Raw genomic sequence first — 144179 nt, 5'->3', positions numbered from 1 at the left:
TTATTCATGGAATTATTATTTTAATTTTACTTTTCTTACAGAATTTTATCCTACTATATTATGTTTAAATACCTGCAAAACATAATATACTTAAAAGTACTCATTTTATCTTAACAAAAACTCTTTTTGCTTCCTTCTCAATAGGTAGAGACAGACATGTGAATAGAATACTAGCATTTTCCACAGAAACAGGAAAAAATTGTGTGGCGGGGGTATGTGTGTGGAGAGAGAGAGAGAGAGAGAGAGAGAGAGAGAGAGAGAGAGAGAGAAGAAAGGTGGAACTTTTAAACAGTTGACACACATAATTGTGAATGGAGGTCTGTCTATGATCTACAGATTTAGATAGCAGACCTGCAGGCTAGGGATCCAGGGAAAGTCAGTATTGCAACTGAGCTCTAGTCCAAAGCAATCTAATGGTGGAATTCCTTCTGTAAATTGTGTCCAGAGTCCCTCTTTTTATAATCACATATTAATCACCTTATTTAAGCTTAATTACCTTTTTAAGGATGCTATTCCCAAAATGCAGTCTATTAGAAGGTTTTCAGTTTATGACTAATATATTAAATTTGGGGTAGACAAATCATCCAAAAAATAGAGATACATATAGAGATGAAATAAGAGATGTAAGTTGAAAATTAATTTCTACATTAGTAGTTTTTCAAACATATATGAAATTGACCAAATTATGCATGTCCATGCACAAATACACCACAACGAATCCTTGCTAATACATAGAATGATAATATGTTAATATAATAGAAACAATAGTAGAGTAAGTGGATCAGAGGAAGGGAGAAGTGGAGAGAAAAGGTATAATGCAACAATAAAAATAAATTCAAAAATACATATACACATAATAAAATGAAAAAGTTTTTATTCAGCAGATGAATAAATTCATTCCAAAGACAAAATAATGTTTAAAATAATAATTTGTGCTTCTCTATAGAAATATTGCTGATGTCTAGAAAGTGACCATTTTCAGGTTGTGCTAATATATTTTGTATAGAGAATTAGGAAGTAGAAAATCTTAATACTAACAAGAAGATGGTCATAGTTCTGCTTTATTTCCTGCTAAATTAATACTTATAAAACTTGTTATATTCTATTTAGAAATAAATAACAGCATAAAGAATATTCAAAGCTATTTCAACTTGTGGGAGGCAAAGTTTAAAAGTCATTTTATCTGTAAAATGATTTTTATGTACACAATCATCAAATTGATACTTGTCTTTTTCTTGGTTATCCTCAGGATACTTGATTTGTATCCTAAATAAGACACAAGATGGATGAGAGTTTGTGTTCTCTAAAATAAAATGAGGTAATGCTAATACATATCATTACACTGAGCATTTCTCAGGCAAATACAATTGGAAAGTCTAAATATGGCTATCCTGAACATGGAAGTGATTTACCTAAAACTACCTATGCCATTATATGATAGGAGTTCATTATACAAACAGTACTAACAGTGATGCTATGGAGAATAAAATAATGAAGTACATGCATCATGCATGGATAATCTACTAATATTACAATGAATACCTAATAAGCCTTGTGTCATGTGCAGATAAACTACCAGGGCAGTGCAAGACTTATTATGGGCTATCTTCATTAATCCTCAAGATCATCTTGAACATGAGAGATAAAGAAAGGCAGTAGGTACATAATTTACCCAATTATGCTAACTACTGAGTGGCAAAATAGGATTTTATTCAAGATACGTTTAATTTTAAAGCCCAAATATCTTCCACTAACCTTGTTTCTAGAAACTTGGGTTTGGGTTGAATGAAAAGCAGGTTTTTACTATGAAAAAGAATTCATTTCATGATTAATGCATTTGAAATTTGGAATGTACTCTTAGGAAATCTTAGTGAAATTGTTTTCACACTCTATATACCCTAATGTTGCTTTTATTTCTCCTTTATCCCAGTTCTCTCTCACAAACATTCCCTGTGGCATTACAATGGATGACAATCAACAGTAAGAACAACCCTAGGCCATGTTAAGGAGTGACCTGTTGATCTAATTAAAAGACATTTCTTGGAGATATTTATGATACGATACAACATATTTTTGATAATTTTCTACTTAACAACTATAAGAATTTGATAAATTTTAATATACTCACTTAACATGTTAGGTCCTGGAGACAATTATAAATAAGATATGAAAATTTAAAAAAGTATTTTAAAAATAGTAAATATGAAAAAAGAATAAGGCATATGCTGTGTTAATTATTTAATAGATGGAGAGAGTAGATATCTTAACAGATAATGTAGGTCCATTCGAAAATAGGGCACAATCAAATGGAGATTTTTTGAAGCAAATTGCCAGAAGTTGTATGTACTGACAAGGAAATTCTTATTCACAGGGAAAGACTGGTCAAGAAAAGCTGTGGATATGTTTGAAAAAGTTTGTGATAGTATCTAACTGTCTTGGCTTTTTCTAAGAAAAATTAGACATGAATCAGAAGCACTGCATATGTTTTAGAAGTTTTTAGAAAATCAGATTTAATTCAAAAATATGATTATATTAAAGGATTCCCTATACTCTCTTAGTATAGATTACAGACAGAAAGCCAATTTTCTACTGAACAATTATAAGGAATTGATGAATTTTAATATATTCACTCATGTTAGACCTATGCTAAGAAAGCTAAATGGTTTGTAAGAAATCAGGTTGTATATATTTTATAGGTTTTAAAAATCTCTATCTTATGTTGCTATATCCAAGAGTATGTCTAGGCAACTTCCGTCCTGGAAAAACATGATACTGTGACCTTTTTTCAACTTTCTACAAGCTAGTGACAGCTTCATTCCCAGAACATGATGTGATTCATGTGGTTTCATTGTTCTTCCTCTTGGCTTCAACAAGAACCTATAAAATACATAATCCCTGTGTAAGAAAATTGGGATAGCAACAAACCAGGCCACTCCCTTGCTGGCCTTTTCATTTTGGGTCCTTAGAGAAATGTTGTCATCTCTTGGATTTCTCTTTTTTGAGCTTAACTATCCAGCTGTTATCTTAATTAAGTCAGCCAAAGGCAAGGATCTGGTTTTCAACACCTGTGGAGAAGATTGTCATGGCATTTTAATGACTTATTAGAGCTTGCAGAAATAGAGGCTAGTGTGAATGTTATCAATGATTAGTTCGAATTAATGCTAAAGCTGTCAATTACCAATTAGAAGATGTGTTTATTCCTCAACAATGCACTGTCACAAATTGGGTGTTTTGACACTCTTAATTCATCTTTTGTCCCCTGATAGAAATAACTAAAATGGCTTCTGGCCAACTCTTTCCAGGAAAGATGGTTATTAAATTTAGCCATAACTAGATGTTAAGCCTAAAACCCAAGAAAATAAATTATTTTCAGCAATGAAAACACATTGGATAAAGAGAATAATTACCTCCAACAATGTACCCAATTTATGATTTTAGCTACATGCTAAGCATGTCAAAGTATGTAGTTTTTAGTTATAAGCATAAGTGTTGAATATTCTATTTAACAAAGGATTCTGGTTTGGTTTATGTAACTAGTTAAAAAGAAATAAAGTAAGAAAGTCCCTTGATGATTGACAATTGTTAGCAAAGGAAAAAAAAAAAAATATATAATCCTTCTCCCAATGAATCAATAAGCTGTTCAGTACTTTACACAGGTATTGTGTAGAACATTGGAATAATGGTCAGAGAAAATATGAAAAAAAAAGATTAGTTAATATGAAAAGAAGAAATTAAAAGTAATTATATATATATATATATATATATATATATATATATATATATATATATATATATCCCTACAGAAGAAGGTTATATATGCTATCTTTGTTAGTATTTAGTATAATTTATGTACCACTTGGACAGAGATTTTGAAAAAGTTCCAAGTTATTAAACTAATAAAAACTCAGAACAGCAATAAATATAATTAGAATAACAAAGGCAGATTTTCTGAAATGAAAACATGAAATGAAATAAACAACAATTAAGTGAATTGTCTTAAGAAAATAATCTTAAGAAGGACCATGCTTTCAAAAGAACATATGACTTTTTATGCCAATATCCATATTCATTTATCTTAAAACTATCCAAGGTATGTTAGGGTATTTTTACTCTTTATTAATACCCAAGGATTTATTATCAAAAGTCATATTTTAAATTCACCAATAATAGCAATTATCTTTTGTTCTACTTAGTTTCAGCCAAATTTCAGCTGGAAGGATAGACTTAAATGATTCTCTCACTTGGCTTCCAAGTTGGCATTAGCTGACAGCTCAGGTGGTCATTTCAAGACAAAACAATACACAAAAATACTGCATCAATCTTCTCCATTTTCTCAAAATCGCCATTTTTTCTCTCACCCTATCTGCCTAGGGAAGAGCAGATTGCTCCCATCCTATCTATGGATGGGCAGCTTTTTTTCATCACTTACCCCTGAGTGTCCCGGGACTCCCTGTACAGGCCACCATCTGCCACAGCCCGGCTGGCTGGGCAAAATAACCAGGGGGGGTGGGGTAATGAGGAACTTGTGTAGATTGAAACAGCAGGAGTGGGAGCCATTTATTGTAGAACCTGAGCGATATTTATAGATTCCACACAGCTTATCTTAATTAGCATAAACTAGATATAGCAGTCAACCAATAAGGAATCTCCACACTTAATGGTTCGATTTTGTTATTTCACAAACCACTCCCTCTGGCATTTTGCCAGGCACCATCCAGACTTGTTTACAGACTCTATCATTTCGCTGGCAAAATGCCAGGTGCCATCCTGACTTGTTTACAGACTCTAACACATCATAAGAATTTTTTTTTTATTTTTTTTTATGATTGTGAACAAGAAGAACTGAATAACAAGGCACAGAAAATATTATTTTGTTTCTAACAAAGTTAGAGATGTTTTCTGTCCATGCACTCTGATTTCCAGGTTAATTTTAAATAAAAGATAAAAACAAAAGGCTTTGCTATTTCAGATGAAGACATAAGGTCACTGTCATGTCTTTGTATGTTTTATTAACATTGCTTCCAGAACCACAAAAATTACAGTTAGTTAGTTTTCACAATGATGAAAAGTAGAAATAATAAAATATTAGAAATCAATAAAAAATAAGAAAATGTTTTTGAAATTAGTGAAATAAAAGCAAAATCTGGAGACAGAATAGAACTATTATTAAGTATAAAGAAAGACTAAAAATATGTCAGGGATTACTTTCCTTCTTAAAAAAAATTCTGAAACAGAAAAATATATAATGATGACTCTTCAATCTTCATTACAAATCCTATATATTAATTCAATCACTTCATATTTTATTAAATATTCATTAATAATATTCATTAAATTGTGTCTACATTTTAATAGAAATTATTTTAATATGTTCTAAAAGCTCTGTTAAACATATGAATCTATTCTTTAAAATATGAATTTTCTATACATAATCCTCAACTCACTTAGAGAAAACTATCTCAAGGTTTCCTCTTGTAACAGAGATATTTATAATAAGGAAGATTAGAATATGATCCTAATTCAGATTTTTTCAATTATACTTGATTATGTGGAAAACTATTTCATTTGCTGTTTTTCCTTGGATTATTTTTAAACTGACTCTATGTCTTTCTGTTATTTCTTAATAGAAACTTCTAGCTGCCAGTCTTGATGAGAAATGCATCAGGCAAATAAATGTCAATGAATACTTAATTTGATAAAGTGAAATACAGTAAACATTGTTAATAAGCAATTTCTATATTTGCACAATTCAGTTAATAGTCATGTTAACATTATTGATCAATAATTTAGCTAGGAAAGATGTGGCAGGCCTGTAATCCCAGTGGCTCAGGAATCTGAAACAGGAGCATCATGAGTTCAAAGCCAGCCTCAGAAAAAAGTGAGGCGCTAAGCAACTCATGAGACTCTGTCTGTAAATAAAATACAAAATGGGGCTGGGAATGTGGCTAAGTGGTCAAGTGCTCCTGAGTTCAATCCCTGGTGTGCGCACACACACACACACACACACACACACACACACACACTCACACACATACACATACACCAAAAAAGAAAAGAATTTAAAAAAAAAACAATGCAAGTATTTTTTTTCCACCAACTATTTTAGTCAGCTTTTTTAACTGCTAAGACCAAAAGACCTGAGAAGAAATCCTCTAATTGTTGATTTGTGGACTAACAGTTTCAGAGGTCTCAGTCCATAGAAGGCTGGCTCTACTCCTTGGGACTTGAGATGAGGCAGAACATGGTGGTAGAACACTGTGGTGGAAGAAAGTGGCTCAGGACATGACACCAAGAAGCAGAGAGAGAGTTCTGCTCAACAAGGACAAAATATGCTCCAATGGCAATCCCCTAGGGACCCCCCTTCTCCAGCCATTCCCTATTTGCCTACAGTTTCCACCCAGTCAATATGTATCAGGAAATTAATGCATTTACTAGGTTCAGAATTTCAAAAACCAATAATTTCACATCTAATTTTTTTTTGTACTGGAATTGAACTCAGGTGCATCTGACCACTGAACCATGTCTCCAGCCCAACCAGCCCATGTAATATGTTTTCTAGAGACAGGGTCTCACTGAATTCCTCAGGGCCTCACTGATTTTCTGAGGCTCACTTTGAACTTGTGATCCTCCTGCCTCAGACTCCTGAGCCACTGGTATTATAGGCATGCATCACTACACCTATTCATATTTAAACTTTTTTTCTTTCATTGTCTCTTACTTGAGCTTTTGGGGAACACCTACTATCTAAATCATAACATTATTCCTAAGGAAAAAAATTTATTGGGATAATCTATATGATGAATTTGTATGAAGAAAATAAGACAAAGGTTTATCTAAAACCAGCAACCAAGGAGTTCAGTCTAAATATGATTACTAAATAAACTTTCAGAGTTAAGCGATAACATCTACAATTTTTTTTACTCTTTGTGGATTTTTAAGTTTTGTTTAGTTATCTATTGTTTTGTTCTGTAATAAAGCAATTTTTTTCTGAAGTCAGAAAATATTGAGCAGAAAAATTAAAAGACGAGGAATTTCTTTATGTCACATATCAGCCACATCCCACATGTATGACTTGTAAGACGTGTATGTCTTGTATGACATGTAAGACTTTTTGCCTCATTAAAGATCAGAGATTTTCTCTCTCCCCCTTAATCCCAACTCACATATATACATTGTCCAAAAATAAAAATATGTTAATCATAGTATTGAACCATAAAATTCTGAAAAACTAGGCTTTTAAACTTTTTTTCTCTCTTTCTTTTCTTATTTTTTCTTTTTCTTTCTTCTTCTTCTTCTTCTTTTTTTTTACAATAGAACTGAAATAGCTCAGATGTAGCCACTTTGAAAATGCACCCAACTCAATATGGAGAGAATGTATGTTGGAGAGAATTTATGTTGGGATTAAAATATATGTTTATAAAAATTTTATCAGGATCCTAAACTTCCTCCTCTCTGATGACAGAATCAATTCAATGATAGACCACTGGTTAAAGAACTTGAATTTAGGGAAGTCATATGTTAGTGTATAGTATATATTATTCATCTGATAGAGATATAAATAATTTCTTTCTGATAAATATGTGAAAAATCCTCTAAATTCATTGCCTTGTGATATATTCACTAATTTCATATCTTAGCAATGAACATTCTTATGAAAGTGCTAATATTTGACTTCCAAAATCCTTTAATACAGATTCCATAAAGTTAAAAACAGAAAATAAAATGAAAATTTCCATATATTAAAATTTTAAAAAGCCAAAGGACAGAGTAAGAGAAACAAATTCCCAAAACAAACTTCCACTCTATAAAAGTACATTAAGCCTTATTTGAGAAAAATTGATTCATTCTGTGAAAAGAACAAAGAATTGACCGAATAAAAAATATTAAATGTAAATTCACTGATACTTGAAAGGGAATTCTACACAGCACATTTCTCTAGTGGTCTTATTAACACCACTTCAGGCTAACTGCAATACCCATGTATCATCAAGGAATTTACAAGCATATTCAGTTCTCTCTGATTTATCAACTGTCTTTCTCATTGAATAATCATTCTTTCATTACACATGTGAATTAGTTTCAAGTTAAAGTTCATTTTATTAGTTTTTTTCCCTAAAATATCCTTATAATTGATACAGGGTAAATTTCTGATTAATGATATATTGGTCAGGGTTTAGAGAATGTGCTTAAATTGATTCTTCAGGCATTGTCTATTAACTTCCCATCATATAAATTGAAGACTTAATTTTCTCTTTCCCCCTTAACCCCAACTCACAGATATACATTGTCCATCTAAAAATTCTGCAAATATAAATATATTGTTATGTTGCTGAGGTCAATATTAAATGCTGATATTGCTATAAATTTAGTAAATTATCTTCACTTATAAGCCACATCATACATATGATTAACTTATTTGTATCTTCATACGTTTAATTTTCTTTGGAGTTGCTTTACCTTATATTTGCTTAAGTTGTTATGAATCAGTAATTTAGCCCATACTTTCACTTTTACTTAATCTTCTCTTTAGATGCTCATATATATCAGTTATTTAAAAAATAAAAACAAGGACACTTACAAGGAGATTCATCATAAGGAGTTGGCTCATACAATTATTTGATCTATGGCTTTCCCTATTGCCTATTTGAAATTTATCTTTTTTTTATCCTGAGTTAGTTGTCCCTCATTTTTTTTGGTTTTTATTTCTTACCATTTTAATGCAGTTCTTTCCTTTTTTGTTTGCTCCTGAGGTTTTGCCTTAAAGAGTAAAATTTATTTCACTCTAAAAGAAAAATGTGGTTTTAAATTAAATATTCTTTTTAAAGATATTTTAAAACTCTGAATAAAATACAGAATTAGACAAGGAATCTTGAAAGCATTCCAGGCAATTAAACACCCTAAAGTCAAGATTAACTAAGTTTTTATTAAATCTGATTCTGGTATTAGTAGTTTTTGGAGGTAGATAAATTAGATGCTCATTTTTTTCTTGTTTTGATTTGATTGTTTTTGTTGGTGTTTTTTGCCATCATTACCCAGATTTGGATCACTTTGGAAATATGTTCATTTAAAGATATTATGCAGAAGTATTCATCTAGTATTAGATGTTTGTCTATTAATATCAAGAGAAATTTTCTTAATAAAATGTGCCACTAATGCAAGCTAAGTGCTCTTTTTGAAAATATTCTGAAAGTAATATATTCATCCATGTACAAAAACAAACATTCATGTACATGGAGATGGGGAATAGTAACAACTTTATATCATATAAAAGAAAACTATGGGATGATTTGAAGAAAACACGAAGATGATATGTGCACTTAACTATTACATGTATTTTAATATTTAAACATGATGTAGAACTGAAAGGAAAGCTTTGAAAATCTCTATTATTTTCAGATGAGTTAAAAGCATTTGGACATATTGTCTGGTCATGCTACAAAGACACAAAACAGACAGAAATCAATAAGGAATTACAAAATTTAACAGAGTAGACAAACTTTTTTAACTTTTCAATTGTTTTAATTAGTTATACATGACAGTAGAATGCATTTATGCATTTTGATATATCATACATAGATGGGATATAATTTCTCATTTTTCTGAGTGTACATATTGCAGAATCATATTGGTCACACAGTCACATCCATAAATATAGTAATAATGTCTGTTTCATTCTACTATCATTCCTATCTCCACATCCCCTACCCTTCCCTCCCTTCACTTTCTTCTACCTAATCTAAAGTAACTCGATTCTTCTCAAGCACCCACCCACCTACCCCTTACTGTGAATTAACATCCACATATTAGAGAAAACATTTGGACTTTTTTTTTTAAATTGGCTTATTCAATTAGCATAATATTCTTCAACTCCATCCATTCACTGGCAATGCCATAATTTTATTCTTCTTTAAAGCTGAGTAATAGTCCATTGAATATATATGCCATATTTTCTTTATCCATTCACCTATTGAGGGACACCAAGGTTGGTTCCATAGTTTGGCTATTGTAAATTGAGCTGCTATAAACATTGAAATGGCTGCATTTCTGTATTATGCTTATTTTAAGTCCTTTTGGAGTGGGGTAGCTGGATCAAATGGTGGTTCCATAGCTGGGTCAAATGGTGGTTCCATTCCAGGTTTTTTGAGGAATCTTCATAGTGCTTTCCATAATGGTTGTGCAAATTTGCAGTCCAATCAGCAATGTATGAGTATACCTTTCCCCCCACATCCTCACCAACATTTATTGTTGCCTGTATTTTTGATTGCCATTATGACTGGAATGAGATAAATCTTTGTGTAGTTTTGATTTTCATTTCTTTAATTGCCAGAGATGTGGAATACTTTTTCATGTATTTGTTGATAGATTATATTTCTTCTTCTATGAAATGTGTCTGTTCAGTTCCTTAGCCCAATTATTTATTGGGTTGTTTGATTATTTGGTATTAAGGCTTTGAGTTCTTTATATATCCTAGAGATTTACACTTTATCAGAGATGCATTGGTAAAATTTTATCCCAATCTGTAGGCTATTGTCTCACATTATAGATTTTTTTTTCTTTCTGAGAAGAAGCTTTTTATTTGAATCCAACCCATTTATTTATCCTTGATTTTAATTCTTGCCCTTTAGGGTCTTGTTAAGGAAGTCAGATCCTGGGCTGACATGGTGAAGATTTGGTCCTAATTTTTCTTTTATTTGGCGCAAGGTCTCTGTTCTAGTGCCTAAGTGTTTGATCCACTTTGAGTTGATTTTTTGTGCAGGGTGAGAGATAGAGATTTTAATTCATTTTGCTACATTTGAATTTCCAGTTTTGCCAGTATAATTTGTTGAAGAGGCTATATTTTCTGCAGTGAATATTTTCAGCACCTTTGTGTAGTATGAGATATCCATACAAATGTGGGTTTGTTTCTTGGTCGTCTCTTGTGTACCATTGGTTTACATGTCTAATTTGGTGCCAATATCATGACATTTTTGTAATATTGCTGTGTATTTTAGTATAATTTCTGGTATAGTGATGCCTCATGCTTCAATTTTCTTGCTAAATATTGTTTTGGCTATCCTGGATCTCTTATTTTTCCAAATGAATTTCATGGTTGCCTTTTCTATTTCTATGAAGAATGTCACTTGGAGTTTAAGAGGAATTGCACTAAATCTGTATAATATTTTAGGTAGTATGGCAATTTTCACAATATTAATTCTGTTTAATAAGGAGCATGAGAGATTTTTTCATCTTATGAGGTTTTCTTTAATTTCTTTCTTTAGTGTTCTGTAGTTTTTATTGTAGAGGTCTTTCACCTCATTTGTTAGATTGATTCCTAGGTATTTTATTTCATTTGAGGCTATTGTGAATGGGGTAGTTTATCTAATTTCTCTCTCAGTAGATTCATAACTAATGTATAGGAATGCATTTTATTTATGAATATTGATTTCATATCCTGTTACTTTGCTGAATTCATTTATTAGTTTTAGAATTTTTCTGGTGGATTTTTTTTGATCTTCTACATATAGAATAATGTCATCAGCAAATAGTAATAATTTGAGTTCTTCTTTACCTATTTGTATCCCTTTAATTTTTTTCTTCTATCTAATTGTTCTGGCTAAAATTTCAAGGATGATGTTGAATAGAAGTGGTGAAAGAGGACATTCTTGCCTTGTTCCAGTTTTTAAAGAAAATGCTTTCAATTTTTCTCCATTTAGGATGATGCTGGTCTTGAGTTTAGCATATATAGCTTTTACAATGTCAAGGTATGTTCCTACTATCCCTAGTTTTTCTAGTATTTTGAACATGAAGATGTGCTCTATTTTGTCAAGTGTTTTTTTTTCTGCATCTATTGAGATGATCATACAATTCTTGTTTTAAGTCTATTAATATGATGAATTATGTTTATTGATTTCCATATGTTGAACAAACCCTTCATCCCTGGGATGAACCTCATTTGATCATGGTACACTACCTTTATAATATGTTTTTATATGTGATTTGCCAGAATTTTTACTGAGAATTTTTGCATCTACGTTCAATTGGTTTGAAGTTTTCTTTCCTTGATGTGTCTTCGTCTGCTTTTGGTATCAGGGTAATTTTATCATCATAGAAAGAGTTTGGAAGGGTTACCTCCTTTTCTATTTCATGGAATTCTTTGAGGAGTATTCCTGTGAATTCTTCTTTGAAAGTCTTTTAGAACTTGACTGAGAATCTGTCTGGTCCTGGGATTTTCTTGGTTGATAGGCTTTTGATGGAATTTTCTACTTCATTACTTACAATTGATCTGTTTAAATCATGTATGACCTTCTCATTCAATTTGGGTAGGTCATATGTCTCTAGAAATTTGTCAATGTCTTCTATATTTTCTATTGTATTGGATTGTAAATTTTTAAAATTGTTTCTAATTATCTTAAGTATTCCAGACATGTCCATTGTGATATTTTTGTCCTTATCTTGTATTTTAGCAACTTGAGTTTTCTCTCCATTTCTCTTTTTTAGCATGGTCTGGGGTTTATCTATTTTATTTATTTTTTCAAAGAGACAAGTTTTTGTTTTGTCAATTTTTTTCAATTGTTTCTTTTGTTTTAATTTCATTGATTTCAGCTCTGATTTTCATTATTTCCTGTCTTCTACTGCTTTGTGTATTGATTTGTTCTTCTTTTTCTAGTGATTTAAGATGCAGTATTAGGTCATTTATTTATTGAATTTTTATTCTTTTAATTAATGTGCTCAGTACAATAATCTTTCCTCTTAGTAGTGCCTTCAGACTGTCCCAGAGGTTATAATATGTTCTATCAGTGTTCTTATTTACCTCTAGGAGTTTGTTTTTTATTTCATCTTGATTTCTTCTACTATCCATTCATCATTCAACAGTGTTTTATTTAGTCTCCATTTGTTAGAGTAGCTTCTATTTTTTTTCCTTTATCATTAATTTCTAATTTAATTCCATTGTGATCCAACAGAATGCAGGATATTATATTTGTTTTCTTGTGCTTACTAAGAGTTCATTTGTGCCATATTATATTGCCTATTTTAGACAAGGAGCTATGTGCTGCTGAGAAGAAAGTATATTCACTTGTTGATAGATGAAATATTATATATATAAATATAGTCTAAATTGGTGATTGTATTTTTTTATTTAATTTTTGTTTGAAAGATCTGTCCAGTGCTGAGAGAGCTGTGTTAAAGTCACTCAGTATTATTGTGTTGTTGTCTATTTGATTCTTGAAATTAAGAAGGGTTTGTTTGATGTAGGTAGATGCTCCATTGTTTGGGGTATAAATATTCATAATTGTAATGTTCTGCTGATACATACTTCCCTTAAGAGGTATAAAATGTCCATTTTTGTCTCTTCTAATTAACTTTTGCTTGAAAAATACTTTATCTGAGATAAGCATGGAAACTGCTACTTATTTATGCAATCCATATGAATGTTACTTTTTTTCCCATCCTTTCACCTTGAGACTGTGGATGTCTTTGCCCATGAGGTGAGTCCCTTGCTACTGTCGCAGACACTGCTGCCATGCCCAAAGGTCTTTTCTTGGGCATGGTTGATGCTAAGTATCCAACTCTACCTTTGAGGTCGATGCTGCTGATGCCTGAAGGTCTCTTCTCCAATCAAATTCCACCTGCACCACTGCCATCATCACAGCTGCCTCTGATACCAGTGCTGCCACCCGAGGTCGCCTGGAAGTCTTCTTTCTCGGTGCTCCTGCCCATGTAGCTGCAGCCACCCACTACTGGACTGCAGACACTGCTGTCCCCAACACATATTGCTGCTGCCTCTCAGAGATTGCCTGTTTATGCTGCCCCCACAGCGACCATTGCAGTCTCCATAGCAGACACTGTTTTAGTACCACTGCTACTGACCCTCCGCATGCTGCCACCACCCACCACCTCTATGACTGTTACCACTAACTAGAGGACTACTGCGAGAGAGACTCCAGGTTTGGCTGCATGTGGTATCTGAAGCCAGTGGTATCTGGAGCCCAGATTGGTGGGATAGTGACTGGGTTTGTGAGGGCAGATCTGGGCCTGGTGATCCCATGAGACATCAGAGACATAACTGAGAAACTTTTGAATGCTGATGAAGACAGTTTGACTTTCCATAAAGATTTATTTTATTTTATTTTTCTATTTGCTAACATCTCTACCATATTTGGATCAGGGTGTGTTTTATGCATCAATATATGGAAGACAATGATATATTTATGGTGTTTTGCATTTTTATTGAATTTTTACACTTTTTTTTTTCTCTTTGTATTCTTCCTATCACTTGTCTGTTTTTTGTTTGTTTTGTTTTGTTTTGTTTTGTTTTTGAGTCTCTTTACAACTTTTCTCCAATGAACTGCCAATCTCTGTTGGCCTCTCTTCTTCTCTTTCGGTAAATCTTTGCTTCTAATTTCTGTCTTCCTCCCTTGAAAACATCGCATATTATGCTATGTCTATTCTCTCATCCACCATTTGAAATTGTAAATTGTTTTAGCAAATTTTGTTTATACTGTAAATAGTTATTGAACTCGTCATTTTGGTTTAATGTGAGAAAGCAGTAGATGCCTTAATGGGACCTACTAAGCTTAAGGCTATATATTGTTTATACTGGATGCTGGTCCTATTGGTCTCACCATTAAAGGTGAGGTGCCAGAAACCTTCAGGGTCTACAGGGTAGAATTTGTGCTGCCTTAGATACATAGTTCTAAATGAGAAACCACATGAACAACATGAAAAAAAAAGAAGGAATAAAGTGCCCCAAACAAAATAAGATGCTCCAATGACAGAAGCCACTGTTTCCATAGTAGAAGAAATGTCCAAAAGGAGTTCAGAATATACATAGTTAAGTTGATCTGTGAATAAATGACAGTATGAGGACTAAAATCAATCAAAAAAATACAGGAAGTGAAAGATCACTTCAATAAACAGATATTTTTTTTCAAAAAAAAAAAACAAGCAGAAATCCTTGAAATGAAGAAATCAATAAACCAAATTATAAATTCAACAGAACATCACCAACAGACTAGACCACTTGGATGACAGAACCTCAGTCAATAAAGTCAAGATATATAATCTTGAAAATAGAGTTGACCATGTAGAGAAGATGATAAGAAACCATGAACAGAATATTCAAGAATGATGGGATAACATGAAAAGTTCAAATTTAAGAGTTATCAAAATAGATGAAGGAACAGAGAAACAAACCAAAGAAATACACAATCTTTTCAAAGATATAATAGCAGAAAATTACCCAAACTCAAAGAATGAAATGAAAAATCAAATACAAAAGGCCTACAGGACCCTAAACGTACAAAATTACAGCAGATCCACATCAAGATACATTATAATGAGAATTACTAACACAAAAAATAAAGACAAACTCTTAAAGACCATGAGAGAAAAAATAAAATTTTGTATAGGGGAAACCTAGTTGGATCTCAATGGATTTCTCAACCCAGATCCTCAAAGCTGGAAGGACCTGAAATAATATATTTCAAGGTCTGAAATAAAATTGATGCCAAATAAGAACTTTATATACAGCAAAATTAAGTTTCAGATTTGAAGATGAAATTAAAACCTTCCATGATAAACAAAAATTTAAAAGAATTTATAACTATCATGCATACTCTACAGAACATTCTCAACAAAATATTTCATGAGGAAGAGTGGAAAAAAAAGTGAAAACCAGTAAAAGGAAGATCTACACTAAAGGAGTATTCAAGCAAAGGAGAAACTAAGTCAAATTAAAAGCTAGAAATAATTCAGAAATACTGGGAATACAAATCATATCTCAATAACTTTGTTAACAGCCTAAACTCATCAATCAAAAGACATGGACTCGCAGATTGCATCAAAAAGAAGACCCAATAATATGCTATCTTCAAGAGACTCATTTTTAATTTTAGGAAAGAAATGTCAAGTACACAAATAAGAAAAAAATAAATTTTAAAAATGCATTCATATCAGGATTTCACAATGGCATGCTTGAATAGAACTATGTGCTTAGAGTTCAGTAGGTCAAGAAAGTGAGTCAACCTCTTAAAAGAAGTATGAGGATTATACACAATTAGTTAAAAAAACAGCACTCTAGGGACAAACTGTATACTTTGAAAAAAGATATTAGCAGAGTAAAATGGGAAAAATTATACTTTCAAGGAAACTGAAGAAATACCACAAGTATTGTGGGGAAAAACTAAGCTTTGTATTATGCTCTTGATTTAGAAACTGACAGAAGCACTTCTAATTTGACTCATTCTTGTAAAATGATATAGCAAAATAAAAGCACATTGTATCAAATCAACTATTGTGTTGTTTTATTGTGTGTAATAAAATGATTTGGTTGGGACACATAAAGAGAAAAAAAACACAAGTTACATTTAAATTTAACTAAATCTAAAATAACTAACAGTACATGAAATCCAAAAAAAAAAATTGTCAATCATGTTTTATAACTTCCTTTGATTATTATAAATATATTAAAATGCTGCCATCTACATATTTTATAGCTTAGCAGTTCATGTTTGCAGAGATAGCTTATACCATACAAATACTTGAAGTGGTATAGTACCTATTGAAATGATTGTGACAATGCAATAAATTTATTTTACCCATGATTAAGGAAGTGGTTGAGTCATAGACAATTATTTTGTTTACTTCTGTCTAACTTTTTTCCCCAAGATATATTTTTATTTTCCCTCCTTTCACCTTCCAATATGCATTTTGATACATCGAGCATAGCTCTGGACTCCTAAAAAAACAAACAAACAAACAACAACAACAACAACAACAACAACAAAAAACAGAGAGAAGTACTGGATTCTCCAACACTCTCTTAAGTTCTCCCATATAGAATAGTTTCCTGTGTTAATTAATGCTATTTTAGCATTTTACAATGATCTCTTTCTTTTGTTATGGGCTGTGATTTAGACCAGTAAGTCTCAAAGTTTGGTCCACTGAAACCCAGGGGAGGTGTTCCCAAAACTCTTTAGGAGGATAGGAGGGGTTTCAAAGAACTTCCATGCAGGTTACACTACATTAATAATAATACCAATACATTGTGTAATTTATCTTTTTCACTGCCCATGTATCTATGGTGTAACGGAGATTGTGGGTAAAGCTGTGTGAATCTTACCACAAATCAGGACAAGAATGACATCAATGCAGTTAAAAATAGAAAGCCATTTAACTTAGTATTGTCCTGTTGAGGCAAGAAAAATATATGAAGCTAACTAAATATTTATCCTTAAGCATATGATATTTGATAAAATATGAAAACTCAATAGCACTTCTGTTGTATACTATGCTGTCTAATTATTTTAAAAGTAGTATTTTTATTTGGCTCTCTGAAATACCTCCTATTTCTTATCAGCATATTGAACATATTTCAAAAAATAGTACCTGATTAGGTGAATTAATTTTACTTCTAGGTGAATTCTTCAATTATTATTAAAATAGAAATTCTATAAGCAAAGAAATAAGAATTATTTAATTGTATTATACTCTATTATCATTAATTTTTAAGTTGCTATGAATAAAACACCTAACAAAGAACACCTTAAAGGAGGAAAATTTGCAATTTGGGCTTACAGTTTCAGAAGTCTCCATCCATAGATAGCTGTGGACCCAAGGTGTTAGAGTCTGTAAACAAGTAAGGATGGTGCCTGGCAAAATGCCAGAGAGAGGGGTTTGTGAAGTAACAAAAGTGAGCCATTAAGTGTGGAGATTTCTTATTGGTTGACTGCTGTATCTATTTTATGCTAAGTAGATAAGCTGTGTGGCATGTATAAATACCCCTCCTGTCCTACAATAAATGGCTTCTATTCCTGCTGTATCAATCTACACAAGTTGTTCGTCACCCGTCACCCCCCGCTTATTTTGCTGCAGCCAGACTGGACAGATGGTGGCCCATATGGAGAGCCCCGGGACACTTGGGGGTAAGTGACAGAAAAAAGAAAAAAAGCTGCCCATTCATAGATAGGACGGAAACAATCTACTTGTCCCTAGGCAGATAGGGTAAGAGGAAAAATGGCCATTTTGAGAAAATGGAGAAGATTGATACAGTATGTTTGTGTCTTGTTTTGTCTCCGTGTATTGTATTGTCTTTGTGACGAAAATATGGAAGGGGTGAGAAGTAAATTACTAAAGAAAGAGAACACCCCAGTGGAACCAAGAGGAATTAGGGCATGTGTTGATAAAAGCCCAGAAACTCTAGTCAGAAAGAAAAAGAAATTTCAGAAGAAGAAGGATTATCAGGAAAAAAGTTACAGCAAAAGGCTATTACTAAATACTTTTCAATACCAGATGGTGCATAAATCGGCTCAATGGCGGCTGCCACATGCGGGAGCCGGTCATAGGGCAACAAGGATTTTCCAAGTGGTGCAGCCGGCTCTTCCCCGCCCCCCTGTTTGGGGGAACTGGACACCACTGAGAGAGCCCAAATCTAGACCTGACCTGGAGGCACAATCTTGCAAGCTTTTGCTCCCTGTGCCCGGAAGCAGTTTGAGTCCAGGACTCTCCCCCGGGCCATCTGGGGCTGCCCAGGGAAGCTACAGGCAGAAGAGGGCCCACATCCCTGAAGTTTAATCATTTCCAAGGCCAGTAACTACAATGGTTCTCCCACACCTGGAAGCTAATGAGTAATGAGCACCATTAAGGCTTATTTCAAATGTAAAAAAAATGAGTTAATGTACTAAATTGTTTAGAAGGTTGCTTTCTTGGTGCCTGCTGGAATACTACAGGATTTTCTTTTCATTTTTTTTATTGGTTGTTCAAAACATTAAAAAGCTCTTGACATATCATATTTCATACATTAGATTCAAGTGGGTTATGAATTCCCATTTTTACCCCAAATACAGATTGCAGAATCACATTGGTTACACATCCACATTTTTACATAATGCCCTATTAGTAACTGTTGTATTCTGCTACCTTTCCTATCCTCTACTATCCCCCCTCCCCTCCCCTCCCATCTTCTCTCTCTACCCCATCTACTGTAATTCATTTATCTCCTTGTTTATTTTCCCATTCCCCTCACAACCTCTTATATGTAATTTTGTATAACATTTCCATCCAATTTCCCTTTTCTCTCCCTTCCCCTCCCACCTCATGTTTCTGTTTAATGTTAATTTTTTCTTCCTGCTCTTCCTCCCTGCTCTGTTCTTAGTTGCTCTCATTATATCAAAGAAGACATTTGGTATTTGTTTTTTAGGGATTGGCTAGCTTCACTAGTGCCATCCATTTCCCTGCAAATTCCATGATTTTGTCATTTTTTAGTTCTACATAATATTCCATGGTGTATAAATGCCACATTTTTTTATCCATTCATCTATAGAAGGGCATCTGGGTTGGTTCCACAGTCTAGCTATTGTGAATTGTGCTGCTATGAACATCGATGTGGCAGTATCCCTGTAGTATGCTCTTTTAAGGTCTTCAGGGAATAGTCTGAGAAGGGCAATAGCTGGGTCAAATGGTGGTTCCATTCCCAGCTTTTCCAGGAATCTCCATACTGCTTTCCAAATTGGTCGACAGAATTTTCTTTAGCCTTCCGGAGTTCCTGCCTTCATCCCAGTGCCGGTGAAAACAAAGGTGGAAGAATTTACAGTGTTGTTGAGAACTGGATGAAACTTCAGCTGGGAAACAGAGGAGACTTCAAAGCTGTTGCTGTTTCTGCTGCTACAGCTTAGGCTAGCTGCCTGCAGAACTTACCTGGACTGTGATTTAAGCTAGCTGCCTGCAGAACTGGGATTAATTTCTTATACTTAGCATATTATTTTCAAGATTAATCTATATTGTAGCATAAATTGGTATTTAATTCATTTTATGGCCAATAATAGTCCATCCCCAGTAAAATTTTAAACTTAAATTCAGAACTTTTTAAATAAATAGTTATCTTCACTCAATCTTCCTTTTTAATTTTATTATGGTGCTAGAGATTGAAACCAGGGTCTGTTTAGACAAGTATTCTAAAACTGAATCATATTATTGGTCCTTCCATAATGTTCTTTGCATATTAAATCTTTTTCTATTATACTTAACTTTTTTTAATCTATGCATGAAATCGAGGGTATTATAAATGGTAAACAAGTGTTATGGTTTGGATATGATGTATCCCCCTCAAAAGTTCTGAATAATGAAGGAACATTCAGAAGTAAAATGGTTAGATCATGAGAGCTGTAGCCTAGTCAACCTAGTCCATCCTTCTTAGTTTGAACAGACTGGGTCATAAGTGCAGGCACCTGGGGCATGACTGGTGGAGGTGGATCACTGAAGTTTAGCCCTGGAAGGGTTCAACTTCCCTGTGGCCCCTTTCTCACCCTCTCTCTGCATCCTGACCCCACCATGATGCCCTACCTTGGGCCTAGACCAAAGAAGTTGGCCATCTATGGAGGGAGATCTCTGGAACCATGAGCTCTAAATAAACTTTTCCTCCTCTAGATGTTCTTGTTGGGTATTTTGGTCACAGTAATGAAAAGCTGACTAACATAGCAGGTGATCTGCCATCGAGCCACATCCCCAGTCCCTACTGCTATTTTTTATTTAAAGTATGTCTCTAGTGCAAAGCACAGAGAAGGATCTTGTTTTGATTCTCTAGTGGATAAATCCCTTAAAAAAATCTAATTACCTTTTTAATGCTCTTTGCTTTCTGTGTGTATTGAATTATCCTCTACTAATTTCTACTGGATTCATCAATTATTTTGTTAATTCCTTCAGGTATGAATTGTTCCATAGTCCGATCAAATTAAATTTAGGCACCTCTTCATGGCTATTGTTTCTGCCTAATCTTTGAGATTTATTCTGATCTAACACATTTTTTTATAGAAATCCTTCACCTGACTTTCTCTGATACACGTGTTACATGAAATTTAGCTTGTTACTTCTTGAAGTTAACCATCCTGCTCTAACCTTCTTATATTCTAAAGGGGCTTCAGAATTAATCTTCCCCAATCTCTGTTTTAAATAAAGACAGTATTTTGGGGGTGAAGTTGGGAATAGTTTCAGAGGCTTCCCTCTGGACAAATACTCTGCCATTTCTCCAAATTGGGGGCACAGTTATAGTAGGCTTCTTCTCTTGCAATGATAATTTTTCTGTATGTGTGGGGTACCCCAAAATAGAGGAGTCTATGGTCTTCTGCACTTTTCTTTGTGAGCATCTAACTGCAACCCCACTATCAAAGTGCAGTGAAGTCTGTTTGGATCCCATACACGTAGTCTGCCATTCCTGAGATGGAGCTTCCACCCTGCATGTTGGGCTAGATGGACAAACAGAATCTCAAGCTTCTTAGTTGTTCTTTTTGGAATTAAAACTTCTGAGATTTAAAGTAGTATGGATGAAAACAGCTGGTCACAGGGGTTTATCTGTTTGTTTTTTCTGGAAAGATACTTTAGTCACTGGCTGGTTCAGCAATGAATAGGAAGCCTTGTGTTCTTAGCTGTATCTGAAAAATGAAGATTTTTTGTGTGGAGCTTATGGTATAAGAAGGTAGTTATGGTTCAAACACTGTAGACTTATTAAAAAAAGATCATTTACTTACTCAAAGACAAACTTCTGCATTTATTATACTCCTTTTTAATTTCCAGAGGTCTGTAAATTGTACTTATAATTTTCACTAGTTATATTGTTTTGCTGAAATGTATGTCTGCAATGAATGATATGACACTATTCCTGAGATTATTAATTTATCATGAGATTTCAAAACATGTTGAAATATCTTAATTGAAAGGCATTTGTTGATTTTCAAACATCACATAAAACCAGATTTTCACATTTATTCATTGCTGGATCCCTATGTGAATGATTGTTGCTCTGAGTCCTGCAGTAGATGGAACTGGGAATCTTATTTAACTCACTTGGGAAGTGGTTTCCATCTTCCTATGTGACACTTTCAACTTTCTACTTCAGTTCTAGGTGAAGGGTTATGTTCGATTGTACAGAACATTCCATTGTACTCAAATGAGGACAAGTAAGGTCCCTAATGACAGCATGTAATCCCAGTTGCTCAGCAAGCTAAGCAGGAGGATTGCAAGTTCAAAGCCAGCCTCAGCAACTTAGCAAGGCCCTAAGCAACTTAGAAAGAGACTGTCTTAAAATTTAAAATAAATAAATAAATTAAAAAGAGACGGGTCTAAATATGTGGCTCAGTGATTGAATGCCCCTGGGTTCAATTCTTGGTACATAAGACAAACAAACAAAATCATTTAGTTTACTGAAATCCCATTTAGAAACCCTAATAATTAAGTCCTAGTATGTTTATTGAATCATAAGCTTTTCAACTATAAATAAATCTAGCTAATATAAATCTGGATAAGTTACTACACAGATTAGTAAACTGAGGCTTACAAAGATTAACTACTTGGGCAAAAGGACGTAAATACTTACTAACTAAATATGCAAGTTCATAAGTCTGGGTCATATTTCTTCCTACATCACTCTGCATTACCAAAGTATAGAACCACTTCTCTGTCCAAAACAAAAAAATATTTTCATTAATGTTGCCTTTTATAAAATATATTGATGGCAGTTTGCCTAATTTATGGGCTCCAAGGAGTAATCCATCAGTAAGGGGAAAGAATCAAAAAAGCTTCATGTGATTGCACATATAGTGATCCATAGCGCCTAGCTACTTATTTTTTTTTCATTTTTATTGCCCCAAGTAGTACTCAAGAAGCAAAAATATTATAATTTATTGAGATCAGAGAAGGGATACCTCATTCTGCTTCTTATGATGTGTTTTCATGCTATATTATATAACTCTGATGAGTTTGGAGGGACTTCTAGAAGGATCAATTAAGTATCCACAAGCACTGATTTTCTTTTCAGGTTTTCCAAAGGTAAGAACTGGGTATAACTATATTTTTCTAATAGGTTTATCTACAAAAGGATAATGACACAATAGAGACTGTCCTATAATAAAGGTATATATAATTTATTAAATTAAATCATATGTTGAAATATTCACATATTTCAATAGACCTCTAACATCTGTTTCCTTTCTTCTACACTCTAAGGGAATAACACCAATTTCTTATTAAACTTGAATTTCTATATTAATAATAATGATAATAAAAATTCAATGCCACATCACTCTTGTGAACTATATCACTGTCATTTCTCTCATATATATACTTAGGTTTTTATCATTCCAATAGCTCAACACGCAACATTTCTGTTATTTTTTCCAAAGCAACTCAATGTGTGTTCCTAGCATACACCGTGTTTAGAATACCTTTCAATGTAACAGAGGGTACCCATGACTCTATAACACATTTACTGAGAAAAATCCTTTCTGGATCTAGATCAGTACAGTGCAGAGAAGTATAATTGGAAATCAGAAGAGGATGTGAACCACATAGACTTATCATACTAAAGCCAAATTCCATATGTCATTTGGCAAACCATACCTTATACAGAGGCACAAATGGCTGTGGCCATTCCAACACAATCTGACACCAAGAAAAATTTTGTAGGGGAAGGAATACTGAGAGAAAAAAAGAGTGCCTCATGGGCCCATGAGAGGGAGTGATCCTTTTTTTCACACTCCCGCCTCATCTTCCAATTTTGATCTCTTTCCTCTACAAATCTTCCTTTCATTTCCTGAGATCTACCTCCACCTTTCTTTTCCTTTTTATTCTCTCTAGATTCTGCACATAAGAGAAGATACATGACCTTTTGAATTTGTCTTATTTCACTTAACATAATAGTCTTTCATTTAATCCATTTTCCAGCAAATGGCATAATTTCATTTCTCTTTAGGGAGAATGATCTTAATAAAGTTTAATATTTATTGCTTACTTGGTGAACCATCTTTTGCTTCTATCCCCTATTTATCCACGGAGAAAAAACACAACAGCTCAGCTCTCATCTAACTTATGTCATTCAGGCTGGATTCTATTTTACATCCACTTATGGTTTTGGCTTCTTCAGTTGTCTGTATTCCCTATAGTGAGAGAAATAAATCACATCTTCCACTATTCCTTCTATTGTTGACCATATAAAATACCACAAGAACATGTTGTATTATATTATTTTTTTAAAAATTCTTCTGTTAGAAAAATAAATCTGAAGTCCTTATCAAAATTTAAAAAGCTTTCTTCTATCACTATGACAAAATTTCCTCATATCATTAAATATTTCACTTGCATTACTCTTATTAATATAGTCCTTGAAAAAACCTGGACAAGTTTTTATCTCCTGGCATTTATTTATTTATTTTTATTCTACCTCCCTTGAAAGATTTCTACATTTCTACACACAGTAAGTTTCTACTAGCAATTTATATTCATATTTGAAAATTTTCCTAGAAAATCTCTATCTTTATAAAGTTTACTGAACTATTTTAAATAATATTTATTTAAATTCGAAATTCCCCACATTGTATCTATTTATTTCTAAGTTTTATTTACCAGTTAATTTTTTGCCATGAAACTTGGCCATTTTTTTTATATCTGTTTCCTTATTTCTCTAGAAGTGACTAGAATTCCAGTGATAATTGCAGGAATAAATTGACAAATTGTTAGGGATTCTTACAGATCAGAGAAAAGTGTAACATCTGGCCAAAATTCACTGTTAGGAAATAGCATAGTTGAGAAGAAAACCGATATTAAAAGGAGACGGGGTAAATGGTACTGCAAAGAGTATGTAGATTGTTAAACAGCTTTATCGAATTTTCCATTTTGCTATGATACTAAAACTTTTCTTGGCAGTCCAGATTATATTGAGTAAACCAATGAGCAAAAGATTTTAATAATTATTATTTTTGTTTATATATAAAATTATTATTATTTTTGTTTATTATACAAAATTTTATAATCTTTAAATTTAAATATCAAACTATGCTGATGGAAAGGGAAAGGCTATAATAATATATGGGGTTTTAAACTTTGAAAATACTGAAGTGAATTTGAACTTAAAATAATCATATTTTGTGTACAGAATTTTTTCCCCTAAAATATTCATATGCTGAATCTCTAACCCAGTGCCTCGGAATATGAGTAAGTGTGCAGACAGGGCCTTTGAAAAACTAATTGGGTTAAAATTAGTTCATCAGGTTGGTTTTCTAATTTAGTAGGTTTCCAGGGTACAAAAGTAAGGGCATAGGAGGTCATGGAAACATGCATCTCTGAGTCAAGAAGAAGGACTTTAGAAGAATGGTGGTGCTTTTAACTGGCATTTACAGCCTCCACATCTGTGAGATAATTCTTTTTCTGGTTCATGTCACCACGTCTGTGACATTTTGTTATGTATATCCGAGGAAACTAGTGCCTTGCAAGCAATTTTAAGATATGCACATTGATATCACAGGTAACAATGGAATTTTTTAACTTGGATCAGATGACATAATTATAATTTGTTAACATTTTAGTTTTTCTCTAAATTGTACTTGTAGTAATAAATGAGAGATGTGATCTTCCCTTATGCACTGTTTTAGTCAGCTTTTTCAACACTGTGACCAAAAGACCTGACAAGAGTGATTTTAGACAATGAAAAGTTTACTTGGTGTTCAGTTTCAGAGGTCTCAGTCCACTGCTTTGGGCCCAAGGATCAGCAGAATAACATGGAAGAAAAATGTGAGGGAGAAAAGTAGCTCAAAAATAGAACCAGGTAGCAGAGGAAGACAGCTCCAAATTCCATTGATAAAAAATATACCTCAAAGGTACATGCCCAGTAACCGACCTCCCCCAGCCACATCCTAGCTGTCTACAATTGCCATCCAGTCAATCCTTATTGGGGGACTAATGCACTGATTGGGTTAAAACTCTCATAACCCAATCATTTCACATTTAAATTTTCTTGCATTGTGTCACATGGAGTTTTTGGAGCCATCTAATATCTAAACCATAATATTCACTGTTGGTAGGAATGTAAATTAGAAAAGCTATGATGAAAATTAACAAGGAGAATCTTCAAAAAAAGTTTTAAAAATAGGGCAACCATATGTCTCAACTATGTTATCCTATGTATTTTTACAAAATGACTAAAGTCATCATATTTTAATGATACATGCATGCCCATGTATATTGGAGCACAATTCACAGTTTTGAAGTTATGGAATCAACCCAGCTGTCCATCAATGTATAGATAAAGAAAACATTACAAATATGCATAATGGAGTTTTGTTGGGTCATAAAGAACAAAATTATATCATCTCTAGAAGAATGTTGGCCAGGCAGTACCATGTTAAGTGTAATGAGACAGACAATTATTGAAAATTTTCTCTCATAAGAGGAAGCTACAGGGGAAAAATATCAATGAAAAAGAATGTCATGAAAGCAGAAGGAAAATTATTAGGGAGTCAAGGGTGGGAAGAGGGGTGATGAAATACATTAGGGAATGAAATTATATTATACAACAAATATGAATATTCCAACATGAAAACTATTATTTAATATAATTGTTATTTATGACACTAGGGAAAAAATGTTGCTTTGTGAAATAGGGAATGGAGCTCAGTGATAGAGTGCCTAGCATGTCAAGTTTTGTGCTTACAGCATGTACATTAGTTTTGTAAGGAAGACAAGAAAGCAAACACTCAAGAAAGGGAAAAATCTGAAGAGGAGAACTAACACAATGGGATTGAAATATATATGCTCCATTAAGGGTTATGTTAGATTCAAAGGTAATTTGGAGTAAGCAAAAAAGTTTATAAAGATTAAAACTTAACATTTGTGATTTGTGGTAATTGCAGTTGTTTTTTTATTATTTTTTTCATTTCTTCTTTTTCTTTTTCTTAACTTATAGAATGTTTTCATTATTTTCTTTCTACCAACAATTTATATTCCTACATCTATGAAGTCCTATTTATGATAATTTCCTAAGACCAATCTAATTGACTGTGGAATAATCTGATTTCTTTCTGGTCCTCCAAAAAGAAAAATTATCAATTCTGAAAAATCAAGGAATTTTTATACAGTAATAGTGCAACTTTTTATTGATAATAGTAATTTTGCAGAACAATGGGTTTCACTGTGGCATTTAAGAACAACCATATAACTCAATTTCAATTCCAAGTTCCTCCCTTAATCTTCCCTATCCCAGTTCCCCGATCTCATTCTACTACTCTAATACATTGAGATAACTGTATAGGGCAATATCCTATTATTAAAATTGTACTCAGCCAGGCACTGTGGTGTATGAATTTAGTCTAACAGACTTGAGAGGCTGAGGCAGGAGGATAGTAAATTCAAGGCCAATATCAATAATTTAGCAAGACCTGTCTCAAAACAGAAAACAAAAAGGGCTGAAGATGCAGCTCAGGGGTACAGCACCCCTGAAGTCAATGCCCAGTATTGAAATATATTTATATATTCCTTACATTACTCAGTTACAGAAGTCAGCCTTTTCCAAGTCAATATATAGTTTCTCCTACATAGCGATGTCCCTCTGTGTACGGATCTTTTGATGGTTCATTATTCTTCTTTAGGACTTTTCTTTTATATCTCAGAACAGGCACTAAATTTTTTCTAAGTGATATAGGTAAATGATATGTTTTAGTATCTGAAAGAGTGACTTTGTCATATTATTTTCTTCTTAACCATTCTAACTCAAAATTCTATTTACACTATTAAAAGCAGTATCAGTTAATATACACATACACAAAAAAGTTATGAATTGTGCTTATCTGTACATCAATTTGGAGAAAATTCATAAATTTAGTTTTTCAATACATGAATATGAAAAAGACTTCAATCATCACTTATTTAGATTTTTCTTAATATGATGAAATTTATAGTTTATATACATATATGTGGTGTTACATGTTTTTTGTTAGATTTATTCATAGAAAATTGATAATTCTGAAAAAATATATAAAAAGCTTTACCTAAGGAATTCAACTTGTATAAATTTAGGAGATACCACACTGAGTGACTTTCTGAAAGGTATTCCTAGGAGATTTGAGGAACTATGACTTAAAAAAAATGTATCTTCCTAAAAACGTGTAGGTTCACCCCTGGTTCATAAAAATTCCCCTGATTTTTAAATTTTGTTAAAATAAAAAGAGCATGTCTTTTTACATCATAGCCACTTTTAAGCAAACAGTTTAATAGTGTTAACTACATTCATATTGTTTCAATTACAATAACCAGAACTGTCTTCATTTTGAGAAACTGAATCTATACCTATTAACAACTCCACACCGCATGCCCCATTTCTCTTGTGCTTGAGAATCACCATTCTACTTCCTGTCTTTTACAATTTGACTGCCTTGCAAAACTCATATAAATGCAATCATGAAATGTTTGTCTTTGTGTGACTAGAATATTTTACTTAGTATGACACCCATGATGTTCATTCATGGTATATCAAGTGATGAAAGTTTGTTCTTGCTAAATGATGAATAATATTTCATTTTATGTAAATATCACCTTTTGTTTATCCATTCATCCTCTTCATTCAAACACACCTATGTTGCTTCTATTTTTCACTATCACAAATGTTGCTGCTATGACCATTGCTATACACAATGTATTCAAGATCTTATTTTCAACTTTTGGGTATATATTCAGAAGTGAATTGCTAGGTCTTCCTAATTATTACACAATTGTTTTTATCTTGAATTTGTTTTCAACAACTTTCTGAATTGTCTTATTAATGATTCCATGTAAAATATTCTTTTCTTCTTGTTATGAAATCATATTAGCTAAAAATAAGACAGCCTTCTTTTCCTTTTGTTTTTGAAGAACATATGTTTTCACACATTAATAAGTTAGCTAGAATTGCTGTTAAAAAGGTTCAATCAAGTAATTGTATAGAAAATCCATTTTTGTTCCCAGTCTCTGGAGTAAAGCTTTCAATATATTAGCTTAGTTTTTTTTTTTTTGTAAATACTTTCATTTGTTCAAGAAAGCTAGCTTCTATTTTTAATTTTTGCTACTAATTTTCTGTAAAAGTTATTGGCTTTTACAAAGTTAATTTTCTGTATCTATTAAAATAAGCATACAGTATTTTCTTATCATTGACAATGTAACAAAGGTTAGTGATATATTTCTTAAATTCAAGAAAACAGTCATTTTCATAAAAACACAAATTGGGAATATACATATGTATGCCTGCATGTGAATATAGATGTACATATGTATATAAGTGTCCTGAAGATTGAACATAGGCCTAGGCAACTGCTCTAACCCTCAACTACACTAGCAGTTCAGTGTGTGTGTGTGTGTGTGTGTGTGTGTGTGTGTGTGCATTTTATTCCATGTATGCCGCTCTGAGTAGCTATTAAGTGTCCTTGCTTTACTTTCCTTGTTTAAATTGCCTATCAAACTTCTGTGCTACTTCTTACAGATTTTTTTCCTTCACAGTGGATATTTTTGCCTTTCTTCTCCCTCCCTTTCTCTTTTTTCCTCTCTCCGTACATTTCCTGGTAGCACTTCAGTACCATATTGCATAGTGGTGCTAAGAGTAGTCACCCTTATCTTCTTTCTGTCTGCAGCCATTTATCATTAGCCACTGTTAGCAATTAATTTTTTGTAGATTACTTTCTAGTCAAGTATATTCCCTTCTACTTCTTGTTAAGATTTTATTTCATGAATACATAATATTTGTTTCAAATTCTTGTTCTGCAAGATATAATCATGTTTTTTCTTCTCTAGACTCAGGGTGTGATGGTATAAATTTAATTGGTTTTCAATTATTGAACCAGACTTGCTTTTTCAGAATAAGTAAAACTAGGTTTTACTATGCCATTAATTTGATATAGTATTGGATAATACTTATTAATGTTTTGTTATGGAATTTTGTTTATATGCTCATGAATTCTGTGAAATATCATATTAAAAATAAAAATGCAAAAATAATTACATTTCTTTATGCAAATAGTGATTTTTCAAATAGAAATTTTTAAAAAATCCATTTATGAGAGCATCAATAATAATAATATACTTAGCAATAAATTTAACAAATAAGTGAAAGAGCCTAACACTAGAAATGATAAAACACTAATAAAAGAAATTAAAAAGACAAAAATGAATGGAAAGATATTATTTGTGCATTGTAAAATTTAGTATCATTAAAATTTCACTGCCATCCAATATGATCTAAGTAATAAAATTCTCTTGGATTTTTTCTCAGAAATAAAAAAAAAATAGAAAAAAATTCTAAATTTAAAAGGGAGTATAATAAATTTTAATAGTCAAACAGTCTTGAGATAGAAAGGCAAAGCTATCACATTGCTGATTTCAAACTGTATTACAAAGCTATGTTAATTGAAGAATGTGGTAGTGGAATCAAAAGACACATACAGCAATGAAGTAGAACACAGAACTTAGAGATAAATGCAATAAATAAAATCATATATATTGTAAAGTAGCTTTTAACATATTTTCCATAAGACACACACACACACACACACACACACAAACAAACAAACAAACAAACATAGTCTTTTTGAAAAACAATGCTGGAGAAAATGTCTATCCATAGACAAAGCAATGAAAATTGACCCTTAACAAACAATACAGAATAATTTACTAAGATTCAAATAGAGATGTAAAACCATAAAACTCCTGAAAGAAAACAGAGGGAAATATTTCATTTTTTGGCATTAGCAATGATTTCTTTAAAAAAATATATGATCCAAAACTTAGACAGCAAAGCAAAATAAACAAGTGGAACTAGTTAAAGGTAAAACCTTTGCACAGTCAAGGAAACAATAAACAAGATGAAAAAGCAGTCTGAACTGGGAGAAAACTCCTATAAATCAAGTACCTGGTAAGGAAATCATACAATTACAAACAACCTGATTAAAACTTGTGAAAAGGAAGCGAAAAGACATTGTTTCAAAGGATACATGAAAGGGGCCAACAGCTATAGGAAATGGTCTCCAACATCACTAATCATCAGAGAAGTATCCATCAAAACCACAATGATATATCACCCTACCCCTGTTGGTGTAGCTATTATCAAAAAGGAAATGTTTTTGGCAGTGAGGATAAAAAGAACACTTGTATACTATTGATAGGAGTAAGAAATGTTTCACCGTTATGGAAAATATTGTATGGGTTCCTCAGAAACTATCTGATGCAAATGGATTAATTGATAAAAACGTGTGGTATAGAAACAATGGAAAGCTCTTCATCCTTTAAACAGAAGGAAGCACTGTCATTTGTGACAACATGGATTAACCTGCAGGACATTACACATGGTGAATAAGTCAGGCACTTAAAGGAAAATACTGCATTATATACTTACATATAAGATTTTAAAAGGTGATATACGGAAAAACAGAAAGTAGTAGTACCAGGAGTGGAGAGGAGAAGGAAGTGAGGAGATGTAGGCCAAAGGATACAGATATCCAGCTCTGTAGGAGGAATAATTCTGTAGGTTTATAGCTGCACAATTATAGTTAATCATAATATCTTGTATAATGAAAAAATTTAAGAATAGATGAAGGGTTCTTTAGCTATACATACATACACAAATACACAAATGTATAAAAGAAGTTTGGGCCCTGTGAATTGAATCGGTTATTTCCCAATGTAACCAGAATCAATATATCACTCATACCTCATAAATATGTAAAAATATTATGTGCCAAACAAAACATTTTTAAGAATTGAGAAAAAAATGGAAGACAGAGTAAAAGTATTTATATGAATATGTATGTAAGCAGGTCATCAGATTAATGAAAATATCAAATGATTTTAAAGAATTTTAGAGACAAATTTAAACAATCGCCCAAAACAGAAATGTGTAAACTCATTCAGAAAAGCTACATAAATAATAATATTGGTAAAAGACACTTTGAAATGCCAAATATTTCCTTAATAGATATTGACAAATTTAAAATTTTCTTAAAAATTGTAAACAAAATTATAAAAAAGTAACAGCTGCATAGGACTGAATATTGACTCCTAATATTTTTTTTTTAAAATGAATAAGCTTCTAGCACATATGGAAACTCTCATTTATTGAGGGGAATAAAAATATTATGATGTGAAATACAGATGAATCTTCTGAAAATAGCTAATTCACTTCAGTAAAAATGGAAAGAGACAACATCAAACTATATCAAATAAAATTTTTGAATCAAATATCAACTTAATGCCCACAACTATCTTTATAAGGGAAAAAAAAAGTGAAATCATAAGGCCCAGTCTGAAGTTAGATTTTCCTAAAATCAACAACAAAAACAATGACAATATGACATTACAACCGCAGCATAAACAATGATGCCATCAACAACAATCACAGCAACCTGCTCAAGGGTCCAAATATTTAAAGAGAAATGATGCACAAGTATGTATTAATTTTCTGAAAATTATTATCCAGCCATATTCTGGCTAAATGATAGATGAATAAAGGTAATAAAAAATGGGAAAAAAATAGATACCAGCAAGCCATGGTGGCATGCTTCTTAGTTAGGCTATAAGAGAAATTTGCACACTCTTTATAGGCAAGAGTGAAGCACAGGAAGTTCAGGTGCTGCTGCAGCTGGAGCACATTGTCACAATTCAGCTGGTTCACTCTCTTGGGGACTGTGGCTTCAAAAGTCCCATTTCCTCTAAATTCTGCTGATCTCCTAGTGTAGCAGCTGAATTTTATTCCATCAGTTCCTTTTGTTTTTCAACTTCAGCTGCTATGCATGCTTCATATGCAGTTCTGTGGTAAAGTCTACCAAATCTGCAAGTTGCTGGCATTGCTGGAGCTGGAGAATAGAAGTTGTTAGGGAAAAACACAAGTTCCAGTTCATTTCCCTGGGTTCCAACTCACTATTACATTTTGCCTGGAAACCCCCTTTCCATGCTCCTCTTTGCTCTCTCACAGCAAGCCCAGCTGACTTCAGGAAATGCACCAGATGCTTGGATAACAGATTTATGCAGTCTGCTTAACTCAGTCTCATAATTATGATATCATATCGTCTTAATAAATCCCTTTTATCTCCCTCAGTGGTTCTACTCCCTTGACCAAACACCACATGATATATTTTCTTGAAATAAAATAGCAATGTAACTGTTTTGGAATACAAAGAATGTAATATTTAAAAATAATTAATTCTATCCCCATTTTCAGAATAAACTCTCTGAAATCACATGATGTGAGTGAATATAGTAGAAATATCTAAAATAACTATTTTCCTCACTTTGTGTAAGAGATAAGAATAATGTGTATATATGTTTGATTTTATATTATTAAATTTATATATGTATATATACATATATACATATAAAATATGATATATATATACACACACACATATATACATAAAGAAAAGGATAGAATTTATATGATAGAGTATAGAAAAGGATAATATATATTAGAAATAATATTCTCAATAATTAACCTTATAAGAATTTTCAGAAAGTACAATCTACTTTGCAAGTGAAAACATGAAGAAGTCTTCACAAATTTTGTACTAGTTCTTAAATGAGCAAACACTTCCACATAGTAATTTGCAGAAGAAAAAAAGGCTCCTGTTAGCCCACAATGTTCTTGTATTATTTTAATGATAAGAAATAAGATCTTCTGGTTTATATTCATGGAGTGTCTGCAAGACATATTTGTTGTGATGGACAAATGATTTCCAAGTGTAACAATTCACCTGCTGCCAGTTGTCAAACCTCAGAACTTCCAGTGCATATATGAAAAAAAAAAGAACATGTGCTCACATCAATTAAGGTAGTTTCAGAACATTACTCTTTTTCTATTGTGAAATGTCAAAAAACTGCCTTCATGCAATAGAAATGTGATCTTCTCAATAAAGGAGAGAGCATACTATTATATCAACTGTAATGAATATTTCACAGTGCAAATGACATCATTTCCTGACACTGGCTCCTTAATCCAAGTAAAACCTGCATATTTTTTTTCCTCATGTTTACACTTCTTTCAATAGAAAAAGCTTTAGGAAATATGCTCTGTTTATTGTGCTTTATAAATGAGATGAACTACTTCAATTTAAAATTTTCATTTATTGTTGTCTTTTACTTAAATATGTGTATAGGGTCTCAATAGATATCATTGAGGACAAGTAGCTTGGTTTCTAACAGATAAGAGAAGCTCACGGCTGAATTCTTATGAGCTAAGTTGAATTTTAAGTAAAAGAAGATGCAGTTTGATGCAGAATTCTTTTGCAAACTAAGCTAGGACAGAGGAGAGGAAGAAAGAACTTCCATTTAGAGAGAATAAAGAACTAAGCCAGAGGGACAGGATAAAAATGGGTTTAGGGTTTGTACACTTATAAAAAAGAAATAAAGACACATGAATGAGTGAACAAATCTGTCTCTTAAAACAGTTATTGAGCTTTGGTAAGTTAAGAGCTAAACAGTGTGAGATCAAAGTGAAGAGTTTCAGAAAATTCAACATTAATTTGCACTATTTTTGTGAGCTGTAAAATCATATGGGAATAAAAGCTGATCTTAAAAAAAATTTCTTTATTTTCTTTTTTGGTCAACCACAAAAAGCTACACATTTTGAAAACCTGCAATGGACACTTTGATTTATCAAACCCAATTATGGATGCAGAATATAAAAATTAACTCAGTAATACAATGTAGGAAATATTAGGCAGAAATCACCAGGTCTTATACTAGTAAAATATAATCTTTAAAAATCAAAAACATGGGGCTGGGGATGTGGAGCAAGAGGTAAGGCGCTCGCCTGGCATGCGCAGGGTGCTGGGTTCGATCCTCAGCACCACATAAAAATAAATAAAGATGTTGTGTCCACCGAAAACTGAAATATAAATATCAAAAAATTCTCTCTCTCTCTATCCCTCCCTCTCTCTAAAATAAAATAAAAAAAAAACATGACTCTTGTACAAGTATGACATGAAAAATGTGTCAAGCATTTATTTACACATTAATAATAGAACCAGTAAAATGACCATGACAATTCAAAGAGCAATTAGGAAAACTATACATTGATGGTCGTTGTGAAAGAAATATTAATAAAGGATATTAAAGTAATGTGGCCAAGTTGGCAGTAAAGTAGTGAATTATTACAGGTAATTTAGCCAGATACTCTGGGACTATCTTTTCTATAGGACAAAAATCATAATGTTACCACATACTTCACATAGTCTGGGCTCAGATTAAATACTTAATACCAACACAGGCACATTCCTTTAGTTTATTAAATAATTGCAAGGTGAGATTCTAAAATAATGTGTGATGTGGTATTGAAATTATTACTGTGCACACTTTAGCCTTAGTTTCAAATTTTGAACATATACAACTGATAATTAACAAAGAGAAATAATTGGGCAGGGGGTGGTATTTTTTATGATAAATGTAAAATCATTTCAATTTATGATTAAAGCAGAAATTATATGCAGCTAATAATAATAATGCATATTCAGAAATGTATCACAAAGTAATAAATGATTAATAATTCTGTTTTTGTTCAAACCAAAAGATAATGTGATAATGCATGTCTATTCTTTTTTTTTTTTTTAATGGCACCAAGGATTGAACCCAAGGGCACTTAACCACTGAAACACATCCCCAGATGTTTTTATTTTATTTTGAGACTTGGTCTCACTAAATTGCTTAGGGCATCTCCAAATTGCTGAGGCTATCTTTGAAGTCATGATCCTCCTACCTCAGCCTCCCAAGCCATTGTCACAGGATTACAGGTGTGTGCCACTACATCCAGAGTATCCCTATTGTTATTTTTTAGTTGTAGATAGACACAATATCTTTATTTATTTTTATATGGTGCTGAGGATCAAGACTAGTGCCCCACACTTTAGGGTTTATACACTTAAAAAAACAAATAAAGACACATGAATGAGTGAACAAATCTGTCTCTTAAAACAGTTACTGGGCTTTGGTAAGTTAAGAGCTAAACAGTGTGAGATCAAAGTGAAGACTTTCAGAAAACTCAACATTAATTTGCACCATTTTTGTGAGCTGTTAGCAAGCACTCTACAACTGAGACACAACCCTGATCTTCTTCTATGATGGCCAATTCCATGCCTTATAGTTTTTACTTACATAAACATAGAGATAGTATTGAAAATTAAGTACGTATAAGTTTTGTAAGTGGTAATAGCTTTAATTACTTATTGTTTTTCATTATACTGTTATTTCTAATGGTTACATATTTATTTGTTATTTAGTATTGTTTTTGTTGGCTAGGTTTTCAATATTAACTTAATATTCATATTTAAGTATGTAATCATGGAAAAATGCTAAACACATAGTGATCTATGTTTGAACTTGAACCTACTGTGGCCAATTATTTAACAAACCAATTTTAGACAATAAGCATAGCTTCATTAGAATCTCATTTTGCAAGTTAGCACAAAGTATAAAGTTAACTTTTAAAGGGTTGATTTGGGCAGCCAAACAAATTCAGCTACAATATTTGATACCTGTTGTTTAGCAAATAATAACATTAATAAAGGAATGAAGATTTTCCTTTATTAGTGAATTGTTTAATAAATCACTGTTCAACTTTTGCTACAAGTTTCTTCTCTGTCAAGGCTGAAACATGACTGTAAATAAGAAAGAAAAAGAAAATAAATAGAGTTCTTCAAGAAAATGATCTAAATGTTGCTGTTTGGATAGAAGACAATTATTTCCAAATTAGGGGAAACTATTCATAGTTTAACAGTACAATATCATCTCTTTTCTATTCCTTTACATAATGGAACACTTCAAATTGTGTCTCTGCAAGCTGATATCCAAAGCTAAGGGCAAACATCCCTCTTTCTGTTTTGTTTGTGTGTTTTGTTCTTATTTTTTTCTCTATTTTATCTCTCTCAGATTACAGGGAATAGACATTATAGCAACTCCTATACCAAGGCAAAGTAAAGGTAAAATTTTCCTTAAGTAACCTTAGTTTACCAGAATAGAAAGACAGAATAATTTAGAGAATAAAGAGGAAAACACTCTAAAAAGTAGCAAGAACCAATGTGAAAGAGAAACCTCTCCCCATATCTGAATTTCCTATGTAGAAATTCTTAGGAGTTTACAGTAGGAGCCATATTGTTGGGGATTTATTCAGTAACCTGTATATGCATGGCCTCCATGCAAAGAAAGATTGAGCTAAGCAACAATGGTATCATTATTTACACTATTTAAGGGCTTGTGTATATCAAAAAAAATAAATCTCTCAATGAATCCAGGTGCACAATACAGTAGATGGGGTGGTTTAAATAACATTTACATGGCACAGTTCTGGATGATGGGAAGTTTAAGGTTAAGGCTTCAGCAGACAGTATCTTTTCCTGAATTGTGATGGTGATTTTCTTCCTGTTTCCTAACATGAAGAAGAAGAAGAAGGCAGGATGGGGATCTTTTAAGGATACTAATCCCTTTCCTGGGGGTTCCATACATGTTTCCAAAGGCCTTACCTCCTAACACTATCATAATGAGGTCAGAATTTCAATATCTAAATGTTGGGAAGACACAAACATTTAGTCTACACAACAAAGTGTTATCAAGTATTATATATCCATGATGATATTCAAAATCCTTGAGAAGAATTATAAAATAAGAATGGCAACATGGATAAACTTTTTAAACAACTTCTTTGGTTTTAGAAAATAGTTCTAAAACATTCTTTTAAAATGTTATCCAAATAAAGCTAAGTGTCTAGTTAAAGAAAACATGAAAAAATAATTAATCATGGCAGATAAAGTATTATTTTTACACTTGAAAGCAATATGTCAAAAAATTAATACTATTACTTTATTTAAGAAGGATGTATATCACAATGGAAGAAAAGATTAATGAATTTGTTCATATTAAACCATATATAGAATAATAAACAATTTGTTATACATATATATATATATATACACAGATATATATAATAGATAAATGCATTATAGAAATACTAAATGCATTATAGAAATTATAAATGCATTATAGAAGCAGTAATTAAAGTAATTACCTAAAATTAAAATTATGTCTACATTAAGAATGCAAATGATTTGTGATAATGGAAAGCAATCTTGAGATGAGCATATTTGCCATTTTAATTGTTTTCTCCAACTTTTATATAAACTATCCTCTTGATTTGGTAAAATGAAATAATAATTTTATTTAAAATAAGTCCCATGGACAGTCACTGAATATATTTTCAATGTAGTTAGTTATATTGTTTTAATGTGTTTTTCCCTCCCTTTGCCCAACCCTCTCTTGTCACTGCAGAACAGTCCAGCACTATATTCACACTCTATCCCACTTGACTCTCCATTCCTCTACAAAGTCCACTGCTTGTCCCTTTTATCTCTTCTTCAGCCCCCTATGGTGTGAATCTCCTCTTTCATGGAACAATCTTTACTGCTACAGAATGTTTAACCATTGGATTTATGGATAGCCATCAACTTGAAAGTCAGAACAGTACAGCAGTCTTTAAAATGATGTATGATTATGTCGGGAATTATGAACCTTTCCAAAGTTCATGAGACCACAAAGTGTCTTAAAATAATTAATTTTCTTAATCTCATCCTTGACACTCTCTCTTAAAGCTGATCACTATAGGAATTCCTCTGCCAATATTTTCTCACCTACATTTTCATAATTTTCCACTCTCTTTTTTCTCTCACATATTTAAAATTAAAAGTATTAAAGTCCTGGGAGAGGATTCATCATAACAAACAAATGAACATTTCAAAATATACTACTTAACTGATAACAATTGGAAAATATAAAAAAAAAATCAGTTCAATTTCTTTGTTCTCAATACATTGAATGAGAAATAAAAATCATTTCCACCTGAAAAGATTATGAAAAATATTTATTGATGATGTCAAAAATCAAAAGAAATAGCCAGGGTTTGACAGACACCACTGTGAAAAGAAAACATTGCCTCTTCCATTTATCTTTCTTTCTTTCTTTCTTTTTTTGGTAGAAAATTTTTCTCAAGTTATTTATGTATGAAAATTAAAACTATTGAACTCTGTTTCACTCCAGGAGATATTAGTGTTTATCTGGATCAATAATAATCAATTTAAAATAAGTCTCTTCTATCAAATTAGGAGATTTGTACACAACAAAATTTTATTTTTAATAAATATTCATCAAAATTTTAAATAAAGACCTTTCTAAGTCCATTTTCTGATGATAACAAAATACTTAAAGCTGGATAAATTATACAGCAAATAGGCTTACTTAACTCATTGTTGTGTAGTTCCAAATAAATAATAATTCTGGCATATGTTCAGCTTCTGCTAAAATCCTCATGGCAGAGGGAAGCAGGCACTTGCAAAAGAGAGAATATGGAAAAAGAGGAAGCAAGAGCATAAGCTAGGGAAGCTGGTCATTTTTTTATGAGAACCCCCTCTCACAGTGAGGGCTCCTGACCCATGAGAGCCAGAACTCACTGCCACCAGAAAGGCACTGTCAATGGGAGGAAAGCAACAACAACAAAACTACAATATAGTTTATTTTCAATTCATGAATCAGTGAACTATTTGTTTTTTTTTAATATATATTTTTAAATTATTTGGTGGACCTCTATTTTATTTATTTTTATGCGGTGCTGAGAATCAAACCCAGTGCCTCACACATGCTAGGCAAGTGCACTACCAATGAACCACAGTCCCAGTCCCAAACTATTTGTTGAAAAATAAAATAAGTGTTCCAATGAGCTGAGTAGAAGAGGTAGTATTTGTCACAGAGAAGAGTTAAAATGTTCACAAACAAAGAATGAAAAGCAGATGGATCATTTTAAGGTTACGTTCCTTATAAAGTGAAGATAAAAAGATGGGTCAACACAACAATAAATGATTGCTTAATGTCATGTTATTTCAGTTAAATTGTGTAAGGATTAAGGAAGTAAAAGTCTGTATAGATTAAAATAGTGGGACACCATTGTCATTTTTTATTGGCCTCTTTGAGAAATTGGTTACATTTCAATATCCTCATTTCTTGGAAGGTCAGATATAACTGAGTCTTGATTTGACAACATGGAACTTCAGCATGATTCTGCCTTTCTGATTTTTCATCTGGCCTCTTGGGACTCAGTGTAGAAATTTAGTTCAAAGCCATGATTTCTTGTAATTTTTATTTAGCAGCATCAATCACTCTTAATGACTCAATCATCAGCTCTCAACATCATTACATTGGAAAATCAATGTTCATCAAGAATTTTGGAGAGAAGAGGCCACAATAAGGACTAGCATACATAGTCTCATTGCTTTGATAAAAATGTACAGAAAATAATTTCACTAAAAATCTCAATCAGGAAGAAATTACCAGGATCTTATTAATTCAAGAATCAAAATTTTAATAGTATCCTAAAGTCCTCTTTGTGTTTGTTTCTTTCTTGCCATAAACCCAACTACCACAATGATTTCCAATGTCAAAGTTGAGTTTTCTTTGGTATGATTTTTTTTTCCTACAGAAAATATTTTTGGATTTTTTTTTTGCATTTTTATTATGAATTATGTTTCTGTGATTCTTATGTACTGTTATTGCATTTAAAATTTGTTCTCCCTAATAACGAATTAATATTTGTTATAAAAAAAATCTCCATTCTAAAGTTAATGAGCACATACAGAATCTCTAGTTTGGAGTAGAAATAAATAGCACCTTCATGTGCTCATCATCTTGTAAAAGTGTCAACACCTTTCTGTTAAGCATTTAACTGGAAAGGCAAGGCTTAGTTATAAGGTATACATAAGGTCATTTTTGACAAAGTTTACCAATTTTCTCTTTCAACAGCTGATTATATCAAGCAGTTCAGGTCCTCCCTTATATTTTCTTCTGCCTTTCTTTGATATATTCCATTCTGGTGGGTACCTGTTGACATTTAAAAAAAATAACAATTACGTCTTCCTTTCCAAAGAAAATGCTTTTTATTTTTTACAGATTGTTTTGTACTTGGTATTGTCTTGCAGTCAATTGTATTGGCCTGCATTGGATCTTGCTGTCTGGTGCATTGGTAGGATTTTTTTGGCCCTTAGGCTTGGTGTGACCCGCTTCTGTAAAATGTTTTATAGCACTTACATTTCCAGGCCTCCTTTTCTCATCAGACTTCAGTTAACTGTTCATATTTCATTATTATATATCATAGGTGTCACATGCTATTAATCTTTATTTGGACAAAAGGTCACCCTCTCTAGTTTACTAACTGTTAATATCACAAATGCATTCATTATTTATAAAATGATCTTTCTGTATCTATTGAAATCATAGGACCCTTGACATTTTTTGGGGGGAAATAATGATGTAAACTGAAGTGAGTATTTTATGAATTCTAAATGTTTTTTTCAACTCTGTTAATTAAGACACTTTCTTAAATGACTTTATCCATGTCTTTATACTCTAACTTCTTTTGCTAATATTTTGTGAATGGCTATTAAGTCTATGTTCAAGAGAGCAATATTTATGTATTTTTTTCTTTTTAAAAAATATACTTATTTGTTACTGTGATCAAGGTTATGTGGCCCAATGAAATAATTGATCTATGGACGCTCTTTTTTCATTATCTGTATAATTTTGCACACAATTAGTTCATTACTTTCATAAATATTTGGAAAAATCTAAGGAAACCATTTGGGCTTAAATTTAGGGATTATTTCTGTAGAATATTTTATAGTTTATTTTATTTTTTAACAGACATCAGATTTATAGATTGTTTGTTGCTTTTTTGTTTTTTACATTGTATTTTTCAAAAATTATCAGTTTCACAAAAGCTGTCAAATGCATTGGCATAAAATTATTTCTGATAGCCTTTACCTTTTGAATGTTTGTACCTACTTTTTCCAGAATAATAAAAGAGACTATCAGCATTAACTATGACATTACATCATTAAAAAATCATGTTTTGAAAACAAAACTTTGAAATGTTCATAACATACTTTTTAAGTGATTAGTATTTAACAATCATTACTAATGAGTTAATTTGCATATAGAGAGGAAGAAGAAAATAAAGGAAGGCTTACACATGCAGAATGTACTCAAATCCTGACCAAGTTATCCCAGAATATTGACTATAAACCTGTCATTTTGTTTTGAAAAGATTTTTTCCCTAAAATTTACATGGATAAGATGAACATATATTGCTTTCATAATAAAAACAATGTTGCAAATGGAAACAGGAGGCTGTGCATTTTTCAAGATCAGTCTCATATGAATTTACTTTTCTAAAGCACATTCACAATTATCTTCACAAATGCAAAAACTGTGTGTTTTTAAAGGCCTTCTGAAGGTGTGTTTGGGCTTTTATTTCAATGTTTTTTTCAGAAGAATACAGAAATACTTCTCTAAATCCTTGTTAACTTTTTCTCTAACATTTATTTTTATTAGAAAAATATTTAAGAACACGTATTTACAGTGAGATGACAAATATATGTTGGTGTTTCTCACAATTGTAATGTGTTTTTATAAACAAAATGGATCTTGTTGGGAAAGTCTAAGGAAAAACACCAATAGATCCTCCTTGTGAAATATCCCTTGGTAGACAGATGTGATGTCACAATCAGTTTCAGCAATGGGCTCCAGAGTGTCCATTTGACATGCAAGAGAAGGACTATGTACAATTCTGAGTCTAATTCATTCCACTGAAATCATATCCTTGTGCTATAAAGATATCGCTAAGACAACTCTAGGTCTTGTTATACACCCTCAGGTTTCACAGCACTCAAAACGTGTTTTAATTGAAGTTATGGGATTATTTTAGTAAAATTGCAGATATTGATGTTCACAGAGGGAAATATTATGGGCAAAGTATATAAGAACAAGGTCAAGCTTCTAAAACTGTCTCCCAGTGAATTTATGGATGACAGACAGTTCTTCAGCAAGAACACATGACAGGTGTAAAATCTCCATAAGAAAAGTTCATTAAAGAATCAGTTCTAAAGTGAGTGCTTGGCTAGTGTTGTAGGTACTCACTATCATGTGGTCAACCTAAAGAGCAGAATGGACTACTGCCCTAAAATTGGATTGGATATAGAAAATAATGACGCCAAACACACACACACACACACACACACACACACACACACACACACACAGGGGGTGGGTGTATATAAAGAGATTTATACTGACATAAGAGTTTTTCTGGGGAGGACAGGAGGGTGGCACCCTAGCAGTTCCTAGAAAGGAGAAAAGTCTTGGGGTTCTTATGATGGTTTTGGGATGAGTCTGGCGTAAGGGTTGCATTATTCCACCCTTTGGCATGCTAAAAGTGAAAGGAAAATCCATGCTTTCTTATTGTCTTTTCCCAAATGTGGTGCAGAAGGAGAAGGGGGAAGGAAATGCTTAAAAACTGTCCTGGAAAATACAGACATACAGAGTCAGAATACATCCAACATCCTGACTAACACATACCACAATTCCAGACTCCTAGAGTGAAAATAAATGATGAGCATGAACCATACGTTTAGCCCAGTAAACCATTCTTATCATTGAGGAAAGTTTTATAGTCCTATAACAAACCGTTTGCCCATGAAATCCCCAGGCAAAATTAGCCAAGGGCCAGCTTGAGCAGCTAGCCTTCCTAAGAATGCAGTCTCAGACTTGCAAAGTTAATTCTTTTCTTCACATGAGAACACTGAAGTTCATGGGGATTACCTGGACACATTGAGATCATAGGTTTTGTGATAAAATTGTAACCGGATTTGTTTCCCAGTTGTGTGCTTCTTCTGAAACATGCAGCTATCAGTTCACACTCATGTGGGAATAATGAAATGTAGAGAAGACAAAAAATAGGCAATTCTTAGTGTGATAAACACAATAATTTCTTTATTTACATTCTGGTATATATCTCTATCAGCAATATTGCTGTTTTGAACACCTTGCTTCCATCTTTGTAATTATACAGTATAACTATTCTGTCAAATAATGAGCTGCTCTTACAGGAAGTAGAACTCCTTTATTGCCAAAGCATAATGTCTTTGTTAGCAAGCAAGCAATGAGGGTGTGCAATAGATTTTGCCCTGTGTCTCTATCTATTCTGAGAGGTATTTGTAGTTATTTTCATGTACAATCTCATTTTTGTTCATGTTCTCTGACCAAAGAGCTCTCCTCTCTATACATGTAAATATACATACTAATATTATATATACTTATATTTATATATAATATATCCATACAATATTATTTTCCATATTTAGTGTGCTTTGGTGATAATGAATGTTTTAAAGCAAACAAGTATAACATGAAAATAGTTTAGTTGGGCTGGGGATGTGGCTCAAGCGGTAGCACGCTCGCCTGGCATGCCTGTGGCCTGGGTTCGATCCTCAGCACCACATACAAAAACAAAGATGTTGTGTCCACCCATAACTAAAAAATAAATGTGAAAACTCTCTCTCTCTTCTCTCTCTCTCTCTCTCTCTCTCTCTCTCTCTTTAAAAAAATAGTTTAGTTAACTTGCATCTGTGTGTTCTCCCATATGCTTCCAAACTGTTACTACCTTTCTATTTAAATATTATAATCTTAAAATTCAATTAACTTTTGATATTTAAAAGTCAAATTATTTTTTGGAATATAGTTACAATTCTTAGAATGACTAGAAGCTTGAAAATGTATGCAAGGTATGGCACATTTATTAAAGTGATTACACTTTGACTACTTAGTCACAAATTTTATACCTCCTGGCTAAGGAGTAAAATTGAAACAGCAAACATGCTATAATACAATTTACAATATAATTAGTTGTCCGTAGCATTATGTATTTCAAGTAACTCTACTATTAAAACATTTACAATTTACATAATGAGACAAATAATTTAATGAGGCTGAGATAGAAGAGTTTTTTCTACATGCAGTAAAATTCTATTCCTATTTAGACATTATGGCCAGTTTTTAATAGCAGGGATTAGTTTGAACACAATATACCTGAATGAGATGATGAATCCAAAGGAGATAGAAAAGTGTATTTTTAGTATTAAAGCATTATCCATTCCCCACTATTCTGAAAGATTGTCAACAAGATGATAAAATAAAAAGCTTTATTGTTTCACTATTTGAACTTTATGTATTTTGTATTCACCATTAAATAATATTATATTTATTTTTAAAATAATGCACATCTCATAAAAGTGCTTTTGTTTTAAATGTGTAAGTTTTCAAGAATTTGGAAACAATTTTTAAATAATTTCAATTGTTTGCTTAATGTTAATGTTGCAAGATGTCAACTCATTCTGGGCTATTTTCATTTTAAGAATCAGAAAAGTATAGGAACATTGGAAAGCAGAGTATTTAGTTTCAGCAGAAACTTCTTCTAGTAGAGCAGAAGACGTTCTTAAAGAAAATATTTCAAAGAGGAGATTAGATTAACCCCTGAAAGCTAGTTTCAGTAAGAGACTCTACATTTTGAATGCAAAGAATCCTCACTACAGTCCAGTGCATGGATAGGCACACACATATAATTATGAGGTTCAATAGGGTGGAACTGCTATGTATATCTTCAAAACTTAAGCAAACAGGTTATGTTAAAACATCTAGTTCATTGCCTAGTGAACACTATACTTTAGTGTAACCTCAAGAAGAATTAACCATGAAATGGATTTTTTAGGACTCTGGAGCTATGATAGAAAGAGGCAGAATGTACATGCTCACAGGATAATAGCATACCTCTTCTTAAAAAAATATTTCAAGTATTGGATATATAACATTTTATAAGATTCTGAAGTCCTTGTAAGGAAGGATAAGGAATAAAGTGAACAGTTGTTTCAAATTTATATAATCATTATTGTACCTTGATATAGCTATACTGTATCTCCATGGACAGGTGTCTAGTGGCTGTCAATTTAGAGTGATCCTCTCTACTCCCTTCTTGGTGCAGCTATGCTTGATTATAGGATTATTCTGGGATTGGGTAGAACTCAAAATATATTTTTATCACCCCTGGTTTATTACAATTATTTATATAAAATTTTAAATTAAAAATCTCACAAGTAAGAAACAAATTACAAGTTTAGTTTATCATTCGATTTTCAATATTCTTGAGACATACATGATATTTTGTACTTTTTTTCCATATTCTTACCCAAGCACATATTTTATCTGCTAAGGTATCACAAATATTTGGTACCTATAAACTATGACTTGTAGACCAGGTTCATCTTATGGCCCAGGTGTTATTCACGATCTAGCAAGTACTTTCACATTTATTAAAGGATTATTCAAAAAATGAGAAAAAAAGAGAAAGAGGAAGAAATAGAAGAAGGGGGAGAAGGAGCATCAACAGAGATTATACATAGACCACAAAACTATAATGTTTATTTCTTGATTTTCACAAAATAAAGTGTTCATCTTTGATCCAGAGTAGTGCCTTTAATACATTTTTTCAGCAGTGATGGGGATATTCTGTATGATTGATATCTAGATTATACCCATTTCCATGTGAATAATTAATGAACACATTAGTTCAACATGAGGAACTAATGAACACAAATATTCTGGTATTAATGAAGAACTGAATGTTCAGTGTTGCTCCATTTTCAATAATTCACACTTAACTGTAAACACCACTATGACTAGAGGCTATCACATTGTACAACACAGAAGAATGTAGGCTACTAGATATTAGAATCCATTCAACCCCTTTAAAGCAGTTGTTAAAATTTTAAAGTACATATGAATTGTCTGGGATCTTGGTAAAATAAGAATTTCATAGATCTGGGATGAGATTTCAAAGTCTGTATTTTTTAGAAGTTGCATGCAATGTTGCTGATGCTGAGGTTCAGATTATCCTTGGAGGGCAAAGGCAGAATAGGAGTAAGAAGCTAAAGTGCGCTACTGCACAGTAGTGGTGACTACAGATAATTATAATGCACTGTGTGCTCTAAAAGCTAGAAGAAAGAGCTTGGAAAATTTTCACAAAAAAGAAATGACACATGTTTGAAAAGATAGCTGTGATTAATCTGATTTAAACATTATGTAGTACATACGTATATAACAATATAACAAAGTATTCTACAACTATGTCCAATTTTTATGTTTTTATCCCTTAAAATAATTTTAATACAAATCCAGAATAAAAAATTTTTAAAATGTTATTTTCAAGAATTCTAAGCAAGGGTATGAAACATGATGATTTTAGGTGATTTAAAAATGGGTGTGTGTATATATATATATATATATATATATATATATATATATATATATATATATTGTTAATACACATACACATGCACACACCCACATATATTATACAAACATACATAAATAAGCTCTCAGAATTGTCTCACTACAGACTGTCAAGCCACTTTCTCCCTAAAGTTAATAAATTGAAATTTAGACAGGGCACAAACAGTGATTTTTTTATGTGTGTATAAATATGTGCCACTGAAGACACTGTATATGTTCACGAGGTGAGTGCTAGTATAATCAATAGTCATGATAGATGGTGTCATGTGCCATGAGTTCTTAAACAAATGGTACTTAATGTAATCTGCCTTTTTAGGGACTGTGAATATTTAAAATAATGAATTCTTACATGAGAACTGATCGTTGAGCATGGAGTCTAGAGCCAAATTGCCTGGATTCAAACCCAGGCACTGCCATCCACCAACTTCTTCATTTTGATTATGTCACTTAACCTCCCTATGACCGCAGCACTGTCACTAGAGGAGAAATTGCAATGTGTATTTGCATTAGGTTTTTATGGGAGTTACACAAATTAATCATAGGTAAAGTGTGAATACTTGTGCCAGACAACATTTGCTGCATGGTAATAAATACTGCTGTTCTCTAAGTATAAAAAAAAAAAATCCAAAATAAAAAGAGCAAGGGCCATGTAAATTTGAGAATCAACCTTTAGTAATATAAGCAATGTATATTATCTGTGGTCAAAATACGTTAATGAGATACAAATTATTATTAGATAGTGTAACGTACAATTTAATTAGATAAAAATTAGAATTTTATTTTAACTCATGAAAAAATGACTCATGAGTAATGATTGTAAAAGTTAAAGTTATCTTTTTTTTCCAACTCTATGATAGTCAGTCTTACAGATGACAAGATTAAGATTGTAAATGTAGGTATGTACAATTCACCTACTGTGCTTAGAATGATATTGAATATTGTTACACTCTTAGAAACAGGAACCATAAGTGCATCAAAAATATTTTATTTTGAACTTGGAAACTCAAAGTTGCACATTGTATTGTGTAGACAGTTACAAACAGTAATGAAGGAAACCATTTTTCACAGCAAGTCTTCCTTTTTCTTCCTCCCCGTCCTTTCTCTCTCTCTCTTCTTTCTCTCTCTCTCTCTCTCTCTCTCTCTCTCTCTCTTTCTCTCCCTTCCCTTCCCCCCAACTTCTTCCACTAGAAATTATTTTTAAAGACAAATTTAGAAGAAAATAAAGGTAGACAACATTGCCAATGCATGTGTATCAAGATATTAAGGAAGAATAATATTCCCTTGTGCGTGTATACCATATTTTCTTTACCATTCATCTGTTAAAGAGAACCTTGGTAACTTTTCCCTTGTTCAAATGAGTCCACAACCAGAGAAATTCCAAATCATGTACAACCACTTGAATTGGATCAAACAAAAATAAGTTATACTCCATGTATGTATAATATGTCACAATACACTTTACACTCTACTATTCTGTATCTCTAAAAAGAATAAACAAGGTCTTAAGGAAGAATTTTAATTATCTAATTTTGAACAAACTCAATGCTATTTTTCATAAAGAATAGATTCATGGTGGTTGGATTTTAATAGTAGAATATGTGCCCTTCTTTTTTTCCCCCTCAAAATTGTAGAATGAAAAGATCTATCTGAATAAACTTTTGTGACTGTTGCATGATAAAATTTTTACAAAACACTTAAGATAATGAGAATGATTATGTTGTGATAAAACTGTTTATGTTCTTTAACTCTCTCTGCAGTGAAAAAAAGTTAAATGATTGTTTTAAGTGGTTCCAAAACAAAAGATAAACTTGAGTAAAAATTTTAAGAAGAAAATCTCAATCTTGGCATTAAGGAAGATTTTATAGCTGAATATGGGCAAACTTTGAATGATTGTCTTTAAGTAGCAACTATTTTCTGTTTAGCTGTACTCAGGCAGAGGTTAAATAGAGACACATTAGTGTGAAATGTAATCTCACGTTTTACACATGAAAACCTCTTCTAATTCTGCTACTCAGTAAGCCTATGTGCAATTGATTGGCTCTGTCATTACATTTAAAATGGAGTCCATGAAAATAAATATTTCTTGAAAGCCAAGACCCTTAGCTGCTTTTGTTTACTGATTTATATGTTATTATTTTTAGTCACTTGTATTATAAAAATAAATAAAATATTACTTCAAATTAATTGCCTTATGGTCTAATTAGGGAGAATATTGAACTAATTAAATATGCATTAGGGGCTGGGGTTGTGGCTCAGTAATAGGGCGCTTGCCTCCCATGTGTGAGGCATCAGGTTCGATTCTCAGCACCACATTAAAAAAAATTCCATCTATAACTAATAAGAAAATTTAAAAAACGTCATTAAATTTTATACATTTTCTGTTGGAAATTATTGAAGACTATTTAATCTAGTAGTATGTTAAATATATAATGAATTATGCATATTATGCATTATATAATGCAGAATGTACAACTATTATATGATGTAATTCATTAATATGAATTTTTCCTTTTACAAACACACATTTAAAAAACTAGATTTTTAGAAGAGATAAAGAGATATATAATTTTAATATTACAAATTAAGATTAAAATTAAATCTAAGCTACAAAAGTCATGAGTATAGCAATTTTTAAAATTTCTCTAGATCCTATAATAATTACCAAAAAGACAAAATAAGTTAGCACAAAAAGGTAATTAATGGGTGACACATTCCCCAAATCCTAAGGAAAATAAAAAGGAGACACTGAGACAAGTTGCAGAGGCAGGAAAGATGGCAGAGAGGCCAAGCTGCCAAACTTTATTTATATCAATTGCTATTTAGGTCATTGGCATCATTAGTACATATTGTTCACTGTATTACTAGGCAGGATCAGTCTCAGCAACATTATGCAGCTGATCCCTCAGTTACATTACTAAGTTGCAATGTGAGATGTTAGGAGATTTGTGTAGCTCTCAAGAAATTTTATTGTATTAAGTTCTATTATGTGGACAGGTTTAGGCTTATTGGAACATTGTGGTGTCTAACAAGAGAGTTCCTTTATTCCCAGGAGCTGTGTGCCTAAAATCAAGTTTGAGGCAGATAAGACTCTAGTGGCATTGCCACAGCAGTTAGACACAGCACATGTATTAGTTATCTTACACGTTCTTAAGAGAAAATGCAGGGCATTCTAAGGGTGGGAAACAGAGTGCCAGTTACCCCCCAAGAGTTTGCTCACCAGAGGAATGCTCCCCTGTATATTTCTACAGTCAGAATCCTTACACTGAAGCTACATGAGAGGTTCTTAAATCTCGAAAGAGCTTCTGAGAGTAGCTGGTTTGGCTAATGCATTCCATGACTTTAGATTTGGGCTGCCTGCTATACAGCAGCAGATAAGAAGAGAAACAATAAACAGAAAGTCTAAGAGATAAGAAGACTCAGGAATGACAGACAAAAACTTGCCCTCCAAAAGATCTAGAGCAATCTGAAATGCCATAATAAATGTGCAGGCTTCAGATGTTTCTAAAAAAGTACCAGAGAACACAGTGATCAAAGTGAAGATCAAAATATGACAGCATACATCCCTAGGTTTCAGGGAAAGTAAAACAAATGTGCTTTTTCAGAACGACAAAGACCTACCCTGAAGGAAAACTGTTGGAACATAGCCCAGGCTGAGACTGATAAAATAAAAACAGTGTGAATCCTGGAGAAATATTGCTTAGATACTAGGGAGTGCAGATATCAAAATACAATATTATACAGCATTTAAAGTGAATAATTGCTTTTGTAGGTGAGGTCTATTGTATGTGTGATATACAGTTAGAAACACAGAGGTTTCCTGAATCAATAAATCTGTCAATCAGTCAATCAATTGTCTATGTATTGCTTTCCTGAATCAGATGTCTTAAGGTGAGGAGTATGTAAAGAGACCATATTTTGCATATTGAAGAGAAGGGAACATCATTCCTAAGAAAAAACCTACAGCAGCTCTTTATAAAAGAATCTCCTCATCAGATTATATCCTACTGTTTTAGGTTTCTGAAGAGAAAAAAAAATAGTAGGAGAATAAACATTTGTGATTGGCTCATATGATTATGACAAGTCACAAGAATTGGCTCAAATGATTATGACAAGTCCCAAGACTTGCAGAAGGCAAGGTACAAACTCCCAAGAGAACCAATGGTATAATTTGCACACCCAAAATCAGCAGGCTTAAGAACAGTAGATGGTTCAGGTTTTTTTGATAGTGGGAAAGATTTGTACTATCAGTAGCCATGCAGCAGGGGACCCCTGTTACTCTAACTTTGTTCTAATCAGGTCTTCAATTAATTCAATGAGACCCACAATTATGGGCAGAAATCTTCATTGCTCAGTTACTTGTTCAAATGTTAATCTATTATGCTATCAAATATCTTCATAGGTAGGCTCAGCACAAAGTTTGGTCACATGCCTCAGTCAAGTTAACATGTAAATTTAACCCTCACTCCTTTGAAAAGGGATATGATTTCTTTGAAATACAAAGAGGCCAGCCACAGTGCTGCACTCTTGTAATCTAGGCAACTCAAGAGGCTGAGACAGGAGGATTGTGAGTTCAAAGCCAGCCTAAGCAAAGGAGAGGCACTAAGCAATTCAGTGAGATCCTATCTCTAAATAAAATACAAAATAGGGCTGGGGATGTGGCTTAAGTGGTAGCACGTTCTCCTGGCATGTGTGCGGCCTAGGTTTGATCCTCAGCACCACATACAAACAAAGATGTTGAGTCCGCTGAAAACTAAAAAATAAATATTAAAATTCTCTCTCTCTCTCTCTCTTTAAAAAATAAAATAAAATACAAAATAGGGTGGGATGTAGCTCAGTGCTTGAGTGCCTTTGAGTTAAATCCTCAGTTTTTTGGAGGGACCAGAAATTGAACAAAGGGGCAGTACTTAACCACTGACCTCCAAATCTAATTATTTTTTAATTTTATTTATTGAGACAGGGTCTTGCAAGTTTCTTAGAGCCTTGCTCTGTTGAACTCACAATCCTCATGCCTCAGCTTTCCAAGTTGTCACATCCTGCAAGACCATTTATTCAGGGATGCAAGCACCCTGCTGAGGGATTGAGGAAAAGGAAAATCAGACAGAAAAGTAGACACAAAAGGGCAGGGCTTGGTAGTTCAACTTGCCTCTGGTAGGAGAAGACTGACCAAGAGGAAGATCAGCACGTTTATTATATAGGTTTAAACATCAGAACGATTCATTGTGAGAAAGTTTCTTCAAGATAAACAAAACCAAAGCTGAGAGTAAAAGCAGCCCAATTAGAACTATCAACTTTCGCCATAAATCACTACCTCTGGTTGGCAAACACTTGAACCCAAGTTTATGAACTAATAAAATTCCTTGGCAAGCAAGGCAAGAGGAGATTGGAAAAGGAACACCATCCATGGATTTCTTAGATGTGTCAGGCTAGAATGAATCTCCGCATCTTTGACATGCTCACTAGACACAAATTTTGCATAATTACTTTTTAGGAAATTTTAGGTTATGAAGGAGCAGTTTTAGAGTTTTCTGCTTGGCTTTCTCCATCATGGCAGTTATTAATCACAATCAGGAATCCAATTTGAATGTGTGTCAATTTCCAAGTATGTTAATGCCTATTAAATATTCAGGTTCATTGTTAGTGACCACCAAGGTGGTTCATATAAGCCATTTATTACCTGACTTCCTCATACCCTCAACAAGTAAGAGGGCTATGATACTATTTCCCAATATATCCATATTTTTTTAAATCTTGTATTATATTCATATGTGGTCCTGAGAATTGAATCCAGTGCTTCATACATGCGAGTCAGGTGCATTACCACTGAGCCATAACCCCAGCCTCAATGTGTCTGTATATTAATATCACATAGAACCTGTATCAATAGTGCTAAAAATATGTGAATAAACCTCATTCCCCAATATGCTACCTAACTGAACCTATGATTCCCTTTAGATAAAGAATGAAGAAATCATTAATGTATACGTATGTTATTGTACTGAAGGTTTGTTCTGCTTGAAAACTTCTGGATCTTAATACGGGTCAATTCTGGAAACTATGCAAGGGCTTGGAATATTTTTATTAAGATAATCTCCCTCAGATTTGCTGTGACCAAACTTTGATTTATCCTTCTAGTTTAAGCCAAATAGTGCATTTGTCTTGCACCAATCTATTTGTTCCTTGGGAGATCTATTGACCACCATTGTGAGTCTTTATGAATTGGGTCCATGGGGTTGCAACTCCAACAGTGCTGTGGTTAAATGCTTTCTAGTTGTTGTCATTTAAATGTCACCATCTGGATTGTCATATTTCAAAATTAATTTATGCGTACTGTTTTCAATTAGTCAAGTTTTATGAGTCTTTCTACCTCCAGCCTTGAAACTAAAAGATAATGCTAGCTTGGTAAATGATCCATTGTACTCTAATCTATAGGATTTTTCCTTTCTCATTTTGTTACATAATATTTTTCCCATATGGGCGATCATGTATCTTGAAAAATTAACAAATTCTGGACATGTTCCTGCTTTCACTCATATGAGTTTTATTTTTAGTGTATTTCTTTAAAGTTCTTCATTTATCTTACTGGGATATGTGTTTGTATGAGTATGTGTGGGGTGGGGGGTGGGGGGCAATTATTGGAGATTGATCCCAGAAGCATTCTACATTGAATTTTTGGTGATGTTGCTGCCTTTCACATCAGTGCATTCTTGTGGCCTTAATAAATTGTGTGTTTTCTGGACCATCAGAAAAAAATTTACCTTGCTTGTCTTTTATCTACTCTAGCATGCCCACTTCCCTGAACTTTTTACTCTATCATCTGATATAATTGAGACATTTCTCTTTTACTCAGCTTAGACATTGTGCATATCATGGTGCTGGAAGCCATCTTATGAGTTTGCAAGATCTCCTTATGTATTAAATCCTTCCTCTTCAGATGATATTATCAGATAAATAAAGCCTCTGCTTTCCAATTTTATGTTCTAGTCTCTTTGATGAAGAATCTTCTAATCCATTGCCACACATACACCACAAGCTACTGCTACCATATGTCATTTAGGTTCATAGCTTCTTTAAATTGTAGTTCATTTCTTTCTTTATCAAGCCCTGTGGCCCCTGAGATGGTTGATGTTCTCATTTAAGCCTAGATATAGTCCAAGCAGCCAGAAGAGAAATATAGACAGATCTCAAATGGTATTTTACCTTTCAGAATTATTGAGTCAATTATTCTTAAAAGAAAGGAACAGGACATTTTGGTAGATTTAGATGTCTCAAAGGAGTTATAGCAATGAAAATCCTGAGGAGCAGCTACCACATTTTTCATACCTGTGTTAAGGTCACAGGTTTTCTGGTGAAACTCTTTCTTTGGATGTTATAAACATACCTTCCTTGAGGGCTTAATCTTCTTTTTAAAGTTAATCACATAGGCTAATAAAGAGCAAGCTTTGTGCTTGACTTTCTCTTCACTGCCAATGCAAGACTTGAGGGTTTTTTTGGCCACTAAACCAAGGAGTCCCTTTGGCTTTTTTATACTTCATTTTTAGTTGCTTATTATTTTCTTTCTCATCCTATTAACATTATGTAGGGAAATTCAGCACAGGAATGTGTACAATGATGTCACTCTTCTTGCTAAGGATTACTTTGGCTGTTGCTTTGGGTTTTTTATTTTCCCAGATGAATTTCATGACTGCTTATTCTATTTCTATGAGGAATGTCATTGGGATTTTTGATTGGAATTGCATTAAATATGTATTGACCTTTTGATAGCATGGTCATTTTAACAATATTAATTCTTATCTAAGAACAAGGAGGATCATTCTATCTTCTAAGGTCTTCTATTAGCATTCTGTAATTTTCATTGTATAGGTCTTCCACCTCTTTTGTTAAGTTGATTCACAGTTTTTTTTAATCTATTGTAAATTGGGTAGTTTTCCTATCTTCTGTTTCAGATGATTTGTCACTGATATACAGAAATGCATTTGATTTATAGGTGTTGATTTTATATTCTGCTACTTGTCTGAATCCATTTATTACTTCTAATAGTTTTCTGGTGAATTTTTTTTGGACTTCTAGGTATACAATCTTATTGTCAGCAAATAGTGATAATTTAAGTTCTTCTTTTATGTATCTATATCCTTTTTGTTTATTTTGCTTTCTAATTGCCATGACTAGATTTTCAAGAACTATGCTAAATAGAAGTAGTGAAAGAGAGCATGCTTTTCTTGTTCCAGTTTTTACAGAGAATGCTTTGAAGTTTTCCCCCATTTAGAATGATGTTGGCCTGGGGCCTAGCATAGATAGCTTTTAAAATGTTGAGGTATGTTCCTGTTATCCATAGGTTTTCTAGTGCTTTGAAAATTAATGGGTGGATTATTTTGTCAAATGCTTTTTCTTCATCCATTGATATGATTTTGTGATTTATATCTTTAAGTCTGTTGATGTGATGGATTGTTTTGCCACAGTCCGGCTGCAGCAAAATAACCAGGGGGTGACGAACAACTTGTGTACATTGATACAGCAGGAGTGGGAGCCGTTTATTGTAGGACAGGAGGAGTATATATACATTACACACAGCTTATTTACACCCAATGGGACACTGCTTCACAGAATGCCATAGAGCTCAGGAACATATCCAGCCATACTATCTAGACCCTCCCTGCATGTCCAGGTAATGCAGTATACTGGCCACAACCAGATACTGTGTCACAAGACTGCAGTTCAAATCTTAGCTCTGCCATTTACCATCTGGGTGATCTGGGCGGCTCCTCAATGTATCCACATCTCAGTTCCCCATCTGTAAGAACTGGGGAGTGATGATGTCTACCCTCTGAGATTATAGTGGGAAGTAAAAGAATCTGTACATACAAAACTAGCTCATATTGTGCCCTGGATATGTAACCACGTTCATCAATCTAACCCAATTAGCCCAATGTACAAAAGCACATCCATCTTTGCCCCATTTATCCTATCTCCAGCCAAAAGAAACGTTAAGAAAATGAACTTTTCCCTCAAAACTTTTCTGCAAACTGAGTGAAACTAACTTTTAACTACCACCTCCCAAGGGATGGCTTGTCTTAGATCTTTCCACCACTATGTGGATTTCAATTCACAGAGTTTCCTTACAACCTCTTAGGGAGGTGTGATTCCAGCTAGAAGCCTCATGGTCCTGATAATAAATTTAAAAGGTCATCACTCTGGACAGCTCCGCTGGGGGACAACAGGCTTCTTTTGTGGATGAAGCAGCCACTGTCCGCAGGAAAATAGCTGCCCCACGTCCACCTGCACCCAAAAGTCCTACCTAGCACACCGCCCAACAATTCCCTGCAAATCTGTCTGACCATGCAGAGAAGAAGTGTAAATGGGAATGTCAGCACACATGAAGAGTCAGTCACAACAAGGCACTTGGGGAAATAGATATCTATAAGGATGTTAGGAGATCAGGCAAAGTACAAAATGAGTGATAAGATCAGGGATAATTTCAACAGGGGGGGTAGTTGAACACACTATCCTTGAAAGAATCAAGTGTATACTCACCATAGAAGTGAAATTTGAAAACAATAGGCAATGCAGACATAGATGATTTTAGTAATCCATGCTCTCTTTAAAATGAGGCTTTGGAAGAAGAATTAGATAAGTGTGAGTTTTGCATTTTGTGTCCAGAACATGATGTGATGAAAGGAATATATGGAGCAGGTGACGTGTATTTCTTCCATCATTTCTGGGAGCATGTTTTGAAACCCTGTCATTTAGAGTTTGGGGATAAAAATAGGTGTACCCTGGGTTTATGTATATAAAGATGATGCATGAATAGACCATATGGGGAATAAAAAATATAACAGGTTAATATTTTAAATAATGGATTGAATTGATATTTTAAACACATAAAGTCTGGTATTCACATACAAACATTCAATCCAAGTAGTTATACATGTAGTGGTAATATTAGGGTTACTAATTATAACAAACTGTGTTTGAGTTTTGCTTTGAAAATGATGATGGAATTCAAAAGTTATGTGATATAAAAGAAATCACATGAAAAAGCAAGTAAAGCAACATGGAGAAATACATGGGATCTGATACACGGAGTGAATGAAAGTGGTTCATAATATGGGTTCATATTTTCCCATAGGAACAGGAGGCAGCAGAGCTGAGTCCTCTCTATGCAGGTAACTGTGGCCTTTGGGGTATGAATGTCTCCATGGGTGCATTGTGAAGCCTTTGGCTCACCGCCCAGTTTTAATGGCATTTTTTTACATCTTCCATGGAAAATTGGTGTTTGTTTTTGAAATAAAAGAGGTCAACCAGAACACAGTGCTGGAGGGAGATCTGCCACATGGGGTGAGTCAGGGTCTTAAGGCAAAAACACAAACTGGGCTGCTACCCCATATATCTTTCCCACTTGAGCATAGCAACTTGTTTCTGAGCATCGCACCAAATCCTCTCCCCACAACCACATGCCTTTACATTTTCGGGTCTCCTGGCTGCACCTTGTCAGTCACATGTCATTTGGAAGCCAATGACAGAACCACAGGGGTCCACCACAGATGTTGGATCACACACCTGCACTCCATTGCTCCAGGCCCAGTTCCCTGCTGGCTCCTACTCACTGGCATCTCTGTTCTTCACCATGGTCATGAATTCCACTCAGTCAAAAATGTCATGCGCTGGTTCAGTCATGATGAGCAACAGGAGATCTAAAGTTCTCCAGGGATTTCTGGTCATGGGATTCTCAAAAACTTCATGGTATTGGCCTAGCCATATTTCAAGAATGAAGAAGTTGACACTGTGGGTTTTTATTCATTCAGGAGCCATTAAGTGTTAAGGAATCTCCTTTCAGTAAAACCTCTGGAGATCGCATGCAGGCAAGGTTCCCAAGGAGTGGAGAAAGGTCACAGGAATCCAGGCCCATTGGGGTCTAAAATATGAGGTTCCAGTGAGTTTTGGATCTCAACTATAGCTGAGAAGGCTTTAACAGCAAAATCATGTAAAATCCTGGCTGAGATTCCCAGTACTGTGGAGAAAGACACCCTCGTTCTAGATCCCAGTTTCCAAAGGCTCCTCTAATGCCTGGCCTTCTAAAATCCCAACACAATTCATGGCAATAGTTCTCTGAGATCAGTTTCAGTACTCAGTCTCTAATGGCATCACACCAGAGTTCAACCTGAGGTGGACCCAGTCATCATTTCCAACCACCACACAAGAGACCACTATTCTAACAAAAACACTCCCACATGGCCCTCATCTTCTTCCATACAGACACTCATCATAACATTCTGGCTGGGGGTTTCTATAGGGTGAGCAGTCTTAGATGGTGTGCAAAGTAAGCTCTCATGCCCATCATATGCCAAATGTCATGGTGGCCTGGACACCCTTCCTGAGAAACAGGATAGATAAAATGGGCCTGTAGTTAATACTGCTCTGCTTGTCAAATTAGAGGCTTCCTGCCTGCCAGGGGTAGATTCTTTCTGTGTACTGGACTCATGAAAAAACCCAAACACCTGTGTGCTAGTTACTGGAGGGCTTGCAACAACTCATTTGACCCAGAGGATCCCTGTTCTGACTTCATAGGGGTCAGGAGCCTGACCAGAAGATGGCAAGAGACTTCATCCAATAGTACACTTCGTTTTCATCCTTTTAGATTGGGATGGACACATGGGATTTTTCTTGAGTTTCCTTGGGTGCTGAGAATGTAATTCACAGCCACACACAGGGCCAAGAGTCTTATTCAGACACAGCTTTTACAAAGCACTTTACTTAAAAGGCACAGATTAGGCCTCTTCATTTCCATTTGAAACTGTTTTCTTGAGGAGTCCCAAAGGAGTGCCCTAAGGCAAACACCTCCCTGAAATTCAGGGGAACAGAACAATAGGGAAGAAAGAAGCCTGGAGAAAAACTTTTCTTTAATTGAACACTGTAGCACTGACAGCTCCTAATCATGCAACTTGGGTTACTATCTATCCAAGCAGGAATTCTCCAGAGAGATCCTTACCAGTCATGCTAATTTTTGAGTTTTCTGAGATGCTTGGCATGCCCTTCAGCAATCCAGTCCATGGCCATGTCACAGAGCTTGAATGTGGTACACATCTTGGACACAAAACCCCGAACCCCTTCAGAGAGTGGCCAAAATTCAGGAAGAATACAGGAACTTAGGATCTTGGTAGGTGTTGCCCATCTGCAAGGCAAGCGGCAGTCCATTCATAAATTGGCCATGAGGAGTCCTGCAAAGATTTCCACTAGAGAAGACACATTCACGGCTGCATTCTTCTCTCTACTCTCTTTAACCACAACCCCACTGGGATCCACCAACATAAAAAGGCTAACAACAACAACAACAACAAAAACAACAACAAAACATTTTTCCTTCATGTTCTCAGAACATGAGACAAAATGACAAATTGAAACCCACACCCACTAAGACACACAAACCACCCCTCTATTTGGTCTGCATCTATCCACTCTGTCCTCTGACTGGTGGTTGAAAATATGTTACTCAGCAGTGGCCTGTCCTGTCTCAGCTCTTGTCTCCTTGGCCATCTCTGTGTAGTTGTCAGGAGCCAGCAATGAGCCAACACTTCTTTCTCAGGAAAACCCCCTGTTGAAACCATTCAAGGCATTTGGCTATCCACACATCACTAGGTACCAACAAAGAATGACTCTGGCCTTGATACAGACAATCAAGTGAGCCCACTGGAAGTGGAACTGCCTCTGGATGCCTCGCCTCCTGGATCCCAAGTTCAGAGAGTTCCATCACCAAGGAAGTGAGGTGAGGTCACTTCCTTCAGGAAAGTGAATGAGGTCACTGCCTTGGCAACCACTTTGTCCTAACAGTTGTTTCCAAGGGTCCCATGAGATGGAGGCTGCCCCACCTTCCTGTGACATTTTCACAAGACATAAAGGTCTATATACCCTAGGAGCCCGGAATCAGCAATCCACACAGACCTGATTGTGTCCATCTTCCCTGTATTGAGAAGAAAGAGGTTGATTCAGCCTCATCCCTTCATCCTGACTGGGTTGTTGGCCATGGAAGATGACTTTAGACCTCACAGGTCCTACTTAGCTGCCTACATTTGCTCCAGGGATCATTTCTGCATCTACCTTTGAGCTTCTCAGCAGCTGGAGGATTCCCTACATACCTGCATGGCAAGATCAACTCAGGACCTGCTGTTATGTGAAAATAGATTGAGGGAACAGAGTATGGTTAAGGGTCATATCATGTTCAATTTGGGTTAAAAGTCATCCTGCTGGATGAATACGGGTATTGGGCAACTGGGATATTTATAGGAATGTAAGGGGAAATGAATTTCTATAAAATTTATGTTGTTCTGTATACATAAAAATACAGATAACAAATTCTTTTTTGTGTGTGTTAGGATATTTAACCCAGAACATTGTACTTGTTTGGCAAACACTGCCACTGAACTCTATCTTCAGGCCCCCACAGATAATAAATTCTTGGTTCAAATAAAGCAGTTTAATTGTGATTTTTATGATAATGGGTTTTTTGTAACAGAATTTTTTAAGTCCAATGAATGACAGACATTCAGTCATAAATTTCTGAAGACTGTGGCTGAGACTTATTCATGTGTTTCCCTTTAGAATTTAGCATAACACCTTGTTTACAGAAGGCCATGAGTGTGTGTGTGTGTGTGTGTGTGTGTGTGTGCATGCGTGTGTGTGTGTGTGTGCATGCGTGTGTGTGTGTTTAATTTATATATGACAGCAGAATGCATTATAATTCTTATTACATATATAGAACACAATTTTTCATATCTCTGGTTGTATATATAGTAATTCACACCAATTCGTGTCTTTATACCTGTACTTTGGATAATAATGTTCATCACATTCAACCATAGTTAATTGCCCCATGCCCCCTCCCTTCCCCTCCAACCCTTCTGCCCTATCTAGAGTTCATCTATTCCTCCCATACTCCCTCTCCCTATCCCACTATGAATCAGCCTCCTTATATCAAAGAAAATATTAGGTATTTGGCTTTTTGGGATTGGTTAACTTCACTTAACATTGTCTTCTCTAACTTTATGCATTTACCTACAAATGCCATGATTTTATTCTCTTTTATTGCTGAGTAATATTCCATTGTGTATATGTGCCACATTTTTTTTAATTCATTCATCTATTGAAGGGCATCTAGGTTGGTTCCACAGTTCAGCTATTGTGAATAAACATTGATGTGGCTGTGTCCCTGTAGTATGCTATTTTTAAGTTGTTTGGATATAGACCAAGGAGAGGGATAGCTGGGTCAAATGGTGGTTCTATTCCCAATTTTCCAAGAAATCTCCATACTGCTTTCCATATTGGCTGCACCAATTTGCAGTCCCACCAGCAATGTATGAGTGTACCTTTTCCCCCTGCATCCTTGCCAACACTTATTGTTGTTTTTATGCATAATAAGTGCCATTCTGACTGGAGTGAGATGAAATCTTAGAGTGGTTTTGATTTGCATTTCTCTAATTGCTAGTGATGATGAACATTTTTTCATGTATTTGTTGATTGATCGTACATCATCTTCTGAGAAGTGTCCCTTCAGGACCTTGGCCCATTTATTGATTGGTTTATTTGTATTTTTGGAGTTTAGTTTTTTGAGTTCTTTATATAGCAGAGATTAGTGCTCTATCTTATGTGTAAAGGTAAAAGATTTGCTTCTAAGATGTAGGCTCTCCATTCACCTCACAGATTGTTTCTTTTGCTGAGAAGAAACTTTTTAGTTTGATTCCATCCCATTTATTGATTCTTGATTTTAATTCTTATGTCATAGGAGACTTATTAAGGAAGTTGAGGCCTAATCCCACATGATGGAGATTAGAGTCTACTTTTTCTTCTGTTAGATATAGGGTCTCTGGTTGTATTCCTAAATCCTTGATCTATTTTGAGTTGAGTTTTGTGCATGGTGAGAGATAGGGGTTTAATTTCATTTTGTTGCATATGGATTTCCAGTTTTCCCAGCACCATTTGTTGAAAAGACTATCTTTTCTCCAATGATGTTCTTGGCACCTTTGTCTAATATAAGGTAATTGTAGTTTTGGAGGTTAGTCTTTGTGTCTTCTATTCTGTACCATTGTAATACCAGTCTGTTTTGCTGGCAATACTATGCTGTTTTTGTTACTATTACTCTGTAGTATAATTTAAGGTCTGGTACAGTGATGCCACCTGCTTCTCTATTCCTGCTAAGGATTGCTTTAGCTTTTCTGGGTCTCTAATTTTTCCAGATGAATTTCATGATTGCTTTTTCTATTTCTATGAGGAATGCCATTGAGATTTTGATCAGAATTGCATTAAATCTGTTTAGTGCTTTTGGAAGTATGGTCATTTTGATAATATTAATTCTGCCTATCCAAGAGCAAGGTAGATCTTTCCATCTTCTAAGATCTTCTTTGAATTCTTTCTTTAGAGTTCTGTAATTTTCATTATATAGTTCTTTCATCATTTTCATTAAGTTGATTCCCAAGTATTTTATTTATGTATTTATTCATTTAGTTTTGAGGCTATCGAGAAGGGGGTAGTTGTCCTCATTTCCCTTTCTGAGGATTTCTCACTGATATACAGAAATGCCTTTGATTTATGGGTGTTGATTTTATACCTTGCTATTTTGCTGAATTCATTTACTGGTTCTAGGAGTTTTCTGGTGGAAAACTAGAAAACTAGTTAGAGTGTTCCAGGTATAGAATCATATCATCAGCAATTTCTATTTCCTGAAATAAATTGGAGACTATTGGTATTAGTTCTTCTTTAAAGGTCTTGTAGAACTCGGCTGTGAATCCATCCAGTCCTGGGCTTTTCTCGGTTGGTAGATTTTGATGGCGTCTGCTATTTTGTCACTTGAAATTGATCTGTTTAAATTGTGTATATCATCCTACTTAAATTTGGACAAATTATATGACTCTAGAAATTTGTCGATGCCTTCAATATTTTCTATTTTATTGGAGTATACGTCTTCAAAATAATTTCTAATTATCTTCTGTATTTCCGTAGTGTCTATTGTGATATTTCCTTTTTCATTATGTATGTTAGTGATTTGAGTTTTCTCTCTCCTTCTCTTTATTAGCATGGCTAAGGGTCTGTCAATTTTATTTATTTTTTCAAAGAACAACCTTTTTGTTCTGTCAGTTTTTTCAATTGTTTCTTTTGTTTCAATGTCATTGATTTCAGCTCTGATTCTAATTATTTCCTGTTGTCTGCTGCTTTTGGTGTTGATTTTTTGTTCTTTTTCTAGGGTTTTGATATGTAGTGGTAAGTAATTTATTTGTTGACTTTTTCTTCTTTTAAGGAATGAACTCCATGAAGTGAACTTTCCTCTTAGAACTGCTTTCATAGTGTCCCAGAAATTTTGATATATTCTATCTGGGTACCACTAAAAACTTTTTAATCTCCTCCTTGATGTTCTGTAACCCATTGATCATTCAGTAGCATATTATTTAGTCTCCAGGTGTTAGAGTGTATTTTATTTCTTATTTTATCATTAATTTCTAATTTTATTCCATTATGATCTGATAGAATGCAGGGTAGTATCTCTACTTTTTTATATTTGATAAGAGTTGCTTTGTGGCATAGTGTATGATCTATTTTAGAGAAGAATCCATGTGCTGCTGAGAAGGAATTATATTCTCTCATTGAAGGTTGGAATATTCTTAACTCAGTTAAGTCTAAGTTTTTGATTATATTATTGAGTTCTATAGTTTCTTTGTTCGGCTTTTGTTTGAAGATCTATCTAGTGATTAAAGAGGTGTGTTAAGGTCACCCAAAATTATTGTGTTGTGGTCTATTTGACTCTTGAACTTGAGAAAAGTTTGTTTGATGAATATAGCCACTCCATTGTTCGGGGCATATATATTTATAATTGTTAAGTCTTGTTGGTGTATGGTTCCCTTGAGCAGAATGTAGTGTCCTTCTTTATCCTTTTTGATTGACTTTAGTTTGAAGTCTACTTTATTTGAAATGACGATAGAAACCCCTGCTTGCTTCTGCAGTCCATGTGAGTGGTATGCTTTTTCCTAACCCATAACCTCAGTCTGTGAATGTCTTTTTCTATGAGTCTCTTGGAGGCAGCATATTGTTGGGTCTTTTTTTTTTTTTTGTCCAATCTGCTGGTCTATTTCTTTTGATTGGTGAGTTTAGGCCATTAACATTGTTATTGAGACATGATTTGTATTCCCAGCCATTTTTGTTTATTTCTGATATTTAACATGACTTGGTTTCTCTTTGATGAGATTTTCCAATAGTGTAATCCCTCCCTCTGCTGATTTTCATCATTATTTTTCATTTCCCCTTCTTTGACTATTTTGCTGAAGATGCTCTGTAGTGTAGGCTTTCTAGTTGTAAATTCTTTTAACTTTTTTTTTTATCATGGAAGGTTTTTATTTCATCATTAAATCTAAAGCTTAGTTTTGCTGATATAAGATTCTTGGTTGGCATCCATTTTCTTTCAGATCTTGGTATTTGTTGTTCCACAATCTCCTGGCTTGGAAGGTCTGGGTTGAAAAATCTGCTGAGATAACGAATTGGTCTCTCCCTATATGTGATCTGATTCCTCTCTCTTGTGGCTTTTAAGATTCTATCGTTATTCTTTTTGTATGTTAGGCATTTTCATTATAATGTGCCTTGGTGTACATCTGTTGTAATTTTGTACATTTGGTGTCCTGTAAGCCTCTTGTATTTGGTTTTCCAATTTGTTCTTCATGCTTGGGAAATTTTCTCATATTATCTCATTCAAGAGATTGTGCATTCCTTTCACTTGAAACTCTATGCCTTTCTCTATCTCAATAACTCTTAGATTTGTTCTTTTGATGCTGTCCCATAATTCTTGGATGTTCTGTTCATGGTTTTTAACTTTCTTCACTGTGTGGTCAACTTTATTTTCCAGATTGTATACTTTGTCTTCATTATCTGACATTCTTTCTTCCAAGTGATCTAGTCTGTTGGTTTTGCTTTCTATTGAGTTTTTTATTTGATTTAAGCTATCCTTCATTTAAAGGATTTCTGACTGTTTTTTTTTTTTAGAGTCTCTATCTCTATTTTGAAGTAATCTTTTGCTACCTGTATTTGCTCTCCTATTTCTTTGTTGGAGTGATCAATTTGTGCTTGTATTTGCTCATTTAGGTCATTCTTTAATTCACAAATCATTTTGATTATGAACCTTCTGAACTCCTTCTCTGACATTTCATCAACTTTGGTGTTCATACGTTCTGTTATTATAGTGTCCTGTCTTGTTTGGGGCACTTTCCTCTCTTGTTTTTTCATGTTGTCTGTGTGTCTTCCTTTCTTGCAGTGTGGATCTGAGACATTACAGTTTCTTCCCTATATTCTTGTGGTATCTGTGCAGATTGTCTGTACCTCACCTTGATGTTGGGCTTTCAGACCCTCAATGGATGCTACTGCATTCTGGATCTGGGCCCTGCAGAAGCTGGTGTGGGTGGATCTGGGCCACTGGGCTTGACCTCCTGTGGTAGTCTGCTGGTAGGAAGAGGTGGTCTTGTGCCAAAGGCTAGGCTCTGGAGGTGTCTGCCCCGCTGGGGGAGGGATGAACCCGACCTACTCAGAGCATAAACCCAGGGTGCTGGAGTGGCAGTCTGGGCTGGATCTGGGCTCCTCAGTAGTCGAATGGTCAGACGGGGTGGTCCTGCACCAGAGGCTAGGCTATGGCAAGTGTCTGCCCCGCTGAGAAAGGGCTGTGCACCTGGGCCCTGCGCGCCTGGGCCCTGTGCAGCAGAGGCCAGTCTGGGTGGATCTCAGTAGTTATATTTTGAATGTATCAGTCTATGATGAAATGTATCCAACCAAGTTTTTGTTCCTTTTCAGTTGCTAAAAAAATAGAATAATAAACTAGAATTTATTTTAACTTTTGTTTTCTTACAGAAATTATTACATCTCTGAAACGTGAAAAGTAGGTAATAAAGATGAATGCCAATTGGCATTTGAAAAGTCAGATTTACTAAAACAATACATCATGAGGTGATTGATTACTAGTTTTTATGAAAGAATATTGTTTAAAAATTGTTTTTATTTAGTAATTCATTGTATTTATTCAATTATTAAGTGCTTACTTCAACCACCATTTTATTTATTTAATTGGGTTTATTTAGGGATGAATCAGTTATATGAGTTATGTATATATCAAACATATCCAACTTAAAAATTGAGCTTTTTATAGGAAAAAAGAGTTTATTGCAGTTTAATTACCCCATCCTAATGATAATGTATCTTTATTTTACAGGAGGGAAAACAGATATAATTTGCTGTCTTGTTTGGAGGCACATGGTGAGTTTTAAGATCAAAATTCTCCCCAATAATTTCTTAATTCCAAGTCCCATGTTTTAATATTTAGTCTTCCTTAAAGTGATTCATAAAATTGACTGATCTCATGTATCAGTACTTAGGTGACAATTTACAGAAAATCAGCTCTGCAACTTGATGGGCGAAAACCCTTTTCAACCAAAAGGTAAGTGTTGTGGCCACAACAGATGACAGTGTGTATGGTTTTTGTTTAACTGCTTCAAGAGAAGGTGGAGGACTTTTTCTTAAAAACTTAAAATTGTTGGAGTAGCAAATGTTCATATAAAAAAGTAAAGTAGAAGTGAACTTTATTCTTTTTGTTAAAAGAGATAAATATCAATTTAGTATATTCATGTGTTTCTTCTATGCATAGACAAAAAATATTTCTAGAAAACATTAAAAAAGTGCTATGTAACCTTAACATTTCTCTCTGCAGTGTATTCTGGATATTTTAACAATGGCAGAGTCCTGTGAGAAAGAACAAGAAAGATCTTTGCATACTCTTATCAGTTCTCTAGGGCTGCCACAACAAAGTACCACAGACTAGGTGGTTTATAGGATGGAAGTTTGTTTTCTCATAATTTTTGAGGCTAAAAAGCCAAGATTAACTTGTTGCTAGGGTTGGTTTCTTCAGAGGGCCACAAGGGGAGGGCCAGGCTTCTCTCTTGAGCTTGTAGATAGCCATGTTCTCATTAGGTTTTCACATGGTCCTCTCTGTGTGCATATGCCTGCATCCCAATTTTCACTTCTGTTAAAAGACACCAGTTATATGGATTTTATTGCCACCCATGTGACCTTTTTAAAAAATATTATTTATTCATTTATTTATTTACTTATTTATATGTGGTGCTCAGGCTCAAACCTAGTGCCTCATGCATGCAAGGCATGTGCTCTACCACTGAGCTATCACCCAGCCCCTAGTGACCTTATTTTAACATAATTATTTCTAAAGGTCTATCTATAAATATAGCCAAAGTCTGAGGTAGTGAGGGTTAGGAATTTAGCATATGGCTTTTGAGATAACACGATTTAACCCATTACATATATCAGCTGGAAATAAATAGTACTTTTATTATCAGTTCACAGTGGATCTTTCCTAATTTTTCAAAATTAGGTAGTATCTTACTTCACCTTATCTATACATTACCTCATGCTGTGGGTATGTTGATTATCTAATGTTCTGGAGGAAATGTATTCTCAGTGAATTAAATTTGACTGTGGCTATGTAAAATTAAGACATGAAGAAAGAGAGTAGTTTGAGATCATGTGTTTTAACATTTGAATTGAATGATATTGACTGTCAATGTAGTTCAAAATTCAAAGGAAAATAAAAATGTAATGGTTTATTGAGGAATTTATAATTGAACCAAGAATTAGTGCAAGCAGGCAATTAATTGTTTGAGTTTCTAGTTGAAAATGGATGTTTTACATGGTGTTTTCCATTTTCTTGAATGTATATAAAACTTAGGTAGATATCATAAATAGCTTCAAGTAATTTCTTCAGTCATACAATTACAAGGCAGTGAAGATTTAAACCATTCAATTTGATTTCAAGTCCATGTCCTTTTTATGTTGTAGACTGGAATGATATAGACTATTAAGGTAAGTTACTCTGTGCAGAAGTGATATAGATTTTAGTATTTTTAATGATCTGAGTTGAAAAACTTAAAGAACTCTTATCTTACTATTAAAATAGTACAATTATAAAAGAAAGGGGTCAGTTTGTGATGTCGATGACATTTGAAAAAATAGGAAGGCCTTTGATAGGTAGATTACTAAACATTTAAATATTAGACCAGGGAATGGTTTGTGACATACTTTTCTATATATTTATAAAAAAAAATGGCATCTAATTTGTTAAAATATTTGCTTTGCATGCCGTCTCCAGAGCATAATTTCAGTTGGTATCTTTCAGTTTTATGGTAGAATATTGCTTGAATTTTGAGTTAAAAGTAGAAATGATATTATTTTAGTATAATAAAAAATTACCTTTTAAAAATGATGTATTAAAGATAATGCCAGAACCCTGGAAATTTTTATTTCTTTTGCGGATAGGAGGTTTTCCTAAAATCCTGGTGCTACTGGTGTTCTACCTATATCTAAGTGCTTCTTAGGAGCTCAGTATACTTGGTCATAATTTCTGAGAAGTAGTATTTACTGTATGTATTGTTTTGATCGGTTTCTTCAGGTGAGAAAATGTAATATAACCTGGCTGGTATAAGCCTCCCTCATTTCCTGTATTTTAATTTAGCACCTATCTCTTCTTTGCTCTGTGCCTAATGTTCCTGAATTTGGTAGTAATTCTAGTTTGTTTCCTACCTGTTATTTCTTAGTCATAGTCTACCTGTGGTTAATATCTCTTTAGAAAGATAATGATTAGATAGAATATGTTTATCTAGGTGTACTACTGCAGCTCACTTTGGATTTTATTATCTCTAAGTTTTCTATCTATGGTAAATAACTAATATCTTTCATTTTCTGTCTTCCTATCTACCTTTTAATCTATTTTAATTGTATTAGTTTTTATCCTAGTGAGATCTGAATTTCTTACTGTTATTACAGGGTACTGACTACGAATATCAATTCAGAAATTGCTATTAGAATTTTTAAAGTAGATCTTCAATATCAGGTATTACAAAAATGTTTTTACTGCCAGGCATGGTGGTGCAAGCCTGTAATCCCAGCAATCTCAGCAGCTTGGGAGGCCGAGACAGGAGGATCACAAGTTTAAAGCCAATCTCAGCAAAATCGAGGTGTTAAGCAACTCAGTGAGACCCTGTCTCTAAATAAAATATAAAATAGGGTTGGGATATGGCTCAGTGGTCTAGTGCCCGCTAGTTCAATCCCTGGTACTCACCCTGCAAAATGTTTTTACTTTTCTTTTTGAAAATAAGGTTACTTCTCTCCTTTTGAAAATTAGATAATTTAAAAATGGCAGAACTCTTTATGGAATGTGAAGAAGAACTGGAACCATGGCAGAAGAAAGTAAAAGAAGTTGAGGATGATGATGATGATGAGCCCATCTTTGTTGGAGAGATATCGAGTTCAAAACCAGCAATTTCCAGTAAGCATTTACTTTTACTAAAGCCAAATTTTATAAGATATTATTTTTAAATAAAAACTTGTGAATGTCTTATGGGACTCAGTTTACTTATTCTACTGTAAGGAGTTAGGGATGAGAGATGAGGGGGAGGCCAGTAAGAACTTGAAAATCAAGATGGGGATGTGATTGGAGACTAGAAGGAAGCCAAAGGTTAAATATCAGATGTGTGAGAAAGAAGTAGGCTTAGATTGGCTTGTTGCATTGGAGGTCTTCTGAGATTGGAAAAATTTTCTAGTGAAACTGTTTATCCGAGTGAACTGTTTATCTGTTTATTTCTGTCTTTTCTCATTTAGCAGTTACATAAGGAAAGATTTGGAATGCTTAGATTAAAATTTTGGAATATACTAAGTGTATATTAGTATCAGATGGAAGTTCTCACATCTAGGCCTCATTGCATTGTCATTCATACATGGCTAAAACTGTATGTAGGCAGTGAATGATTCAGAGTCTCTGGCTTAAGTCCTCGATGGGTTGTAGATTCCAGTTATATTCATTTCCTTGATGAAACTACTAAGATCTATTAACACCAGTTTAAGTATAAAACATTAATGTTATTAATTTTTAAACTCTACCCATTAATATTTGTCTTTTAAAATATTTTGCATAATGAAATAGTATACATAAAGTACTTCTGTGTCTGAAGTTTGGTGCTTGTGTGATTGAATTATGAGCTGCATTATCTGTTTTTTAAAAATAGAACATTTTATCTAAATAGACATTTCCCAAATTTATTCTTGAACTAAATATTTAATTATAGCTTTATAATGAAAGTGATCCCTATGTAGGGCATATAGGTTTTTTTCTCGTCTCATTAAACCTGAAAAAGGTGACCATTATGAGCCTCCCCTGTTTTCTCCCATAAGGCGGAGACTATGTGTAAGACATCTGTTTAATCCATCATACTGGAATGTTTTTTCCCTAGATATTACTAATCCCAAATTATATATAATCTTTTTGTTAAAAGACTGTAGATTCTTACAGAAGAATTAGCTCTTTTCTAAGCCTAACAGTTCAAGCAGTGTGCCAAGTCCTTTTCAGAGCCCTTCATTGAAAGTTTCATGAAATCGGTAGATGGCACCAGATGGTCTAAGGGGTAGGGATCCAGGTGAGTTTCCAGGTCATGACCTTTTGGATTTTGAAACCAACAGTTATTTTTCTGCTTCATTTTAATTACCTTGCAATATTGGTCATGCCTTACCTAAACTATAAATGGAATTGGGGTATGGAAATTTGAAAGTTTGAGTTTGTTTTACTTATATCTTAGGAAATTCTCATTCCTTAAGCCCAGAATCAAAAGAGTTACCTTTTCCTTATTGTCTTATATTCTTTTTAGTCTAAATTTTCTTTCCTTATTTATGGAATGGTATATGAAACCCTTAACCTGGTAATTTAATGGCTACAGGCATAGAGTTTTACTGGATAACACATGGATAGAAGAAGGCTGTTTTTTTGGTTTTTGGTTGTCTTCCCTGTGTACCAGAAAATTTCTTTAACATTTCACTCTATTCCCTGGGTATCCAGTTTTACACATAATAGATGGTATTGTGCTCCTACGTTTCTGTTGTTCTTGCTGGTCCCTTACCATATCTTTACACAAGTTCTCCATTTCAAGTGATTTGGAGATAGACCATCCTATACTTAGGAATAGTATTCCAAAAATGCAGAAAGGGAATCATTACAACAAACATAGATAATCAGACCCATTCTGTGTATAGATATACAAACCTGGGCTCAAATTTTTCCTACAATGTGCCTAATCAAGTTTGAGTGGTTTCTACCCTATCCTCAAGCAGCTGTTGATGGTTTTACTGGTAAAGGATAACTTTTGGTAGAGGAAACTATAGGTCCTTTGCACGAGATTGCAGTCCTTTGTTCAGGGACTGTAATCTTGTACTTATACAACTAAGTATATTGTATCTTTCACACTTCAGAAATTCTCCGCATCTGATCTTTTCTTTCCTTTTGACCAGGACTACATTTTTCAGGTAATCCCTAAGAACTAATAAATAATTCTTTATAAGAAATATAGTAATGGATTTAATTTGAAAAATATATGCCCGTTTGTGTACATTGGATGACTCGAGACTTCCTTATTGTGCTGTTTTTATTGTTTATCTTTATTTTTTGGCAATTGTAAAGAAATAAAATTCCAAGATTAATTACAACAAAAATTAGAACATCATTTTTACTTGAAACAATGACTGACAAACCATGGTGTATTATTTATTTGTTTTTTTGTATCAACATTATCTCACATGTATGTATTTAAAACAACACATGCATTATCTCACAGTCTTATGTAATATTACTGTGGGTCGGATGATGGTTTAGCTGGCTCCTCTGCTTTAGGGTCTCACAAGGCCACTTTCAGTATGTGGTTCCTGAAGTTGCAGTCTTATCTGAAGCTTTGTGGGGGAAGTATCTGCTTCAAGTTCACATGGTTGTTTGTAGCATTCATTTCCTTACAGGTTGTCAAACTGAGTCTCAGTATCTGACTGTTTTTTGGTTCATTCTTTGTCAGATGGGTCTTCCCAGGTTGGCTACTTGCTTTCTCAAAGGTATTAAGGGAGAATCCTTAGCAAAATGTCATTAGAGTCTGAATTAATGTAATTACTAATAGAAAATCATGTTTATCCTATTACTTTTGCTGTATTCTACTGGTTCGAAGCAAGTCAGAGGTCCAATACAAAGGGAGGGAATCACACAGGATATGATTAACAGGAGATGGGATGTGGTGGCCACTTTAGTATATATCTGCCAGGCACGGTTCTTTTATTTTGGGTAGTTGGCAATCACTTCCTCAAAATTGAACACAGTGTACCTGCCATCTCAAGGAAAATGACTCAATTGGAGATAAAATAATTCTCAATTGGAGAATTATTTTAATTAGTTATTGTTGATTAGTGGATTGCCTGCTCTCTGAAATTGTGATAATTAACCAGAGTTTTCTTCTAGAAAAGTGTTTAACAGCATTAACTTTATTATACTTATGTTAAAAGAACTATTTTAGAAAATGAAATTTTCAATTCTTAAAGTGCATATATTTAGAAAAAATATTTAAATTGAAGTAAAATTTTGCTTAGTTATAGTTCAGTATGGCATTATTGATTTTTTTAAACTACATTTTAAGGCTCAAATATCCATATCTGTCTTTTTGGTACTAAATTCTAGATGTTATTTGTGTTACAGTAATAACTTATTTCTATAACTTCGTAACAGTCCTGTGTCAATTGGAAAGTTAGTAACAAAGAAAAATTCTTAAACTTGATCAGCCCTCAATTTATAAACAAAATACTTCAAATTTTGTAATAAAATAATATGTATTTTGTGAGGAAAGTTTAGAAAAGAGAGAAGAATATATCCGGATCATGTTGTATATGTCAATATGTATTTCACTTCTTACTGAACATTCTACTTGGATCATATCATTGATTATTTCTCAAAATCTTGATGTTAATGACTGCATGATTATCCATCAATTTATTTTACCACTCCTCTATTATTGGATATATAGGTTTTAATGTTTCTGCTATTATAAATAATTTTCCATTACACTTTCATTTCCTTATCATGATGAATCCTTGAATGTAGAATAATTTAATCATGTGAACCTTATTTTAAAGGCTTTGGTAACTACTGCTAACATTTTTATGCAGATAATACCAAAATATAATCTCTACTTTGCCAGTAGTGAATGTTTCATCATTTTTTAAAAAAATTATTTATTTTTTTAATTTTTAGGTGGATATAATATTTTTATTTTTTATTGTTATGTGGTGTTGGGGATGGAACCTAGCGCCCCATGCATGCCAGGCGAGTGCGCTACTGCTTGAGCCACATCCCCAGTCATCATTTTCAAACTTTAACTTAATTCAAACTATCATTAGTCTTTTTAATTAAATTATTTATTTATTCTAATTAGTTATACACAATGGCAGAATGCAGTTGATTTCATATTACACATATAGAGCACAATTTTTCAAGTCACTGATTGTGCACAAAGTATTTTCATACCATTCATGTCTTAATACATATACTTAGGGTAATGATGTCTAACTCATTCCACATCATTCCTACTCCCTTGCTCCCTTTCTTCCCCTCCCTCCCACTGCTTAAGGAAACCATATATCAATAAGACATAACAGTTCTATCATTAGTCTTACAAGAAAAAAATAATTCAAACAGTTCCTATATTTCTCTTACCCATTTTCCCCCAATGTTAACTTTTTATCACAGGCAATTAATATGAACTAAACCTCAGAACTTATTAGAATTTCACCAGTTTTTTCATTAATGTTTCTTTTCTTTCCAGGATCCTATTCATGATCTCACCTTGTAGTTTATTCTTAGTCTTATGTTTTCTGCAGTTATTAATTCTTTTTTTGATCTTGATACTCTTAAGAGTAGCTGCTAATTATATATTTTGCAGTATTGAAGAATGCCAATACAGTAAACACTATTATTTGCATTTCTTTGACTAGTATGTTGGAAAAAAAAGTATTTTGAATATATTGGCCATTGCATTTTAGTTTGAATTATCTCAGTTTATGTCCTTTGCCCATTTTTTTTTCTAAAAGTAGCTGTCTTTTTTTCCAGTTTGATTTTTAAGCATTGTTAATCTTAAAACTTGCTTGCTATATATTACAACATGTAGAGTGGTCTGGCTTACTCTCAACAATGATTGTCTTTTATGAAAATGGCATTGGAGCATAATATTGTGGTGTGTGTTTTGTGTATGTGTCAGTATTTTTAATATACAATGCTATTTGAATATTCCTAAATTTATTGACCACAATTCTCATAATTATTTATAATAAATATATGTGTATATTTTCACATAAATGTATTTATTACTGTATATTTGACCACAGCATAGTTCATCTCATACTTTTTACTTCTCTTTTCTTGAGATCTTCCTGCTAGTTTGAACCGCCCTTTCTCCTCATGGAAGGGCTGAAATTTCCTTTGAGGCTCTGGTATTTAGGAGCAGGACTGCTGACCCAGATCACTTCTGTAAATAACTTCTATTCTGTTCCCTGTCTGCTTGGCATTCTTACTTATTCAGCCTACTGGCCAGGTTGCTTTTATATTTGCCTTATTAAAGGAGAGGTTGGCCTACCACAGCTTTTTGTGGGATGATAGGAAGAGTGAGGGGACCAGTCTTTTCTGATTTATAACATTCTCCAAGAAACATGGTTCCAAAATTCATATTGTCTGATATATTCGTCCTTAATGTTTCTGTTTGTTTGTATTGATATTTTGAAAGCAGGATTTAAAAAAAATATTTTTTAGTTGTACATGGATGCAGTATCTTTATTTTGTTTATTTACTTTTATGTGGTGCTGAGGCTCAAACCCAGTGCCTCACATGTGGGAGGCAAGTGCTTTACCACTGAGCCACACCCCAGACACCAGGATGCAGAATTTATTAGAGGCACAAGAACTTTTAACTTTTATAACCATGTTAATATGTTTTATACTTGTCTCCTTGTTTAGCCCAAGATTTTGCCCAGTTCTATTATTTGCTTTTTGATGGTGATACAGCATTTTTAGAATCCCTCTCAGAGTGTATCACTGTTATTAATGTAAAATGGATTTACTTTTCTTTTATCTTGAAAATGTTGGCCTATAATTTTTCCTTCAAATTAATTGGCTAGTCAGGAATAAACCAGCTCTCTTAGCTTGCTTTCAAAGTTTTAGTAAATTATAATTTTGGCAAATTAGAAATCATCTTTGTGTTTTTAAGCTTATTAATAATTGAGGCATCAAAGGTTATTCTTAGAATATTGGCATATAATTAATTTGCATTTATAAATTTTATGAAAAATAATTATAACTATAATAAATAAATGTAATATTCTTTCTCTGAAATATTTTAACAGGATTACATAATGAGCTCATCACAAGTTGTATCTAATAATTCTTCAGAATTACTATTTGACTTGACCCAGGAGACAGGATTATCACATTACCAAGGGGGACCAACACTTTCTATAGCAGGTTGGTATTAGTACTTTTTCCAAAAAGTTATAAAAGAAAAACTTGATGAATTTGCTTATGGAATTAACTTTCTATTTTGAAGCTCAAATCCTCTTGTGAAGTCTTTCATATATTGTAACATGGAGTTGTGCTAATAGTTTTTGAATGCCTTTTTGGGTAACTTTATATAAAATCTTTGAACTCATTCTCACTTGGAGCCAAACATAACACCTTAAAGCAATTTATATGAATTATGGAGGTCCTCATATGCCCTAAATATTCTATTTTAAAAATTAGTTTCTATGACGAGTTAGGGGAAAAAGTGTTTGTTATTATTGATTTCTTCATTAGGTTAGTGTCACTCTAGTCCAATAAATGGTCTCAATATGATAGTAAAACATGATTTTAAAGTGTTAGTGTAAAGTAACCACATTAAAGAAATGATTTGTACATAGTAAGTACTCAATAAATGTTATTTGAAAAAGTAATGAAATTTACCTATTGAAGAAGATTTTAAGTTCATTGAGGGTATAACAAAATTCTTCATTAATCAAAATACATTTGTATAGTATAAATTTTGTCTTATTGAAAATTTTCTGTAATCAAAGTACTTAATCTTTATATACTGGCAATTTATATGTGTTTCAAATATTTGATGAAGTAGAGATGTATATGATTTTTTTGGAGTTTTTAGGTTGTTTACTAAACAGATCAGTGTGAAGAATCTACCAAACTCAACTTCTGTCCATTCTTTTTCCATAGTAATAATGCTTAATGTTTTTTCTTTTTTGTGTGTGTGGTATAGAGGATTTGAATCTAGGGCATTACATGTGCTAAGCAAGCATTCTGCCACTGATCTAGAACTTTATAAAAAATGTTTTTACTTGAGACTAGCTGTTGTTGAGTTGCCCTCAAACTTTCAATCCTCTTACCTCAGCCTCATGAGTCATTGTGATTTTAGATGTACACCACTGTTTTTCTTTTCCACAATATTTGATACTCACTTCTCTTGGTGTCACTACATACCTAGTAAACTTCTAGTTAATAAAGTAGGTAAGACCCAAAGAGAAATGGGGATGTATTTGTGCTAAATCTGGTTTTACAAAACGCATGGACTTTTATTCATAGAAGATATGAATTCTTGAAACTTCTTAAAAGTAAGGATATGACACCTATTCTCTAGCCAGGTTTTCTGATACAAAGAATGAAACTTTAGTCTGAGCACTAAATAAGGTAATTTGAAAGAAGTAAGTTTGAACCTCTAATCTGGAGAATTTTTAGTCAGTTTACCTCTTTCCACTTTTGTTTTCTGATATTCAAAGTAGAGGTACTTATTTTTCTTATATTATGCATTCATTCACCATACCTGAATCAGCCATTTGGAGATTTCACTTAAATTCTTTTTTAAAAAATATTTTTTTAGTTGTAGGTGGACACACAGTATCTATTTCATTTTTATGTAGTGCTGAGGATTGAACCCAATGCCTCACGCATGCTAGGTGAGCAGTCTACCACTGAGCCACAACCCCAGCCCTTTATTTTAATTTTTAATATAGTTTATTCCAGGCTTTTTTTAATTTTAAAATTTGTTTTAATTAGCTATACATGACAGAAGAATGCATTTATGCACTTTGATATACATAGTGGGATATAATTTCTCATTTTTCTTAGTGTACATATTGTAGAAACATATATCTCATGCAATCATATATACATAAAGTAATAATGTCTGTTTCATTCTATGATTCTTCCTATCCCCACATCACCTTCCCTCCTCTCCCCTCCCTTCACTTCCCTCTACCTAATTTAAGGTAATGCTATTCTTCTCTAGTGCCTCCCATCTTATTGTGAATTAGCATCCAGGTATTGGAGAAAGCATTTGGCCTTTGATTTTTCGGGGTTGGCTTATTTCTCTTAGCATGATATTCTCTAACTCCATCCATTTACTGGCAAATGCCATAATTTCATTCTTCTTTAAAGCTGAGTAATAATCCATTATATATATATATATATATATATATATATATATATATATATATATATATATATATATATCACATTTTCTTTACCCATTCATCTATTGAAGAACACCTAGATTAGTTCCATACTTTAGCTATTGTGAATTGAGCTTCTATAAACATTGACATGGCTGCATTACTCTAATATGCAGATTTTAAGTCCTTTGGGTATAAACTGAAGAGTGGGATAACTGGGTCAAATGGTGGTTCCCTTCCAAGTTTTCTGAAGAATCTCCATACTGCTTTCCATCGTGGTTGTACCAATTTTCAGTCCCATCAACAATATTTGAATATACCTTTTTCCCCACATCCTTGTCAACATTTATTGTTGCCGTATTCTTGATGATTGCCATTCTATTCAGGGCTTTTCTGATGGCCAAATAAGATAAGTAAATTTAAAAATGCATTTATAAGGTTTAAATGACATGACAGCAATTATGTATGATAAATATTAATAATTATATGTACTATGATGTTCAGTAACACACGGTAGAAATTATAAGGGTTCAGAGAAGACTGAATTTGAGTTTGATCTTGACTGAGTATAGGATTTATACTGGCAGAGATAGAATTTCTTAAAAGTAGGGAATAGCACAGCCTAATAGAACGGAGATAAGTTAAAGAATCAGAAGTTCAATCAAATGCAAGTGACTTTTTTTAACATTGAGATTTCTTCTGTTAAATTCCTCCATTAAAGCAATCTATTTCTACTATTTAGCCTGTTGTAAAATCAACTGATTCATTTGAAATGCTAGCACTTAGTGGTTTTTCAGGTAACCTAAACCTCTCACAAGAATGCTAAAGGGATCTCATGGAATCTGTCTTATGGACCTGCAGTTTGTAATAGAGTGCTTCATTAGTGGGAGATCATTTTTATGTTATCTCAAAGAATGTAAGAGAGAAGCTAACTACTATAATACTTTTTATTTTGATGGCATATTTGCTCTTACTATTATATCTGTTGGAATAATTTTTCCCCCTAAAATAAAGATGGAAAATATTTAGTTAGTAATGATAGTAGCTTTCACTTTCTACTGAGTGCTTTTTATGTACCAAATATTTTCTTGGGATATTTTAAGTATATTATCTTTTTCTTAAATAGCTCTGTAAAATAAGGCATTATAACTTATTTTACCAAAAAAGGAAGCTTAAACTCAGAAAAATTAATTAAATAAGCTTAAGAGTGCATACCTAGAGACTGACGTAGTAGTCTGGATTTGAACTTATCTTGTCTGACTTAAAAGCCAAGAATATTTGTAGTTTATTCACTGCTTCTACTTTTAGTGTATAGTTGGCATTATTAAAATATGATGTACAGTTTTAGAATCCATTTTTACAAAGCCCATTGTGTATTATTTTCTAAAAGGACTTTGCCTGGCTTGGTTATAGTCTAAATATCCCCATTTTTCTTAGTAATGCTCTAAATAGGTCTAAATTCTTTATCCTTAAGGCAATGGTTTTTAAATGGAAGAGGTTTTTTTTAATGAAATCCCTGTACAAACAAAATTTTATGTGAATATCAAATAAATAAAATGGAAAAGTGTTTTTTTGTCAGACATGCCCAATATATTCCCTAAAATGACCCCATTAAATTCTGGGGAACATAGTATGAAAATCCTTATACTAACTCCCTGCATTATGTGCCCTTTCATATGAATGAGTAAAATATTATTCAAATTTAGTTGTTTCCACTTTGTACATGGCAATAAGTGGTTAAAATCACCTAAAGCTGTCAGTAGACCACTCTTCATTTTGTTAGGTGAGAAAAGAGCTAACATTGCAGTAGACATTTTAAGTTGCTAAATAAAAAAGATATGAGGGTATCAATTTTTGGAACAAAAAAAAGTTATTGTCAGATTTTCTTTCTTTTTTTTTTTAACAAATTCTAACACATTTAAGTATCCAAAAGTAATTTACTTCTGGCAACTTGGTTCAGTGTTTTCTGCTTTAAAATTTTTGGTCTGGCTTCTTTTATAATAGCAGTTTATGTATTTCTGTTTGAAGCCACATTTAGAATTTCTTGCATAGAAAGGTTATTTTACAAATTATCTTAATTCTTGGAGTTTATAATAAATGTTTATACTATTTCTGTATATGCTCTGAGTTTGGATCACTTAATTTTTGTTGTTATTTGTGTGATATGGTAATTAATTATATTATCTGTAAATTAACTCCAAAGTATTTGTACTTAGTTATGAGTAGTATTCTAGGTGTTCTAAAATATTTTTTCCACTGTTTAAATCATTGTAGGTGTGAATGAAAGTTCATTTTTATCAAAACATCCTTCTGCTTCTGAAGTAAACAGTGCTAATCCAAAAAAGCCTAAGCCCTGTGAGGTTGTTTCTGGAACGAATTCTCCAGCTGAATTCCCTTCAGTTAAACCTCCTTCACTGACATCTTCCCAGGCTATGCCATCAAAAGGTAAATATGAAATCTGACATTCTATACTATAAAAATTACTATAGTATTTATACATAAATTTTAGAAATTATTATAAATTTTGAAACTATTAGTGATTATTTAATGTTCAAAAGTGATGAGTTTTGAATCATAAATGTTCTGAATTTATTTTAGGTGCAAACACCTCATCAAATCAATCTAAAAATGGAACACCTTTTCCAAGAGCTTGTCCAAAGTGCAATATTCTTTTCAATCTTTTGGATCCTTTGAAAAATCACATGAAGGTAAAACTTTCAGAATTTAATTTTTATAAAGGTTGAAGCCAGGCATGGTGGCACATGATTATATTTGCAACTACTTGAGAAGATGAGGATAGAGGATTGCAAGTTCAAGTCCAGTCGGGCAACATAGTGAGACTCCCCCTCTCAAAAAGGAATTTTTTGAGATTTACAGTCACTATGGTCTATCTCAATATTTAGATAAGAAATCTTCTCATAATGGAATTTCTATTTAGCTTAGATTAAAATCTGCTTTCATAGTAATTATGTAAGACTGGCATTCGTTAATCATCAGATTTAAGAAATTAAGTTCGTATATTTATAATGGATGCTTATTCTTATTTTATTTTAAAAAATCAATATTTTATTAGTCACATTGTTTTTCAAATTTAGAAAACATTTGTTTAATTTTTTAATAACTTAGAAATTTTGTTACCTTATTTTCATAATCGCCAACATGTACATGCCACATTACATATGAAAATCTGAGTTTTTACATTTTAATTTTTAAATGTCAGACATAAACTTCAAATGGTGAAGTGTTTCATATGAAATAATTGTTTTAACACACAGTTCAGAGCATAGTTTATATAATTCTCTTGAACTAGTTTGAGCATTTTATTATTTTAGGAGGCTCTGAAATTCAGATTTTAAGGAATTTTTTAGATTATATAAGAAAAAGAAGGGTTCTGTGGCAAAGAAGTAAGGAAAAGTTCTTGCTCACTATTTCAATGGTACACAACTTTTTTGTCACATTTTACAAAAAAAGAAAGAAAGAAAAAAGCAAGGGATCCTTTTAAATTTTTAAATACAGACTCTTTATTAATGTACAGACTATATTTGATCTATACCACTTCCAGCTCTAGTAGTAGTGTAGTGTAGCCTCTAATCACTTCAATTTAGTGCTTAGGTTCTATATGAAACTATTCCCCTGTGAGTATTTTCAATTTCCTCTTCTTTATAATGTTTTGGTGAGACACCTGATGTTTTTTATGTTTTGCATTATAGGTGGAGAGGACAAAAAAAAAGACTACATTCAGTCCTCCCGGCAACTGATCAGACTTTAATCTTGTAGTTATTCTTTTGAAATTTTTTAATTTTTAAATTTATAATTATTAATATGTCCTTATTTTACAAATTAAGAAGTTTCATTGTGATGTTTCAATGCATGTATATATATATATTGTGCTTTGATCATATCCATCCACTCTCCTACCCTCTCTTGTCCTTCCTTTCTGACCGCTACCTTTTGTCCCTTTTCTCTTCCTTAAGAATGTCTTTCCTATTTCCAGGTTATCTTTATGTATTTTGGGCAGTACTGGAGACTTGACTGGACCCAGGGCTTTGTGCATGCTAGGCTCTACCACTGTGCTACATCTTAGCTATTTTTTAAGTTTCCACATATGAGAAAAAAATATAATGCTTGTTCTGTCTCTTAATTATTTTGATTAATATGGTGTCCTTCAATTTCATCTTTTTTTTCTGCACATGACGTGATTTCATTCATTTTTAGGGCTGAAAAATATATACCGTTTTTCTTTATCCCACTCATATGTCGATCAGCAACTAGTCTAATTCCATAGCTTGGCTATTGTGAATAGTACTGTAGTAAAAATGGATATGTAGGTATCTCTTGTATGCTGACTTAATTTCCTTTGGATAATAATAATATACCCAGAATTGATAAACTTGAATCATATGATAGTTCCATTTTTAATTTTTAAAAATATTTTGAGGAACCTTCATACCCATTTTTATAGTGTCTATATGTACTGTTATATTCCCACAAGAGTATAAGAGTTTTTTTTTTCTTCCATTTCTTTGCAAGCATTTTTGGATTTTTTTTTTTTTTTGATAATAGCATTCTAAGGTAAGATAGAATCTCAATGTAGTTTTGATTTGTAGTTCCCTGATGGATGAAGATATTGAACATTTTTTCATGTATTTATGGCCATTTGTATTTCTTTAGAGAAGTGTCTGTGTAGATAATTTGCCCATTCTAAAATTTAGATTACTTTACTTGTTCTTTTGTTGTTAAGTTTTTTGAGTTCTTTGTATGTCCCGGATATTAATAATTTGTTAGATGAGTAGTTGGCAAAGTTTTCTCCCATTCTATAGGCTGTCTTTTCATTCTGTCGTTCCCTTGCACTGCAAAAGCATTTTAGTTTAATATCATCCCATTTGTCAGTTCTTGCTTTTGTTCCCTGAGTTATTGAAGTCCTATTCAGGCAATCAATGATTCCTTGTATCAGTATCTTGAAATTTTTCCCCTATGTTTTCTTCTAGTAGTTTCAGAGTTTCAGGTCTTACATTAAAGTCTTTGATCCATCCATCTTGACTTTATTTTTGTTCAGGATGTAAGATAGGGTGTGGTATTTTCAGTCTTTTATAAGTGAATATCCAGTTTTCTATCCAGTTTGAAAAGGTTTCTTTTTTCTGATATGTTTTGACACCTTTGTTAAGAATCTGTTGGCTCTAGATTTGTGGCTTTATTCTTGTTTTTCTATTCTATTAATAGCCTTCATGTTTGTTTTTACGTCAGTACATATCTTTGTTACTATAGCTGTGTAGTGTATTTTTAAGTCAGGTATTGTGATGGCTCCTACATTGTGCATTCTGCTGAGGATTGCTTTGACTATTCTAGGTCTTTTATGATTCCATACAAATTTTAGAATTTTTTTCAAGTTCTATGAATAATGTCATTGATATTTTCATAAGGATTGCATGGTACATGTAGATCACTTTTGGTGTTATAGCCATTTAAAGTATATTCTCCTAATATGAACATGGGAAGCCTTCCCATGTTCCATTAGTTTTTTCTTTTTTTCCTCAAGTTCTTTATGTTTATACCTCTTTGGGGTCATTTTTATTATAGAAGTCTTTCACAGTTCTGGTATTATTTATTCCTAGGTATTTTAGTTTTTGTTTTCTGAGACTACTGTGAATAGGATTGCTTTTTTATTTCTTTCTCAGTGAGTTTGATATTGGTGTCTAGAAAAGCTACTGATTTTTGTGTGTGCATTTTGTAAAATCTAACAACTCTGCTGAATTTGTCAGTTCTAAGAGTATTTTGGTGGAGTCTAGGATTTTCTGAATATAGAATTGTGTCTGTAATCAAGGGATACATTAACTTCCTCCTATCCTATCTTTATCCCTTTTATTTCTTTCTGTTGCCTGATTGGCCTGGCTAAGGTTTTAAGTACTACTATATTGAATAAGAGTGGTGGAACATGTATGAAGGCATGAATTGGTGTCAATACACTTTATATATAACCAGAGGTATGAAAAAGTGTACTCTATATGTGTAATATGAATTGTAAGGCATTCCACTGTCATTTATAAAAAAATTGTAATGCATTTCACCTTCGTATTTATAAAAAATTATAATTGTAATGCATTCCACTGTCATATTCAATTAAAAAAAAAGATTGGTGAGAATAGGTATACTTGTCTTATTGCTGAGTTTATTTATTTATTTATTTTAGTGTTTATTTTTTAGTTGTAGCTGAACACAATACCTCTATTTTATTTATTCATTTTTACGTGGTGCTGAGGATCAAACCCAGTGCCCCGCATGCACTACACGAGCGTTCTACTGCTGAGCCACAACTCCAGGTCCTTGTTGCTGAGTTTAGAAGGGACACTTTCAATTTTTCTGTATTCAGTATGATGTTGGCTATGGGTGTGTTATATATATCCTTTATTATGTTAAAGTATGATTGTGTTATATATAGTTTATTCAGAGCATTTTATCATGGAGCTTTACTGAATTTTATCGAAGGTTTTTTTCTCTTACTTATGAGATCAAGTTTTTTTATTCTCTATTAATTTTTGTATTAATGTGCTATATTACATTTATTGAATTGTGTGTGTTAAACCATCCTTGCATCCCTTTCATGAAGCCAGCTTGTGGACACGCTTTTTAATGTGCCATTGAATTTGATTTGTATTTTATTGAGGATTTTGCATTTATTTGCATTTATGTTTATCAAGGATATTAGTATATAGTTTTCTCCTTTTTGTTGTGTCATTATCAGGTCTTGGTTGCAGGGTAATTCTAGCTTGGTAAGCTGAGTTTGGAAACATTTTCTTCCATTTTTTTCTAAATAGCTTAAGAAGCATTGCTGTTCTTTAAAAGTCTGGTAAATTTCAGCATTGAATCTGTCTAGGCGTGGGCTTTTCCTTGTTTGGAGACTTTTCTCCTGCTTCAGTCACATTGCTCATTACTGATCTAATTGGATTTTTAAAATATGTGTTCAGAATCTCCTCCATTTCTTCTAGATATTCCATTTTTGGGGGTATGTAGTTTTCCCAGATTTTCCCGAAGGTTCTTATGATTGTTGTCTTTTGTAGTATACCTTTTTCATCTCTATTTTTGTTAATTTGGGTCTTCTCTTTCTTTTGGTTAAATTTGGTAAAAGTTTTTCAATTTTATTTTTCTTTTCAAAGAAACAGCTCTTTGTTTCATTTATTTTTTCTTTTCTTTTTTTGGTACCAGGGATTGAACTCATGGGCACTCAATCACTGAGCCGCATCCCTAGCCCTGTTTTGTATTTTCTTTAGAGACAGGGTCTCACTCTTGCTGAGGCTGGCTTTGAACTTGTGATGCTCCTGCCTCAGCCTCCCACACCACTGGGGTTATAGGTGTGAGCCTCTGCACCTGGCCCCTTAGTTTATTCTTGTTTTTCAAAGACCTTGAGATTTATCTTAGGTTATTATTTGGGATCTCCTCCCCCTACCTCCCTCAATATAGCCATTCATATCTATAAACTTCCTCCAAATTACTGTTTTCACTGTATCCCACAGGTTCTACTATATTATGTTTTCATTTTTATTTGATTCTTGGAATTTTTAAATTTCCTTCCTGATTTTTTCCATAACCTACTGTTTGTTCACCAGTGTATTTTTAGCCTCAATGTTTTGATATAATTACTGCAGTTTTTCTTGTTACAAATTTCTGGTTTCATTCCATCATGATACAATATGATACAAGTAATCATTTCAGTTTTTCTGAATTAGTTAACTCTTGCTTTATGGTCAGAAATATGATCTATTGTGTAAAAAGTTTCATGCACTGATGAAAAGAATACACGTTTTGCAGCCCTTAGATGTATATGTCTGTTAAGTTATTTGAACTATGGTATAATTCACCCCTGATGTTTTTTTGGTTGATTTTATTTGGTCTGTATGGTGAAAGTGGGAACTGCAGTTACTCATTATTAGGGCCATCTCTCCCTTTGTGTCCTGTGGTGTTTTATAAAATTGGTGCTCTTATGTTTGGTGCATATGTTTGTAATTGTTAATGTGTCTTGATGAATAATTTCCTTTATCAATATGTAATGACCTCCTTTGTTTTTTCTGTTTTGTCATCTATGAGTATAGCTATTGCTGCTTGCTTTTGGATTTGGTTTGCTTACAGTTTCATTTTCCATCCTTTCACTTTCAGTTTGTGTATGTTGTTGCCAGTGAGTTTTTCAGAATGTATATTATTTGGTCTTCTTTTTTAAACTAATGAGCTAATCTGCACCTTTTAATTGAAGAATTAAGACCATTTATGTTGAGAATTCTTATTAAAAGGTGTGTGTGCACTTTTTTCTTGTTATTCTGTAATTCTAAAAATTATTTTATTTGTGCCAAAGATTGAACTCAGGGGCATTCAACCACTGAGTCATATCCCAAGCCCTGTTTGTATTTTATTAGAGACAGAGTCTCACTGATTTGCTTAGAGTCTTGGTAAGTTGCTAAACCTGACTTTGAACACACAACCCTCGCTAAAGTTTATTTCTCTTTTTTTTTGTTTTGAGAGAGAGAGAGAGAGAGAGAGAGAGAGAGAGAGAGAGAGAGAGAGAGAATTTTTTTTATATTTATTTTTTAGTTTTTGGAGGACACACCATCTTTGTATGTGGTGCTGAGGATGGAACCCGGGCCGAACGCATGCTAGGCGAGAGTGCTACCGCTTGAGCCACATCCCCAGCCGAGGCTGAAGTTTTTTCCTAGTTGTTTTGAATGTTCTATGTTGTGTCTTGCTCTTTTATTGATCTTAGAAATTTGATGATTTTATTAATACTGTTTGGTTCTCTCCTTTTTTTTTTCTTATTAGCTGTTCTAATCTCGTCTACTGAAATTTATTTTTTCCTGTGTCATTATTTTTGTGTTAGTCTTTCTTCCTCACTTCTGTGTAGAATTCCCTTATGTATATTCTATAATGCTGATTTAGTGGTCAGGAATTCCTTTAATGTATGCTTATCATGAAAGTTCTTTATTTTTCCTTTGATTTGGGAAACTTTGATGGGTATGGTAATTGAGCTTGACATTTATTTTTTTTAGGCCTTGAAATACATCATTCCTTGCCCTTCTGGCCTTTTTGAGTTTCTTCTGAGAAATCCACTGTTACTCTAATGTCTTTGTCTTAAAATATGACTTGACCCTTCTTTTTTGCAGCTTTATAAATATTTTTTGTTTGGTACTTTTGGGAGTTTAAATATAATATGTTGTGGGTAAGCTTTTTTTTTCTTTTCTTTTTTCTTTTTGTTATGTCTACTTGGGTTTTTTTGTTTTATTTTGTTTTGTTTTGATACGGGGGATTGAACTCAGAGTCACTCAACCACTGAGCCACACCCCCAGCCCAATTTTGTATTTTATTAGAGATAGGGTCTCACTGAGTTGCTTAGTGCCTTGACAGTTGCTGATTCTGGCTTTGAACTCATGATCCTCCTATCTCAGCCTTCCAAGTTGCTGGGATTACAGGCAAGCACCATGGCGCTTGTCTAGTTGGGGCTCTTTATGTCTCTTTGACCTGGATATCCATGTCTTTTCCAGGATTTGGGAAGCTATCTTCTGACATTTCGCTGAATAGACTTTCTATGCCTTCAATCTGTAGCTCTTCTCCCTCATCCTTTCTGATCATACCTGTGTTTGGTTCTTTAATGGTATCCTAGAGATCTTGTATATTATGTTCATTTTTACGGATTTTTTAAAATTAGTTTCTGAATCTGATAACTCCTCAACTTTTTCTTTAAGTCTTGTTATTCTTTCTTTTGGTCTATCTAATGTTTTGGTGGGGCTTTCAAGTGAGTTTTTAAAAATCTGACTTATTGAGCTTTTCATTTCCAAGAATTCTGGTTGGTTCTGTTTCAAAATCCCTGTCTATCAAATTTCTCATTCATATCCTGCATTGGTTTCCTTAATTCATTCAGCTCTTATATCCTCTTGGAATTCATTGAACTGTTTTTAAAAAAATTATTCTTTTAATTTCTCTGTCAAGTAATTCATCTACTTTTATATCTTTGGATTAGAGATTTATTAGAGATTTATAAACCTCAGGAGCTATTCTACTGCCTTGTGCTTTCATATTTCTTGTGTTTGTATGTTGAGATTTGCTCATCCACTGGGATGGATATCTTTCACTCTTTTCCACTATTTCTTGGTGAGCCCTGGGTTACTGGGTTTCTATTTAGTATTGAATTTAATTCAATTTGTACTTCCTTGTGTACTTTCCTGTGGCTTCTTTGGCTGTGGTTAAAGATTTTTACACAATATATAATATGTCAGAGCCTAAGTGATTTATTTTCTTTATAGGACTTGCAAGAGGGTAGTCTGTCTGGTATTTCAGGCAATTTTGCTATAGACAGCAATAGATATAGAGTGTACCCTCTGTGATTACTCCTATAGTGGGAATCGAAGCCCCTATCAGGTATGTGTTGGGGGTTTCCCCTGGGCTTTGTTGATCTTGGTCGTTAACTTGGAAGCAGTTCTGCTACTGGCTGTTCCAATTGTGGTGATGTCCTGGAGCCTTTATCTTTTGTTTGGACATTCAGGGCATCTCTAGTTGTTTCATGGGGAGAAACAATGGCCAGTTACAGCTCCCTCCACTGTCACACTCACCTCCAACCCTATCAGCAATATGCTGTCTGATAGGGTATGGGAATGACAGATATTGAGGCCCCATATATAGGCACCATAAGTATGGTGCCTATAACAGTTATGCTATTTCTTCTGTTCTTGTTATAGTAGTGAGGGTTCCCAAGAGGGACTTCAGATTCACCCACCTTGCCATGCTTGCTTGGGGACAGGTTATAGTCTGTGGGCTTTTATTCCTCCTATTCTCTAAGTTGAAGTATCTGCCAAGGTTTAAGTGTGGCCCAAGCAAGGCATAATTCCCCTCAGCTGGGTTGGGAGTGTAGCTCAGTGGCAGAGCACCCAGCTGATGTGTTCAACACAATCAGACTCAATCTCAATCACTGAAAAAAAAAGAAGAGGAACAAAGAAGAAAGAAAAAAATGAGATAGATAAATAAAGTAAAATCCAAAAACTAAAAACAGTAATACCACAACAAATGAAAAGAAAGAAGAAAAATAATATTAAATAACAAACAGTTAAATAATAAAGATAGAATTAATCAAAGGGATAAAATATAGTTGGAGAAAAGTAAAATAGAAAAGGGAGAAGGGAAGAGAAGAAAAATATTTCATATTAAAAAGAGGAGATAAATACAGGCATGGTGGCACATGCCTGTAATACCAGTGACTTGGGAGGCAGAGGTAGGAGGACCAAGAGTTCAAAGCCAGCTTCAGCAATTTAGCAAGGCACTAAGTAACTCAGTAAGACCTTGTCTCTAAATAAAACACAAACAAGGGCTGGGAATGTGGCCAAGGGGTCGAGTGTCCCCGAGTTCAGTCCCCAATATCAAAAAAATAAGAGGAAAAAAGGAAAATAAGCACAAAACAGCACATAAAAATAAGAACAACAACAAAAACTTAAGCCAGGTGTGGTGGTATATGCCTGTAATCCCAGTTATTCAGGAAGTTGAGGCAGGAGGATCACAGGTTCAAAGCCAGTATTGAAGAGAACCTGTCTGAAAAAATGAAAAGGGCTGGGGATGTAGTGCAGTTTTGAAAGTACCCCTGAGTTTAAAAAAAAAGTAAAACTATGAATAAAAAAATGAAAATTTTCTTTTCCCTCGAGTGCCCAAGTGAGCAGGAAGGATAGAAACTCTTTGACTGTGCTGATCAGAGAATTTCTTTGTCTTTAGTCTGTGTGCTGCTTGGACAGAGAAAAGACTGGGGCTTACTCCTTTCTTTTGTGGTACTAGTCAGTTGACTGATGGTAGCAATTTGTGGCTTGATTCAGTTGGAATACCTCTCAGCTGCTTTGTACACCAGAATGAGCTAGTGTGGAATGCAGAGTTCCCTAGAAACAAATTCTCTCTGGAGCTATTTGTGTTATGCACTTCTAGAGCAGAGCTGATGCTGACATCATGGCATGTCAGAATGTGGAACTCCCCAAATCTTCTCTTCAGAGCTTAGTACTTGGAGGGTAGAGCTAATACTAGCTCTGTGGAGTGTCCCTGTATGCCCCCCCCCAAGGATGGAGAGAGGATATAGAGTCTCAAAGATCTGTGGTGGAAGGGATGGTGGTGAGTTCTGCATAATCCACAGTCCATTTTTCTGGTGTTTCCAGTCCTGGCTACATGTGACTGCTCATTCCCCAGACTCTGAGAGCTGCGTCTGGCAAACTGCCAGGTTTAATGAGAAGCACCATCTGTTACTACATATGCTGATTGCTAAAGCAGTAAGTAACCTCAGACAATAGGACCTGTTCTAAGATGGCTCCAAATTATAAAACTGAGAATATGCAAAGAAGTACAGGTGTCTTCTACAGAGCCAATTCAACATGCAAACTGTACTGTTGTTTGCTTAGCCTATATTTCTGCAGGAGGCTGGATCCTGTGCCAGTCATGTTTGTTGGGACTCTGTTTCTTCTCTACCTCTGGGGCATACTTCCCTGGGATTGGCACTGGTGCATTTTGTTTCATTCTGTCTTCCACAGTCGATTTTATTTGGGCTTCTCCAAGTCTCTATCCACAGTTGAAACCTGGTATTTTCTCATAGTCATTCATCTCAGTGAGCAACTATGTTACAGTTATTTTAATTTGGTTTCAAGGAGATGCAGGCAAGTGTATAATGCCTCTAATCTACCATTTTTGGAAGATCTCTTGCTACTATGTTCTCTCAGTCATATTTATTTATTTATTTATTTATTTATTTATTTATTTATTTATTTATTTATTTATTTATTTATTTTTACTAGGTAGTGCTGGGAGCCATCAGCCAAGTAGGTATGACACAAGGTAGCAAAATCACATTATTAAAAATTAAAAATAGGAAGGTGTGTATGGGAAGAATCTTTACCTCAGACTCTTATGACCTGGTTGCCAGTTTTATATCCTTCCTGATTTTCTTTCCACATATAGAAGTAGGCATGAATGTTCTTATTTCCCCTCTATTTTGCATACAGTCTGTATACAAAATAGAATCAGTTAAACATGCAAAACGTACACATTTCTGGGCCTGGAGAGATTGGCAACCTTATTCCATGTGTGACTTTTACATGTTATAGCATTATTTGTGATTACTTGTACTGGAAATAACCAAAATATTAAAAGATTTATGTAATGGAACACTGTAACATTTTATGAAAGGAGGGTATCTCTATGATAGATAAAATGGGACAATGTGTAAGAAATACTATTTAACTAAATTGAATGCAATTGAATAATGTATGTGTTTATAATAATGAAGTCTCAAAGCATAGTCACAAATCTAGGAAGGAAATGTTTAAAACTGGAGAGTTTCAGGCACAGAAAGACAAATACTACATGATCTCAGTTAGTGGGCAGTTTTAAAAAGTTGATCTCATAGAAATCAAATAGACTAGAGGTCATCAGAGATGGGGACAAGTAGAGGGGGAAGGGAATAGAAATTGGTTGGTCACCAGGTACGTGTTATAGTTTGATAGGCACAGCAAATTCTTATGTTCTATGGCATAATAGGGTGAGTATAATTAACAGTGATGCATTCTATATCTCATATTAGAAGAGGATTTTGATTGTGTTCACACAATTGCATCATAAAAATGTAAAAATCACATTGTTTCAAAAATGTATAAATATAATGTGTTGATCATAAAAATTAAAAAATAGAAAACTGGGGACTTTTTTTTACTTTTTAGCTTTTATATTTTTATATTTTAGTTAAAATTTAATATAATTTCCATAAAATAATGTAATTTTTAGATCAATAATTTAAAAAAACTTAAATAGAAGTTTTTGATAAATCAAAGTTCATTATATCACAGTTAATGTTTTTTTCCAATGGAAAAATATTAAAATATCCTATAATAATTTATTTGATTCCATGTGTCAAACATAAAACTAAGCTTTGAATAAATACATTATTTCATTTATTCTTTAGGAATTTCTTAAAGTTAGACATTTTTCTCATTGTATTATTAGTTAATTGGTATTCTAACCATACCTCTTATAGTAAAGCCCAAGTGCTGATGAATACTTTTTTTTTTCTTTAGCAAAAATGTCTGTAGGTTGTTTTCCTTACTATTAGGTAGAAATTTGATATAGTAAGATATACTATAGATAGTGAGTTACACTAAAAATAATAAGTAAATTATTTGCTTGTCATATAAACTTTTCCAGAGTATTCATTATAATTTTAGTCTTTATTTACATTAATTTTGACTGGTACATAAAGCATAAAATTTTACGTATTAATGGGGTACGATGTTTTGATATGTGTCCATTGTTTAATGTTTTACTCTGCAAACACTTATCAATTCTTTATGGTGAAAACTTTAAATTTTCTGGCTTTTTTTTTTTTTAATTTTAGCTGTAGGTGGACACAATGTCTTTATTTTTATTTATTTATTTTTATGTGGTGCTGAGGATTGAACCCAGTGCCTCACCCGCACCAGGTGAGCACTCTACCACTGATCCATAATCCCAACTCCCTTTTTCTGGCTTTTTAAAGTGTACAGTGCATTATTGTTATCTATAGACACCCTACTATGTAATAATAGCATACCAGAACTTGTATTCCTATCTAACTGTAGTTTAGTATCCACTGATAAAACTTTTTACATATCCTTATCTTCACTTATTCTGTCCTAGATATATAATCACATCTCAATCCATATCTTTTATTACTTAGCTGATATTTGTGATACAGAAGAATCTAGCTTTCATAACTGTATCATGAATGTATCCTTAACATTTTAAAATGTTCAAAAAGTGTTTTGTTTTTGATTCTAGTGTTCAGTGTTTGTTGTTGTTTGTTTTTTGTTACTTTGTGTTTTGGTACTGGGAATTGATCTCAGGGGCTCTTTACCACTGAACTACATTCCAGTTTTTTTTTTTTTTTTTTTTTTTGCAACAAGGTCTCACTAAATTGCAGAGGGTCTCATCTAGAAAGTAATAAGTTTCTTTTTCTTTTTCTTTTTTTTTTTGATACTGGGGATTTAGGGGCACTTTACCTCTGAGCTACATCCCAGTCTATCTATCTATCTATCTATCTATCTATCTATCTATCTATCTATCTATCTATATTAGACTAATATTTTTAACATTAATGATTTTATAGTGACATAACTTACTATAGAAAGTTTGAGTCAGTCTTCTCTAGTGTACAGTGTATTCTTTTGCCTTTATATTTGTGTCTTCCTTTGTTTTAGCACAGTTTTCCTGAATTATATTTTAAAATATTTATTCCATACAGTTGTATGTCCAAAATGAATTTTCCTTTGCATGCTATATCTGTCATTTTCTCTCTAATCCTAATCTCTCTTTTTTTAAACCTTGCTATTCTCATTACTGGCCTCTCTTTCCCTTCTTTTATTTTGCAGTATCTGTTTACTACTATCCTTGTCTCTAATTTATCTTACCTCTCTGTTATTCATTTTTCCCTCTCCTTTTCCCTTCTCCTTTTCCTTTGATGTCCTACTTCTTAATCTCTCTCTGGGATAAGGTGGGATTCTAAAGCAAGTTTATTTCTGTAGAAAGGGCATGTTTTGTGTTTGTGCACAGGGAAGAGGAAGAGGAAAACTAGGTATTCAGCCTCTTTTTTTCCCCTTCTCAGAACCCAGTCTCTAAGTTTTCAGCAACATCATGGAGTGCTTTAGCATTCTTACTGGGACCAGAGATGTTATGATCATGAAGTGTCAGACCGGTCAACAATTGTTTAAAGTCATCCAGGCTTCATGGTAGAGATGACAGGTTTCCAGGTCTAAGAGATGACCTGTTGTTGGTGAGGGGTCCTGAATGAAGTTGAGCAAGAGACTAGTCTTGTGCTGGGGCAGCCACAGAAAGACCTGTTGCAGTGTTATATTCTTCATTAATTGTGTGGCTGCTTTACCCCACACCTAGGCCTGGAGCTCCAAACGTTGCGCCAACAGGCTTTGGTTGGTCACTGAATGGCAGAAAACTTCTTGGTTGTGTGAGACTGTTCAGAGGTCACTTACATCAATGGCCTCAGGGAGTAGGATGGAGAAGAAGGTACCCTCAAACAGTGGATAGTTTCTTGTGGGCTCCATGGGCCTGGGACTAGAGTATAGGCTCTAAAGAGATTTAAAAGCAACCCACATGGGGACACATCTCCTCAGCTTTGCTGTCTCTTCTTACATCTGCTCCAGGATAACATTTTCCTGATATTTTGCTAGAATTGTATATATTCCTGTTATTAGCCTCCTTTTATCTGAAAGTATTTTTGTTTAGATGAGAGCCTAGATTTCTAGTATAGTCTCACAGCCTGCCAGTTGGGATATATAATTCTTTGCTTGGCAGAAGACTTCCTACAAATGCAGTGCACTGCCTTTTCAGTTTTCCTTTTCCAAAGTAGGTCTGGGTTACTTCCTCTGCCATGCTCTTGACCAGCTTCTATATCTGTGTTTGCCTGCCTGCCTATCTATCTATCTATCTATCTATCTATGTATCTATCTATCTATCTAGCATCTATCTATCCATTTATCTATCTATCTATCCTTGCACTTCAGGATATGCCTATCATGTCACCTCTTTCAGGATATATATTTAAATTGTCATATTTCTGTTTTTCTGTTGTTGTTGTTGCTGGTGGTGGTGTTTTTTTTTGTTTGTTTGTTTGTTTTCTTTTATGGTGCTGTGGATCAAACTTAGGGCTTTGCATATGCTAGGCAAGTGCAGTACCACTGAGCTATATTCCCAGCTCCCTTTACTGACACTTTCTAAGATCTTTTGTATTCTTTTGTCTTTGATCTCCTTCTGACTACATGCTTTATTTCTTGGATGCTTTGGGTAGTGCTTTTGTATATTGTGGTCTCTGGATTTTCTCTGGATCTAAGTTTCAGTGAAAATCAGGTTTGTGGAATTTGGTTGTTGGTGGCTTTTGGATGAATTCCTATAAGTGGGAAAATGTTGACTTATGTAGGATGTTTGTATAAGAAGTCCTATTTTACTATTTAAAAATTGCATTCAATATCCTTTGCTCTGAAAATTCTACCTAAATTTTTAGAGCACTAACAAAGCTATGGAAGATGACCTATGTATTGGGAAATGTAAAGATGAGAATAGCATTAAAGGCATTTAATATTTGTAGACTAGCCAGCCCAGGAAAATAAAGGCTGTGTGAAGGGTTGTAGTAAAGGGTGAGAACTAAAAGGGTTCGGGAGCTGAACAAAAGATAACCAGTTGATTTTGGACCATAGTTCACTGTCCTTAGTGCTCATTTCTTAAGTTTCTTTCTTGTCTGTCTTTTTTTTCCCTCCTGTAGGCTATTTTGCTCCTTCCCTTCTCCCTCATTCACTATAGCCATTGTCCACGTTTGGTTGTCAGCAGTTTATTATTCAGCTGTTTTTCATAGGGATCTTAAATATTGCTTAAAAAAAAGTTACTGTGAGGGCTGGGGTTGTGGCTCACTGTAGAGCACTCATATATCACGTATGAAGCACTGGGTTCGATCCTCAGCACCACATAAAAATAAATTTAAAAAAAGGTATAGTTTCCAACTACAATTTAAAAACAAATTTTTAAAGTTGCTGTGAACAAGATTTGTATGTTAATTTTTAAAAATCTGATCCTGTCTTTTGTGTAAAAGAAAAAAAAAGAACAGCAAGTAATTGATTATATGATATATATTAATTTATTACTCTAGGTCAACTTTAATTTCAAATTAGACATTTCTGGAGAATATAAACCTTGCAACATACTCTCTCATAAACTATTTTGTAGATTTCAGAAAATAATCAGGTGCTAAATATGACTCAGAATAACTTCTACTAAATGCCAGATTTTGTGTTTGGGACACAAAATAATCTGCATTTCTTAATAGGAAGACTTTTCTCTATTATTTATTTTTGTGCATTATAACTTCTCATTGTTTGAGATCTTTCTCCAAGGAATCCTTCAAATAAGTGAAGAGTTTTGTTTGTCAAAATGGTGCCAGTGATACATATTAGTAGTAGTAAGAAGATACGCATTTTGAGTAATTTTTCTAATAATGCTAGTTGTTTTATTCCCTACCATGTTTTTCTTCATTTATCCTTAAAGTAGAAAGTAGCATTTTTTTAAAAGCAGGAACTTAGTCTTGTAAAACTCCTTAGAAATAGTCTGAATTTCCTAAGTTTGAGCTCTCAGATATTATGTGATATTGCAAGAAGAATATAGGAACATAAATAGCAAAACCTTTCTTACCTCCCTTTTTATGTTGTATTTCTATTTCAATTATAATTTATTCTGAATGGAAGACTACAGAGATTCATCTTGTATTAGAGAACTAATCTATTTGTCCTAATTTTGCATGTGGGTGAAACCTCAACTCCTTAACATAGGTTAGTTATACCACTTATTTGTGGCCCATTTTACTTAGTATTTTTTTTCTTTGTATCTATTTTAGATTTTGTGTGTGTGTGTGTGTGTGTGTTTTCTTTTCAGATTTATAAATTTATAAGTAAAACAAAATAAGTAAAATGTAACCTTGAAAGAAATGTTATAAGTCTGTCTTGGACCAGAAAGGCCCACTGTCCCTTGTAATACAGAGTGTTCCACCAGTTGTCTAACATTTCACATGGGGTAGAAGTGGATGTTGTTATCTTAGAAATGAAATAGGTGTATTAAGAGTTTAAAATTTTCTTATGTTGATGCCAGTTTAACACATAACACATATAGAAAACACTTAAGTTGTAAAAGAATTACCGCTTGTTAAAAAATATAGCTTCTAGGTCTGGGGCTCTAACTCAGTGGCAGATCTCTTGCGTAGCATGTATGAGGCACTTGGTTCGATCCTTAGCACCACGTAAAAATAAACATAAAATAAAGGCATGCTGTCCATCTACAACTATCAAAAAAAATAGATAATATATTAACTTCTAGGCCCTATCTCTGGACATTGTAGCTTAGTTGTTCTGAAGTGAGGCCCAGGAATTAGCATCTTAACAAATATTATAATGCACATCTTCCTGAGCTTTCCCTTTAAGTAAAAACTATACAACTGAATGTTATGTGCAATAAATAAATAAAAGATAGAATTAGTTCTATCTTGTTGAAAAAGAAAAGAAAAATCTCACATATGAACAAATTCCATATTAAAATCATTTTATGTGACATTGTGATTTTACTCCTGAAGAGGTAAGTTTCCTCTTCAGATATTTAGCATTCTAGGTTTTAAGATGTAAAAACACTTTTCTTTTATACCTAATTTTAAAAAGTGGATTTTTTTCTTTTCTTTTCTTTCTTTTCTTTTTTTTTAAGAAGGAAGATTAGTCTTATATATCTTTGCGTTCAATACCTTTTCTAGTACCTTGAGTCTAAGAAATAGCAGGTTAGTAGGGTCAAAGTCTAGTTCCATTAAGGTCTTACAAAATTTTTTTGTGTTACTTGATAATTAAAAATATACATCAAGGCATATGAAATATTTCTTTATGTACTCTCGAAATAGATGTGAAATGAATAATTTTGGACCAAGCAACAAATTATTATTAAATAGTTACACCTGAATAGATAAATTGCAAAGGAATGGTTATTACATCTATAGCCAAGTCCTGTTTAAGGGTTTTCATTTCTTTTTGAAAAAAAATTTTTTTTGTTTATTAAGACAATAAGTGTTTGTCATTTGAGATTTTTAGAATATGTATATGCACCACAAATTTTTGGTGACTATTTTTCCAGATGTATTACCAAGCAGAGTTTTACATAGCCTGACCTTACTTGTAACCACAGAATAATTTTTGCTTTTTTTTTTAAACAAGGCTTCTAATTTTTTTCTTTCTCAGTATTGTTGTCCAGAAATGATAAATAACTTTTTGGGACTGGCTAAAACAGAATTTTCAAATACAGCAATTACAAATAAGACTATTGATTCAGAGAAAGAAAAATTGATCATGTTAGTTAATGACTTTTATTATGGAAAACATGAAGAAGATGCCCAGGAAGAACAGAAGACTCACACAACCTTTAAACACTTCAGTTGCTTGAAAATTCTAAGAAATAATATTAGGTACGTAAATATTTATTTTTATTTCTATTTGAAAATTGAAATGCTACAAATATAAATGTTGTATCTTTAGGTTACATTTTCCTATGCTATTCTAGATAAACAATTCTAATACTTTCTACTATAGACAAAGGCAGACTTTTTGTTTGTTCGTTGTTGAAAAGCTTTTGTCATTTCTTGTATTTTAGAATTTGACACCAGGATCTACTTATTTGTATTTCTTTCACATTTCTTAAGATGTACAAAGTTTATTTTAACTTAAAAGAAAAAAATAAGTTCATTTTGTTTTAGCAGTGAATCTTTTAGGTAGTTTACATTTTATTTTTCTTCAGTTATAGGAGAAAGCACTTCAAAAGTGTCCAGTTTTTAACTTCTTTATGCTAATCTTAATGCTCAAAGCTTTCAATTCATATTAAGAACATTTACCTAGTGGGAAAAGTGATATATTTTGGGGGATGGGGTTACTAGGGATTGAATTCAGGGACACTCAACCACTGAGCCACATCCCCAGCCCTATTTTGTATTTTATTTAGAGATAGTGTCTCACTGAGTTGCTTAACACCTCGCTTTTGCTGAGCCTGGCTCTGAACTCGAGATCCTCCTGCTTCAGCCTCCCAAGCCTCTGGGATGATAGGCATGTGCCACCAAGCCCAGCCAAAAGCAATGTGTTTTAAAGATATACCATTTCTAGGAGATGTGTCTGCTTTGATTTTATAATTTGACACCTTTAACAATTAGAGATTTCATTCACAATGAAATTTTGAAGAGGTGTACACAAATGTTTTAAATTTTAGAAACTTACTTTGGAATTTTTGCATTACATGATATACTATAAAGATATCTTATGTAAGTGAGTAACAAGAACAAAATAACAAGATATATTGAATGGTATTTTTCATTGAGTATATGGCATGACATTTATAGTATATAAGGTTACTTTCTACAATTTCATTATAAAAATTTTCAAATACTCATCAAAAATTTAAGTCTTATTGGACACTCTACACTTACAACTTTTATTTTATTCTTAATATTTTACTGTACTTGCTTTATCATATTTTTCTTCCTTTGGACTATCTGACTTTTAAATTAATTTCAAAGTAAGTTGCAGATATCAGTGTACTTAGACAAGATATGTGTGTGTTTGTGTATACAAACATACATATATATGTGTATATTCCATTTACTCTTTATAACTATCACCTGTAGCATTTTTAAGCATGTACTTACACATCTGGGCCCAGCATTTATTTGTTTTCTTGTCTTCTATGATATGCTCCTATAATAATCATTAATGGTTGCTTTATGGTAGAACTTTTTCCAAGTTCTTTCCCATATCTTATATCATATGAATTTTCTCATTGTTTTACCTCCTTTGTGACACTGTTAACTGCCATCAAGAACTAGTGGTCCCCATTCTTTAACAAAGGGGAAGTTGTGCTTTGACATATAACACTGAAACAGTACTATAATAGAACTCTACCACCTATTTACATATTTTTACCATTTTAATAGTAAAATATGTCAGAAATCATGTTAATAGATGCAATGAGGGCTGGGGTTGTGGCTCAGTAGTAGAGCGCTTGCCTAGCACCTGTGAGGCCCTGGGTTCCATCCTCAGCACCACATAAAAATAAATAAATAAATAAAATGTATTGTGTCCAACTACAACTAAAAATATATATATATTTAAAAAATAGATGCAATGATAAGCATGGGAGTGTGATTAACTGATTTAAGCTCCTTGTTCAAATTAAATATGACACATATCATATTACAAATTATTTGAGCAACAAGTTTTTTTTTTTTGCTTTTAAGATTAGCCATTTTCATTTCATATCAAACATGAAAATGGGAAATTCCTTTTTTCAGGAATTATTTCAGGAGACATAGGTCTATGTTATCAGAATATTTAGAAATTTTCAGCATGCTCCATTTGATAACATCCAGTGATTAAGCATTTAAAATATATTGCTTATCTGATAATGTAACCTTAAAGTAAAGTACCTCATAACCAAAATTAAGTGTATTATATAACATTGCTTTTAATTTTTCCAGTAAAGCTGGTAAGGCAAATTATTTTTCAAGGATGGTAAGAAACAAACAGCTCAAGATTTCTACTCTGTTCTGTTATTATCATACTGTGATATTAGTATTTTACTCCTTACTTATCAATGAAAATAGGTATATTTCATTTTGTGAACATGATTCCAAAAAATTTGCCCTTTTAGTTTCTCCCATTTCCATTTGTTCATTTGAAAAATATGAACTTCAGATTGGGCTTATTTAATAATTGAGAAAAATAACTAGCTGATTAAAGGATCCTTTATATAAATATACTTAAGTGCTTATGATTTTGAGCTAAAAGATATTGGCTTTGCATATGTAAATACTTAACCAAGACTAGGACTTTTCTGGTAGGTGTTGTAGAGCTTGTGTTAAAGCCAAAGAAGAAAGATATTTTAAGGTGTATCATAACTTGCTGTAAGGAGTAGTGTGGTAGAGGTATAAAAAAAGAGATATATGTTATAACCTTCTTGATGATAGTTGTCCAGATCGATGACATTATCATCAATGTTAATAGTTGCAAGATTATTTCTTATAGCGCTTCAAAATGAGTAATTGTAAATAGCTGACCAGTCCAAAAATTGTTGTTTTGATTGATTAACTTTTATTTTCAAATTCAGCAAAAAGCTTCAGTAAGCTCTTCTAAATAAGTATTCTCATTTATACTACACTCTCTGCTGTTGAAGGTCATAGTTTCTTTTCATAAGGAGCCTTTTAGGGAAGCTGAAATAGCAGAATGTAAAACTGAAAAATGGACCTTTTTTATAAAGGGCACAGTCTGCAAGTTAAAATAAACAGTATGTGCTAACAGTAAGCCAGTATCATTAAAAAAAGTTCTTGTAATTGTAAGCATTAAAATTGCTATTACATGCATTTAGAAACCAAGACACAAGTAAAAATACCAGTAATTTGTCTTTTAAGCAGCTGGAATCTATTATATGTCTTCACAGTCTTAAAAGATTTCTCTCATGACTCTAGCTGCTTTTGGTGCTAGGGTTTCCTTTCTTTCAGTGTTTTATTTTAAACTAAAAATAGTATTTAAGGTATAAAAAACAAGCCTGCTCTTTTACCTTAAATTTTTAAAAATAATCTGAAGTAATGATTGAGTTAGAAAATGAGTGATATTTTGATTATTATGAAATAAATTTGAAAAAATTCACTGAAAAGGCAATATTTAAAATATACTCTTTTCTAGAGGACTTTTAAGACATTTTGGATTTTGAGTAATACTTGGTATTTTTGAGATTAAGACTCAGAGACTTACTGGTGAGATTTTGTTTTTAAATCTGAATTTTTGCACCTGTTGACAATCATTTATAGGTTTATGAACCACATGAAACATCATTTGGAACTTGAGAAGCAGAGCAGTGAAAGCTGGGAAAACCACACCACCTGCCAGCACTGCTACCATCAGTTTCCCACACCATTTCAGCTGCAGTGTCACATTGAAAGTTCACATACGACCCATAAATTTTCTAGTAAGTTGCAGTTTCATTTAAATGTTGAATATTATTGAATTAGAAGATAGAAACTCTGAGAAAACCTGAGTAACTCTGTAAGAAAAATAAGAAATAGACTCTGGAATTTGGGGGCAAAATGGAAAAATTAAGTTTTAACTTTTAGAAATTTTGAAATAAAATTTGTTACTAAAATTAAAGTCCCTCTGGCAAGTAATTCATTATAGTAATTGCCTTGGCATAATCTGGGCATTACATATTGGGGATTCAGAAGCCTCAAATCATATATATCAAATGCAAAATCAATGTTCTTCATTTAAACTTTAAGTAACTATGGTTGTAGTTAAAATCAGATTTTGAAGCTAAGTAGCTTGAGTTTAAATACCAGATCCTCCTTTTGTTATAGCTATAAGAATTGAGACATGAACTCTTGAAAAATGAGGATAATAGAAATGCCTTTCTCATATGCTATTATAGGAATCAAGTGAGTTAATTTAGGTGAAGTGTTTAGGAATGTGCTTGGCAACCAGTTAACAAACTATATGATTGATCACTTCTGCTGCTGCTGCTGTTACTACCACTATTTATATAAATTTGTAAAATATTTTTTTATATCTTAAAATGTAATACCGTTTCCCCCCTCTCACTTTTAGCCATTTGTAAAATCTGTGAATTATCATTTGAAACAGAACATGTTCTTTTACAACATATGAAGGATAATCATAAACCCGGTGAAATGCCATATATCTGCCAGGTACATACACATTTTTATTGTGTTCTTTTAAGTGGTGTGTTTGTGTTTTAACTACAAGATTTAAGCCCATTAACCCAGAGGTCAATACATTTTTTTCAGGAAATATTTCAGGTTTTGATGGTTTACTGTCATTGTTGGAAATAAGCAACTCTGCCATAGTAGTACAAGGGCATGTTCCAGTAAAATTTTATATATAGACATTGAAATTTGATTCCATAGAACTTTCATGTGTCATAAAATATATCAGTGTTTTATTCTTTAATCATTTAGGTAAATTGGTTACCAAAATTAAAGTCCCTCTTATAAATAATTTATTAGTGGAAGGCATAACTCATTCATTATATGAGGGGTAGGCAGTGAGCTGCATTTGGCCCACAGACTGTTGCTTGCTTACATCTGTGGTAGTCAAAGAAGAGCCCAGCTAGACATACAGATGGACATATCTTACAATATACGGAAGAATGTAGGTGTATACAAGGGAAATTTGAAATGCTGTTAGTTATAAAGAACCCTAGCTAATGTTTTGTGACCAGTATTTTTCCAGAATTTGAAGGAATAGGAAGACAAAAAAATAAAAGATTGATTGCCACCACCATAGTGTGGGGTCCATTTACAATCTAAAGAAGAGTGCTGTTTTTATAGCAGAAAAAGCACTTTATAGGACAGGAGGTGCCAAAATTTGAAAATTTCAGTCAAGGCAGTGATAGATGAATGATCTGCTAAAAAGCACACAACTTAGTTATGTTTTGAGAAGAATTCTTTAATTTTGAAAGATAATTTCTGGGTTTTTTTTTTTTTTTTTTTTGGTGCTTCTGTTAGTGGAATTTTTGCGTGTATAGGCATCAGCAAGAGTAGTAGTACACAGTGTTCTTCTAAACAAATGATCCATAATTTGCTTTGTAATTGCACATCAGTTATAAATTTTAGAATCAAACAAAACCTTCTTTCTATTTCTAGGTTTGCAATTATAGATCATCATCATTTTCTGATGTGGAAACTCACTTTAGAACATCCCATGAAAACACTAAGAACTTGCTGTGTCCTTTCTGCCTCAAACTTATTAAAATCGCAACACCCTAAATGCATCATTATATGAAACATCAGGTGAGATTTTCTAATTCCTGTTTGTTCATATTATCTTAGTGAAAAAACAGGTTAAGTCTTGAAACACTGATTAGTTTTATTCTGCAAATGAAGCAGAGTTGTTCCAAATAACCCAATTAAATTTATAATTTATGTTGAATTATTTGTGAAACTTCCAGTTCTTTCCTTACCTCCTTTCCAGTGATGGTGTAGACCATAAATAAAGACCATAAATAAAATTGTGAAAAATGATTAGAAATAGGCAACCAAGGATTGAGGGGAAAAAAAAACAAGAGAGAAGGTGAGTGAAATAAGCAAGTGGCAGATAGTAAGGTCCTAAGAGTAGATCTGGGAATGATTTTGAAGGAGTTTTCAAGAAGCAGGATGGGGGGAATATTACTTTGAACTGAGGAAAAAAAAGATTGTGGATACATAACCTTGTTTTCCTATTCCTTTTCAAACTTTATTTCCACTTTCTAAAGCTCTGTTATTATGAGAAAATGTGTTTTCATTGACCTAGGTTCATCCTTCACAGCTACAAGGCAAAGGAAGCTGTTGATGGATTGATGTATGAATTCTGCCAGAGAACTGTGTTTAGATCCTAACTTCTTTCCTGGATTACTTCTGCCAGTTCTGCTGTGTAATTTTTGGAACTCAGCATTAGTGCTTGGAATTCTGATGTTATGCTTATTGTGTTTTTTTTTTTCCTGAAGCACTTAAATTATCCCTGTATATGCTAAAAATGTTGATACACCAGTGTTTTTGTCAAAATCAGAACCTAATGGATTTATTGCACCTGATCATATAATCAGGTTTTTCCAACTCATTAAGCATTTCCGTATTATGAATTAAACTGGCACACCAATTTATTCACCATTGGTACTCACCTTGCTATGAGATGCAGTTGTTAGATAATCATGAAATCAGGTAGTAATTTTTAATTGGGAAAGATGATAAAAGTAGCGTTTCCAAATGAATTTGGGATCGCTGGTGTTGTGACTGGGATACCACTCATCCTTGAGAAGTTCTGGAAAGATCTTTTATTTGATGGTCCCCCAACATTATTCCAACAGGTGTTAATAGGGGTTCTCCCAGTATTGTCACTGGTAAATCAATTTGGTAAATGCCTGGATTTAAAAAATTAAACAGTTTTGTTTGTCTGTTTATTAAAACAGGACTTCTCAGAGCTTTTAAAATGCTAATGGACATTGTAAATCTCCAAGCAAAAGATATAGTATGTATCATTTCCCAAACTTATTTGACCACTGAACACTTTATTTGAACATACCTATTAACATTTCTTGATAAAGAGTTTGGGAAACATTGTCCTTCGTATTCTGTATTTCATCTTTAGCCTTTAATTTTAAAAGGGAGAGTAAGGTATAAACTATTTTATTTTGAGGCTTTTTAATATAACTTTCCCCAGATGCTTTACTAAGCTCTACATTGAGTTATAGACATGAAAATAATGATAAGATGTGTGGATCCAGTGTGTGGGGTGTACAATGTATTCTATTTATTTTTTGTGGTGTAGGGCATTGAATGCAGGACTTTGCACATGCTGAGCATGTGCTACTAAGTTGTGTCACCATCCTAGGCTATGTTATTTAAAATCAAACCTTCATGCCTGGAGCCATCTTGACTTGCCATGGGTCCCTATCTTTTAAATTTTTTTTGTTTGGGTGTGCCTGGGAAGTAGATAGCCAGCAGTAAAGATAGGGCAATCTATTAGTAAGAAAGAAGGATCATCAGGCATCCTCCAATGTATTTATAATATGTACACTTATTTATGAAAGACTGGGAAACCTTCACTGAGTAGAATTATAAACTTTTAACAGATGACAGTACAATATCAGGTAATAAAAATTGTTGATTCTGTGTCTCATTTTATTATGTTGAAGACCTCACTTGTAATTGTTTCTTTAAAAGATTATATTGTTATATCTTGAGTAATTATAGAGCAAACAACCCAGTTTATATGACTTTTATAAAATAATTTAAGAATTTCTGATATATTAAAAAAGCTTATTAGATAAAACAATAAGCAGTTAACATATAGTAATCACCATATGGTATCAGGGTACTTAATCCTCACAACCTATATATGTTTTATAAATGAGGAAACAGGGTTTTAGTGAAAGTAACTTGCCTAATGTTGCATTGTCTCATAAAAGGCAAAGACAGAACATGACTTTAGAGCACTAGTTTTTACTGCTGTCACAGAGTTGATTTTACATTGGCATTAGATCTAAAGGTAGAAATTACATATAGTAAGAATTACCCTTAAATCCCTCAAGACTATCAAAAAATTCAGTACAGTTATTTTTCTATACTCTGAATAGATCATTATATCTTTGATTGAACATTGTTGTTATTAAAAACTGTGATACCGTATCTTCATCACCCTTAGCACATTAAAATGCATATGTACATAACATCAGAGATGTATAAGACTTGAGTCCACCTCAGGGAATTATAGATTGATGTTTCCTGTCTCAGGATTTTGGATAAATGTGCATTTAATGAAGTAGCAGTCATTTGAACTAGTTAAATTGTACCTGCCGCTCATGTATTTTTCTGCATTAGTCTCTTGCTTTCTGCTTCACTATTTAGTCATCCAACATATATTTATTTATGATGCCTTACTGTATGTCAGGAACTGTTTTAGGTATTATATAGCAGTGTGATTTAGGAATTGGTACTGTAATGGAGAAAGACAATAAATTTGTGTGAATGTGTGTTTGTATATGCTGGTGATAAGTATTGTGGGTAGGAAATAAATGTGGAAAATAAGGAGTGCCAAGCACTGGGGAGGAGGGTTTGCTCTTTTATATACAGCATGGGCATTAAAGGGCCTCTTCAAAGGAAATTAAGGAGTAAGCCATGTGGGAGAGGTAACATTATGTAGGCAATGAAGTGAGTATAAACCGGAGTTACTAATAAGATTGGCAAGGAGGCCATTGAAGCTGGAGCAGAGTTAACTAATAGAAGGATGAATTGTAGGAGATAAGGTTGTAGCAATAGAATGCAGGCCAATTTGTGTGGACCCAGAGTCAGGACTTTGGAAAGCTCCTGGAAGGTTTTAAGTGAGAGACCTAGCATATTTCAAGAATTACCGACAACCATGGAGAGAATAGATCACAGGGCAGAAAAAGACATGAAAGAAAGATAGAAGTTTTTTTTTTTTTTTTTTTTTTTTTTTTTTTTTTTTTTTTTTTTTTTAAACCATAGTCTGGGTAACTTGCCCCAGTATGGTAGCAGTGGTTGGAGGTAATGACAAATAGGAATGTTATCAGTAGTCTTGAAAGTTAAGTTGGCAGTTTTATTAATGTGTTAAAGAGAGGGGGGCAGGAGGGGACACTGAGTTTTTTGTCTTAAGCATTTATAAGAATGGAGTTTTAATATTCTAAGCTATGGAGAAAACTGAGCAAGGAACAGATTTAGGATGGTAGGAGAGAGATATAGGAAACATAGAGTTTAGTTTTGTCCATGTTGACTTGAGAAGCATATAAGATGTCAAGTAATATTGCCAAATAAGCATTTGGGTAGGTGGTATTTCAAATCATGAAGCTGGATGAGGTAACCTAGTAAGTGATTCTAGTAAAGAGTTCTGGGAAATGAATTCTAGTGAACTTTTGTTCTGTCCTGTTGTCTGGTATCTGTTTCTTAGCCAAGTTTTTCTCTCTTTTTTCCTCCTCTCTTTGAATACTTTATAAGTGAATTTGTGTTAAGTTGCTTATATCTATGATATAAAATAGTGCACTACACTGCTAGTCTTAAGATACAGCTAAAATTATTCTAACATGTTGTTCTTACATATTGCTTTGGACATTGTGAAGAACTATTTTCTATTTTTTTTAAATTTTAATTGACATATAACAATTGTACATATTTATTGGAAATAGAGTTATAATTCAATACATGTTTACAATGTATAAGTTCAAATTAAGGTAATTAGCATTTCCCTCAAACAGTTTTATTATTTGTGTTGGGAACATTCACATAACTCTCTTCTAGCTCTTTATAATAATATGTAAATTATTATAAACATAGTCACCCTGCCGTGCTGTTGAACACTAGAACTTATTCTTCCTATCAAAGTGTTTTGTTTTCCAGTGTCTGATCTCCCTCATCCCTATCCCTGCACCCTTCCTAGCCTCTAGTGACCACTTTATATACTTCCCATGAGATCAACTTTTTTATCTTGAATGTATGAGTGAGAACATATGATTTTTGCGGGGGGAGGGTACTGGGAATTGAACCCAAGTAAACTTCACCACTGAGCTATATCCCCAGCCCTTTTCATTTTTTGAGACAGGGTCTTGCTAAGTAGCTGAGGCTGGTCTCAAACTTGAAATCCTCTTGCCTTAGCCTTCCAAATTCTGGGAATACAGGAATGAGCATTACACCCAGCTGAATATGTGATATTGTATTTCTATGTCTGACTTTTTTTTTTAATGAAATGTTTGCTGTGTGCTAGTAACTTTGCTAGATACTTCTCTGTATATTACCTCAGAGAAGTATTACCTTAAATTTTATGAAGAGTTGGTTGTATTTAAAGGGAAATAGTGATGTATCTGGCAGAGATACAGCTTTGAAGAAGATATTTTGCATGTGTTATTCTAAATTTCTATATACTATAAGCATATGTATATGAAATATATTTTTATATTATTGAGAATAAATGTGTAAAGGTTTCAGTTGATATTATACAGTAGGAAGAACACTGGATCAGGGAGTCTAGCATTGTTATTATCTAGCTATGGGAGAGGGACTTAGATTTCTCTTGGGTTCTATTTCCCATCTGTAGAATGTGATAGGACCAGGATATTAGGAGGAACTCAGGGAGTTTTCAACTGAAACATAGGTTATGATCAGTTATATTTTATGCCTCCATATCTATGTTGTCCAGTGTAGTAGCCACTGGCCACAATTACCTGTGTAAATTAATTAAATAAAATTTAAAATATTTAGCTCCTCACTTTCATTTGACACGTTTCAAGTGCTCAGTAACCATTGTATGGCTAGTAATTACCATGTTGAACAGGAAAGCTCTAGAGCATTTCGTTATTGCAGGAAGTTTTATTGGACAACATTGCTTTATATAACCATTTTTGTAACTTAACCTTTGAAATATCTAGTTAGATTTACTTGAGTTTAGAGGGTGTAATTTACTTTACCAACTTGTCAAATGATTGAAAATAGCAAAATTTTAAAATAATTTTGATATTTTCTAAAATTAAAACATGTTTAGCTCATTTTCATAGTATCATGTTTTTAAATAATTTAAGTTTATAATTAAAAGCTTTCATACATTTGGTATAACTTCTATTTGAACCTGTTAATAGAACTTTTATGTTTGACTCTATATAGTAACAAATACATTTGATAGTAATATAAGTTTTAAAAAATACTATCTATGATAAGAAATTATAAACTTTAATTAAAATTAAGTTAGAGTAGTTCCAGGAGACAGAATTTTGTGGTTATAAAAGTTATTTTTTCTTTTTTCTGTTTCTCAATAGAACAAAGGAATACATCGTTGTACAAAATGTAGACTGCAATTTTTGACATGCAAGGAGAAAATGGATCATAAGACACAGCATCATCGAACATTTATAAAACCTAAACAACTAAAAGGATTGCCTCCTGGAACAAAAGTGAGTTCAAATATGTTATATTTTAACATTCTGTATAATAAAATTTAGCTCTAACCTGGTTTTATCTATTAAATATGACTTTTTAAAAATGACTTCATATTTTTATTGACTAATTTTAGATTTCATTGTTTTTATGCTTTGAAAGGAAAGCTTTAACCATTGAGTTCAGTGGTGGGTACTACGTTGAAATGGCATTCCTTCATTAAAAGTGTACCTAGTTTAACTGTTCCTTGGATCAGGGGGTTGTTTCAATATTATATAGGCTATTTTTGAACTATGTCAGTTTTAGAAGCTAAACTCTAAGAGACTTGATATAAGGAATCTTATTTTATTTATCTTTGTATTTCCAGTGTGTGGCATAGTTCCTTGAATGCCAAAGGTTCTCAGATGTTTGTTGAAATTGTTATCATTTAGTCTACTCTCAGAGAAGCAAGTACTGCTGCTGGACAGCATTGTATTTTAAGTGAGCAAACACATGTCTGACTGCATACTGATGATTGTAATTTGCTTTTCCCTTTTTGCCTTATATACATCTGTTTTCTCTAACTTCTTTATGTACAGTCAGCTCTTAAATATTTGCTCCAGTGGAGGGAAACAGAGGCATGGATAATCCAAAGTGAAATAACCCCCAAAACATTTATATTTGGCTTTGGGTACTTACCTTTGAATGTGGGTATGTCTGGTACTTGAATTAAATAAAATAATATAAAGCCATGCTCTGAAGACTTAGAGTAAGAGAAGCTATCCAGCATTCTTCCCTGCAAACCATTCATTTCATGCTGGAACTAGACATGCAGAACACTAATGTAAGCAGTGCAGTCCTCTCTCATTTTTCCCCTTAATAATAATAATATTAATGATAATGATACTAAATGTTGTTACGACATCTTAGAATGAGGCTTTCAGTGTACTTTTCATACATTGTATTATTTAATCCATACAATCATTCAGTGAGTAGAAAAGGCAAATAGTGCCCTGTATTTTAGATATGAAGAAGTTTAAAGAGGATATCTTATTTACTCAAGATTACATGGCTTGGAAGGCATAATGTGAGATTCAACCTCAGTTCTTTTGATTCCTGACCTAGTGCTTTTGTATAATACCTAAGCACATGTTTCATAGGACTTCATCATAGTCTGTTTCTCACATGCATGAGGAGAGTATAGTCAAGTGATCAATGAGAATGTTGGTAGGCAATTGACCTTTCTATTGTCAACGAAGAGATATAATTGAATATTTTCTATTTTGAACACTAAATGATAAATTTTGTGTTAGTTCCCTTTAAGAGAAGTCTCAATATTAAATTCTTCACACAGTGCAAAAAGTTGACTTAACTCTTTCTTATAACATTTTATAAGTATAAATCCAGGATAATGAGCCCATAAAGGAGAGGTCACATTTACTATAGATCTATTTGTTTTGTAGTTATGAAAGGGTGATATCAGTCAGCCTTTCTAGAGTTATTTTTCAAGCTTTGTGAAACTTAGACATATATATGAATTTTTTAAAAATCATGTCACAGCATAAAAATAGCTATGGAATGTGCTCTTTTGATAGTCATACAATTTTTATTAACTCCTAATTACTCATTAATAACTGTGTTTACACATAACTGATTTTACATTAAGTGAATAAATATCAAATTTAACTTTATTTATTTGTTTTGAACATTTGGAGTAAATAAGACTAAATACAATTGCAGTTTATGTGTACTCTTTCAAAATACTTGATGTTTAAATGGTTTTTGTACAGTGATATTTTAATAGTAATATAGTGATTTTTTTTGAAGTAAATATATTCTGCATTCTTGTAGGTTACTATTCGAGCTTCAGTTGAACCTCTTCAGTCAGGATCTTCACCTACACCTTCCATTAATGCAAGCACTTCTACCCTTCAGCTCTCACCTCCAAGGACTAAAAATATAACTGCTAAAAATCCCACAAAATCGAATACAAGTAAACCTAATACAACCAAATACAATGCAAATAAACCTAATGGAAATAAGCCTAATGGAAGTAAATCTAAGTACAAATCAAAAATCTCTAATATGCAAAAGAAACAAAGTACATTGGCTAATAGCAATAAAAAAATCAAAGTTAATACTGCATTGAGGAACTTAAGGTGATGTTTTATTCCTAATATACAATACCAATTTAAATTTAAGTATAAAAACATTATACTTTAGTTAATTAGAATAGTAATATGGCTCTTACTGATTACTTTTGTTTTAAAATATATTTATACCATTTTCTTTGTGTCTCCACAAGGTGTTGTCGGGGCATTCACAAGTGCATTGAGTGCTGTTCTGAAATAAAAGATTTTGCAAACCATTTTCCTACATATGTCCACTGTAGCTTTTGCAGATACAATACTAGCTGTAGTAAAGCCTATGTAAATCATATGATGAGGTAAGAAGAGTTAAACCTGTAAATTGACAACTAAAATTATAGTACAGGAAGTTTTTGTTTTGAAGCATAGTTATCCCTATTAGAAACTAGTTTTTCTCCTCAAAGAGCCAAAAGGACCTAGCAGTAAGGAACTTCTAAGATACTATCTGATGTTATTTTCCAACATAGTAACTCAAGTAATTACTGGTCTTAAATTGTAAGAACGGTTAATTAAACTAATAAAATTAGGATAGGTTTGTTGGAAAAATAATTATTCTGTTTTTTATTTTTCCCTATAGGTATTTAAAAATGGTGATTTTCAAATAAAACTTTAAGTGTTTTAAGCTTATTTAGCATACAAATAAATGTCCTCATTAGGAATATCCTCTTCAAATTAGTCACTTTGAGAGAAGCTGTCGTTTTGTGATGAAATCCAGTGATTACTGCTTCTGCTCATAGAGGAATAGCTGTACCTAAATTTATTGATAGTTGAAACTATTAACCTTTTATTCAACTAGTAGCTGTAGCTTTTTAATTAATAGCTAACATTATTGGAGGATTTTCAGTGATGTTAGGAACTTCATTGAATCTGGTTTTCTTTCTATGGTCCTTCATCTGTCAGGCCATCTATACATACGTTTGTTCAGTGAAAAGGAGAGACTATTCTGGTTATGATGCCACCGTTGGAATTCTTTTTCATTAATTCATTTAATTTATGTTGTTTAAGTACCTATCATTACACTATGCTAAGAAACCCCTTCAGAACCCACATTATTTTCATTTGTATTTCTTTAATAGGAGAATATTTTATTCTATCAGGGTGGATTTTTATCTTTAAAAATAGTTATTCCATTATAAATGTGATATACTGCTTATTCATAGTGAGTTTGTTCCATTTAAATAAACATTAGAATTAATGTATAACTGAGTTTCTTGGAGATCATGACATAACCTCTGTTTTACTTTCTTATCATTATGAGATACTGCTTTTCCAGAATTCTCCTACCTTTCATGGCAACTTTAGCCCTTCTCTCTCAGTTTTCCTGCCTTGATGATTGGCCTACCTCCTGGTGTTTTGGCTTCTTTAGTGCCAGCACTTCACATCAGCTTTTAAGTTTTGGGTCCTCTTCATTTCTAGTCTCATCCTATATACTCTTCATTCCTTCTGAATTCTTATTACTCCATGATGTTCAGAGTTTTGACTCTTTTTGCCAGTCTAGCAGCATTCATCAAACTTTATAGTCATCGTGGTCCTCTGTTTCGAATCCTGTTCTTTTCTTTGTCTTCTACATTTTTATTCATGCTCACCTAGCATAAAAGCCAGTTTAAGATTTCAGCCTCTTCCCCTTTCTATCTTTATGTATGCTCAATTCTAGAACACAAGAGTTTATTTATTCATTCTGACTTTATAATCTTTAACTTTGATTAAGATCTATCTCTTTATTTTTCTTTTTAAAGACCTCCTTATTTTTACCTACAGTGTTTGTTTAATCCTTTTTCAGTACCCTAAAGATTTTATTTTCATCTTTCAGTTGTTAACCCAACTTATTAATTGCTCATCTTTCAGTTGTTAACCCAACTTATTAATTGCTCAATTGAAGGTCATCTTTTTCATTTTTCCTAAAAGCTAGCTCTTTTCAACTCCAAATATTTTTCTTCATCCAGATATTAATCTCAGAAATTAAGCTTGTCCCATTTCTCCATAGCCAGTTCTATCTTTTATCTCCTTCAATTCATCATAAACTAATTCAGTTAACTTGTATCTTCATCCCTATCTCACTATTGGTCTTCTGCTTATAAAAACTTTCAAGGTTTTGTTTCTTTAATTTTAGGATGAGGGAGCTGTGTCCTTCCTGCATATTTTCTTTATTTCTTGTCTGCCTTTTTCCATCAACATTTTTCAAAATGTTTGTTACCAGCTTAATTGTGACTCATTTCTTTACCATTTTGAGTATCATCCCTACCTATCAACTAACACTGACCCTTTAAAGATTATTGTATCATGTACTTATCACCACACTTTTCCTCTTTTTTCATTCTTTACTCCTTAACTTTATTTTTAACGTTGTTGCCACTCACTTTTGAAACGTTTCTCTTTAGTCTCTATTAAGAGGTTAATACCATTTTTCTTCTTTTTAGGTAACACCTCTCTTTCATTGCCTGTCTCCAACTGTTTATAGTCCCTTTCTTAGTAATTTTAGCACTTGCACTTTCAGCTTTCAACTTGAAATCTTAGAATTTCAATCTTTTGTTTTTCTAAGATCCAAATCTGTGTTTCTAATTATTTTGTAGATGCTTTTACCCTAGACCCACTGGCATCTCAATAGAACAACAACAACAACAACAACAACAAAAGCCACATATTATTATCTGTCTCAGATTCACATTACTACCATCCCAACTTTTTAAGTTTCATCTCTTTCAGGGCACCATTTTGTGTGAATGTTTAGCTCCAGCTAGAAATAATTTACTGCTCCAAGTTTCTGAAACTCAAGAAGTTCTTTGGATTCACTGTGCATCATGGCTTCCTGAGACTGCCTCCCAACCACTGCAATATCTGATACTCCTATTGCTATAAACCAGGCCCCATTATATTTTCCCCTAGTATACTTCTGGGTAGAATGCTAATCTCTTATTCTGTTCAAAACACAAAGCTACCTAAGGATGTCTTTTATTTTGCCCTTAATTTCTAAAGGATCAAATTGGAAAGTATTTTGTGTTTCTTAAACTAAGGTTCATCTGGCCTTCCTTCTCCCATTTATCATAGGTTTCCTTCCTGTCCTGAAGAACTTCCAAATCCATTATATCTCCAACCATTTGCAGTTGGCTCAAGACATTCTTCTTACCCTTTTGCAAACCACCCAAACCTGCATTTTATTGTCATCACATATACTCCTTATTCATTGTTAGCTCCTTTCTCCTTTTTTGTTGTTTTGTTTTTCCTTCATTGATACTGTCGTTTCCTTTGCCTTCTCACTGAGTAGCACACCCTTATTTCTACTTACTGCAGATACTTGATCTAGGTTTGAAGTTTTTATGAATGGAAGCTTCATTTCTCCAAAAGATGTGTACATTCAGTTCTTACCCTATACCATACCAACTCTGTAGCCTTTCAAGTAGTCTTTTTCTTTCTGGTCTCATACCTGCCCAGTCTTCTATAAAGAGACACTAATCCTCATAAGTTGGCTAATCTTTTCTAAAGTATTTTTCTTCCCATACTTATTTTATATAGTAGTTTTTTCTTATTCTTTATTAGTCCCCATGACACCCTGTCCTTCCCTCTCAGTTCATCGTTCAAATGTCTGGTCAACTCCTCTTTTGAATTGTGTACCATTCATCTGATCTGCCTTTCATTTTGTTTGTGTATGTAGAATCTCCTTGAGAAGTGGTCTTTGTATTTATTATATCACTTACTACTTTATAAACTATAAATGATAATCATTATTTATAATTAGAAGAGGCCCCAAACGTAATCTCAAAGAAGAGATTAAAAAATCTTGAAGCTGTTGAAACATCTTTAAAGTCAGACTCTTTGAAGAAAACAGATCATTAACTTCATAATTATAAATTATTTTTTAAAAATAGTATTACTGGGGTCACTTATTTGAATTATTGTACTTTGCTAATAGCTTGTAAGTGGTAATCGAAATCACCTGAGAAAGTAAAAATTAACTACTATATAATCTTACTGTTATTCCTCAAAAAAGATATATGAGACAACTTTTTCTTCTACATGTAAGAGAATTAAGTTAATGGACATTACTAATATCTCTTTTTAATAGTATTTATATCACCCAGATTCATTTTCACAAATACTGATTATTACAAACTAGGAAGGTACAGTTTGTGTTTTAGTCAAAAGACCTGACAAGAACAATTAGAGAAGGAAAAGTTTATTTTGGAGCTCATAGTTTTAGAGGTCTCCGTCTGTAGATGGTTGACTCCATGGGCCTGGGCCTGAAATGAGGCAGAATATCATGGTGGAAGCAAATGGTGGAGGAAAGCAACTGGGAACATGGCATCAGGAAGGAGAGGCAGAGCACTCTCATGATCACAAAATATATATCCAAAGACGAGCCTCCAGTCACACCCTACCTGCCTATAGTTACCACCCAGTTAATCCCTATCTGGGATCAATGCACTGATTATGTTAAGGCTCTCATTAACTAATTGAGTCATCTCTAAACTTTCTTGCATTGCTCACACATGAGCTTTGGGAGGCATATGAAACCATACAGTTTTCTAGAAAGTGTGATAGGCAGGTAGTATTGGGGGTCAAGTCCTTGCTGTTAATTTTTGCTAATTAGTAGGAGAAATATGTTTACCTAGGTTAATGTGATAAGCAGATGACTATGACAGCACAGAGAAGGTAAGAATAAATTCTTTAAATAAGAAGTAGAGAAGACTTTCTATAAATGACATTTCTCTTAGGCTTTGAAGAAAGATGTTAAACGTTTCCAAGTAAAACGAAAGCTGTTGTAATGATTTGTTCCTGTACACAGAGTTCTGTGTCACTGTTGATTTTTTTCTTGCATTAATTTATGAATATATATTCATTCCACATTTATTTATTAGCATTTATTCTGTGTCAAACCATCTTCTTCTCTTTCACTCAACCATGAATTCTAGGGCAGGCGACTTAGCACTCTAGTTATTATATCATCATTCTACAGTTTACTGTCTTAAATAGTAGGTATACCATCAATATTGTTGGATGTTAAGGAAGTCATTCCTTTTGTGTTTCTCAGAAAGTTAAGTTGTTTCTTGCATGGAATCAAGATTATTAAGGAAAATATGGTCAAAGAGGGATTTTGTCCTCAATTTCCTTGAGGTATAATTTATACCTAATAAAATTTACCTATTTGTGAAGAACAATTCAATGAGTTTTTGGTAATTATAGTCATGCAGTTGGGTAGCAGGTTTTTTAGACCTACGTCTTAACACTGTATTTTTACTGTATTGAATAAAAGTCTTAGCCTTTTCTGTTTTCTTAGGTGTGTTTCTGTATTTCTATCAACTTTGTGGAAATAGGGAAGAAAGGTAGCTTTTTCCTCCTTTTTATTTGTGAGTTGTGATTCATTTTTCCATTCTTACATTACAAAAAATTGCAGTTGTAGAAGTTATGTAGTAAATACAGATGAGTCAAAGAGGCAGTATAAATGCTTTTTTTTCCCCAAAGATAGGGAACTCTAAATCATAACTGGATTCAGACAACTAAAAATTTAATTAGGAACATTTGTAGATATTTGGTTCAAGTTATAGATAGATGTGGAAGCCATCAAAAAGACCCTAAAATATAATTTTTCTCTCTCCTTATCAAAGAATAAATAAAAACAGTATACTTATTTGAAGAGAAAAAACTTTAAAATGTCATTAAAAAAATAACTTATTTTGAACTGAACCTGGTGGTACATACTTGTAATCCCAGTGACTTAGGAGGTTGAGGCTAGAGGATTCCAAGTTGGAGGCCAGCTCATCAATTTATGAGAGACCTAGTCTAAAAATAAAAAGGGCTGGAGGTATATTTCACTGGTAGAGCACGCTGGGGTTCAATCCCCAGTAAACCTGCCTCCCAGTCTTGGACTCATTCCTCTAAGGAAACAATGATTTATATAATTTTTTGCACACAATTTCAGGGCTTCCCAACCCCCTGATCTCTCTAAAAACTGTATTTTTGTGACAATATCTTAAATTCATAAATCTCCAAATAATAGTTACCCTAGCTTGAAGAAATGATATTTGAAATCTTCTGAGGCTGTTTTCTAGGGATTATATTTAGCCAGAACATTTCTGTTCCTTTACATACAGGCATCACTGATGTGAGTAGCCATTTATCTAGTTTGTTGGCTACTGCTTTTCAAACTTTAACTTATGTAAGAACCACTGAAAAACTTGTTAAGGCAGTTTCCTGGATCCCACTGCCAGAGATTAATTCAGTAGGTTTGTGAAGAGCCTAAGATTTTGCATTTCTAAATAAACTCTCAGGTGATGGTGATACGGTTTTCTGTGACTTTCAGATATAGTGTGCTAAACTACTTCTGGTTTTCGAGTACAGAAAGCTTTCCTTATTGGCTACAATGTTTGGTTAATGGTTTTTTGTTCTGTGATTAGAGGAAGCACTAAGTTATGAGTTCTGCTTTTTTTCTTAAACCTCTACTAACAATTACAAAGAACTGTCTAGATGTTTGAATTTACAGATGGTAAACAGTAATATTTAGCTGAAATAGTGTGTACTTTCTAGATCAATTGAATTCTGTTCCCCTCCCTCTATACCAGCATGCTAAGATTATTAAAAAGTTATTTTCAAAAAGTTGATTTCTAATAATAATTCAGATTGTAGCAAAATTAATTTGTTAATAAAAAGAATTGTTTTAAATGTATAATAAATGAAAAATTTAGTTTGTTTTTTAACTCTTTGAGCATTTCCTTTTTACATAATGGTGAGGTATTGATCATCTAAGTATATGCTTAGGGAAAAAAGTATGTGTCATTAGGAATTAAAAGCAAAATTGAATATCAGATCAAATGTTAAATTAAACAGAGTTAATGGTTCAGTATTTATTCTGTAGTCTTTTAAAAACTAGAAACTTAAGTACAGACTTGAAATATGTTTATAAATTAATATAATTATTATTATGAAATAATAGAATTCTATACTAAAATTATTAAAATGTCTTCTGTCTCTCCAGCTTTCACAGTAGTCGTCCAAGTAAAAGGTTTTGTATATTTAAGGAGCATTCTGAAGATCTCAGGTAACTAGATGATTTTTTTTAATTCTTTCTACTAAACAATGGTTATAATTTATATTCTTTCTTGCATAACAAATTTATTGAAATATAATTCACATGCTGTACAATATGCATTTAACAATAAAATTAATAGGTTATGGTATTGTGCTATATTATACTATACAGTATAGTATAGCATCCAAACCTATAATAGGTTATAGTATTATACTGTACTGCTGCTGTACAGCAATGACCACAGTTAATTTTAGTACATATTGGTCATTCCAAACAGAAACCCTTTCCCCATTCATTAGTGGTTATCCCCATTTCTTTTCAACTCTCCCCATTACTAAGCAATCATGAATCTACTTTGTGCCTATGTAGATTAGTTCATTCTAGATATTTTCTACAAATGGAATGATAGACTGTGTATGTAGTCTTTTCCAACTGCCTATAAAGGTTTATGTATATTGTAGCATGCATGTATGAATGCTTCATTTTTCAAAGTGCTGAATGATATTCCATATTATGAATATGTCATAGTTTAGCCATTCATTCAGTTCATTTTCACTTTAGGTTGTTATAATGCTACATTGTGAACATTTACATATTAGTTTTTATAAGGACATGTCTTTTTATTTTTCTTTAGTATATACTTAACATTAAATTTTCTGGATTTTATAGTACATTGATCCTTTTGAGGAACTGCTAAATTGCTTTTCAAAGTAGCCTTATTATTTACATTCCCACCAGCAGTGTATGAGGGTTCTAGTTTCTTCACAATCTTTTGTAACATTCGGTATTATATCTTTTTTGTTATAGTCATCCTAGTTGCTAGGAAGTGCTGTATCATTGTGGTTTGCACTTTTAAATTAAACTGTCTGGGAGTGCCAGTTTGGAAATCTGAGTGATTCCTAATGGATATTATATTGTTCCTTATAAGACCTGAGATATGCCATTAATCTCTTGGTAAATTTATTTCATTGGTGACAAATGGTGTCAAGATGAAATTCTCATGCATTTGCATTGTAAAATGAAAGGAAAAATCAGGCCCACCAACAATATTTGAATATCAAAAAGTTACTTAAGATACCTATTAAAGTGACGCTGTTAATTTTTGAAGCACATATATGAAACCACTGAAATATATATACTTTTAAAAAGTAATTGTTCAATAAACACTATTCTCAAATGTGTGCCACACAGCCCCTGGCACACAGGGAGATGGAACCTAGTCCTCAACAAGGGGTTCTTGCTCCTACCTTCCAAGCTTGCAAGACTCATGCTAAGTTTGAGTAGATAAATTAAGTGAGGTCCAATTGGTTGACATTGTGGTTTGTCTTTGTGTGTAAAATTGCAGCTTCAGAGAAGGGAAGATGAGCTACAGAGACAGTGGAAAGAAACTCTTTCCCTGAGAAAGAAGGATCATCCTCTAGCAGGTATAAAATCTCACATTGAAATGCTGCAAACTTACAAATATACCAAATTTGTGCTGATATGTCTAATGATCATACAATTTATGTTTTGTTTTTTAACTGCCTTTTCTTCTTAATAACTCTATGCATATTATATGCATTATATCAATCATATTTCAATTTTTGTTTTATTTTTTAAAAAAATCTTTATGCTTATTGCTGCAGTTTATGTCATGTCATGTTATTCATTGAAACATCAGGCCATTATAAAAATAGCTTTTTGTTTGATCTTTTATTTTCCTTTTTAGTTCAAATGTCCCATCATCTTTACAAAGAAGGTAAGCATTGGAACTGACTTACAGAAGTAAAAGTACCAATTTTGAGCAACAGAATGAGTTTAACATATAAAACAAGTTATATAGATAGGCTGGATGTCAGGTACTGTACTATGATAGCGTTAACTTAAATTAAGCTGATTATGCCTTCACTTAATTAACTGGGAATGACCTATTGATGTGTAGGCCGAGCAAGCTAGAGCCCACTTGTTGCACTGTACTTAATTTATTGGTTTTCAATTAGTTCTTCTCTTGCCTGTGATTGTTGAGGAAAAAAAATATCCATTTATATCTATGACTTACGGTGTGTTTTTATGTACAGTGGGTGTATGTTTAAAACTTCATCTTAAGTAATTGTTATTATTTTGCCAAAAATGCTTAGCTTGATGTGATTATGTGTGTGTGTGTGTGTGTGTGTGTGTGTGTGCTGTGTGTGTGCGTGTGTATTTGCATTGTTACATAAAATTTGGTTTCTGGAAAGAATAAATATGCACACTAATTCTTCTTGTTAGAATACCATGATGCATGATGCTATTAAATAATCTTTGTAATAATCTTCTAAAGTGATCTCACATTCATTTCAATACCTTCCTTTAACTAAATTTCTGGAAATTATTTTTTACTAAAATTGCTATTAATGTACATTTCTGAGAAGAAATTTCTTATATAAACATTTAGATTTTAAAGTTCTTTTCTCTAGAAACTTATTTAAGAATTCTACTTTAAGTAGACTAAAGCATAAATTACCACTATCAATTTCTTATGAGAGTACTTTCAGACAAAAATTTATTCTTCAAATTTTGACTTTATATATATATATATATATATATATATATATATATATATATATATATATATATATATATATGTTTTTGATGGTTATCTACTTTACCATGTTGCCTTCAATTATATAGCTTTTACAGTTCACTAATCAAAAGGGTTTTAATGCATTTTTTTATGTTCTCAGCATCTTCACATTGAAATGCTTCATCAGATGCTGGTATTCTGATTTTCTTATTTTAGGGACTATAATTATTTAAAACTATATACTAGTGATACTTAATGTAATAGTGTCAGTCAAAATATGAAACTAAATAAAATACAAAGATACTATGTCACCTTGCTTGGTAAATCACCTATGTCTCTGAATCTCAACGTTTTCATCAAGAATATAGTTAATAGTGGGACTTTGATTTTGGTCTCTTGAGATATCCAAGAACTCTCATATATTTACATATATGTGGCATAAATTTACTTTACTTTCTTTTTTGAAGTTCAGAAGAGAGAAATTTTTTCTGTGAATTGAAATAGTCAGGGATGGATTAAAGATTTAATTGCTCCTACAAGACATACATGAGTAATTTTATGGTTGATAATCCATGTTAAGTTTGTATCAGAATTTAATTAATACCCTAGAAGCTCTCGGTTATATAAGGATTTAGCATTTGTGCTATTTGCCAATAACCCCTAAAGCCCATAAAAGGTTGTTGTAATGAGTGCATCTATAAGTTTGAGTCTGATGTTCTGTTCACATATCCCAGTGTTAGAAGAGTAATTTTGCAGCCACATTCAAAGAGTCATTGTTTTCCATTTTACTTTTCCAGTAACTCCTGTTAAGAATTTGGCTGACCTACTTAAGCTGTCAGTCATATTCTCCTGAATTTTATATGATACTACAGAATTTGTGAATTAGGGGATACAGAAAGGATTTGGAAGTTTCAAATGACTACTATTCTTTGAAAAAACAGATTTCTATAGGAACACAGTAAAATATAAAATGATTATGTTTTGGGAACTGTTTTAGAAGCTCACTTTAAGTTTTATTATATAAGAGATTTCTACTGGACAACAAAATAGAGATATTTATATGAACCTTGTGAGTGTGTGTGTTTGTATGTGTTTACATCAGACTGAAATGCTCATGGTAAAGTTTTGAATTGGAGAGGTGAATTTGGAATTTGTCAACATGGGATATGAAAATTTACAGTTTTAGTGTATTAGTGGGTAAATGTTTATGCTAATGATGAGGATCAGCACAGGAGAAAATTTATATTAGATAGGAAATTTTATGAATTTAGAATCTTTGACTTTTTAAACATATGTTTGAAATGTTTAACAAAAGTCTTAATTTTTTAGACTTGCTTCAGACTATCATCTATGGGATGTACTTTCTATTAGTTTATCACAGTTGCTAACTATAAAAGTTAACATTTTTATTACCTTTCTCCCTGAAATAATTATTTAGAATTTGTGATTAAATTGATGCTGTAGTAGTTGTAATTCTCAAGTAGAGATACATTAAATTACTATAATCACCTTCTATAAAACTTCACCTACAATTTTCATAGTGAGGTAAACTTAGAATTTAAAATTTCTCACATGTAACATTTTTCCTCGTAAATTTCCATATTCCATTTAACTAGAAAAAATTTACTACAACCACTTGTTAAATTTCTAAGTTTTCTCTATTTTTAAAATGAGTTTTAGCCAGAGTGTTAGCATATTCTGCATTTATAAAAGACAATCCTTCTATAAGCATGAAAAAATGGGATATAATCTATCAAATTGAAATTTTTGACATTTTTTACATAATGTAACGATACAATTTCAGCCATTTGGTATTCAATATCCTGTAGTTTCAATATAGGAAAAAACTTCAAACCATTTAATCGAATTTTTATTTTACAAACCATCAAAATGAGATCAGAGGTGAAAATGCTCTCTTGCAGCTACAGTATATCTTTAAATGTGTTGATTAATATAACAGTAGCATGTTAAAGTTCATGCTCTGGGGGCACATAATTTTTTAAAGAATATTGAATGTGTACAGTACAAAAATATAATATATAATTTTAAAGTTCATAGGCTTTTAGGAAAATGCTGAGTAATATGAACCTGAGCAAATAGTTTGTATAATCATTGATATTTGGACAAACTTTGACCTTCACCCCTTTTAGCCTTGGAAAATTCATTCTAAAGCTCTCAAATACAATTCTTCTGAGATTTAAGCCCAGTGTGCTTTATTTGGAACATTCTCATTGTTTGCAACCATTTACACTAGTTCATCCTATTCAATATGAGAGAACCTCTAACCTCATTATTTACACATTTACCTAAGTAGGTAAATATTTGTACTTCATATTCCATTTAATTTTACTGAAGTAATGGCCTTTACAAAAGGTTCTAAGGTTCTTGATATTTTTTCACCGCATTAAAGATTGTATTGATGTGTCTCTTTGGGTTCGCATCCCTTTACTATCAAATATGGGCATCCTCCCACAGGAACAAGCAACCAGCCTAGCAAACAGAATAATTGGTACCTTTCTTTTCACACGCACAAAAGTAAGTTAAAACAGGGTAGGGCTTTCATCATCAATTGATTCTAAGAAGCCTATTCTTGATATTTCAGCCCCAAGGCTTATATCAAAGTTGTTTCCTTCAATGTGGAAACTTCATGCTTCCAATTCACCAGTCTGCAAACCCCAAGCATCAAAGCAGACCTGCCCTGTGATCCACGGCTAAGCACTTACTTTCTTGAAGTCATGCTTAGTGCTCTGATTCAGCATCAAGTTCTAAAGGTGCTGTTATGAGAAGATAAAATTAGGGAACCAGACATTTACATTCTTTGGCCTCCACTGCGATCTTCCTGTGCAGGAGCACTTGTCTCCAATTTCTCTTTTGACCTTGCATTGTTTCCATATGGCGGCCACTGCTCAGGATTCTCACTTGGCAAACACACTGTTCCTGAGAGACTGACATGTGTAGAGTCTGATAGTTTCATAGGTCAGGTAAAGCAAATGGTCTGTACAAGTGCATATCATCTTCTTTATGGCTGCCATTTCATTTAATGTCAGAACCCATGTTTTTTTCTTTATTTAAAAGGATCCCATGGTCATTACTCATTTCAATCTACCAGGCTGATGGTTTTGTAGTAGCTTCTCTTAGAAAAATCATGATTTTAAAACCATCGTCATCATCATCATCATCATCAATCACCATTGCCATCATAACTATCCTTATTCATATCCAATTGAGACTTAAACAATAGGAAAACAAAGTGACATATAATTTATTAACACTGTGTGCATATTAGGTTTATGTTATTTTATTCAACTTTCTTCATATACCAAGTTAGATTTTGTACTTATGATTTGAGTATATGGTATGCTAAAATATGTTTGTTTGCTTATTTTTGGCATTGGGATCTAACCCAGGGCCTCACTCATGCTAGGCAAGTGCTCTGCCTCCAGGTTACATCCCAGACTTACCCCCAAATGTGGAATCTTGGCATTTGAGGGAACATGGCATTTGAGGAGTTGGAAGGTCATTCTCACCTTTTCTTTGTCTTCTGGCTCTAAGACCTTCATTTGATAAGTATACCCTCCCTATATCTAGAGCAAAGGATTTCCCTGCTCCCGAGAATACAGTGACCCAGAGAATCATCTGAACAACAGATCTTACCTTGTCTCTCCAGTTTATCATCATTATATCAAGCCCCCCTTTTCCCTATCATACTGCTCCATGAGTATCTACTTCATCTACATTAGCATACAAAGTATACGGGTTTACCAGTTTCTGTGGGTCTCTTTTCTTTATGAAGCCCCCTATATCAGATAATAGTTAAATAAATTGATATCCTTCACTCTTGTTAGTCTTTGACTATAGGGGCCTCAGTAATGAATATGGCAATGGGTGAGGAAAACATCTTTCTTCTGCTATAGTATTCATGTATTGCTGTGTGATACATAGCAAATGCTCAAATAGCTGCTTAATTATTCTGTCACAGATTATTTAAAATAGACTTATGATAATGTGGAAATGTTAGATCTTTGTACTTTAATGATATTAATTAATATCAGGGTAGGAAGACCCTTCCTCAGTTATTTTTCCAGTTATCTTTCAGTTCTGCCCAGCACCCTGTTAAATGTCTTAAATTTTTATTTTTTATTATTTTTATTGTCATTATTATTATTTAAATGTTTTCTCCTTCACTAGTTCAGATCTCCAGTGTCACTGTCTTGCCCATAAGATATCAAATTCCTTTTCATTTTCATGTGACTAGACTGGCCTTAAATCAGGCACATTGATGCACACAGAAATTTGACTGTTCACTCCTCTAATTACAATCTTTTTATTGTAATAATATTGGCTAATGAACATCTCCCGAATACCAATTTTTTTTCAGTAACAAACCTTTCCTTTTCTTGTATAAGTCTTTGAGATGGATTATAGTAAGTGTTCAGGTTTCATTTACAATATTTTTTCCTGGTTTGATTGGCCTTTGGTGGCTTGCTGTCCTTAGGAAGCATGCATTTGCTCCATACACAGGTTAAATAATGCACCCGCACTTCAAAACTTGCTCATGTCCTATCTGTTCAAAGACACTCCTGTGATCTCACATAATTAAGAACTACAGTAAAACCTGAGTGAAACCATGGAAGAGATACAAGTGGCAGGAAAAACTGTGAATGAATAATCCTATCCATAACAGAATGGTTCTCCTCTTCTAAATAGAAGTTTTAAATGAATTGATCTGCTAGATACAGTGAAAAACCTTGTGAGAAAAACTAAAAGCCGGCAGAGCTTCTTCTTGATGATCTTTCAGTCTATTTCCTGCCACTCTGTGCTGAATCTCAGTAGTACTTGCAGCAAAAGAATCATAACAGCTTCATTTGTGTACATATTTTCTTTTGTTTTGCTCTATCTCTTCTGCCTAGGATCAAGTTCTCATCCTGGATTTCCTAGCTTATTGCTATGTCTTCCTAACCTAAGATAAGAGATTTTTTCTGTCTGAAATTAACAGAACTCTAAATCTTGAAGCCAAATGATTCGTGTAGCATAGATAACTGTATTTCACCCAAGCAAAAACAAGTCCTATTAAAGTCTGTAAGAACATGCTGCTGAGACGGGTTTTACCCAGTCTAGTTCAAGAATGTTGATTAAAGTCTTTAAGTTGGATTTACTTACTATAGGTTTAATACATAATACTTCCTAGGAGAGGTAAATAAGAAGAGTGGTATAGCCTTTATAACCATAATTTACATAAAACAAGTAATAAGTGGTGCTCAGTAAAGCTCTCGTACTACTTTGTCTTTGGGAATAATTAAAAGACTAAGACCTTCTGTTGCTTACATTTAAAACTCTAACAAGTGTCTTAGATCATTCCTTGACTCTACTGCATAACACAGGTATGTTAATTTATCATATCAGAAATCTTATTATTAATTTCCAATGTATGTACCTGTTCAAAATATAGATATGAAATAACATATTTAACCACTTACATGGGAATATTTTCTTGGATGACACAGATCTACCCACTAGACTGCATCCTTTGATCCTTGCCATTTAACCATTTGCATTGTATCCATGCAGTCAGAACTGGGGCATTTTGTTTCACTGCCCCTGTGAAGAGTATTAACTTGGGGTCAAAGATGATCATGAATTTGCATGGGATTGAAATGTGGGTGGCTATAATATTAGTTAAGTGAAAATTGCTTTGACAGCTCAGCTCCAGTTTAATTGTGTCATGCTCATTGTCTTATAGGGGAGGAAGGAAATTCAATCTGTGCTTGCAGAGAACTTCTTTTCATGGAGATGGAAGAAAAGCAACACCAGAGATGTGCTGAAGTCAGTTCTCACTGGATCACAAAAGCAGAATATGGACATTTATTTCTGCTTCTAGATAGATGTTCAGTGATATTATGTTGATAACTTAAAAATAATGTTGTAGGAGTGTTTATACCTTGGAAATTGGCAAACACATCAGAGCAGAATTTCTTTTCCAGAGAACTGGATTACTAATATATCAGAAAAAAAGCCTTATACTTTGTGTATATTTTATACTGTTAACTTATAAGATCTATGCAACAATTATATTATCTAATTCCTGAGATTTTGTTTTTTGCCATATTGTCTATTTTTTCAACCTAACATAATTGTATGACCTGGTAATATATTTTTCTCAATTCCCCCCCCACAATTCTGGTCACACATTTCTAAAGATTCTAAGGTTATATATTCCAAAATTAAAATTAGTTCCTTGCTTATGTTTATAAATTTTATATTAAAATAATATGAATAAACATTTAAAAACTGCTTAAATCCAACTATTACAAATAATATTTTAACAATCTATAGAATTTTCTAATATATGCAAAAAATTAAATTGGCTTAGTTTAAAAAGATTTCCTCTCTCTTTATATCTGAAAACTAAATCTAAATTTCTCTCTAGACCTAAATCTTAAAAAAAAAAATCAGGTGAATTATTTTTCTGTAGGAGTTATTCAGATTGACTATTTAGAAATATAAAAATGTAAACTTAAATATTTATTATTTAAGAGTACTTCTGCAGCTATAGGTAAAACTGGAAAGAAAGACAAAAATTTTTTATGATTTTGGAAACTTCTCTGATCTTATTTAAGCTGTAGTGCTGTGCCACAAATCATGTAGCCTGGGCATGTGGATTTAAAATATTTATTCCAGTGTCCAGCAGAGCATTCAGTGGTCTGGGCCTTTACAAATCTTTAGAAATATAAATTAATATTGTTGGGAGAGAATCTGTTTCAGAAAACCAGCAAGAAAAATTTATCATTTTTATATATAAAAACTCAAGAACTAAATAAAATCATTTTGTCAGTTTCAGAAATGTGTTCCATAGTGATTCCTGTGTCAGGGCTTTGTGCACTTATATTTTCTTACAATTGTCTTCTAAAATTCCCTCCCTAGATACAGTAGCATACTTTCCTACCCTTTATTCAGATTATTTCAAAACAGATGAGATGAAGATTTTGTTATGTTACTTGTAGCAATTTGAATGAGCCCCATTTTCTCCATTTGCTTGGGGAAATAATACTACTTACACTGTAATGTTGCTTTTAAATTCAATTAGAACATACTCTTTACACATCTAAGGAGTGCCTAGTGAACAAGTTATATTTATTAAGCAGTTATTCACATTATCTTTCACAAACCACGTTCTTTAAACTTTATCTCTTAATAATCACTCATATTTTTTAAATATTTGGAGCATTTAACTACACTGGAGTGCTAATATTCTCATTATTTACACAATTTAGATTGTAAGGCTCTTGAAGACAATATTTTTTTCTTATTCTTCATAGAATCCAAAATTTAGAAGAACCCACTATCATATTCAAAATGGATTTAAACCTGTGTTGGTGATGGTAAAGCTATCAATAGAGGCATAGTGAACAGTTACATGACTTTACACAGATGTATTATGTTCAGAAAGATTTCAGACTTGTACCTGTGCTCTCTCTTGCACATCACCCACAAATATATGAGCCTTATTTCTTGTGTTTGTCATGTTTTGTTAATTCTCAGAATTCTTGGTAATGAAATCATGACATTAAAATAAGTTAAAATTAATTTATTCAAAATGGACACTGATACACTGGAAAATATTATAGAAAGAGACAAATTTAGGAGGAATAGTTAACTGTTTATAATAGACTCTTCTTTAATTTCCAAAAGTTTTTGTGTTTTTAAAAACTATTTATTATTTATCCATTATATGTAAAAATTCTTGCCTTTTTAAAAGTTTGTATATCATCAATTCTTGAAACACTTTAATTTGAACTCAATAAATATGCAATACAGAAGAAAATACATAAGTCAGTAAAAATTTTTAAAAATAAAGGTGAGTATTTTCCACTAGATGATCAAAAGAGTGGAAGCCATTGATGTCAAGGGAAGTGTTTTAAACTTGCTCACCTCCAATCTTGTGTTAGTGTTTTGCTCTTGAAATGATTCCTGAGATAAGTAGAGAGCCAAGCTAATTTTCTACATTTGTTTGCATAATTCCCATCATAACTTCTTTTGTCTTCCATTAATATGCAACTAAAAGCTCAGAATGATTCTACAGTTATTATTATTTTTACATCCTTTCTAAAGAATTGTTGATAAAGGGTTGATGGCTCATCCATGTAAAAGTTAACAGAGAATAGAACAAATAGGTGTCTTCATAATATGAACACTGTGAATAAATAGAGAAATAATTTGAACATGTATTATAAAGAGGAAAATTTATTTTAGGAATTCATAATGACATGTTTTAACTAGATGTGAGTATATAAATAAGATTAGAGATCATGCAAAATAAATAAAAATAAACACCTTTGACTTATTTTGGGGAGTGATTTAAGATGCTTTGAAACTAAAATAAAAACTGAATGGAAGACTCAAAACACTAATTGTCAAATCTTGACCAAATTCTGGTATATTTACTTCTTCATATCAAAAATAAATAAATAAATAAATAAATAAATAAATAAATAAATAAAAATAATAAATAAATAAAAATAATAAAGCACACCTGATCACAACTTGATGGATAGTTTAATAAAAAGATTGAATTATGTAACATTTATAAATCCCACTTCTAGAATTTCTATGTAAATTCATTTATTTTAGTTATAATATAACAGAGATTTGACTAAATGTTATTGATGCAGACTAAACTATAATGGAAAATAAACTACCTGATACAATATGAAACACAAGAATTTCTGTCAGATTTGCAAATGTAACTATTATAAAGAAATCAAATAAACCCATATTGAATATTTTATATCTGATAAACATTCCTCTTTTATCGTATGCTGTTAAATACATGCAATTAAATTCATCCAATGGTCATCAAGGCATGTAAAAACAAGAATTCATACATTGTTCTAGTATTTGTTATATAGGCTAAATAGCAAAATGAGACTTCTAAGAAATATTTTAAAATAAAATAATTTTATTTGTGATTTTTCCATTATTTTGTAGTATTTTAATTTGGTTAATTTTAAAATATACATTTTAGTATTTAAAAATAAAATTAGAATAATAATGTTTATTATATGTCTATTATTATCTGATTTATATTTGTTTATATAACTCTCACAAAACAGTACAAGGTTATTATTATACCTATTAAAGATGAGAAGGTTTAGATCCACAGACATTAGCTCACTCTCTGAAGATTACTCCTAGTGCATGAGAAACCCAAGACATAAACCCTTTACATGCCATGCTGATTCCATTCTAGTATACTAGGGCTCATTTCTCAAAAGCAGTATTGCTTAGGAAATAAATATTCATACATAAATGGTATATTGTTAGGATGAAAATTACAAAATTTAAAATTAAAAAAACACATATAAAACAATCCCCCCAAACCAAAGGCAGAATATTTTCTCTAACATGTTGATGCTAATTCACAATAAGGTGAGGGAGGTTAGGGAAGAATAGTTATTTTGGATCAGCTAGAGGGAAATGGAGGGAGGGAAGAGGATATGGAGGTAGGAAGGGGATAAGAAAATGAATCAGACATTATTACCTTACGTACATATATGACTACATGACGGGTGTGATTCTACATTTTGTACAACCATAAGACTGATAAATTATACTCCATTTATGTATCATGTGTCACAGTGCATATTACTGTCATGTAAAACTGATTAGAACAAATAAAAAGAAAAAAGAAAAAAAGCATATTTAGATATATGAATCTCAAAAAAGTGTGTTTTTGAAACTTACCACTCTTTAATGAAAGCAAAAATAACACCTACTAATTACCTCTCCTATAGTTTATTTAAGAAAACCCAATCTCCTTGTGCCTTACATTGCAAAGTTGGGGTAGTTTCCTACAATTTAAAGTATGTGGTGTTTTGTTTTGTTTTTCCCACACAGCCTATTTTCATGGGCTCAAAGATCAAGGAAGATGTGTTGTGGCAGTAACTTTTTTCAATGCTATTGGTCCGCTAGCAAAATGATGCTTCCTGTTCCCACAACTTTGTGCTTTGTTGGTCTACTGGTCTTAGTCTTCAAAGATAAAGCTTTTGCACCATGGAACACACAAAGGGTTACCTTAAACTAGAACTTTAGATGTCCACCTGGCTATTTTGGGTTTCTGATGTTAGTAAGTTATTGGCAAAGTAATTAATTTTTACTGGTTGGATGATTGTGAATTTCCAGAGGGAAGTATTTGCTATATGCAAAGTGAAGGAAAAGAGGATAATGTTTGTAATGTGGAAGATTCCTTGAAATGCCTCTTACTACTCCCCATCTTGTCATTCAAGTCAATACTAATCTACAACAATCCAATTCAAATAGGACTGGACAATGCAACAACTTAATTCAGAAAGTATATAAAGTTTGAGTCACCCAAGTAGGCAAGGGTCTTTAATCAGCTGATATGGTACCAGGAGATATGGAATGGATGAAGAAAGAAAACAGTTATATATCAGTAACAATCATGTTATCAGATGTAGAAATGAAAATTATATCAGCCCTGTGTATTTTTTCTAATTTTTTGAAGACATTAATATATTTTTAGTCAATTTCAATCTTTCAGAATCTTCTAGTTGTGTCAACACCAGATTTATTAGTATTAGCTAATTTATTGTTTCAATATTTAAGTTATAGAATATCAAATGGGAGACTGTGACTTATCAAGAAAAGAACATTAATTAAAAACGGATAGAATAATACAATATTTTTTATGGAAGAAGGGTAGCATGCTTTTGCTTACATGCAATTTGGTGTACATAGTAGATCGAAGCATGATTTTTCCCATTCTCTTTATTTGAAAGTTAATGATGGTAAAAAGAGAGGTGTTTTGTTGATTACCTGATGAGGAGTAACCTTTAATGGTTTTGAATGTGTTAACCTAACTAAATTGAACTAGTTTAGTTAGAACTAGAATTTTCCTGCTATGATTTTTCTCTGATTGGGTCATGCTAAATAAAAACTATAGAGAACTGGACTGAGGTCCAATGCAAAACCAACAAGGCCAACCTAAATGGACTCATGATTGCTAAATGCAATGTAATTAAACTGACAAATTTTAAGGAAGCACTTATCTTCAAACAGATCAGCTTTATCCTAGAAAGAGAAGATTCCATTCTGAGCCAAATAATTAAGTTCCCTCTGATTTAACTCTTAGTAAATAGTTACCTTAAGTAACCTGATGTTAACCAACAACCTTTGGTAGTGGTGGGGTTCTCTTTCCTTTTTTTCTCACTTTAAAAAGCTCCTTTTACTACATTTGCCAGTGGAAGCTCCTATTCTATTTTGTAGCATGGAGACTTGATTCATAAATCACACATTAAAGCAGTTATGTCTATAACAAATATATGTCTAAGACTTACAATGTGAAGATAACACAGAAATTCATGTATCTCATGTTGTGTCAGGTAGTTTATTTACTTTGGGAAGGTTGGTGAGGATTGGCTGTTTTTCAGCTCATGGGAAGTTTCTGCAGCTATATTTACTACATTGCTGGCACAGGTAACAGCCTAGCATAGGGATTTATCTCTTATTGGAAGTCCTCTATCAACATCTCATCTCTGAGTCAGGGTCAAGTTCAATTTTTTGACTAGAGTGACAGCTTTTTTTCTACAAAAAAAGAGATTGGCAACTTAGAGATGTGAATAGGCTAATATCCTTTCCCATGTGTTATAGACCCTGCTTTCAGTTGTCATGTCTCATCTCTCCTTCTTGCCCATTGGTCAAACCTCAACTGATATCTTGTATCTTCACCCTCAGTGGAAAATGGAGAATAAAAAGTAGATGAATACTCTATTATCAGCCACTACAATTGCAAAAAATCAAAACCCCAGAGTAAATAATTTATTATACATCATGCCTAATTTTGTCACTTTCCCTTTCATAACATACCACTTCTCATTTCTCAATAATCAGAAATACTTAGGAAATCAATGTTCACAAAAAGATGTATGGTCAGGACAAAAAGTTAAAATTGAAAAATAGAAAATATTATACATTGTCTTTTTTAAGAAGTATATATCAATTTTCACTATTGTTTAAGGTAAATCAGAAAAACTCTCTTGAACTACTCCCTCCCTAATTTGTTAAGTATCACCATTTCATTATCAGGAACAAGAGTATTATGTGTTAAGAAGTCTGATATCAATTGGTGATTTCATCTAGTGGATTACAGTTGTGACCTAGAATATCAAGTAAGTGTTTATCCCAATTAACTCAATTATATACATTGAGGCAAACTGATGTGAGGTTTGTCTGTAAAGACTGGGAAAGGCGATTGTTTTATCTAATACTCAGAAACCAAAACAGAGATTCAAGGGAAGTGATGAAATTGTAAAATATATTCCCAATAAAAGAAAAAGATAAAACCACAAAAACCAAACCTATTAAAATAAAGATTTATGATTAACCAGATAGAATTCAAAATAATGTCATAAGATGCTAAATGAGGGGAGGAGAGCAATGCATGAACAGACTGAAAATTTCAACAAAGAGAAAATGATTTTTAAAAGTACCAAAGAGAAATCATAGAATTGAAAAATAAAGTAACTTAATAAAAAATTCAGTCAAGGGGTATTACAACAACAGACTGGGTACAAGCAGAAAATAAGATTAGCCAACTTGGAAACAGGTCATTGAAAATAATACAGTCAGAGAAACAAAAAGAAAATAGGAAGATAACAGAAAAAAGAACAATGTAAGGAATTTATGGGACACCATCAAGTGGATTATCTGCACATGGAATTTACAGAAGAAAAAGAGGAAAATAAACAGAAAGATTACTTAACAAAATCATGACGGTGAAATTCTCACAAGCCTCAAGAAAGAAATATACATCCCAATCAAGAAAACTCAAAGAACTCCAAATAACACTGCTCCAAAGACACCTCTATTAAAATATAGTTAAGTATAAAAATTAAAGGCATAGCGAGAATTTTGAAAGCATTGAGAAAAGGGCAACTTGTTAACAAGATGGGAACTCTCACAAGAAATCAGAGATTTTTCAGCAGGCAAACTAGGGTTTGGGAAGACATATTAAAGACATTATAGAGGTCAGGTGTGGTGGCACATGCCTATAATCCCAGCAGTTAAGGAGGCTGAGACAGGAGGATTGCGAGTTCAAAGCCAGCCTCAGCAGAAGCTAAGTGCTAAGCAACTCAGTGAGACCTTGTCTCTAAATAAAATACAAAATAGGGCTGGGGATGTGGCTTGGTGGTTAAGTGCCCCTGTGAGAAAACTGTAAACTAAAAATCCTATAGCCAGTAGCCAGTAAACCTATTCTTTTAAAATGAGGCATAGATAAAGACTTTCTCAGACAAAAAAAGAAGGAAATTCATCAACACTGTGAAACCTAAGGAAGCCAAAATATAATCACAACAGTCTCAGTTAAAAAGGAAGATATAAAAAATACAAACATAAATATATATGCATTTATTCTTAGAGTCTTTTATTATAAAAAGCAAATATTAATAGGAGAAAACAACAGTTTAAAATAATAGTATAAGATTTCAATACTTTTCTTTGGTACTGGGGTTTGAACCTAAAGACATTTTTTCAATAAGCAACAGTTATTTTATTTTTATTTTTTATTTTGAGGCAAGGCTAACCTTGAACTTGCTATCTTTCTGTTTCAGCCTCCCCAGTCTTTTACAGGCACATGCCACTTTGCCCCAACAATATCTCAGTTTTAATAATAGGCAGAACATCAAGACAGAAAATCAATTAGGAATCAGTGTACTTGAACAACAATATTGAAATACAGAGAAGTTTCTACCTGATGACAGGAAAACATACCTAAAGTATACACGAAATATTCTCCATGGTGGGTCATCTGTTAGGTCAAAAACCAAGTCTTGACAAATTTAATAAAATTAGAATTATAACATCTATAATTTCAGTTCACAATGGGATAAAACTGAAATAAATAACACAAATAAAATATAAATTTATAAATATATGGAAACAACACAGTCTGGGACAGGCTTTAATTCAAAGAAAAAAAATCAAAAGGGAGTTTAAAACAGGTTGTGAGAAGACTCCATGTATAGCTCAGTTATAGAGTCTTACCTGGTATGTATGCAGTCCCATGTAAAGGCCCCAGTATCTCCCCAAAAATGTTTTGAAAGAAGCAAAAATAAAAATAAATATAGTAAAATTTACCAGGTGCAGCAAAAGCTGGATTAAAAGAAAAACTTAAAACAGCAAGTGCCTATATTAAAATAGAAGAATGATCCAAAGCAACCATCTTATGTTACATATTAACAAAGTAGAAAAAGAAGAACAAACTAAGTCCAAGTTAACAGATAGGAAGACATGAAAGCCAGTGAATAAATAAATCAAATAGAGAATATGAAAACAAAAGTAAAACTCAACAAAATGAAGAGGTAGATTATTGAATAGAAAAAAATTGACAAACTCTCAGCTACGTAAGAAAAAATGAAGACTCAAGTAAATTAAATCAGAAACGAACAAGGCGACATTACAATGGATTCTTGAAAAATAAAAAGGATTCATAAGAATCTATTATAAACAATGATATGCCAGAAAAATGGAGAGCATAGAAGAAATGGATAAATTCCCAGAAACATGCAACCTAGCACAGGAAACTGAAGAAAAACAAGGCAAGCCTAATAGACCAATAACAAATAGATTGAAGCAGTAATCAAAAATCTCTAATGAAGAAAAGCTTAGTATCCGATTATTTTATTCTATCAGACATTCCCTCCTTTTTTCAAAAAAACTCTTTCAAGAAAGAAAAAAACACTTTTAAACCATCACCACACAACCAGTTAAAGAAAGACACTATCAGAAAAAAATTATTTGCTAATATTTAAAATAAACTTTCATGGGAAAAATTTTCAGCAAAATGCAAGTTAAGTGAAATTCATAAGAGCATTCATAATGGTAATACAGAATGACCAAATGGAGTTTGTCCCTAGAATGCAATTTTACTTCAATATGTGCACATTAACATAGGGTATATACTACATTGACAGAATGAAGGATAAACACATGATCTCAATAGATAGAGGAAAAGCATGTGACAAAGATCAAAATTCATTTACAATAAAAACTCAAAACAGAATGGATATAGGTATGAAAGCAATTTACCTGCACACAATAAAGGCCATTTGTGGAAAGTTCCCCACTAATATGGTCATTAATACAGGAATAACTGAAAGCTCTTTCTCTTAAAGCACAGTGCAAGTGAGGAGGCACTCTTTTCCCACTTCTCTTCAGCATAGAGTCCTTGTTGGAGCAATTAGACAAGACAAATTAATAAGTTCACTAAAATTAGAAATAAATCAATAAAGTCATCTCTTTACAGAAGACATGATCCTCATGTCGAAATCCCAAGAGACTTCACAAAACAGAAAACAAAAATAAACCATTTTTAGCACTAATAAACAAATTTAACAAAGTCACAGGATACAAAATCAGCATACCAGAATCAGTAGCATTTATTTACACCAACAATGTAATATTAAAAAAAAGAAATGAATACTCATATTTACAATGACATTAAAAAGATCAAAATACTTGGGGATGATAACTGAAAGTTATGAAGTATTTATGAAAGAAACTGAATAAAGTATGTAAAAAAAGAAAAGATATCCTATGTTTACAGACTGGAATAATTAATATTGTTAAAAATATCCATTCTACCTAAAGTTTTCTACAGATTCAATACAAGCCCTGTGAAAATTTTTATTGGCAAATAGAAAAAAAAAAAAAACACACTACAGTTCTTATGTGTATTAGTCAGGGTTCTCTGGAGGAACAGAATCAACAGGTAGAATGATTATAAAAAAGAGGTTTTATTAGATTGGCTTTAAGACCAGAAGCTGGATAGTCCACAATGGCCATCTGCAGGCTGGAGAGATGGAGGGATCATTAGCTGCGCAGTAAAAGAGGCTGAAGCCTCAGAACAAAAGGGATCAATGGTGCTACCCCAGTCAGAGACAGAAGGCTTCTGGAAATTCCCTGGAGAATCACTGGAAGAGTCCACTTTGAGGTGTGAAGGAGCTAGAGTCTGATATCCTCAGGTGATTGCAGTAACAATCAAGAATACATTCAGGAAGAATCGAGTTTGCATCTGCTGCTGCTTCCTTGTTCTTCCAACATTTAATCTATCTAAGCCAACATCCTACCGAATGGTGCTCCCCACTCTTAGAGGGGTTCTTCAGTTCATTATCCACATGCCAATCATTTCTAGATACACTCTCATTGACTTACCCCGAAGCCCTTGAATCTTCAGCAACTATTAATCCTATTAAGTTGACAATTCAAATTAACAATTACAGTATGAAACAACAAAAGTCCCCAAATAGCAAGAGAAATCATAATAAGAACAAAGTTGGAGGCATCTCACTTCTTGGTTTAAAATTATACTACAAAACTATAATGAAAGGAAGGGATGGGGGGGCAGGATAGGAAAGACAGTGAAATGAATCTGCCATAACTTTTCTATATACTTATATAAATACAACACAGCGGATCTCAACATTGTGTACATTCACACGACTGGGATCCTAATTAGAATAAAACATATTCCATGCTTCCATGCTTGTATAAATATATCAAAATAGATTCTGCTGTCATGTATAATAAATAAAAGCAAATATAAAAAAGTATAATAATTAAAGCAATGTGGTTAAAAAAGTAGTATGATACTGGCATGAGAAAATATGTGTAGATCAACTCTCTTCTTGAATATATAAACAAAGGAAATTAAATCACTATTTTTAAAAAATTCCATCCACCAATGCTTTTTTTTTGCAGCATTATTCAGTATACATCCAAGATGTGAGCCTAAGTGTCCAGCAACAGATAAAAGAATAAAGAGAAAGATAAAGAATTTACACAAAAAAATATTATTCAATCTTAATGAAGAAAAAGAAATGATCCACCTGTGAAGATACAAATAATACTGGAGAACATAGGCTAAGTGAAATAAGTTAGACTCAAACAAAATACTGCACAATCTCACTTTTATTTGGAATCTAAAAATTTAAATTAATAAAGTAGTGAATAGATCAGTAGTTGCTTAGTAGTGGGTTGTGAGAGGGAAATTTGGAGATATCAAAGAATACAAAGATTCATTTGTCTCTCAATATTGAGCATTTTTCTATGCTTAAGAGTACTCTGTTTTGTACTTGAAATAAGTTGGGAATAGATCTTAAGTGTTCTCTCCACACATGCACAAGATAAGTATCTTGTAAAGAGATAAACATGCTAATTTGCTTGATTGTAATATCTAAATTAATGAAGTATATCAAAACATCATTATGTAAACCTTACAGTTTCTTTTTTTTTTGTGGGAGGTGGGTAATGGGGATTTAACTCAGGTGTACTTGCCCACTGAACCACATCCCCAGCCCTATTTTGTATTATATTTAAAGACAGGGTCTCACTGAGTTACTTAATGCCTCCATGTTGCTGAGGCTGGCTTTGAACTTGTGATCCCCTGCCTCAGCCTCAAGAGCTCCTGGGATTACAAGCATGTGCTACCGAGACTGGCCAAATGTTACAGTTTCAATAAAATATAATGAGTAAAAACTAATTTAAAACGTCACCATCAAATATAAAGTTATTTAAATTTCCTCCTATATTATCTTCTACCATTGTGGTTGTATTTCAGTTAAGTCTGTGATCCTTTTAAGTTAATTTCTGTCATGTATATAAAGTTTTTGTCAAGATTTTTGTGTGTTTGTGAATGTTGAATTGTTCCAATACCATTTTTTGAAAAGACTATTTTTTATCCATTACATTGTATCTTTGTTCCTTTGTCAAACATTAGTTGACAACATTTACATGTGTCTCTTTCTGAACTCTCCATTCTGTTCTCTTTTTCTTATCCTTTGTCCTTTGTCAATATCACACTGTCTTTATAATTGTAGTTTTATATTCCAATTTAATACTATGCTAGTTTTTCTGGGTTTCTCCCTGTCATGCAAATTTTACAATCAGTTCATTGATATGAGATTTTCATTCGGATTACACTAAATATATAAAGTTGAAAAAAATGTACATCTTGATAATTTTAATTCTTTCTATCCAAAGATGTGGAATATATACTCACTTATTAAGCGATTTATTTTATTTCTCTCATTAGAGTTTTGTAGTTTTCATCATATAATTTTTTTTAATTCAAAGTAAGTGTCTTTCTTTAGTGTGTTAATGCAAATTGCATTGGGTTTTTAATTTCAAAATTCACACATTCTTTGCTGGTTTAAAGGAAAGTAAATTACTTTTGAATATTAACCTTGTATCATGCAATCTTATATAATTATTTAATAGATTCAGGAAATATTTTTGTTAATTATTTCAGATTTTATTCATAGATAACCATAGATAACCATATAGTCTATAATCAAAGATTTTTGTTTCTTTTTCTCAAACTATATAAGTTTTATTTTCTTGTCTTACCACATTAATAAGATGTTGAAAAGGAGTAGTGAGAGGGGACATTGTTGCCTTGTTCCTGATCTTTGCGGAAAAGGTGGTTTCTTACCATTAAGTGTGATGTTAGCTGTTCATGAGAGATATTGATCTGCAAACTTTTTTTACATTCACATTACTTTTGTCTGGTTGTGGAAATTAGAGCAATGCTGGCCAAATAAAATGAGTTAGGATTTATTCCTAACTTCTGAAAAAAAAACTATAAAGAGAAAAATATTATTTTCTAAATATCTAGTAGAATTCACCAATGAACCCATCTGGACCCTTGTCTTTTCTTCTCTGGTTGGCTATTAATTACTAATTCAATCTATTTAATGGAGATGGGAATATTCATATTTGTTGTTTCTTATTCTATGAAATTCAACAGATCATGCTTATTAAGTAATTGGCCTGTGTCAACTATGTTATCAAACTTGTGGGAATAAAGATATTCATAGTTTCCCTTTTCCTATTCATCAAATCTCCAATGACAACCTTAGTTTCATTTCTAATATTACAAATTTGTGTTTTTTCTCTTTTTCTTTTCAGTTAGCATGGATGTAGGCTTATTGATTTTATGGGTATTTTCTTAGAACCAGCTTTGGATTTTGTTGACTTTTTCTAGTGAGTTCCTGTTTTCAATTTCATTACTTCTACACTGATTTTTATTATTTCTTTACTTTTCCTTGGGATATAATTTGATTTTTTTTTCTCATTTCTTTAAGTGGAAGGTGACATGATTAACTTTAGATCTACTTTCCTGACACATACAGTTAATGCAGATTAAACCTAAGGCCTTTGGCATGCTATGCAGGTACTTTTCCCACTCTTCCACAATCTTAGCCCCAATAACCCACTTTACACATAAATGATACAAGTCTTGATAAATTGTTTTTCTATTTTATCTTAGTTTAAAACATTTTAAAATTTTTCTTTATATTTCTTATTTGACCTGTGCATTTATATGTGTGCATTTAATTATCACATATGTTTGGATTTTCAGTATTTTTAGTTTAATCCCATTAATATTGTATTGTTTCAACTCTTTTACATTAGTTAAGGTCTATTTTATGGCCATAAGTGAAGTCTTTCTTGGTAAATGTTCCATGTAAGCTTGAGAAAAAATTTTATTCTGCTGTTGTGGTTAAAGTAGTGTATAGATGTCAATTATATCTAGTTGATTGATGGTGTTGTTGACTTCAACAATGTCCTTACTGATTTTCTGTCTGCTGGATCTGTCCATTTTTGATAGAGAACTGTTGAAGTCTCCAACTCTAATAGTGGATTCATTTATTTGTCCTTGCAGTTTTATCAGTTTTTGCCTCATATATTTTGATGTTTTCTTGTTAGGCACATACACCTTGGGATTATGTCTTCTTGGAGAATTGATCACTTTATCATTATGTAATGCCCTTCTTTAAACCTAAAAACTTCATTGCTGTGAAGTATCCATCTCCCAGAAATTATTACAACTCTCGCTGCCTTCTTTTGGTTAGCATTTGCATATCATGTCTTTCTCTATTTCCTTTTATTCTATATGCACCTTTATAGTTAAAAAATCAGTTTCTCTGGGCTTGGATTGTGTCTTAGTCGGTAATCAACCTACATAATATGTACAAGTCCCTAGATTCGATCACCTGCAATGAAAGAAAAAAGAAAGAAAGGAAGGAAGGAAGGAAGGAAGGAAGGAAGGAAGAAACAAAGAAACAAAGAAAGAGGGTTTCTTATAGACAACATGTAGTTGTGTCTTGTTTTTTGATATACACTAATAAACTTTTTCTAATTGGCACGTTTAGGCCATTGGCATTCAAAGTGAATAGTAGTATAATTGGATAAATATTATCAAATTTATTACTGTTTTCTATTTGCCTACTTATTTTTATTCTTATTTTTATCTCCCACTCCTTTTTTCTCTTTTGTGGTTTTAATTTAGCATTTTATATGATTCTATTATCTCTCTCTTTTCCTTGCACTGTAGGGTGCTTGAGATATATATTTTTTTCTCTGATATTTACTCTGGGGATCTGGTTAAAGTCCTGGAGGAAAAATTCACAAAAGAAGGAGAACCCATTTGTGAATAGATGCCTGAAGTTGTAACTTTTAGATTTGTCCACATACACTTTCCAGAAAATTTCATGTTAATTCAAGTTTTCCTACCCTAGCATGGGTTCCCACAAAGGTCTCTACTTCAGGACGTGTCATTGTCTTTATCCTCCAGTCTGTTTCTCCATGTTTGGGGACTGTAGCTCTTCTTGTGATCTTACTTCCCCTAAGACCTAAGCAGAGTTAAAAACTTCTCAGCGGAAGAGGAAATAGAGAAATGAACAAAAAGAAGATTTGAAAAAAATAAAAAGAAAGGAGTGGCAAATTCCAAGTCCCTTACATGTGGATCCATAAACTGTATTTATATATATATAGCTTTATGATGCTGACTTTCAAATTAAGTAGAAGAAATAGTTAATAACAAAAAAGTAAAATGGTACACTCTTTCATATCTTCTTATGCTGTGTCTTAAAATGATATTCTTTACTTCTTCATGTGAATTCAAGCATATTTTTAAATTTCAACCTCAATGATTCCTTTTAGTATTTCTTGTAGGAAACCTTTATGAGCAATGAATTCTCTCAATTTTTATCTGAGAATGTCTTAATTTCAGTGTTACTTTTGAAGCATATTTTTGCTGAGCACATAATTAATAACTTGCCATCTTTTTCTTTCAGTACGTTGAATATTTAACCTACTGCATTTTCCCTCCAAGGTTTCTGGTGAGAAATCTATTGTCAAAGTAAATGAGGATCCCTCCTAAAGATGCCCTTTCTTTCTGATGCTGTCAATGTTTTCTTTTTCTTTGTCTTAACAATTTGATTCTTGTGTATTTCTTTGAGCTTATTTTATTTCATATTCATTAAGCTTCTTAGATGTGTTGATTAATGCTTTTCATCAAATTTAAGAGGTTACATGCCTTTATTTTTTCAAATCTTCTGTTATCCATTTCTCTATTTCCTCTTCTCTGTAACTTCCATATGCATATGTTGGTATGTCTGATGGTATCTCATAAGTTTTTGAGGATCAGTTTAGTTTCTTCATTCTTTTTTTCCTGTGTTCTTTGGATTGAATGATCTCCATTAAACTACCTTTAACTTCAGCTCTTCTTTCTTCTGTGTAAATATGCTACTGAGACCTCCTGATGATTTTTATATTTCTTCTATCCTTCTTCTCAATGATAGAATTTCCATTTGATAGTATCTGTTAATTTCTGACTCTTTATTAATATTCTCTCTTTGACATCATTCTCATATTGTAGTTTGTTGGAAGGGACTCCTTTCGTATCTGAAAATATTTAAAATAATTTGATTTAATGCTTTATGTATCTGCCTCAGTCTTTACTTTCTGCTTGTGTAGAAGATTAAGATTAGTCATAGATAAGAATTGAAGGCCTTCTCAGCCTTTCTAATTGAGATTTCCAAAAATAAGGTTTTCAAAGTTCCTGTGGACATCTCCTTTTCCAGGTTTTTAATGATCTATTTCCCACCCCAATTGTTTTCTATCACCTGCCCACCTAAATATTTGTCCAAATAGTTTCAACAAATGCCCTTAGGGAAAAGTCATTTGAAGATGTGTGAGCTCTGAGTCAGGTCAAATAAAGATAGCCTTGGAACTGGCATCTTCTAGGCAACCATCTGACAGGTGTAAGAATGATAATTCTCGGGGAATAAAGCTTTTAAAAAGCTTCCAATCCATCCTTCCTTATCAATGGCTGCCAGGGTGCTGGTTTTTACTTTGGTTGTAGGCAATTAGTTTTTAAGCCTGCCATGGACTTAGAGAGGGTGTAATAAGTATATAACAACTTAAAACACTGAAATCTCACACTTATTGCCTGAAATTTTGCCATTTTTTTCTTGAAAAAAGGCTCTGTGTATTATTCCCTATACTATTTTAAGACTTTGGTTAATTTTCAGAGCTTGAAAAATGTAATGGAGCTACTTTTTTCATCCTTGCATTACTATTTTGTAGGATACGATTTTCGGGGGTTGTTAATCTGCCCTCCTTTTTTTTTTCCTGACATCACTTTTAGGAGCAAAAAACAAAACACTTTCACACTTGAAGACAGAAGACAAGGCTGTAGTTGGAAGTACAAGTTTGTTTTATCCTTAAATCTTGAAAAAAGCACAGTACTGCAAAAGATAATTGTTTTCTTTAGACTAGTTTTCACTTGGTCATTTGCCACACTGAGCTGTTTTTTGTTTTGATTGTTTTTGTTAATAACAATTATCTCTTAGCTTTTCCTAACTGTCTGCAGACTCTTTCTTGGGCTCCCTTGACCAGCAGGATTAAGAAACTGGCAAAAACCAATATCAGTATATTTCTGAGGATTAAATTTAATATCAGGTAAATTGGAAACTACATTTTCATCAATATTCTTTGGGAATTGACCAGTTTTGGTTACTGGAAACAGACATGATGTAATAAAAGCACTCAATAAATATTTGTTAAATGAGTAAATGAATAAATATCCTTAGGCCTGCCTTGTGTCCTATTTTTTTTCAGGTACTATTTGTAGAAATAGTAATTGAATGAATAAATGATCACATAAATACAAGGTTTTGTTGTTTACTTGTGGTTACAAAGTAGACAATTGTTTCATACTATGTAATAATTAGGGTTATGTCCTTTTTCCTTTAGAGAGCATAAAATGTAAAGTAGTAGGCCTCCAAAAAAATAGAAATTATTTTTATTTATTTTTACCCTTTTACTCCTTTTGTGTTTTGTAATTCTTCTCTATTGATATTATAATAAAATAAATACTAATTTCAACACTTTTAACAAAATAGTTTAGAGCCCAATGGTTACTCTTTATAGATGGTGTGTTTGATATCATCAAATAATTAACAATAATACCATTTCCCCCATTCAAATTAATAGAACCATTTCTACTCAATTTGAAGGAAGATAACCCGAGAATTTTTCAGCTGTTTTATATTTTAATATTTCAATTGAATTAAGGTCACATGATTTTTCAACTGCTATAAACTTCTGGATATAAATATTAAATACCATCAGTTGAAAATTAGATTTATATTATGATGAAAACAAGAAAAAATCTTAGTCCTCAGGATTTTTAGCATAAAATTATAATGGTATGGTCTATTATTGCTCTTGATAGTGCAATTAGGTGGCTGAGATAATATATTTGGTTCTCATCTTTTTCAAAGTTTCAATTGAGAAAGAAACAATTATTTCCTGGACAATTCTATTAGCTATTCTAAAAAATAAGGTACCATTTTGCTAAGTATTGCAGACCATTACACACAAATAAAACTGCTGTGAATACCTAAATAATATTCAGTAGTGCTTTATTCACCCAGATAATTACAAGATAATAATAGACTCTTTTTTTGCTATTATTATCTTGTATGAAAGACTTACATGTACAGAGGAAACAGTATTTTATTTTTTCAGTCAATTATCCATTGCCAAAAATGTGAGAATATGAAACACAGGGATCTTAGATCTGGAATTACACCGAAGTGGCTAGGCTCTGACGTTCCAGAAAGTCTTATAGCTTATGTACATATACTCTGGCAAGGAAACTGAAAGAATTTCTGTCTTTGTTTTGTACATAGATTTCACCCTTTGTCTTGTTCATAGATTTCAACAGTGAAACTTTTTTCTAATATCTCTTATCCTAATTAAAATTCTCCAGTATAAGTTTGTATAACAATAGTTA

At 32.9% G+C, this 144179-nt stretch overlaps 2 pseudogenes; one reads left to right on the top strand and one right to left on the bottom strand.

Annotated features, from left to right (window-relative positions):
* The first annotated feature begins 69168 nt into the window (after positions 1–69168).
* On the top strand, positions 69169–122802 carry LOC143640120 (zinc finger protein 280D-like; annotated as a pseudogene).
* On the bottom strand, positions 92937–93394 carry LOC143409854 (ran guanine nucleotide release factor pseudogene; annotated as a pseudogene).
* Positions 122803–144179: the final 21377 nt, after the last annotated feature.

This window comes from Callospermophilus lateralis, unplaced genomic scaffold, assembly GCF_048772815.1.
Source record: "Callospermophilus lateralis isolate mCalLat2 unplaced genomic scaffold, mCalLat2.hap1 Scaffold_122, whole genome shotgun sequence".
Taxonomy (NCBI): Eukaryota; Metazoa; Chordata; class Mammalia; order Rodentia; family Sciuridae; genus Callospermophilus; species Callospermophilus lateralis.
The sequence above is the reverse complement of the archived record's forward strand: the minus strand, read 5'-3'. Positions and strand labels throughout refer to the sequence as shown.